This window comes from Nomascus leucogenys, unplaced genomic scaffold (genome assembly GCF_006542625.1).
Source record: "Nomascus leucogenys isolate Asia unplaced genomic scaffold, Asia_NLE_v1 Super-Scaffold_3068, whole genome shotgun sequence".
In the NCBI taxonomy this organism is placed as follows: domain Eukaryota; kingdom Metazoa; phylum Chordata; class Mammalia; order Primates; family Hylobatidae; genus Nomascus; species Nomascus leucogenys.
The window spans coordinates 186,561-330,739 of NW_022095790.1; the positions used below are offsets into that span (position 1 = coordinate 186,561).

A 144,179-nucleotide genomic window follows, 5' to 3' on the forward strand; every position below is an offset into this window, starting at 1 on the left:
CTCAGCCTCTCCGAGCAGCTGGGACTACAGGCCCCCGCCACCACACCCGGCTAATTTTTCTGTATTTTTAATAGAGACGGGGTTTCACTGTGGTCTCGATCTCCTGACCTTGTGATCCGCCCGCCTCGGCCTCCCAAAGTGCTGGGATTACAAGCGTGAGCCACCGCGCCCGGCCTTGGTTATGGTTTGTTTGTGTTGAAATTTGATTCCCCACTGGGCCCAGTGGCTCGCGCCTGTAATCCCAGCACTTTGGGAGGCCAAGGCAGGCGGATCACCTGAGGTCAGGAGTTCGAGACCAGCCTCAACATGGAGAAACCCCGTCTCTACTAAAAATACAAAATTAGCCGGGCAAGCATGCCTGTAATCCCAGCTACTCGGGAGGCTGAGGCAGGAGAATTGCTTGAAACTGGGAGGCGGAGGTTGCAGTGAGCCAAGATAGCGTCATTGCACTCCAGTTGGGGCAACAAGAGCGAAACTCTGTCTCAAAAAAAAAAAAAAGAAAAAAAAAGAAAAAGAAATTTGATTCTCAATGTTGGAAGTGGGGCCTTGTGGGAGGTGTTTAGGTCATAGGGGCAGGTCCTTCATGAATGGCTTGGTGCCATTCTCGTGGCAGTTAGTGATTCTCACTCTTTTTTCTTTTCTTTTCTTTTCTTTTTTTTAAATTTTTTGAGACAGAGTCTTGCTGTGTTCCCCCAGGCTGGAGTGCAGTGGTGTGATCTTGGCTTACTGTGACCTCCACCTCCCAGGTTCAAGTGATTCTCCTGCCTCAGCTTCTCTAGTAGCTGGGATTAGAGGCACCGGCCACAATGCCTGGCTAATTTTTGTATTTTTAGTAGAGATGGTGTTTTACCTCGTTGGCCCAACTGGTCTTGAACTCCTGACCTCAGGTGATCTGCCCGCCTCAGCCTCCCAAAGTGCTGGGATTATAGGCGTGAGCCACTGCCCTTGGCCTGAATTACTGATTTTTACATACTGTATAAACGTCTGCATCCTACTTTTTCTTACTTTTGTTAAATTTGGCCTAAAGCTGCCTCATAAACAGTGAACTGTATTCTAATTTAAGCATGTCAACATTTCACTAATGAAATATAAAAGTCAAATTTAAAAAAAGAAAATATGAAAAAAAACCATGTAGACATTTGGGTAAAAGACTTTAGGCCTTGTCAGTTCCCATAATGTATTTATTTTCACTACGCTGGGGACTCCATTTCCAGTATTGAGGTCCATTTTCAGAAGGTGGACTTAGCATGAAAAAAGTGGGTGGGGGAGTAATCATACAAACAATTGTGTCCAGGCCAGGTTCCTAGGACATGAGGGCTCCCTTTGTATGGCAGAGGCACCTGACATCCGTAGCTGTTGTGCACCCTGTGAATGACTTTATGGTCTAAGAAGAATGTATGTTCAGAGCCCCAGCTAAGGAATCAGGAGTGGCAAGATCCTGGAAGGATGCCAATCTATGCAACCCTGAGTCAAGAGGTCAAGCTGGGCACTTGTTTTCTTTTTTCTTTTTTCTTCTTTTTTATTTTTTGAGTAGGAGTTTCACTCTTGTTGCCCAGGCTGGAGTACGATGGCGCGATCTCGGCTCACTGCAATCTCCGCCTCCCAGGTTCAGGCGATTCTCCCGCCTCAGCCTTCCCGAGTAGCTGGGATTACAGACATGTGCCACCATGCCCAGCTAATTTTGTATTTTTAGTAGAGATGGGGTTTCTCCATATTGGTCAGGCTGGTCTCGAACTCCCAACCTCAGGTGATCTGCCCGCTTTGGCCTCCCAAAGTGCTGGGATGACAGGCGTGAGCCACCGCGCCCGGCCAAGGCACTTGGTTTCTTAGATCACCCACTTGGCCCTCTTCCAAGTTGTACTTTCCTTCTTTCCTTCCTGTTCTAAAGTTTTTTAATAAATTTTTTTTTTCCTGAAATGGCATCTCACTCTGTAGCCCAGGCTGGAGTGCAGTGGCGTGATCGCAGCTCACTGCAACCTCTGCCTCCTGGGTTCAAGTATTTCTCCTGCCTCAGCCTCCCGAATAGTTGGGATTACAGGTGCCTGCCACCACACCTGGCTAATTTTTGTATTTTTAGTAGAGATGGGGTTTCTCCATGTTGGCCAGGTTGGTCTCAAACTCCTGACATCAAGTGATCCTCCTGCCTTGGCCTCCCAAACTGCTGGAGTTTGGAGTTATAGGCCTGAGCCTCTGCGCCTGGCCTACTTTTTTTTTTTTTTTTTTTTTTAGACTGAGTCTTGCTCTGTCGCCAGGCTGTAGCACAGTGGTACAATCTCGGCTGACTGCAACCTCTGCCTCCTGGGTTCAATTGATTCTCCTGCCTCAGCCTCCCGAGTAGCTGGGACTACAGGCGCAAGCCACCATGCCCAGCTAATTTTTTAGTAGAGACGGGGTTTCATCATATTGGCCAGGCTGGTCTCAAACCCCTGACCTTGTGATCCGACCACCTCTGTCTCCCAAAGTGCCGGGATTACAGGCGTGAGCCATTACGCCCGGCACTGGCTTGCTTTTAAATAAACTTTTACTACTGCTCTGCAACTTGCCTCCTTCTGGCTTTCTGCCTCATGCCCCTCAGTGCAATTCTTTCTTCTGAGGAGGCAAGAATTGAGATTGTTGCTGATGTGTGGGGATTCACCACCCAGAACTCAACCAGTAACAGGTCTAGGATGCTAGTTGAAAATGTTATGTAAGCTGCATGCTTTTTACAAATGGTAGTGGTTCTCATGTCCAGCAATGGCCACTGCACCGTCCCTGTATGAAAGTCTCCTCCATAAATCTATGTCTCCTTTGCTGTCTCCAGATCTCCTCCTCTACCTCTCCCATACGGTGCCTTCCCTACTGGAGTAAAGGGTGCCTGCAGGCACCCTTTCCCTGCAATTTTTTTTTTTTTTTGAGACAGAGTCTCGCTCTGTGGCCCAGGCTGGAGTGCAGTGGTGTGATCTCGGCTCACTGCAGCCTTTGCCTCCCAGGTTCAAGCGATTCTCCTACCTCAGCTTCCTGAGTAGCCGGGATTATAGGCACGCACCATCACACCCCGCTAATTCTTTTTCTTTTTTTTTTGTATTTTTACAAAATAGGGACGGGGTTTCACTATCTGTTGGCCAGGCTGGTCTCGAACTCCTGGCCTCAAGTGATCTGCCCCCCTCGGGTTCCCAAAGTGCACCTGGCCTCTCTCCCTGCATCTTTATGTGCCTGCAAACCAAGAGGGAGCTCTTGGCCCCTGGGTTAAGGTCAGGGCTCCAGAAGCCCAGGGTCAAGGCTATGGCCGCATCCCAAGGACGTGCATCCCTGCAAGAGGCTGCATCAGACAGGCATGGAAGAGGCTCCCCTGGGGCCTCCTGGAATTCCTGCTGGGAAAAGCAAGTGGAGGTGCTCCTTGAAGAAACCGGGGGATCCCACCGATCTCAGGGGTTCTGTTCTGGTCTGCGGCCCTGGATCGTCCAGCCTGGGTCGGGGTGGGGAGCAGACCTCGCCCTTATTGGCTGGGGCTGAGGGTGAGGGTCCCGTTTCCCCAAAGGCCTAGCCTGGGGTTCCGGCCGCAAGCCCCACTGGGCAGCGCCCGGCCCCGCCCCTCCACGCCTGGCACTCGTCCTGAACCAAGATGGCGCGGATGGCTTCAGGCGCATCACGACACCGGCGCGTCACGCGACCAGCCCTACGGGCACCTCCCGCGCTTTTCATAGCGCCGCAGACGGTGGCCGAGCTGGGGAGCGCGGGAGCGCGGGAGCCGGGGATTGGGGGAGCGGGGGAGCGGGGGACCGGGAAGCATGGCCCGGGGGTCGGCGGTTGCCTGGGCGGCGCTTGGGCCGCTGTTGTGGGGCTGCGCGCTGGGGCTGCAGGGCGGGATGCTGTACCCCCAGGAGAGCCCGTCGCGGGAGCGCAAGGAGCTGGACGGCCTCTGGAGCTTCCGCGCCGACTTCTCCGACAACCGACGCCGGGGTTTCGAGGAGCAGTGGTACCGGCGGCCGCTGCGGGAGGTGCGATCTCGGGGCAGGGCCGGGAGGCGACTGAAAGCCCGGCGGTGGGAGTGGGGGATCCCGGGCCCCCTGCAGGCTCCTTCCTCTGGCGTCTCCGAGCTGGGGGCCCGCAGGAGGTTAAAGGTCAGCGGGCTTCGGGGCGCCGGGTTGGGGGACGTGGGAACGGGAGCACCCTAGAGGGCCGGGGCGGATTAGGCAGGAGGAGAAAAGGCTTCTGCCGAGCCTCTTCCCGAGGTGAAGGCTGAGTCTGTGCAGTGTCCTTCCTTTCAATATTTATTTTTAATTTTAAAAAATTTTTTTGAGACTGGGTTTGCACCTGTCTCCCAGGCTGGAGCGGAGTGGCGCCATCCTAACTTCTGAGCTCAAGCAATTCTCCTGCCCCAGCCTTGCAATTTAGCTGGTGCCACCACGCCTGGCTAATTAAAAAAAAAAAAAAATTATCTGGGCTCGGTGGCTCACACCTGTAATCCCAGCACTTTGGGAGGCGGAGGCAGGCGAATCACCTGAGGCCAGGAGTTTGAGACCAGGCTGGCCAACATAACAGGGTGAAACTTCATCCCTACTAAAAATATAAAAATTAGCCAAGTGTGATGGTTCATGCCTGTAATCCCAGCTACTTGGGAGGCTGAGTCAGGACAATTGCTTGAACCCGGGAGTAGAGGTTGCAGTGAGCTGAGATCAGGATGCCACTGCATTCCAACCTGGGCGACATAGTGAGACTACGTCTCAAAAAAAAAAAAAAAGAAAAGAAAAAAAAACTTTTTTTTTTTTTTTTTTTAAGACATAGGGTCTCACTATTTACCCAGGCTGGTCTTGAACTCCTGGCCTCAATCCATCCTCCCACGTTGACCTCCTAAAGCACTGATTACTGGCATGAGCCACCCACACACTCCTCTGGCCACAGTGGCATGCACTGCACAGAGCTGGGCCCCGGGATTGGGAGGAGGTGACAGTTTAGATGTCCTGAGGTCAGCTCTCCTGAGGCAGGAAGTCCCTTGGTTTTCAAGGTTCGTGTAGAGGACAGGACGTGACATCAGGCCGAGGACGCCACCCCTGTTCCCCTCCTGACTTGGATGTGGTCAGCAGAGAAGTGGAGCTGGGTGAGGTCTGGGCCGCTTTTGCCTGGTCTACGTCCTCTTTTTCTGACTTTGCGGCATTAAGTACAGGAGGGAGAGAGGAGGGGGCTGGGTGCCAGTGTGCACCCCACTCACAGTGTCATAAGCAAAGCTCTCCCCATCCCCCCAACCAGAGTTTCTCCCTGTGACAGGCAGTGGGCCATCTGCCTCTTAGTCACGGGTCTGAACCTTCTTGCCTCTGGCTGGGATGTGGCCCTGGGCTCGCTCCTGTCTCGGGAGATACTGTGCCCCATCCACTCTGAGGAGGAACTTCTGCCCCACTGGCCCAGGTGCACAAACCGCCCTGGCAGTTGACCTGTCATCAGCAAGTGTTCTGTCTGTTCTGCCAAGAGTCCCCGCTATGTGTCAGGGCTTGCGCTAGGCCTGGGGTCACAGCTGTGCAGCACACTGGTCCTGGACCCCTTTGGGGGCCTAGGAGCTGAACCTGGCCCTTCTCTCCACAGTCAGGCCCCACCCTGGACATGCCAGTTCCGTCCAGCTTCAACGACATCAGCCAGGACTGGCGTCTGCGGCATTTTGTCGGTTGGGTGTGGTACGAACGGGAGGTGACCCTGCCGGAGCGATGGACCCAGGACCTGCGCACAAGAGTGGTGCTGAGGATTGGCAGTGCCCACTCCTATGCCATCGTGGTCAGTGCGGCCAGGAGCAGGCAGGGCGGATGGGTGGGCACGGCTGCTGAACAGCATGGGACCCCCAGCTGCCACCCACAGCACGTCTGCTGGGGTGGGATGGTGGGGGGTCCTGCCCTGCCCTGGGGGCTGTGCCCTGTATAGGGGGATAGGTGGCCTGATCTACCCCATTGGGATGTTATTCTTCCCGTCTGGCTGGCAGGCCCCAGAGCCCCATGCTGCAGGTTATGTGAGGCAGTGCCTGATAGCAGGGCCTCTTCTCATGCCCTGACCTGCCAACCCCTCGTATCTTCTGTGTCTGCAGTGGGTGAATGGGGTCAACATGCTAGAGCATGAGGGGGGCTACCTCCCCTTCGAGGCCGACATCAGCAACCTGGTCCAGGTGGGGGCCCTGCCCTCCCGGCTCCGCATCACTATCGCCATCAACAACACACTCACCCCCTCCACCCTGCCACCAGGGACCATCCAATACCTGACTGACACCTCCAAGTGGGTACCATCCTGCCTCCATTGCACGCACCCACCTTCCCGCCCCACCCCGTGGTCTTCCTGCTAGGGACAGGGTGGCCTTTGCAGAGTGGAGGTCCTGGATCTGGGGAGGCCGGGGAGGCCTGTGAGCTGAGGTCGGGGATCCAGGGCAAGGGCCCAGCGAACCACAGTCCTCCCACCCTAGGTATCCCAAGGGTTATTTTGTCCAGAACACATATTTTGACTTTTTCAACTACGCGGGACTGCAGCGGTCTGTGCTTCTGTACACAACACCCACCACCTACATCGATGACATCACCGTCACCACCGACGTGGAGCATGAGAGTGGTGAGGGCTTCTGGTAGGATCCTCCCTCAGTGGGGCCCAGGGTGGCTCTGTTTGTTCCCTATTTGGAAAACTCTCCCAGGAAAAAGGTGCTCCCAGCATCTCTAAACCCTCACAGGTTCCCATCCACCTACGAAGCTAAAATCCAGCCTGTCTGAGCGGACACAGGCTCCCAAAATCACCCGTGTGGTTGACCTGGCTTGGAGAAGAGGGCTCTGGCCTAAGGTCACACAGCTCAGGGTGGCCATCCTGTCCCTTCCCCACGGTGCTGCTCTCACTCCAGCTTCCCTTGCTACCATCATGCTCAAGGAACAGGCAGCTTCTGGGGAGCCGGGCATGGTGGCTTACGCCTGTCATCCAGCACTTTGCAAGGAGGCCCTGGTAGAAGGATCATTTGAGGCCAGTAGTTCAAGAGCAGCCTGGGCAACATAGCAAGGCCATCACCACAAAAAATTAAAAAATTAGCTGGGCATGGTGATGCGTGCCGGTAGTCCCAGCTGCTGAGGCAGGAGAATCACTTGAGCCTGGGAGGTCAAGGGTGCAGTGAGCTATGACTGCGCCACTGCACTCTGGTCTGGGCAACAGACAGAGACCCTGTCTTTTTTTTTTTTCCTTTTTTTTTTTGAGATGGAGTCTCGCTTTGTCACCAGGCTGGAGGGCAGTGGTGTGATCTCGGCTCACTGCAACCTCTGCCTCCTGGGTTCAAGTGATTCTCCTGCCTCGGCCTCCCGAGTAGCCGGGATTACAGGCACCTGCCACCATGCCCGGCTAATTTTTGTATTTTTTTTTTTTAGTAGAGACGGGTTTTCACTATGTTTGCCTGACTGGTCTTGAACTCCTAGCCACAGGTAATCCACCCTCCTCCGCCTGCCAAAATGCAAGGGTTACAGGCGTGAGCCACTGTGCCCACCTGGGGGATACCCTGTTTTGATTTTTTTTTTTTGAGATGGAGTCTCGCTCTGTTGTCCAGGCTGGAGTGCGATGGCGTGATCTTCGCTCACTGCAACCTCCGCCTCCCGGGTTCAAGTGATTCTCCTGCCTCAGCCTCCTGAGCAACTGGGATTACAGGTGTGTGCTACCACGCCCATCTAATTTTTATATTTTTAGTAGAGATGGGGTTTCACCATGCTGGCCAGGCTGCTTCAACTCCTGACTTCGGGATTCACCCGCCTCAGTCTCCCAAAATGCTGGGATTACAGGAATGAGCCACGGTGCCCAGCCTGTATTTAAGAAAAATTTTTGTTTTAAGTTTTTTTCTTTTTTAAAATACATCTTTTTCAGGGCAGGCGCGGTGGCTCATGCCTGTAATCCCAGCACTTTGGGAGGCCAAGACGGGGGGATCATGAAATCAGGAGATCGAGACCATCCTGACTAACACGGTGAAACTCCATCTCTACTAAAAATACAAAAAATTAGCCAGCGTGGTGGCAGGGGCCTGTAGTCCCAGCCACTTGGGAGGCTGAGGCAGGAGAATGGCGTGAACCCGGGAGGCAGAGCTTGCAGTGAGCCGAGATTGTATCACTGCACTCCAGCCTGGGGGACAGAGCGAGACTCCATGTCAAAAATAAAAATAAAAATAAAAAAATAGATATATCGTTTTCTCTTTCTGAGATGAGGCCTTGCACTGTGGCCCAGGCTGGAGTGCAGTGGTGAGATTATTGACAGCTGTCGTGGGGCCGCGGTTCTAAGTTTAAAAGAATTTAGGCTGGGTGTGATGGCTAATGCCTGTCATCCCAGCACTTTGGGAGTCCAAGGTGGGTGGATCGCTTTAGCTGCAAAGTTCGATACCAGCCTGGGCAAAATAGTGAGACCCTGTCTGAGAAAAAATAAATAAAATAAATGAATAAAAAAGAATTTAAAAAAGAATCACACGGCAAAGGCAGTGCACCATAGAGCAATTTATTGCCAAGGAAAAGTATTTTGGAAGTTAAGTTTTGAACAGCCCGGGTGCAGTGGCTCATGCCTGTAATCCCAGCACTTTTGGAGGCCGAGGTGGGTGGATCACTTGAGCTCAGAAGTTCAAACCAGCTTTGCCAACATTAGCTGGGCATTGTGGTGTGAGCCTGCAATCCCAGCTACTCAGGAGGTTGAGATGGGAGAATTGCTTGAACCCGGGAGGTGGAGGTTGCAGTCAGCTGAGATTGCAACACTGCACTCCAGCCTAGGCGACCGAGCGACACCCCATCTCAAAAAAAATGAAGTGCAGAATGCACAGTTTACCCTGAGACAGAGAATTCAGGACAGGCTGCTCGTAAGGATGAGACAGCGCCGATTATTACTGGGGAAACTCCTTTTCTGGGAGTCTTCCATGATGAATTCCTAAGGAGCTGGGAAGAGGTGTTACTGTAAGCATGTTCTGGGCGGTCCTCTGGTTGCACATGCATAGTAGCTGTACATGCTTGTTCACACGTCACGTGTCTCGGCGCCGTGGTTGGCATGTCCGAAGGACACGGTCACTTTCTTGACTACCTACCCTGCCTCAAGATCATAGGTCACTGCAGCCCTGAACTCCTGGCTCAAGCAATCCTCCCACTTCAGCCTCCCGAGTAGCTGGGGCTGCAGGGGCTGCTGGGGCTGCAGGCACGCACCACCACGCCCGGCTGATTGTTTGTATTTTTAGGGAAGACGTGGTTTCCCTATGTTACCCAGGCTGGTCTTGAACTCCTGGTCTCAAGCGATCCTCCCACCTCAGCCTCCCTGTGTTGGGATTACAGGTGTGACCACTGCGCCTGGCCAAAAAAATCTTTTTTTAAATTAAAGCAACAGGTGTGGTGGCTCACACCTGTAATCCCAGCACTTTGGGAGGCCAAGGCAGGTGGATCACCTGAGGTCAGGGGTTCGAGACCAGCCTGGCCAATATGGCAAAACCCCATCTCTACTAAAAATATAAAAATTCGCCGGGCATGGTGGTGCACATCTATAATCCCAGGTACTTGGGAGGCTGAGGCAGGAGAATCACCTGAACCCCGGAGGTGGAGGTTGCAATGAGCCAAGATCATGCCACTGCACTCCAGCCTGGGGGACAGAGTGAGACTCCGTCTCAAAAAAAAAATTAAAAAATTAAATAAAAACAAAAAGCAACAGAAACAAATGGCTGCCTGGCAGTGGTGGCTGCAGGGCACTCCTGTTTGTGTGACTCAGGTCGTGTCCCTCCCTCAGCCCTGGTCTCTCTTGTTTCTTGCAGGGCTGGTGAATTACCAGATCTCTGTCAAGGGCAATAACCTGTTCGAGTTGGAAGTGCGTCTTTTGGATGCAGAAAACAAAGTCGTGGCAAACGGGTCTGTGACCCAGGGCCAACTGAAGGTGCCGGGTGCCAGCCTCTGGTGGCCGTATCTGATGCACGAACGCCCCGCCTATCTGTACTCGTTGGAGGTAATGGTGGTTTGGGACATGCCTAAGGGAGGTCTTTTGCCCCCATCTGGTGACCCCGGCTTCAGCAGGAGCCCAAGGCAGGTGGACGGGCAGGCATGGTCCTCTGAGCTTTCTGATGTTTCTCACCCTTGGTGGGAGGCCCAGTGTTTTTTTTTCTTTTTTTTTTTTGAGATGGTCTTACGCTGTCACCCAGGCTGGAGTGCAATGGCCTGATCACAGCTCACTGCAGCCTGGAACTCTCAGCCTGCAGCAATCCTCCTACCTTGGCCTCCTGAGTAGCTGGGACTACAGGCACATGCCACCATGCCTGTCTAATTAAAGAAAACATTTTGTAGGCTGGGCAGAGTGGCTCATGCCTGTAATCTCAGCATTTTGGGAGGCTGAGGTCAGTGGATCACTTGAGGCCAGGAGTTCGAGACCAGCCTGGCCAACATGGTGAAACCCCATCTCTACTAAAAATATGAAAATTTTCTGGGCACGGTGGTGAACACCTGTAATTCCAGCCACTCGGGAGGCTGAGGCAGGAGAATAGCTTGAACTCAGGAGGCAGAGGCTGTAGTGAGCTGAGATCACAGCACTGCACTCCAGCCTGGGGGACAGAGTGAGACTGTCTCAAAAGAAAGAAATTTTTTTTTTTTTATAGAGATGGGGTCTCAGTCTGTCGCCAGGTTGGTCTTCAACTCCTGGACTCAAGTGATCCTCCTGCCTTAGCCTCCCAAAGTGTGGGAACTCCAGGCATGAGCCACCTTGTCTGGTCAAGGGGAAGGCCCTGTTTTGAAGGGCAGGTCCCCAGGGTCAGCCAGGGAAGGGCAGAGCCTCTGATTGCTGTATCTCTGCTTACAGGCCCAGAGGCGGCTGCTGGGGTGCACGAGGGGCCTTCCTGCCAGAGGGCAGGCCGGATGGGGCTCAGGCTGTCGGGGTGCTCACACCTGGCACTTTGGCTGTCGTAGGTGCGGCTGACTGCACAGACGTCACTGGGGCCTGTGTCTGACTTCTACACGCTCCCTGTGGGGATCCGCACTGTGGCTGTCACCGAGAGCCAGTTCCTCATCAATGGGAAACCTTTCTATTTCCACGGTGTCAACAAGCACGAGGATGCGGACGTGCGTCGGGGCTCCTGGGTCCTTGTGGGGGCTGCTTCTGGTCACCCTCCACTTTCACCTTCCCTGCGTCCTGCAGTTGAGGGCAGCTCAAGGCAATGAGGCAAATGGCTCCAAATGGAGAGGGGGCTCCTGGGGTGGCTCTCCAGGGTCCTGGCTCTCGGAGGAAGTGCAGCTTTAACAGGGACAGGGGTCACTCGGCTCTGCTGTCTCCTAGATCCGAGGGAAGGGCTTTGACTGGCCGCTGCTGGTGAAGGACTTCAACCTGCTTCGCTGGCTTGGTGCCAACGCCTTCCGCACCAGCCACTACCCCTATGCGGAGGAAGTGCTGCAGATGTGTGACCGCCATGGGATTGTGGTCATCGATGAGTGTCCCGGCGTGGGCCTGGCGCTGCCGTGAGTCCCCGCTGTGCACCTGCTCTGCCTGCCCAGCCTGGGGGCCTCACCATGACCCTCTGTCCCTTCCCTCCTGGCCCGCAGGCAGTTCTTCAACAACGTGTCTCTGCATCACCACGTGCAGGTGATGGAGGAAGTGGTGCGTAGGGACAAGAACCACCCCGCCGTCGTGATGTGGTCTGTGGCCAATGAGCCTGCGTCCCACCTAGAATCCGCTGGCTACTACTTGAAGTGAGTTCCCCCTGCCTGCCCTCGGCTAGATTGGGAAGGAGATCCTGGCAGGTGGCTGGCTGGGGTGGGCGTGTGCTGTTCAAGATCAGCCTCATGTTCAGCCCAATGGGAAGGCCGTCCACACCGGGACATTCAGGAGACCAAATATCTACCCACAGAAATTGTGGTGTTCTTTTTTGTTCTTTTTATTATTTTTTATTTTTGAGATAGCGTCTCACTGTGTCGCCCAGGCTGGAGTGCAGTGGCGTGATCTCCCCTCACTACAACCTCTGCCTCCCGGGTTCAAGTGATTCTGCTGCCTCATTCTCCTGAGTAACTAGGATTACAGGCACCCATGAACCACTGTGCTGGGCCTGTTTTTGTTTTTCGAAATGGGATCTCACTCTGGTTGCCCAGGTTGGAGTGCAGCGGTGCAGTTTTGGCTCACTGCAGCCTCGACTTCCCAGGCTCAGGTGATCCTCCTGTCTCAGCCTTCCAAGTAGCTGGGATTCTAGATGTGTGTCATCACGCCCAGCTAATTTTCGCTTTATTTTTTATTTTTTGGGTACGGAGTCTCCCTCTGTTGCCCAGGCTGGAGTGCAGGGGCATGATCTCAGCTCACTGAAACCTCTGCCTCCCAGGTTCAAGTGATTCTCCAGTCTCAGCCTCCCGAGTAGCTGGGATTACAGGCACCCGCCACCATGCCCAGCTAAGTTTTCCTTTTTTTCTTTTTTTGAGATGGAGTCTCACTCTGCGGCCAGGCTGGAGAGTGGCACAATCTCGGCTCACTGCAACCTTCACCTCCCAGGTTCAAGTGATTCTGCTGCCTCAGCCTCCAGAGTAGATGGGATTACAGGCACGCGCCAACATACCCTGCTAATTTTTGTATTTTTAGCAGAGACGGGGTTTCACCATTTTGGCCTGGATGGTCTCGATCTCTTGAACTCGTGATCTGCCTGCCTTGGCCTCCTGAAGTGCTCGGGTTACAGGCGTGAGCTACCACACCTGGCCAACTTTTGCGTTTTTCAGTAGAGATGGGGTTTCACTATCTTGGGCCAGGCTGGTCTTGGACTACTGACCTCAGGAGATCCACTTACCTCGGCCTCCCAGAGTGCTGGGATTACAGGTGTGAGCCACCGTGCCCGGCTAATTAGAGACTGGGTTTCACCATGTGTGCCAGGCTGGCATGGAACTCCTGGCCTCTAGTGATCCTCCTGCCTCACCTTCCCAAAGTGCTGGGATTACAAGTGTGAACTACCACACCTGGCACCCTTTTCTTCCTTACAATCGTGCAGTTGTAACTCAGCGTTCAAAGTTGGATTTTTCACTTTGAGTAGAGGCAGGAGAGGTGGTAGAAATGCTTCTTGACTCATACAGCACACCCCAATTTCATGCAGTGCTTTGGGCTGAGCCAAGTCTGCAGCAGGCAGAAGGCTCTGAGAAGTTGTTGCAGCCTGGGCCAAGGACAATTCAGAGCTGGGGGGCACAGGGGTGTGCTCAGCAGGACTGGGTGGACAGGCCCATTGTTGCAAAGGGGAAAAGTACAGGCTTCCAGGAGCAGGTTCCTGACAGAAAGCCTTCTTTGGGAGGTGGACAGAGGAGATGCCTGTTTTCTCAGGCAGCATTTGGAGGGAGCCACCCAGGCTGGAGAGGTTCAGCCAGGCTGTCACAAGGCTTTGAAGTTTCCCATCTGAGAGCCTGGCTGTGGGAGAGTGTGGGTTTGGAACTTGAGGCCAGGGGGTTCTGTTCCCACCTATGCCAGCCACAGCCTTCGGATGGGCAGAGCAATGATGGGGGAGGGCGTAAAAGAAGAAATGAACTGAGGAAAGAGAAGAGGAAAACAGGCTTCAACAACAGTCTAGGCCGGGTGCAGTGGCTCATGCCTGTAATCCCAGCACTTTGGGAGGCCAAGGTGGGTGGATCACCTGAGGTCAGGAGTTGGAGACCAGCCTGGCCAACAGATATTGAAACCCTGTCTCTACCAAAAATAAAAAAATTAGTGGAACACAGGTGGGCGTCTGTAATCCCAGCTGCTTGGGAGGCTGAGGCAGGAGAATCACTTGAACCCAGGAGGTGGAGGTTGCAGTGAGCCGAGATCGTGTCATTGCACTCCAGCCTGTGCTACAGAGTGAGATTTTGTCTCTCAAAAACAAAAACAAAAACAAACAGTCTGTACTGTGGAGGCCTCAGGCAGGTGCCGGGAGCTCTGAGCACAGACGGGTCCCTCTGTTGGATTTTTCTTCCCTTCTAAGGGCCATTTCTTCTCATTTATTTATTTATTTATTTTTTGAGATGGAGTTTTGCTCTTGTTGCCCAGGCTGGAGTGCAATGGTGCAATCTCGGCTCACCGCAACCTCTGCCTCCCAGGTTCAAGTGATTCTCCCGCCTCAGCCTCCCGAGTAGCTGGGATTACAGGCATCCGCCACCACGCCCAGCTAATTTGTATTTTTAGTAGAGATGGGGTTTCTTCGTGTTGGTCAGGCTGGTCTCGAACTCCCAACCTCAGGTTATCTGCCTGCCTCAGCCTCCCAAATAGCTGGGATCACAGGTGTGTGCGGCCATGTCAGGCTAAGTTTAAATTTTTTTTTTTTTTGGTTCCCCAAGATGGAGTCTTGCTCTGTTGCCCAGGCTGGAGAGCATTGGTGCAATTTTGGCTCACTACAACCTCTACCTCCTGGCTTCAAGCAATTCTTCTGCCTCTGCCTCATGAGTAGCTGGGATTACAGGTGCGTGCCACCATGCCCAGCTAGGTTTTTTTTGTATTTTTTTTGTAGAGAGAGACTTTTACCATGTTGACCAGGCTGGTCTCAAACTCCTGACCACATGATCCACCCGCCTCGGCTTCCCAAAGTGTTGAGATTACAGGCGTGAGCCACCATGCCTGCCCCTAATTTTTAAATTTGTTGTAGAAACAAGGTCTTGCTATGTTGCCCAGGCTGGTCTTGAACTCCTGGTCTCTAGTAAAACTCCCAAAGTGCTGGGATTCTAGGCATGAGCCACCTTGCCCGGCACTTGCACCATTTCTCTGTGCATGCGTCTCCACTCCCACTGCCCAGGACCTGTGGACTTAGATTTGAGTCACTGCTGAGCACCTTGCACCTAGCCCCATGCCTACCTCCCAGCCCGCACTCCCTGTTTGCTTGATGCATTAATAAATATCCCTCCTGAGTCTGCATCCATCCACCTCCTGTGTTCAAGAGCTGTTTCAGGGAGTCAACCTCATTTTTGCCAGTATTCAGCCCAGTGGCCTCATCTCTGTGTACCTGGAAGAGTGGCTGCTCCTCTTGGGGGATAGGATTCGGAGATGGGGGGAGAAAGAGTGATGTTAGAGAGCTCGGTCTAGGACTAGAGGATCATATGCCCTTACGTAAAATACATCTCAAGTTAGGGAAGAAAGCAGCGGCTCTATGCTTTGTTTTTTTTTGTTTTTTTTCCCTTTGTTTTTGTTTGTTTGTTTTGAGACAGGGTCTTGCTCTGTGGGCCAGGCTGGAGTGCAGTGGCACGATCTTGGCTCACTGCAACCTCCCCCTCCCGGGTTCAAGTGATTCTTGTGCCTCAGCCTCCCTGAGTAGCTGGGGTTACAGACGTGCACCACCATGCGTGGCTAATTTTTTTTCTTTTTTTTTTTTTTTTCTGAGACAGTCTTGCTCTGTCACCCAGGCTGGAGTGCAGTGGCGCGATCTTGGCTCACTGCAGGCTCCGCCTTTTGGGTTCACGCCATTCTCCTGCCTCAGCCTCCTGAGTAGCTCAGACTATAGGCGCCGGCCACCACACCCGGCTAATTTTTTGTATTTTTAGTAGAGATGGGGTTTCACCGTGTTAGCCAGGGTGGTATCGATCTCCTGACCTTGTGATCTGCCCGCCTCAGCCTCCCAAAGCACTGGGATTACAGGCGTGAGCCACTGCACCTGGCCGCTAATTTTTGTATTTGTAGTAGAGATGGGGTTTCACCATGTTGGCCAGGCTGATCTTGAACTCCTGACCTCAAGTGATCCACCCTCCTCGGCCTCCCAAAGTGCTGGGATTACAGGTGTGAACCATCATGCCTGGCCCCGTGTCGTGTTCTGGTGGTGGAAGATGGGACAGAGAGGATGGGAGGGTGTCTGAGCCATTCCTGGACTGATGGAACCTGTGTCTTCTGCCTTTTGTGGACAGGACAGTGATCGCTCACACCAAAGCCTTGGACCCCTCCCGGCCTGTGACCTTTGTGAGCAACTCTAACTATGCAGCAGACAAGGGGGTGAGCCTGGGGGTCCCCACCCCACTTCTCCCTGCCTTTGCCTGGGTTTGTCCTGAAGCCTGCTCATGGGGACAGCTGGAAAGAACCATGCGCTGCCAGTCTGGGTTTTATTTCATTTTCTTTTTTACTTAAAAAGATAGAGACAGGGTCTTGCCATGTTGCCCAGGATGGTCTCCAACTCCTGGGCTCAAGCGATCCTCCTGCCTTGGCCTCCCAAAGGGCTGGGGTTACAGGTGTGGGCCACCACACCCCGGCTGCAGCCAGTCTGTTTTCACAGATGGTTTTTGGGTTAATGAGAATTCTCCCCCTGCTTACTCGCCAGGCAGTGTGGCTTTCTCAATCCAAGGAGGCTGGGCATAGGGAGATGGGATTTGTTTGCTCAGTTTGGACTCGGCATTTTTTGCACTTTGATTTAATAGACTTATAAAACATCAAAGGTTTTAGGGAGCTTAGAGTTCATCTGGCCCACACCTGGCTGATGAGAATCTCTAGAGGAAGTTTTTATGAAATGCCAGATCTCTGCATTCTGAGATCTTGATTTAGTAAGTCCAGGGTTGGAACTTGAGTTTTTCTTTTTCTTTTGTAGAGGAAAGGTCTTACTCTATTGACCTGGTTGGAGTGCAGTGGTGCGATCACAGCTCACTGCAGCCTTGAATTCCTGACCCCAAGGCTTCTCCTGCCTCAGCCTCCCAAGTAGCTGGGACTCCAGATTTTCACCACTGTGCCTGGCTAATTTTATATCTTTTAGTAGAGGTGGGATCTCTCTATGTTGCCCAGGCTGGTCTCAAACTCTTCAGCTCAAGGGATCTCCTCCTGCCTTGGCCTCCCAAAGTGCTACAATTACAGGCATGAGCCACAGTGCCTGGCTGACATTAGCATTATTTATTTATTTATTTATTTATTTATTTATTTATTTATATTTATTTATTTAGAGATGGAGTCTTGCTCTGTTGCCCAGGCTTCAGTGAAATGGTGCAATCTCAGCTCACTGCAACCTCCTCCTCCCAGGTTCAAGCAATTCTGCCTCAGCCTCCTGAGTAGCTGGGATTACAGGTGCACGCCACCACACTCAGCTAATTTTTGTATTTTTTAGTAGAGATGGGGTTTTGCCATGTTAGCCAGGCTGGTCTCAAACTGCTGATCTCAGGTGATCTGCCCACTTTGGCCTCCCAACGTGCTGGGATTACAGGCGTCAGCCACCGCACCCGGCCAGCATTTTTACTAGAAAGAAGTGTGTTCAGGACGCATTAGAAACTAGCCAGTTGGACACAGAAGCCCGTGCTGCTCAGCCGTGAGCACCGCTGTGCTGAAGCTTGGGGTGGTCCCACTCGGTCTTCTCTGCCCTGCTCCTAGGACGGACTCTTCCAGGCCCTCTGCAGCCCACAGTGCTGCCTCGTGAAAGCTGCCTCAAGATTCTCTGTGACAGCCGGGCATGGTGGCTTACGCCTATCATCCCAGCACTTTGGGAGGCCGAGGCAGGCAGATTTCTCGAGGTCAGGAGTTCAAGAGCAGCCCAGCCAACTGGTGAAACTTCGTTTCTACCAAAAATACAAAAAATTAGCTGGGCGTGGTGGCGCACGCCTGTAATCCTAGCTACTCGGGAGACTGAGGCATGAGAAGCACCTGATGGTGGGAGGCAGAGGTCGCAGTGAGCTGAGATGGCACCACTAACATTCTAGTCTGGGCGACAGAGCGTGAGATTCTGTCTCCAAAACGAAACAAAAAAAGATTCTCTGTGAGAATGACTGCATCAGCCCTTCGGGTGGGAGCGCTTCTCCAGGGCAAGGTGAGGGGAAGCCCAGTGATGGGAGTGCTGCCTGGAGAGGAGTCATTTCCAGTGGTGGGGGCCCTGGGCTTTGGCTGAAGACTGCACATTGGCAGCTGCTCTGCCTCTCACAGCCCTTCCCAGCTGCGCACGTTGTGAGCATCAGCACGGAGTCACAGGCCTGCCTCCTTTGGGCCACTCTGTGACCATGTTTCCTGCCTATGGAGCAGGGTAATTTCAGGATCTAAATTGGTGCACTTGGATGTTCTCAGCCCCAGGAGGCAGCTGTTCCCGTTCTAGGGTTTTTTTTTTTTTCGGTAGAAATGAGGTCTTGTGATGTTGCCCAGGCTGGTCTCAAACTCCTGGGATCAAGCGATCCTCCCATCTTGGCCTCCCAATGTGCTGGGATTACAGGCATGAGCCACCGTGCCCTGCTAATTTTTTTACTACTATTTTTTGTAGAGCTAGGGTCTTGCTGTGTTGCCCAGGCTGGTCTTGAACCCCTGGCCTTAAGCCATCCTCCTGCCTCAGCCTCCCAGAGTGCTGGGATTACATCCCCTTATTACCTTCTCTGCCAGAAGAGCCTCTGCATTGTGTGAGTGCTGAGTCATGCTGTCTACTGGGTGCTGAACGGGCTCTGCCGCTCTGGTCCTAGGCTTCGTATGTGGATGTGATCTGTTTGAACAGCTACTACTCTTGGTATCATGACTATGGGCACCTGGAGTTGATTCAGCGGCAGCTGGCCACCCAGTTTGAGAACTGGTATAAGAAGTATCAGAAGCCCATTATTCAGAGCGAGTATGGAGCAGAAACGATTGCAGGGTTTCACCAGGTAAGCAGTGTTGAGCTTTCTGCTTGTGTGTTCTCTCAGGGCAGAGATGTCACTCGCCTCCTCCAGCCTGCCCTGCGCCCACTGCACTGCTCCCCTCGCTTTAGCTTTGGGCTCATCTCCCACTGCCCCATCCACGTTTCCTCCCCGCCAGCAGCCAGGCCTCTGCCCCACTCGCCTGGCCCTCAGAGGTGGCCTCCTTACTGGCTTTGTTACCAGACAGCCTCCTATCACGCTTGCCCAAGTAGTCTTTCTAACAAATCCAAATTTGTATTTGTTTTTGGGACTGGATCTCTCTGTCACCCAGGCTGTACGATCACACCTGGCCAACTTTTGCGTTTTTCAGTAGAGGTTTTCAGCCTTAACCTCCTGGGCTCAAGTGATCCTCCCACCTGGGCCTCCTGAGTAGCTGGGACCATAGGCACATGCCAACAGGCCTGGCTAATTTTTTTACTTTTGTAGAGATGGGGTCTTGCCATGCTGCCCAGTCTGGTCTTGACCTCCTGGCCTCAAGTGATCTCCTGCCTCAGCCTCCCAAAGTGCTGGGATTACAGGTGTGAGCCTCTGTGCCAGCCACAGATGAAAATTTCGGGAGTCCTGTCATTGGCTCCCCCAGGCCCACAGGACAAAGCCCTAACCCCTGGTCAGGACACTCAGTGTCCTCTTCTCTGTCCTGGGTTGTCATCCCCTTCTCCCCTTACTCCCGGCCACTGATCTGTTTCCACTGCCCTCGTTTGCTCTCCTGCTCTTGCTTGAGCTGTTTCTTCTGCCTGGAATGCCCATGTTGGCACCATAATCACCAACTAAAAGATCCTTTTTCTTAATTTTTATTTTTTAGAGATAGGGTCTTGCTATGTTGTCCAGGCTGGTCTCGAACTCAATTGATCTTCCTGCCTTGGCCTCCAAAAGTGCTGGAATTACAGGCGTGATCCACTGTGCTAGCCTTTTTTTCTTTTTCTTTTTTTCAGGGTCTTGTTCTGTTGCCCAGGCTGAAGTGCAGTGGTGTCATCATAGCTCACTGCAGACTTGAACTCCTGGGCTGAAATGATTCCCCTGCATCAGCCTCCTGAGTAGCTGGGACGACAGGCATGCACCACCATGTGCAGACTATTTTTAAATTTTTTTGTAAAGATGGAGTCTCACTATCAGGCTGGTCTAGAACTCCTGGCCTTAATGTGATTCTCCTGCCTCGGACTCCCACAGTACTGGGAATCCCGGCATGAGACACCATGCCCAGCCTGTCCTCATTTTTTTAATCCATCTCATTTTTTTGTCCTCCTCACCAAAGATATGTTGGTTTGTCTTGTGAGGTTTTTTTTTCATGTGGATTCCTGAACCCCATCCAGCCCCTCATTCCCACCCCAGCCAGCTGACACTTGTTTGTCACAGCTCCTGGTTGACACAGAGGGAACAGCCACCCACAGTGGACTGCGCTGTTCTGTTTGCACCCTTAAATTTATCGTGCTTACAGAATGCCACTTCTGCAAACTAGTCAAGTCGGGGAAGTGGCTCTTGGTTATGTTCGCTTGTTCATCCTCTTTGAAAAGGTAACCAGCTCTGAATTCTTTTTTTTTTTTTTTTTTTGACACAGTTTCGCTCTTGTCGCCTAGGTTGGAGTGCAGTGGCGTGATCTCGGCTCACTGCAACGTCCACCTCCTTGGTTCAAGCAATTCTCCTGCCTCAGCCTCCCGAGTAGCTGGGATTACAGGCATGCGCCACCATGCCTACCTCATTTTGTATTTTTAGTAGAGATGAGGTTTCACCATGTTGGTCAGGCTGGTCTTGAACTCCTGACCTCAAGTGATCCGCCTGCCTTGGCCTCCCAAAGTGCTGAGATTACAGGCATGAGCCACCGTGCCAAGCCCCAGCTCTGAATTCTTAAGAAACTCTTGAGAGGGTCTAGGTCAGTGCTGATAGAACCTCTGCAGTGCTGGGCATGGTGGCTCACACCTGGAATGCTAGCACTTTGGGAGGCCAAGGTCAGAGGATCTCTTGAGCCCAGGAGTCTGAGACCAGTCTGCACAACATAGACCCCATCTCTACAAAAAATTTAAAATTAGCTGGGCATGGTTATGAGTGCTTGTAGTCCAAGCTACTTGGGAGGCTGAGGTGGGAGGATTGTTTGAGCCCAGTAGGTCGAGGCTGCATTCAGCTATGATTGCACCACTGTACTCCCACCTGGGTGACAGAGTGAGACCTTGTTTCAAAAAATAAAAAAAACCAAACTCTTGCAATGATGGAAATGTTCTATATTTGCACTGTCTGAAATGGTACACACTAGCTACACATGGCTACTGAGGTCTTGATATATGACTAGGATAACTGAATTGATTTAGTTTAATTAAAGAAAATTTTTTTGAGACAGCCTCACTCTGTTGCCCAGGCTGGAGTGCAGTGGCATAATCATAGCTCACTGCTCAACCTCGGGCTCAAGCAATCCTCCCTGCTCAGCCCCCAAGTAGCTTGAACTGCAGGCGTGCGCCACCACGCCTGGCTAATATTTTGACTTTTTGTAGAGACTGGGTCTCACTGTGTTGCCTAGACTAGTCTTGAAATCCTGGGCTTAAGTGATCCTCTTGCCTCGACCTCCAAAAGTGCTGGGATTACAGACCTGAGGTACCATGCCCAGCCTGGTTTGGTTGAGTTTAATTTAATTTATATATATATATTTATATTTATTAGAGAGAGGGTCTCACTGTGTCACCCAAGCTGGAGTGCAGTGGTGTGAACACAGCTCACTGTCGCTTTGATCTCTGGGGCTCAAGCAGTCCTCCAACCTCAGCCTCCCAAGTAACTGGGACCACAGATGTGTGCCACTAGGCTTGGCTAATTTTTGTACTTTTTGTAGAGATGGGGTCTTGCTATGTTGCCCAGGCTGGTCTTGAACACCTGGGCTCAAGCAGTCCTCCCACCTCAGCCTCCCAAATTGCTAGGATGACAGACATGAGCCACTGCACCTGACCGAAAGACATATTTTTAACTGTAGTATAGTTTAGCCTTAAGACTGTACCAGCAGGTAGAGGTGGAAAAGTAATGTGAAACGAATATCAAATTACGTTTATAAATAAAGCAGTTGCTCATTAAGGTTGTTTTTTTTTTAACCTCCTTTTTTATTCTGGATTATATCATTTCCTGGCTGTCTTTACCCCAGCATTAGTGAGTCCTGCAGTCACTATAGCCCCTTGCGAAGACAGATATTTTAGTCACCATCAAGTGGATCTTTATTTTTATCTAACATTTACAATTCTGCCAGTTCTGACTCTTACATTCTCTTTGCCTTGAATCCCAGGATCCACCTCTGATGTTCACTGAAGAGTACCAGAAAAGTCTGCTAGAGCAGTACCATGTGGTTCTGGATCAAAAACGCAGAAAATACGTGGTTGGAGAGCTCATCTGGAATTTTGCTGACTTCATGACTGAACAGTGTAAGTGGCAGTTTGGCTCATGGGATAATGCACCCGTCCTTATTTTTTCAGGTTGCCTTTCCAATTCTGGCCATTTCGATTGTAAGAATATTGGAAACAAAGTGGGGAAGCTGGTTTAATCCATGTAGGTTGCGTTGAGAATTTTCTAGGAAAAGTTAAGTTGTGCTTAGGAAGTAGGAAAGCAGTCAGGTCCCCGCCTCCCAAATATGGACAAAAAGCAAATAGGAGGGTCAGCTATAGTGAATCGGAAAGGGCTGGCTTGCCTTTTCCTTGTCTATTTTATAGCAGAGGAGGAAGGAAAAGCGGGACCTCATCATGGATTTACTTTTGGGATACACTCATTATTCCATAGAAGGGTACAAAGCCTGAGAAGCTTAAGGTGTTTCAGTCTGTTGTATATTACTTGTGAAAAGCCGGCTCATCAAATACAGGTGAGTTTCAACGCGTCTTGAATTTGGCAGCATTTAAAAGTCTTCAGGCCAGGCGTGGTGGCTCATGCCTGTAATCCCAGCACTTTGGGAGGCCAGGGTGGGAGGATCGCTTGAGGCCAGGAGTTCAAGACCAGCCTGTTCAGGATAGCAAGACCCCATCTCTACAAAATATGAACAGATTAGCTAGGTGTGGTGGTGTGTGCCTGTAGTCCTAGCAGCTTGGGAGGCTGAGGCAGGCGGATAACTTGAGCACAGGAGTTGGAGGCTGCAGTGAACTATGATTGCACCACTGCATGAGAGCCTGGACAACAGAGTGAGACTTGTCTTTAAAAAACAAAATTGGTCTTCAAAGAGAATAACATCTGCACTCTCATGTGAGGATGGATGAGGGGCTGCCAAGTTCGCAATGAATATGTCCCATTTCTTCTTAGTTTATGGACTTACCATAAACTGAAGATAGCAGTTTGGTGGGTTGGAGAAGCATATGGTAATGGTGGGAATTATAATACATTACTTATAGGGGAAGACAGGCCTTTGAAAGGTGAAGCTTAAAAGTGAGAATGGAATACAGATGAATGAATGAACGAGGTGAGAAGGAAGAGGTAAAGGGAAAAGGAGAACAGGAAGCTCTCCTCTGCGTGGCACCTGTGATAAATGGTTTCTGGGGACATCCCTGATGGCAGTTTTCTGGAGAGGCGTGAGGCTTTATGTGATAAGAAATGAGCTGCAGGCTGGGCATGGTGGCTCATGCCTGTGATCCCAGCACTTTGGGAGGCCAAGGCAGACAGATCACCTGAGGTCAGGAGTTTGAGACCAGCGTGGCCAACATGGAGAAACCCCATCTCTACTAAAAATACAAAATTAGCCGGGCGTGGTAGCGCATGCCTGTAATGCCAGCCACTTGGGAGACTGAGGCATGAGAATCGGTCGAACCTGGGAGATGGAGGTTGCAATGAGCTAAGATCACACCACTGTACTCCAGCTTGGATGATAGAGTGAGACTTTTTTTTTTTTAGTTTGAGATGGAGTTTTGCTCGTTTCCCAGTCTGGAGTGCAGTGGCGCTATCTCAGCCTACTGCAACCTCTACCTCCCAGGTTCAAGCAATTCTCCTGCCTCAGCCTCCCGATTAACTGGGATTACAGGCATGCGCCACCACACCTGGCTAATTTTGTATTTTTAGTTAAGACAGGGTTTCTTCATGTTGGTCAGGCTGGGCTTGAACTACTGACCTCAGGTGATCCGTGCATCTGGGCCTCCCAAACTGCTGGGATTACAGGCGTGAGCCACCATGGCCAGCTGAGACTCGGTCTTAAAAAGAAAAAAGAAATGAGCTGCATCACGCTGGGCAAGTCACCTAAGCTTTTCATAAGCCTGTCCAGTGGGGATAATGCCACCTCCTTGTGGGTTGTTGTAAGGGCTGCATTTGATGAAGTACTTGGCGGTCCCTGTGTTCACTTGTGGAAGAAACAGTCTTGAACCTTTTGGTGGGAAGGCCTCCTTTCCATTTAACATTTCCATTTAGTGGTGGTCTCACCAGGGACAGAGAATGTCCTGAGAGCCCAGCCCTGACAGGTCGTTGTCAGCTGTGCTCCCCACCAGCCTCAGCTTGGGGCGAATGACCACCGGTGGTGGGTGCTGCCAAACTGGACATCAGCCCCGGAGGACTTTGAACTCCATGAGTAGGTCCCACGCAGGGACCTGAGGCTGGTCAGGACCCTGGCTCCCACTAGGCGCTATCTCTTCAGAAAGGCCCAAGCCTTTTCAAGGGTAACTGTCCCAGATACCCCCAGCCCTCTGCCTACCCAGTTACCAGACAGCTGGGTGCCCAGCATGTAAACCTTAGTTTGCAAGAAATAGATAAACTTTTAGTGCTTTTTTTTTTTTGGAGATGGAGTCTCACTCAGTCGCCCAGGCTGGAGTGCAGTGGCACGATCTCAGCTCGCTGCAACCTCTGCCTCCTGGGTTCAATCGATTCTCCTGCCCCAGCCCTGCCTGTAGCTGGGACCACAGGCACCCACCACCATGCCTGGATAATTTTTGTATTTTTAGTAAAGATGAAGTTTCACCATATTGTCCAAGCAGGTCTTGAACTCCTGACCTTTTGATCCGCCTGCTTTGGCCTCCCAAAGTGCTGGGATTACAGGCATGAGCCAATGCGCCCGGCCAGTTTTTGTATTTTTAAGAGATGGGGTTTCCTCATGTTGGCCAGGCTGATCTTGAACTCCTGACCTCAGGTGATCCACCTGCCTCAGCCTCCCAAAGCACTGGGATTACAGGCATCAGCCACCACACCTGGCCACTGTTTTGGGTTTTTCTCCTAACAGACTAGAAAACTAGAAATTAACACACCAGGGAACCTGGGTGTTTGGGCAGAGCAGTGGTATTTAAATATTTCAACCCATAAATTGTCACTTCAGAGCAAGCATTCGGAGACTATAAGAGGACGTTTGGCTGAGCATGGTGGCTTGTGCTTATAATCCCAGCACTTTAGGGAGGCCGAAGAGGACAGATTGCTTGAGCCCAGTAGTTTGAGACCAGCCTGGACAACATAATGAGACCTTGTCTTTACTAAAAAATTACCAGGCATGGTGGTGCTGGAGAGGCTGAGGCAGGATCGCCTGAGCCCAGGAGGTTGAGGCTGCATTGAGCTATGATTGTTTCTCTGCATTCCAGCCTGAGCATCAGGGAGAAAAAAGAAAAAACAGACATTTGTATTTAGTGCCTACCTTGGATCCAGACTGGTTCTAACTTGACCCATCAGAAGTCATCTGAATCGCTTTGTGTCTTCTTTTTTTTTTTTTTTTTTTTTTTTAGCACCGACAGAGTACTGGGGAATAAAAAGGGGATCTTCACTCGGCAGAGACAACCAAAAAGTGCAGCGTTCCTTTTGCGAGAGAGATACTGGAAGATTGCCAATGAAACCAGGTATCCCCACTCAGTAGCCAAGTCACAATGTTTGGAAAACAGCCCGTTTACTTGAGCAAGACTGACACCACCTGCGTGTCCCTTCCTCCCCGCGTCAGGGCAACTTCCACAGCAGCAGAACAAGTGCCTCCTGGACTGTTCACGACAGACCAGAACGTTTCTGGTCTGGGTTCTGTGGTCATCTGTGCTAGCGGGGAACACTAAAGGTGGAAATAAAAGATTTTCTAGTATGGAAATAAAGAGTTGGCATGAAAGTGGCTACTGAAAAGCATCTGAAATCATTTCTGTGCGTCGCGCTGTTTTCAGAGCCTTAACTATGTGTGGACTTTTGAGAAACTGCTGCTCCAACACCCCCACCACGTTCAGAGCAGCTGGTTCCAGAGGGTGTCTGCAGGAATGGCCCCATGGTCCTAGGGCCACCGTGTTTGTGTAGCAAACCGGGCCAGCCTCGACAGGGAGTGAGTAGAAGACTCTCACAGCTGCTGTTCGACTCCTCAGATGAGCTAAAGTCCCACATGTACCAACAAATTCATAGAAACGCTGTCATTGCTGCAGCACTTAACAACAGGGTCTGTGTGCCAGTTTCCACATAGTTAAGCTGGCAGTGTCTGAATTGGAAGGTTAGAGGTAACTGGTTCTCCCAGAACATTGTTCTGACCTCAGCCATAGGGTCTTGACAGAAATGGACAGATGATGAGTATAAAAGCCCATTGGCTTTATCATAGCGGATGCCGCTGAATGTGACAAGACCTCCTTAAACAACTCTGCCTACGAATCAGCATTCCATGTCTTTACACCCCAAAATGACGCCACCTGCCCCCTCCCAGAGCACAGTCTTTCCTTAAGGAATCTGTCCTCCCTCTCTTCCTAGGTAAGGCAAGGCTGGTGCTTCAATTCTGATTTGAAGTATGTGCTTTGGAAAAATATTCCTTTTGGTGTCCAGGCTGTTGAAAGACAATGAACCAATACAGTTTTGTTTTGTTTTGTTTTGAGACAGTCTTGCTCCGTCACCCAGGCTGGAGTGCAGTGGCACAATCTTGGCTCACTGCAACCTCCACCTCGGGTTCAGGCAATTCTCCTGCCTCATCCTCCCAAGTAGCTGGAACTACAGGCACCTGCCACCATTCCCAGCTAAATTTTTAAAAATAATTTTAGTGGAGATGGGGTTTCACCATGTTGGCCAGGCTGGTTTTGAACTCTTGACCTCAGGTGATCCGCTCGCCTCAGCCTCCCCAAGTGCTGGGATTATAGGCGTGAGCCACCATGCCCGGCCTCCAATATGGTTCTTGCTATAGAACTTGATTTTCCCCTCTCTTGTGGTTGAGCCTCATGTCTCCACACAGACCCTCCTTTTTAGCTTTCCTGTGCAAGCTCCATGAAAGAAAGAATAAAGTTAATTTCACCTGGTTTTATTAGGCATCGTCAGTCCATTTTTTAAAAATGAGAGTGTAGTCAGTTCCAATTAGGAATCTAGGGCTTCTATATTTTTTTTGTTATCAACTTCTCTTTAGTTTTTCAAAGGAATCAAGTTTTGTGTTCCAGTATGTCAAAGTATAATGAATAAAACTTAGTTGACAAACATTAAGAAAAATTAAATTTAATAGACACATTTAAATGGTTTACAAATTAGCGGCAGTCCATTTTTTTTTTTTTTCTTGAGATGGAGTCTTCCTCTGTCACCTAGGCTGCAGTGCAGTGGCGTGATCTCGTCTGACTGACTGCAACCTCCACCTCCCTGGTTCAAGCAATTCTCCTGCCTCAGCTTCCTGAATAGCTGGGATTACAGGCACAAACCACAATCCTGGCTAATTTTTCTGTATTTTTTAGTAGAGGCAGGTTTCACCATGTTGGCAAGGCTGGTCTGGAACTCCTGACCTCAAGTGATCCGCCCGCCTCCACCTCCCAAAGTGCTGGGATTACAGGCGTGAACCATTGCACCCAGTGGGGCAGTCCCTTTCCACAGGTCTTAGGCTCCAGCACAGAACACACTTGTTCTATTCCGTGAAGTATGGCTCAGCTGTATTTCCAACGGATTCATCTTTCTTGCCGATGCTACCTTTTTAGAGAATTATACATGGAGTACTCACGGTAAGCAAAAGTAAAACTATGGAAAAACAGCTCATTAATACATTCTGAGTGTTCACAGAACTGTGGGCAGTGACATTATTTTGTCATTAATTCTTGACAATCACATACACCGTAAACCCACAGGAATTCCAAGAACTAGAGGTCTGAGGACTCTGAATCTTCTGCAAGTTACATATGATTTAAGGGAAAAAGAATCAACCCTGCATACCTTAGAAATGAGGTTACAGTATTGACTTCAAGAATATAAGGCTCCTACTGAGTCTAAAAAGACTTCGTTTCAGCTCTTTTGGAATGCAACCCTGCAGTTTAAGAATAATGGGAGGACAACTTCCACAGGTAACTTCTACATTTATTTTATACCAAAAAAGTTATGTGCAACAAATAAACATTCTTACATATTTACATTTGGTTTTATTTACCGGTTAGCAAAACGGTGCCTTAAATCTCTGATAAAGAGTATTTCTATCTAAATTAAAGGGGAAACCTGCACAGTGAACTCCATTTTAAATGAATGTTTACTCTGAAGCTTAAAGCACTAGTAAGAAATATTTCTGATGGAACATACTACACAGATCATACACCTAATACTTAGGCCATGCCTAATACAGTTTTATAACAAAACATTTCACCTTTTCTAGGCAAATTTGTAGTAAAAAATATTTAACCAAGTAGCTGGGGATCCCACCCTTGCCCCTTTTGTTTGATGGAAGGGTAGTTCTCACAATTAGAAACCATAAGTGCTGCCCGAGGGGTCTGAAATGTTTCACCAATGCTTGTGTGTTGGAGGAAAAGACCTGAGGACAGAGATTGCATAATAGGTCATTAGGTCTTTCTCCCCAAATAGGTTACCAGAAATCACAGTGGGTCTCCTTGTTGGCATCTAATAATGATTTTCTTTTTTTTTTTTTTTTTTTTTTTTGAGACGGAGTCTCGCTCTCTCACCCAGGCTGGAGTGCAGTGGCGCGATCTCGGCTCACTGCAAGCTCCGCCTCCCGGGTTCACGCCATTCTCCTGCCTCAGCCTCTCCGAGTAGCTGGGACTACAGGCGCCCGCCACCACGCCCGGCTAATTTTTTGTATTTTTAGTAGAGACGGGGTTTCACCGTGGTCTCGATCTCCTGACCTCGTGATCCACCCGCCTCGGCCTCCCAAAGTGCTGGGATTACAAGCGTGAGCCACCGCGCCCGGCCTAATAATGATTTTCAAGACAAGATCTCCTGTCACTCTTGGTACCAATCTGTTACGAAGTAATTGCTGAAGATAACTCTCTACTTTTGCAGACAGTCTTTTCAAAAACGAAATGAAAAACAAAAGTCAACAAATGATTTTTATTTTTATTTTTTATTTGAGACAGAGTTTCACTCATTGCCCAGGCTGGAGTGCAATGGCGCAATTGCAGCTCACTGCAACCTCCACCTACTGGGTTCAAGCAATTCTCTTGCCTCAGCCTCTGGAGTAGCTCACATTACAGGTGCCTGCCACCATGCCCAGCTAATTTTTGTATTTTTAGTAAAGACAGGGTTCCACTATGTCAGTCAGGCTGATCTCGAACTTCTGACCTCAGGTGATCCAACCACCTCAGCCTCCCAAAGTGCTGGGATTACAGGTGTGAGCTACCATGCCCAGCCAGCAAACAGTTTTAATTTCACTGTAGTCTTGGTCCTCTTTGAATGTAGTCTCTTTTTTTTTTTTTTTTTTGAGACAGTCTCCCTCTGTCGGCCAGGCTGGAGTGCAGTGGCACGATCTCGGCTCACTGCAACCTCCGTCTCCCGGGCTCAAGCAATTCTTCTGCCTCAGCCTCCCGAGTAGCGGGGATCACAGGGGTGTGCCACCACGCCTGGCTAATTTTTGTATTTTTAGTAGAGATGGGGTTTCACTATGTTGGCCAGGCTGGTCTTGAACTCCTGACCTTAGGTAATCCACCCACCTCGGCCTCCCAAAGTGCTGGGATTATAGGCGTGAGCCACCATGCCCAGCCGAATGTAGTCTTTTTGAATGAAAACAGTCAATGCTTTGAACATCATTTGAAAGTAATGAATTTAAGGAGAGGACACATGTATGAAGGAACCGTGATTCTCGGCACACAGCTAGTTAAACCTGAGTTATTTCACCGGAAATTTACCTTTACTGAGAGCAACTAGCTGTAATGCAAAACCAAATGAAATCCTCCAAATCACCTAGATTCCCTAGAATTTATCATCTAACCCCAATTCCTCTTATTTCTTCAAATGATATTTGTGAACATCAAGTCAATAAATGGCTTCATTTGGAACAAGTTACTTAAAAAAGATGAAGCATGGAATTACTGCTAAAAACAAATGTTTCTTCTCATCTGTCCTTTAACACTGGTGGCTAGTAATGCTGCAGTGTTCAAATATTCAGTCTAAAACAGGCAAAACAATCTTCTAATTTTATAACACTGGTGATTCCCCCCTCTTCTGGGCAGAATAGAAGGTATAGAAGGGAATCTGAATTCTCCAGGGCAAAAAACACCCAATTAACAACCGCCAGGGTTCTGTTACTTACTGAGATACTGGCATTACAATGCTGTTATGACAGACTGTATGTGTTCCTCTCAGTGAGAAAAAGGGTATTAATTCGACTGGGCCATAGGAATGTGGCAAAAATTTTTATACAACTGAAACAGTGGTTTCCCCGAGGCTTAGAAAAGCAAAGGAAAAACTGGAAGGGTCTGGCTGACCATTTTCCCATGTTTTCTCAGGTAAAAGTTGAAGACATTTATTTGCAAGAATGCAACATCAAGACAAGCTTTAACTATACTCTGTTGATTGGTACAAAATAGGATGAAAAACCATTGGATATTGGGACACGAGGAACTTGTTTAGCACAACCGATGTTATGTATACCACAGTTTTAACCATTAGGCCATTTCCACTGGAGCTTAGAAAAAAGAACCAGAGGACTGCCTTGGTAGAGCTGGATGCGCTGCTACAAGATGGCCTCACTGTACAGCGTTCAAACTTGAGGACTTCTTTCTCCATAGACACCAGATGGCCAATCAGTGCTTTCTAGAGTTCTTTAACTACTTCAGAATACAAGAACAGTACATACATACTCCAACAGCCATTGAAAGATTCACATTCATGGGAAAACACAAGTCTTGATGAAATCTTGAGTTAAGCTTTCTTTTAAGAAACTGGTTGAAACTGGTGAAAAGTTCATTACAATTTGGACTTGATACGTGCCTCGGGCCAGAAGACCTACATTGTGTCAATTCTGAGTCAGTTGGAAGCTACGGAATTGTTGCTGACTCTACACATTTGAGTTTACAGAGCAGAGCCTGTCCCCTCCCTTCAAAGAGAAGGCAAATAAAGTACTCAAGAGATACTGGTCTCATTGACTATTTTTAACATCAAATGATTAATCTGGTTGGAAGCAAAAACATTACTGCTGCTTCTCAACCAGAAGATTAAATGATCACACAGGACCCTTCTGCAGGTGCAGGTTTTCTACCTGATGGTGAAGAAAGGAGGGAAGGACACTTCTTCTGCCCAAGGTCAACACACAAAATATTTGGTTTGAGATTTAAGACAGAAGGCACTTTTAACATTCTGATATCAGATGTTAACCATACAAACGTCCTGTCACCATTTCATTTGGGTGTACTCAAATCCCCTTCCAAAATTCTTCTTACTGCATGTGTGTCATTATGAGAGCAGTGGCGACATGAGCAGATTTAGCCTTGAGATGTGTCTACCAGTTCCTAATCTCCTGATGAAGCAAACTGCGCAGCATGTCAGCCCTGAAGGTTACAAATCCAGTATCTGACTGCAAAACAACTAAATTAGACATCCGAGTGGTTAGTGCAGGAAGAAACAATTAGCAAGAACACTGGCTCCCACTCTGGAGCGATGGGGCTTGGACTGGTCTTTTCCATCATAATACTGTTTGCTTGACTGGCACCAACGTTAAGGAAAAATATCTGCATGAAAATTCAACTGGTGGAAGAAACTTTACCTAAAAATGCCATGTTTATATTTCCAGCTTTTCTCCAAAGAAAAATACCCATTTTCCCATCCTTAGTGTCCTGAAAGCCTTGGACTTGAAGGTCTGGCCACATGACTCATTCTGTAAGGTTAACAATTGGCCCAGTTTTATGACTGAACACAAACCGGACTTGAACGTTCCAATTCAATTTTTTCCTTTCAGAAGAGTGAGATGAAAGGGAACCGACCACCCTATTATTATTTTTTTCACCCTATTATTTGCTGCACCCACGGTTGCCAGTACTTTTCACAAGATGCTGTGTATAGGCTATTTTCACTATCTCCTCAGTCAATGCTGAGCTGACAGTTCTTCAGTGCTACACTCCAACTACACTGTACAGTAAGTTCTGCAGAAATGGATCTAATATTTCTACCTTTATTTACAAATATCACATGAATGGATTCTAGTTGAATCTACATGTTTAAATCCATCGGCTAAAAACATTACATATTGTAAACATGGCAATATTTAATACAGTATCTATTCTAGAATATTTTCATGTTATGATCACATTTGTTATACCTGAAATTGAATTTATACACATTAAAGAATTACTAGCAATGGTTGCTCACGTTACAATTGAGGGCAGGGGGCTAGGGCTACATTTTATCATTTCAGAAACATCTTCAAAGTAAAGTTAAAGCTTGTCTTTGATTGGCTCGGCGTGTCCTTTTTGTATCGATATTTAAAACGAAGACTGACACAGAAAATAGCGAGGGCCCCTTCTAATTTACAGGATTTTTAAAAATCAGTTTGAGATTCTTAGGGAAAGTGTCTGTTGTGAATAATAATAATAATAATAATAATAAAAACCTGCGGCAAAATAAACTGAATGGAAAGACTCTGTCAGGGCAGAGTCTGTCGGGCGTCAGTCCTGCTTGGGCTGCAGCTGCCGCTTCCAGGCCTCGTTCAAGTAAACTAGTCGTTTGTAGTTGATAATGAGAAGAAGGAAGTTCAGCACGTACGTGACGATGCAGATGATGCAGAACTCCTTCAGCACAAAGTACAGAATGTAGGCCAGGTACAGGGACCCCACGACCGACATGATGGAGGACGTCATGAGGATCAAAGCCGCCACAGCGCTTGCTGTCATGCCTGTAAGAGAAGAGATGCGGGCTCAGTCAGGCCTTGGTGCTGGAGAGAGGCTTTCTGAGTGACAAGGACTAACACTGTGTGACTTGCTGCAGTGTTTGAATATTGGTCTTCCTGCCAAACTCTGAAAATTGAGAACAGAAATACTGGTCTGTTTTGTTAAAATTACACAGGTTGACTCTGCAGATCAAATGCCAGGTTTTGGGGTTTTTGAGATGGAGTCTCATTCTATTGCCCAGGCTGGAGTGCAGTGGCACAATCTTGACTCATGCAACCTCCACCTCCTGAGTTTAAGCAATTCTCCTGCCTCAGCCTCCCAGGTAGCCAGGATTACAGGCACGTGCCACCACGCCTGGCTGATTTTTTGTTGGCCAGGCTGGTCTCCAACTCCTAACCTCAGGTGATCCTCCTGCCTCAGCCTCCCAAAGCGCTGAGATTACAGGCATGGGCCACCATGCCCGGCCAAATGCCAGTTTTATAGCTGCAATGTTTTTGATTTCTCAATGTTTCAGGTGAAATATTACTAATTTCACAAACTAGCCTAGTTGAAAATATGCACACAAAGAAAACATGCAATCTCACAATCACATTAAGCAATGAAGCTGACTTGTAACATCAACAGCCCCAAGACACCAAATGAATAAAGGGACATGAGGAGTCTTTTTCTTCTGAGCTGCACACATTTGGTGAGAACCTTCTCTGGACTTTCACTACAGCCTCCCCATCTGCAGAAAGTAAAATTTTCTTTTCCATGTTTAGATCAAATTGATTCAAAATCCACAATAAGAGGTGACTACACCAACAAGCTGCTGAAGAGAGAAAAAGAAACTCTTGATAAACATTTCAGGAAGGGCTCACCCTGGTGGATAAGGGAAACCACATTTTGCCCGTTGGCTGCATGTGGGTCAAACCTGATCAAGAAAAATGGTGGACATGTGTGCTAAATCCAGGCTCTCAATACAAAAAGGCATCTGAAGCCAGGTGCGGTGGCTCATGCCTGTAATGCTAGCACTTTGGGAGGCTGAGGCAGGCAGATCATTTGAGGTCAGGAGTTTGAGACCAGCCTGGCCAACATGGTAAACCCCCTCTCTACTAAAAAGTACAATAAAAAAAAAAATTAGCTAGGCATGGTATTGCACGCTTGCAATCCCAGCTACAAGGGAGGCTGAGGCACGAGAATTACTTGAACCCAGGAGGCAGAGATTGCAGTGAGATGAGATTGCACCAGTGGACTCCAGCCTGGGCGACAGAGTCTTACTCTGTCTCAAAAAAAAAAAAAAAAAAAAAAAGGAAAAATAAAAGGCACCTGAATTCTGGACTCTATCCTCACATGTATTGTTTTTAATTTCTTACAGGCAACAGTATAGAGAATATGTGCATTTATTTTCAAGGACAGAGAAGGCAGAGCATGTTAAACTACCCTCCTACCCAGTGACTCATGGATAAGGATAACAGAAACAGGAACAAAATAACAGGTGGGAGCAGGTTTAAAGAAGTCAATTAAAGAGCTGAAATCCTGGGCCCTGTTGGCAAAAAGAAAATCAACAAGAAGACGCCTGTGGGCCGGCTGCAGCACAGCCACGGGACTAGATGCTTTCATAGGGCACTTCAAGACTAAGGTGCTGCTGAATTACTTATTGCAGGGACTAGCAAATCTGGCCAGCTACCTGCTTTTGTAAATAAAGTTTTATTGGCACCCAGCCATGCTCATTCATTTATGTAATTTCATTATGTAATGTCTGTCACTGCTTTCATACTAGAAGGTTGAGTGGCTGCGGCAACTGGCAAAGCCTATTTTCTGCCAGGCCTTTTACTGAAAAAGTTTGCTGATTTCATGTATGTTAAACAACTAACATTTCAAAATTAGTGTGGTCACAATTTTATCTAAGAAAGTTAATTTCAAAATGATACGGGCAAGTTATTTCTTCCTCCACGCCACTCTTTTCTCAACTGTAAAATTGGGATAACAATCATGCCTACTTCTTAAGACTGCTGGACAATTAAATGAGCTGAGATAATGCAGGGTAAAGCACTTAGAATAGTGTATAAATACCAGATATCCGTTAAATGCTACTGTAATGCAGCTAGGTACGTGTGGCTCAGGGTCAAATTCCCAATGGAATTTAAAATGTGCTGTAACTCTAAATAAATGATAGTACACTTATGCAGTGGATTATTCTGCAGCTGTAGAAAAGAATGAAGACATTTAATACACTGATATGGAAAAATTACCACGATATATTCATCAGGCAAAAAAAGAAAATGCAAGCTGTAGAATAGTGGGTATAGCATCTGCCTTTTATATTTTAAAAAGGAGGAAAATTAAGATTGTGTATTTGTACTTTCTCGTATATGCATAAAGAGACAATAAATAACAAGCTACCAGTCGGGGCTGAGAAGCAGTGGAAACCAGGCAAAAAGGGAAGGGGTGGGATAGATTTTTCTTTGTGTAACATTTTATATATATATATATATTTTTTTTTTTTTTTCCTGAAGGAGTCTCACTCTGTCACCCAGGCTGGAGTGCAATGGCGCGACATCAGCTCACTGCAAGCTCTGCCTCCCAGGTTCAAGCAATTCTCCTGCCCCAGCCTCCCAAGTAGCTGGGATTACAGGTGTGCAGCACCACACCTGGCTAATTTTTGTATTTTTAGTAGAGACAGGGTTTCACCATATTGGCCAGGCTGGTCTTGAACTCCTGACCTCGTGATCCACCCGTCTTGGCCTACCAAAATGCTGGAATTATTGGCATGAGCCACTGTGCCCGGTCCTTTTTAAAAACTTTTGAACCATGTGAATGGATTACCTATGAAAAAATTAAATTAAAAATGCTGTATCTCAAACAGCTTAGAAGGGAGTACAGATGCTGTGCTCTGGAAACTGTTAGTTCAAATGTGCCTCCCATGAAGACACCAACATTAAAAGGCACGTGAAGCATCTAAATGCGAGTCAAAAAATGCGAATGAAAAAACACATATGATGAATATGATTTAAAATATGCATACACCATGGCAGTAAATTAATGGTATAAACAGAAATTTGGCTGTTGCACCTCTATCTTCAAAAGTTTAATCTAGTCAAAGGCTGTTCTTAGGTTCTTTGCCTTTAAGGGAAAATGTCTTGGGTTTGGGTTTATACTTCATATTCTTCTCTAGAAATCCAGCAAAATGGAAATATGCAGAATACAAAGTGAAATTTCTCCCTCCTCCCCCACCACCAGACCCTTTTCTATGCATTTACATGCATGTATACAAACACATTTATCCTATACCTATTATACCAAAATTTGCTTTTTTCACTAAATAGTGTCTTTATCTTTCTAGGATATAAATATAGATCTCCTTTTTCCTTTAATGGCTACGTAGTATTTCATAGTATTTTCTAATTTATTCAACCAGTACCTATTTCTAACCTACCTCCTTTTTTTTTTTTTTTTTTTTGCTATTTTACACTGTACTGCTATGAATATCCTTGTGCACACATCTTTGTACTTCCGCAAGATAAATACATAGATATGGAACTGGGCAAACTCGACAGAACTACTGAGAATGATTTAGATTTATAATTTGCCTCATAACAAATCAATTTCAGATAGAAGAGTTACATGTATTTTTAATGAACCAAATCAAAAGAGCTGACAGGTAATGGAATATTAACAATTAAAATACAAAAGCATTGGTATGCAACAAGATCTACAAAAAAGAAGAAAAATAAAATGCAAAGGCAACAATGGATGGATTTAACTCTAAAAGTGTAAAAACTTAATACGATACAAAGTCATAACACTAACAAAAAAGGATAAAGAATGCATAAAATGTTTGTAACACATATAAAAATGTCCTATTATCAGGATCCAATAACTAAGTGAGCAATAAAAGGAAATTAAAAAGAGTAAAATTTAAAGTAATAGGTACTAATGTGTAACTATTAGCAATTTTTCCAGGTGAAGATTATCATTACAATTAAAAAAAAAAGAAATTTTACAAAGCACGTCTTAAAAATAAAGACTGCTGCAGCTTCAGGGAAACCAAAGAACTGAGGGAAAAGCAAATTGGTAACACCGATTGAAATTGAAAATATCTGTGTTTTTTGATCCTATTCTTGGAAATTTATTTTGTGGCGATAATTCAAAGAAGGAAGGAGCAGGAGGTCTTTAAACAAAGTTGATCACTGCAGCATTATTTGGAAGTAAAAGGTGTGAAACCTAGATGTTAACAATAACAGGATAAACGACACTATGTTAAAACAAAGTTCACATTAAATTATTACTAGTTTTTGAGACAGGGTCTTGCTCTGTCCCCCAGGCTGGAGTGCAGTGGTGTGATCTTGGCTCCCTGCAACCTCCATCTCTTGGACTCAAGCGATTCTCTCACCTCAGCCTTTCAAGTAGCTGGGACTACAGGTGTGTGCCACCACACCTGGCTAATTTTTGTATTTTCTGTGGAGACAGAGTCTCGCCATGTTGCTCTTGGGCTCAAGTGATCTGCCCTTCTTGTCCTCCCAAAGTCCTAGGATTACAGGCGTGAGCCACCACACCTGGCCCAGAATTATTATTATTATTATTTATTTCTTTTTTGTGAGATGGAGTTTCGCTCTTGTTGCCCAGGCTGGAGTGCAATGGCGCGATCTCAGCTCACTACAACCTCCATCTCCCGGGTTCAAGTGACTCTCCAGCCTCAGCCTCATGAGTAGCTGGGATTACAGGCATGCACCACCTCGCCCAGCTAATTTTGTATTTTTAGTAGAGACAGAGTTTCTTTATGTTGGCCAGGTTGGTCTCGAACTCCCAACCTCAGGTGATCTGCCTATCTTGGCCTCCCAAAGCGCTGGGATTACAGGCGTGCACCACCGCGCCCGGCCCCAGAATTATTTTTAAAAGCAGAAGACTGTAGAAATAGTGGATATGTAAAGGTGATGGGATTATGAATATGGTTTCTTGTTAATGTCACCTTCATATATGATATTTTTCAAGGCTACAGAGTCTATAAAATAAGGAAAAACGTTAACAGGGAAGATGGGAGTGATAATTTCCTGGAATGGGACTGGTTTTTCTGGACATCATGAGATACTGCTCTCCATGATTAAACAGCAACTGACATAAATTCAACATTAATAAAAATCTTAGTGAATCAAGTTTTCACAACACAAAAATGTTGTACACGCTAGTGGTTCTATAAATAACACATACTTTTATTTAACATCAAGACTTCAGGGCAAAGACACAAAGTACTAAACGGAATATAACAAACTTATTTTTGTATTGATAAATACTTACCAAGTAATAACTGTAGTATATAAAATATAAGTCCAAAGACACTGTTTGGCTGGTTTAATACACCATCCTTTCCAAAAATGGAACCCAAAAGACCAAATCCTCGACCCCATCTGTAAAATAAGGAAAACCAGTAACCCTATATTTGAATTTCCCTATTTTAAAAAATGTATAATTATTTGAGAACGTTATCCAATTCTAAAATCAACTAAGTTGTCAAATGTCTTAAATGTCCTGTGTTGAGAGAGTGATTTGCCCCAAAGAGAGGGAGGTCAGTCACTAGATTTCTGATTAGAAATAATCATCTAAAATGAACATATCTAAAAGTGCCAGTATACCCATCTGAATCTCTCAGTTGCCAATTTCTATATATTCTCTTCTCCAGAAGGTAGGGCAAAGTATTCGTTTTCCAATGGCATTAGTATTTGCAGAAGGAGACTTCTCTATGCTTAAGCCAGGGTCTCTTAACAGTGGACCACTGACATTTTGGGCTAGATAATTCTTTGTGCTGTGGGGTGTTCTGTGCATTACATAACTAGCAGTACCTCGGGGCTCCACCTACTAGATGCTGCCAGTACTCCTCCACCCCAGGTGTGATTACTAAAAACACAGTCACAGCCATTACCAAACGTCCGCTGGGACACAACTGCCCCCAGTTGAAAGCCATAGATGTAAAGGGTGCTATTTATTCACTCAAAGAATATAGATTGAAAAGTTGTTTCTTCACAAATTTCACCAGGATATGCATTAAGAAATATACTAGGAATATATTTTTTAAATGTAGGGCCGGGCCCGTGGCTCACCCCTGTAATCCCAGCACCTTGGGAGGCCGAGGCGAGCAGATCACAAGGTCAAGAGTTCGAGACCAGGCTGGCCAGCATGGTGAAACCCGTCTCTACTCAAAATACAAAAAATTAGCCGGACATGGTGGTGTGCCCCTGTAATCCCAGCTACTTGGGAGACTGAGGCAGGATAATCACTTGAAACCTGGAAGCAGAGGTTGCAGTGGGCCGAGACGGCACCACTGCATTCCAGCCTGGGCAACAAGAGCAAAACTCCATTTCAAAAAAAAAAAAAAAAAAAAAAATGCAGGATAATATCAGAAACTGTAGGTCTTTCCTGGAATCCTATCTCAGATGTAAAACACCGGATACATTATATGCCCTATCAGTTTTTATTTGCAATTTAACTTTAAATCTTGCATTTGACTTAACATTTTTAAAACCTGATTTTCTTTTCTAAATTGTTAACTTATTTGATAAAACTTGATACAAATATCAAACTAACATTCATTTTGAATAAAAAACCTTTAAAGATAATGTTAACTCTGGATTGAATGAGAATGCTTCTTAAATATTAAAAAAAAATAACCATTTATGGTGTTCAGTCAGTAGAGAAGCACTCTAAACAAAATCCAAACTTTGGTTCTCAAGACAAACTGCCCCAAATCAAGCATAAATAAGTGATTCTTCACGGGCCACAATAGTTTAATGGCACTCGATGCCCAAGATATACAATGAAACCCCTGCATAATGATGATGTTGGGAGAGAAAAATCACCCCGATTTTACAAACAAGTGAAAGTCATGAAGATTTTTATTGTACAATTATACAATCCTTTTTTTTTTTTTTTTTTTTTTGAGACAAGATGTTCCTCTGTTGCCCAGGCTACACTGCAGTTGCAACCATGACTCACTGCAGCCTTGACCTCCCAGGTTCAAGTGATCCTCCTGCCTCAGCCTCTCGAAGTAGCTGAGACTACTATACCCAGCTATTTTTTTGTAGAGTTGCAGCTTTGCCATGTGCCAAGACTGGTCTCGAAGTACTGGACTCAAGCAATCCTCCCACCTTGGCCTCCCAGAGTGCTGGGATTACAGGCTGAGCTACCACACCTAGCCTTCACTTATACATTTCAAAGAACATAAAATAATTTCCATTATATTCATTTATTCTTTCACTCATCTAAATACTTATTGAGCATGTACTGTGTGCACTGGTGCTACGTGCCAGGGATCCAGAAGTGAATGAGCCAGACAAGGTGCTGCCCTTGTGGACCTTAAATTCTTTTAGGGATGAGAAATAATAAACAGGTAAACAAATGCCAGATTACCTGCAGCAATGGACACACCTTGTAACAGATACACAGGAAAATTAGAAGGGGAAACTCTAGATCGGTGCTTCTGAAATTTTTAAAGCGCAATCACTTTGGGGTCTGGTTAAAATGTAGCTTTTCCTTCAGTGAGTCTGTGGTGGGGCCTAAGGCTCTGCATTTCCAGAGAAAACACAACACAAAATGAAATGCTTGCAGGCGACACTGACGCTTCTGGTCTGAAGACCACACTTGGAGATCCACAGCTGTGGGCAGAGAAGGGGTGCAGCAAGCTCCTCTAGCTCGATGGTCAGGAATGACCTATTCCAGGAATTAAGTTTTGAATGAGATCCTGAGTGATGGTAAGCAATCGGTCTCATGAGCAATGGCAAGGCAAAGGCCTTGAGGTAGGAATGAGCTGTGGGTGTGCCAAGGAAGGCCACTGAGGCTGGGGCATGCTGATTGAGGAGAGTGACAGGAGAACTGGGCGCGAGTCAATCATTTACATTATTTAGGGCCTTGTGTGTAGGCCATGCCGAAGAGTTTGAATTTTATTCTAATTGCAATGAAAGATGTTTAGTAGCTTTCAAACCGGAGAGTGAGATAAGCTTATTTATGATCACTCTTCGCTGTTGCGTAAAGAACAAACTGCTGGGGGCCAGAGTAGAGACAGGGGGAAACGATATGCAATCAAACCTCTTAGCCCTACTCATCCCAGGCAGGAATTCCAATTTAAATCACTGCCTTTGTCAACAGAAATAAGTGGCATACTGCCAAAATTATCATGGCTAAACAGAATTTTTATATATTCAAAGCATTGGTCTATGCCTGATTATTCATGTAAGACCACATGGGTATTTTCCTCGAAAACAATGTGGCAATCCACAAATGAATATATTATCAAAGTTATACATGCATAAGGTTTCAAAATAACATCAAAGCCTTCTAATACAGAGATGTTCCCTCCTCCAGCCCTCTGCAAGTCAGTTCTCATCCCCAGAGGCATCCACTTTGATGTCTGTTAACTGTTTCCACCTTTTTTTGTTTTTGAGATGGAGTCTCGCTCGTGTCGCCCAGGCTGGAGTGCAGTGGCGCGATCTCGGCTCACTGCAAGTTCCGCCTCCCAGGTTCAGGCCATTCTCCTGCCTCAGCCTCCCAAGTGGCTGGGACTACAGGCGCCCACCACCATGCCCAGCTAATTTTTTTGTTTTTTTAGTAGAGATGGGGTTTCACCTTGTTAGCCAAGATAGTCTTGATCTCCTGACCTCGTGATCTGCCCGCCTCGGCCTCCCAAAGTGCTGGGATTACAGGCGTGAGCCACCGTGCCCGGCCCTGTTTTCACTCTTATTTACTTCCACATTTCTAAATAATGTTTACACTGCTATTTTTTTTTCTTTTTGAGACAGTCTCGCTCTGTCACCCAGGCTGGAGTGTAGCGGCGCAATCTCAGCTCAATGCAACCTTCGCCACCTGGGTTCAAGTGATTCTCCTGCCTTAGCCTTTTGAGTAGCTGGGATTACTAGCGCCCGCCACCATGCCCAGCTAATTTTTGTATTTTCAGTAGAGATGGGGTTTCACCATGTTGGCCAGACTGGTCTTGAACTCCTGACCTCAGGTCATCTGTACACCTTGGCCTCCCAAAGTGCTAGGATTACAGGCGTGAGCCACCACACCCAGCCCTAAATATTATCTTTTGACTCTCTAATATGGTAAGCCAGAATGCTGCTTGTTTTTATTTATTTATTTATTTTTGAGATGGGGTCTCACTCTGTCAATAATGTTGGAGTGCAGTGGTGCGATCTGCGCTCATTGCAACCTCCACCTCCCAGTCTCAAGCAATTTTCCCTCCTCAGCCTCTCAAATAGCTGGGACCACAGGCATCCACCACCATGCCTGGCTCATTTTTGTATTTTTGGTAGAGATGAGGTTTCATCACGTTGCCCAGGCTGGTCTCAAACTCCTGAGCTCAGGAGTTCCACCTATTTTGGCCTCCGCAAATGCTGGGATTACAGGTGTGAGTTACTGTGGCCAGCCAAATATTGCTTTAAAAAAAAAAATTATATAATAGAAAACTTCAAATGCATATACACAAAGTGAGCACAAGAGGGTCATAAACACCCATGTATCATTTTGCTATGGTAAAGAGAAAAGGTATCATAAAAACAAAACGCACACAAAAAAACAAAAAACCCCAGGTACCCATCACCCAGCTTCAATAATTATGCCTTTCTTGTTTCATCTCCACCTCTACATACTCATCACTTGAGAATTACTTTTAGTTCTTTTATTTATTTTTATTTTTTTGAGACAGAGTCTCGTTCTGTCACCCAGGCCAGAGTGTAGTGGTGCTATCTCGGCTCACTGCAACCTCTGCCTCCCGGGTTCAAGTGAGACTCCTGTCTCAGTCTCCTGAGTAGCTGGGATTACCGTCTCCCACCACCACTCTGGGCTAATTTTTTTTATTTTTGGTAGAGCCGGGGTTTCATCATGTTGCCTAGGCTGGTCTCACCTCCTAGATTCAAGTGATTCTCCTGCCTCAGCCTCCCAAGTAGCTGGACCACAGGCATGTTCCACCACACCTGGCTAATTTTTTGTATTTTTTAGACCTAAAGTGATCCGCCCACTCCAGCCTCCCAAAGTGCTGGGATTACAGGCACAAGCCACTGTGTCCAGCCACAAGGAAGTTAAACTTCTGATTACCTTTATTTACTGATTCGTTATTGATATTTTGGAAATCATTTGCTTTTTTCTTTGTTGTTTAAATTTTTGTTACTAATAAATATGACATTATCTTGCTTTTACCACTTTAAGAATATCAACATTTATTCTTTAAAACAATCATCTTAAAATTCTCTTTATCTTTATTTATTTTTCAGACAGAGTTTCACTATTGTTGCCCAGGCTGGAGTGCAATGGCACAATCTCGACTCACTGCAACCTCCACCTCCCAGGTTCAAGTGGTTCTCCTGCCTCAGCCTCCCGAGTAGCTGGGATTACAGGTGCGTGCCACTACCCCCAGCTAATTTTTTTGCATTTTTAGTAGAGTTGGGGTTTCATCACGTTGGCCAGGCTGGTCTCGAACTCCTGACCATTAAAAAGGATTGGACTTTGGAAAGTCTAAAAAGGTGGGAGAAACATTTACGAGGCTTAGAAGGGTACATGTAAGATGTTCTGAGGAACTTAGTGGAAGATTTGTAAACTTATTTGGTAAGTTGCTGTTTTGTTTTCATTATTTTTAATGTTATTACAGTTATATATAGTTTTAAAAAATCAGATAGTGCTACAAGACTTGGAACAAAAAGCAGCATTCCTCTGACCCCTGAGGTATCCTCCTTAGAAGCAACTCATTTTAGTGGTTTCTCTCATATTTACCCACAAATTTCTTTTTACAAAAATGCGTTATTATTTTTGTTTTTAAATTTAAAACTTTTTTTTTGGTAGAGATGGGGTTTCACCATGTTGGCCAGGCTGGTCTTGAACTCCTGGGCTCAAGTGATCCTCCCACCTCAGCCTCCCAAAGTGCTGGGATTACAGGCATGAGCCACCAGGCCTGGCCACTTATTATTTTTGGATCATCTATCACTGTATGCTAAACTAGACTATGATTTGGTAGACTTTCACTTCCCTGTCCCCCTCCCAATTATACCATAATTTGTACTTATGTCAAAATTTTTGGTTCTATCAGTATATATTGTTTACATGGTTATCACTATATTGTCTGACACAGAGCCCAGAATGATCTGTTCTAACAAGATTCTGTAGAGTCAATCAAGTCATAGGCGATCAGTAAATAGAAGAATGACAGTAACACAACACCAAGTTGCACGGTCCAGACATCATCTTCCCCAGCATGTTAAAAGTGCTCATGCCTGGAATCACAGCACTTTGGGAGGCAGAGGTAGGCAGATCACTTAAGGTCAGGAGTTCGAGACCAGCCTGGCCAACATGGTGAAACCCTGTCTCTACTAAAAATACAAAAATTATGCGGGTGTAGTGGCAGACGCCTGTAATCCCAGCTACTTGGGAGACTGAGGCAGAAGAATCACTTGAACCCAGGACGCAAGCCGAGATTGCGCCACTGCACTCCAGCCTGGGTGAAAGAGCACGACATCATCTCAATTAAAAAAAAAAAAAAAGAAGAAAGAAAGAAAGAAAAAAGAAAAGAAAAAGAAAAATTCAACAATTTTTTTTTTTTTTTTGAGACAGAGTCTCGCTCTGTCACCCAGGCTGGCATGCAGTGGCGTGGTCTTGGCTCACTGGAAGCTCCGCTTCCTGGGTTCATGCCATTTTCCTGCCTCACAGCCTCCCAAGTAGCTGGGACTACAGGTGCCCACCACCACGTCAGGCTAGTTTTTTTTTTTTTTTTTTTTTTGGCATTTTTAGTAGAGACGGGGTTTCACCGTGTTAGCCAGGATGGTCTTGATCTCCTGACTTCACGATCCGCTCGTCTCGGCCTCCCAAAGTGCTGGGATTACAGGCGTGAGCGACTGTGTCCGGCCAACAAGTCTTTAAACTCCGCCAGTAGTTTCACTAGAAATATCATTGTTTTAATCCTCTGGTCACAAGGTTACATTGGTTTTGAGTGGTCTGCCCCATTCCTGTCTCATAACCTCTGGTACTTTTCAAAAATACTTTTTATTGGAGCATCATTACACATCATAAAGTACAGGTGTATAAAGTTCAGTTAATTTCTATGAGCTGAACACATGCGTGCATCAGTAGCCGGATGAAGAAACAGCAATACAGCTGGGCGCAGTGGCTCATGCCTGTAATTCCAGCACTTTGGGAGGCCAAAGCAGGTGGAGCAATTGAGGCCAAGATTTCAAGACTAGCCTGGCCAGCATGGTGAAACCTCATCTCTACTCAAATATGTGGTAGCACTCGCCTTATAGTCTCAGCTACTTGGGATGCTGAAGCAGAGAATCGCTTGAACCTGAGAGGGAGAGGTTATAGTGAGCCGAGATCACACCACTGCACCTCAGCCTGGGTGACAGAGCAAAACTCTCAAAAAAAAAAAAAAAAAAAAAAACCGTAAGAAAAAGAAACACAATAATACCAGCAGCACCTTAGAGGCACCCAACCCCATTCCCTTCTTCCAGTTACCCCTCCTCCCCCAGAATAACCACTCTCCTGGGGTCTTCCTAAAAAATATTATATTAACATCATAATATACCAAACAATATAGTAAATATAAAATGAAATAAGAATACAAAAATAAAATACGTTGAATAATGTATTTTTAAAAATTATTTTTTACAAGGCACATATCCTTGTAGCCACACCCACATCTAGAAACAGAACTTTGGCAGGGCATGGTGGCTCATGCCTGTAATCCAGCACTTTGGGAGGCCAAGGTGGGAGAACTGCTTAAGCCTAGGAGTTCAAGATCAGCCTGGGCAACATTATGAGACTCTGTCCCTACCTAAAAAAAGAAGAAAGAAAAAAAAATTGCTGGGCATGATGGCACATTCCTGTAGTCCCAGCTACCCGGAAGGCTGATCACTTGAGCCCAGGAGTTTGAGGCTGCAAGCAGTGAGCTATGATTGTGCCACTGTACTGCAGCCTGGGTGACAGAGTGAGAGCCTGTCTTATAAGAAAAAAAAAAAAAGAAAAGAAAAAAAAGAAATAGAACTTTGCTAGCCCCTGTCTGTGCCCCAATGCAATTAAACACCTCTTCTTTCCTCTAAAAGCACTATCCCAACTTTTATCCTTAGTTTCTCTAAGGATTTACAAGTGAGCATTCCTAGACACTATATAGTTTAATCTCCACTCTCATTCTCTTTTACTTGATATGTTGTTTAGGACTCTCTTAAGCTATAGGCTCCTTGCTCTGGTATTTTTAGGGCTCAATTCTGTAGAAAATAAATTTTTCCAGGGACATGTTATACTGTCCATCACAAAAATATCTATAATTAACTGTCATCATATTTCCTTTTGAGCACAAATTGCTTTTCATGGAGTTACGAATTTATATTTTGTTTGCTTAGTTTCCTATGTCACTATTATTGGTTTTCTGAACCCCTTCTGAGCAATACTTTAAACAAGATCAACCATGTGAAGAAATCTATGATTTGCATCTTTCTCTGAAGACATCTCTCTTGGAGCCCTTGCCTTCCTGGTGCACTCTGGATGACATGGTTCAGGCTGGCTACTCTCTGGGCCTGCTGCAGCTGTCGTCCTAAGACTTCCAATCTCTTCCCCACACTGAATCTTCCATTTCTTATATTTGGTGTCTTCCATTTCTCCTGGTTTACTTTACTTGGTGGCACAATCCTCTAATACTTTCCTTGAGAAAATACACACTGGAGGTCAAATTTCTGAGATGCTGGACATCTAAAAATATCTTTCTTCTGCTATCATAATTGATTGATTTGGTATGTAATTATACATTAAAAATAAGTTTCTGGCTAGGTGTGATGGCTTATGCCTGTTACTGCAGAACTTTGGGAGGCTCAGGATTGCTTGAGGACAGGAGTTCAAGACCAGCCTGGGCAACATGGTGAGACCCCATCTCTAGAAAACATAAAAAAATTAGCTAGGTGTGGTGACACACACCTGTAGCCCCAGCTACTTGGGCAGCTGGGGTAGGCGGACAGCTTGAGTCCAGCAGTTCGAGGCCACAGTGAACAAGGATCACATCGCTCCATTCCGGCCTGGGTGACAGAGTGAGACCCTGTCACAAAAACATAAAAACTAAAAAAAGTAATGACAATTTTCCCTCAGAATGTTTTAAAGACACATTTCTTTAGCATCATGATCAGACTATTACATTTGGCAATCAACAGCATGGGTGCAAAAACAGTCTACATTAAAATTATTTGTTGGATTGTTTTCAGTTTCCAGAGAACAGAAACTAAAATGCCTTGTTATACAATTACAGCCCAAATACGGCCCTCGAGTCTTTTGCCCATACACGAGTATTGTCTGAAGTATATCCCTGAAGCAGCTAGGCCCTGCCACCACTGTGCCTGGTTAAGTTCGCAAATCTGTTGTAACCTGCGGCTTCCCTGTCGCTGCTCTGGCGCTAAGCCTTGTTTCTCCTGCTAAGCCTTGTTTCCTGCAGTAATTAATGCCCTCTGCCTCTGCCACACCTACTGCTGCTACTGCAACCACCACAGCCACCTTTGTTTCAGGGTTTGGCAAAATATTGGCTTCCACCACCATAGGGGCCAGAGCTTCTGCCTCCAAAGTTTTTTCTCTTTATGGGTCCAAGATTTGAAGACTGACTGTTGTAACTGCCAAAATCACTGTCACTTCCACCACATCCAAAATTGCTTCTATTATTACCAAATCCATGATAGCCATCCCCACTGCCACCATATCCACCACCATCATGGCTGGCATGAAAGCCACCATGACCAAACTTGTCACTCCCACCAAATCACCTCCACGACCACCACCAGTTTCCAGGACCCCTTTCACTTCTTTGGCTTGATGAGCCACCAGCCATGTCTTGCTGCAACCCAGACTTTCCTTACTTCACAACCGTGGCCATTTACAGGATAGTATTTCTGAATGACAATCTTACCCACAGAGTCGTGGTCATAAAAGCAAAGACCCTTTTCTTGCCACTGCCTCAGTCATTTGTGATTTCAATCACTTCAATTTTCCTATCCTGTTCAAAATAATCTCCTAGGTGATGTTCTTCGGTGTCCTGTTTAATGCTACCAACAAGTATCTTTTCCACAGTCACATGGGCACCCAGTCTTTGAGAATCTTCTCTTCAGACAGCTCTCTGAGGTTCCACAGCTCTTCCAACCACCTGGTATGGCCTTGATTCATGGCTGCATCCATCTCCTCCACAGTGGCAGATGACCAACCCAAAGCCCCCGGAGTGCTTGCAGTCTGGGTCTAGGACCACACAGTCACGAGCATTCCCCATGGTTCAGAAGGGCTCCCCAGACTCGGCTGTTTCAAGGCTTCCGCAGCTGTTCAGGGTCTTTAGGAGACTCTGGATTAGACATGCCCGCAGTGGGAAGAGAGGCTTGAATGATGCTTCCTCGGCAGCACTGAAGGCCACAAATCCCTCAACATTTTTAAAGATACTCTTCCACCAACCTGCTTTCAGAGTTGGTTCTTGAAAATTCTGATGCTATTCTGAGCTTCGAATGTGACCTGTTTCTGCTCTAAGAATCTTCTTTTTAATCTGGGCATTCTCGAATTTCACAAAGGATGTGCCTTGTTGTGGGAGTTGAGTCATTCACTGTGAAGGGCTCTTTCAATGCAGAAATTCACATTCTTCAATATTAGGAAATTTTCATACATTTCTTAGCTAAATGTTGGCCCTCTAATTTTCTTTGATCTTTTCTTCTATTTTCCCTCTTTTTCCTTTTACTCCATTTCTAGGAGATTACCAGGATATACTCTCCCAAACCTGTTAAATTCATTTATTAAACTTATTGCTAACATATGTTTAATTTTATGTATTCTCTCTTAGTCTCTGATTATTCCTTTTACATAAATAGCATCTTGCTTTAAGGATATCACTTTTTTTTTTTTTTTTTTTGAGATGGAGTCTCACTCGGTTGCACAGCGGTGCGATCTCTGCTCACTGTAACCTCCGCCTCCTGGGTTCAAGCAATTCTCCTGCCTCAGCCTCCCAAGTAGCTGGGATTACCAGCACCCACCACCACGCCTGGCTGATTTTTATATTTTCGGTAGAGACGGGGTTTCACCATGTTGGCAAGGATGGTCTCGAACTCCTGACCTCAAATGGTCCACTCACCTCAGCCTCCCAATGTGCTGGGATTACAGACACGAACCACTGCACCCAGCCAAGGGTATCACTTTTTCTTAGATCTAAGGAGATCAAATAATTTATGTTTATTTTATTTCTGGCTACTTCAATTGTTGGTTGCTGTGAGTTCCTTGGACATACGTCCATATGTGTCTGTCTCTCATACTAGAGACTCTTCTCAAATGTTTGAGGACCATTAACTGTCTATTCATTTGTAAGACCAAGGCATTAAAAATCTGAGTGTCAGCCAGGCACACTGCCTCACGCCTGTAATGCCAGCACTTTGGGAGGCTGAGGTTGGAGGGATTGCTTTAACCCAGGAGTCTGAGACCAGCCTGGGCAACATGGCAAAACCCTGCCTCTACCGAAACAAACAAACAAACAAAACCACCAAAAAAAATTAGCTGGATGTGGTGGCACACACCTGTAGTCCTAGCTACTAGGGAGGCTGAGGTGGGAAGATCACTTGAGCCCAGAGGTCAAGGCTGCAGTGAGCTGTGTTTGTGCTACTGCACTCCAGCCTAAAAGAATGAGATACTATCTCAAAAAAAAAAAAAAAAACAAAATAAAACAAAAAAAATCTGAATGCCAATTCCAGTGCTGGATAAAATGGAATATGCCCACTACAAGCTGCTCTTCCTGACAGGTTACAATTAAAAACTGGACAACACAAAAAGCAACTGAGGATTCTGAAAAGGAAAAATAGCTAGTTGATAGAGGAGAGGAGTAAAAACTAGAAGATCAACTAGTACATTGGAGTTTCTTGGGTTCTTTTCCCCTCTTCATTGCAGAATTGCCCAAGGGGTAAGGTGTGTGAGGGGTCAGACAGCAAAAAAACAAACAAACAAACAAACAACAACAGCAAAAACAAAAAACAAAACAAAACCCATAAAACTTCTTTCTGGCCAGAGGATGAGGACAAGAGATCCATGTGGGCTGGAGAGCATGATGACAGCGTACTTTCACATTCATTATTTTTTCCCTCTTGGCCTTGCCTAAAGGTTGGCCAGCAGTCCAGGCATCTCAAAGCCTGTCTCCTTTCCTGGAAGAAATAAGAGAAGGGGTCTCTGTGGCCGTAAGCATGTAAAAGGAATCCTGTTGTTTCTTCTCTTTTCTTTCACTGCCTCACTCTTCGGGTGAAGCCAGTCACATGGAACTGTGTGACAGAGAAGGAGGTTAAAACTGTCTGAAAGAAAGCTATCTTTCTAGCAAGAGAAACAGCGAAAGGGGTGCCTGGAAGCCAGAAACGGGGAAGAAAATCCCAGCAAGGAAGGGACCAGAGAAGGGAATCCCTTAATTCTGTGTAGGAACTAACACAAGCCCCAGACTCACCCAAGTGGCACATGCATGGAATAGACCCCAAAGGCACAGCACAGTCTCTCAGAAATAAACTATGATATAAACCATCACTCAAATTGCAGACAAATCACTGAGAGGCGCACATGAGGGCAAACTCAAACAGGATAGCAAACGCTTTTAAAATAAAACTGGCATTGAACCCATCACCCACAGAAGGAGAGGCAGAGCTTGTGAAACTGGATTGCCTGTTAAAACAAAGCAAAATCATCATTCTCCAGATGTTAACAGGACCCAGACTCTTAAACATAATCTTCAAAATACACTGACGATGCACGCCAAGATTATATGACGTACAAAGAACTAGAAGAATGTTACCAATTCTCAAGAGAAACAAATGATGATGAACAGATGTCAACCCTGAGATGACACAGATGCTGGAATTATCAGAATAAGATTTAAAACAGTTATTACATCTATGTTCCACAAGTGAAAGTAAAGAGAAATGACTGGGAAGATGGAAGTTCTCAGCAGAGAAAAAGTAACCATTTGAAAAAAAAATGGAAACTATAGAACTAAATAATATAAGATCTGAAATTAAAAATCCACTAGATGAGGTCAATAGCAGAATGCAGATACCAAAGGGAAGATTCAGTGAGCTGAAAGATTAACAGAAATTACCCAATTTGAAGGACAGAGAGGAAAAACATGTTAAAAAAAAAAAAAAGAATAGAGACTTAAAGAACAATCTTACATACCAATCTGAAATATAGGACAATATTTTGGTAGTGTCCTATATTTAACAATCTTAAATATAGGACAGTATCAAAAGGTCTAACATTTATTTCACTGGACTTCTGGAAGGAGAAAGAAAGAGATTGGTGCACAAAAAAGTATGAAAAAATAGTGGCTAATAACTTCCCAAATTTAGCCAAATATAAAAATTTATAGATTCAAAAACTCAGTTAACATGAGAGTTGATTAAACTCAAAGAATGCCACACCCAGACACATCATAACCAAACTACTAAAAACCAAAGACAGAAAAGCTCTTGAAAGCATCCAGAGAAAAATGACACATTATATAAGCAGACAAGAATTCAAATGCCTACCAATTTTGCATCAGAAACCATGGAGGGGGCCAGGTGCAGTGGCTCATGCCTGTAATCCCAGCACTTTGGGAGGCCAAGGCAGGTGGATCACGAGGTCAGGAGATTGAAGACCATCCTGGCCAACATGGTGAAAACCCATCTCTACTAAAAATACAAAAATTAGATGAGTGTGGTGGCGCGTGCCTGTAATTCCAGCTACTCGGGAGGCTGAGGCAGGAGAATCGCTTGAACTTGGGAGGCGGAGGTTGCAGTGAGCCATGATCATGCCACTGCACTCCAGCCTGGTGACAGCCCAAGCCTCCGTCTCAAAAAAAAAAAAAAAAAAGAGAGAGAGAAACAATGGAGGCCAAAATCTTTAAAGTACTGAACAGAACTGTCAACTGAGAATTCTACATCCCTCAAGATCTCTTTGAGGGATCAAGAACAATCAGACACTTCCAGAAGCAAGAAAATAAGAGAACTTACTACCAGCAGACTGGCACTATGAGAAATGCTGAAGGAGTTCTTCACATTGAAAGAGAATGACACCAGAGGGAAATTTGAAATTTCAGAAATGAAGAAAAACAGAAATGGTAAATATCTGGGTAAATACAATAGACATTTTTTTTTTTTTTTTTGAGATGGAATCTCACACTGTCACCCAGGCTGGAGTGCAGTGGCGCGATCTCCACTCACTGCAACATCCACCTCCTGGGTTCAAGTGATTCTCCTGCCTCAGCCTCCTGAGTGGCTGGGATTACAGGCACCCGCCACCACGCCCAGCTAATTTTTTGTATTTTTAGTAGAGACGGGGTTTCACTATGTTGGCAAGGCTGGTCTTGAACTCCTGACCTCGTGATCTGCCCGCGTTGGCCTCCTAAAATGCTGGGACCACAGGCGTGAGCCACTGAGCCCGGCTTAGACTTTTTTTTAATATCTAAAGTGCTTTAACATTTGTAAGATTCTTCAGCCTTTAAAACGAGGGAAATTTTGTCATTGGTGACGTGGATGGAATTGGAGAACATTATGCTGAGTGAAATAAGCCTGGCACGGAGAGCAAATACTGCATGTTTTCACTTACATGTGGAAACTAAGACAATTGAACTCATAGAAGCAGAGAGTAGAATGGTGGTTATAGAGGCTGGGGGAGTGGGAGGAATGAAGAGATGGTGGTCAAAGGATACAAAAATCTCAGACAGGAGGAATAAGTTTTATTTTGAGATCTATTGCACAGCATAGTGAACATAGTAAATAATAGTGTGTTCTGCATTTCAAAACTGCCAAGAGAATAAATTTCGAATGTTCTCAACCACAAAAAATAAGTATTTGAGATGATGGATATGTTAAGTAGCTTGATTTAATTATTCCATATTATACTGGTAAATTATAACATCATGTTGTACTCCATCAATATATACAATTATTGATTGTCATTTTACAATAAAATAATTTTTTTTAAAGAGATGGGGGGGGGTCTCACTATGTTGCCCAGGCTGGTCTTGAACTTCTGGCCTCAAGTGATCCTCTCACCTCAGCCTCCCAAAGTGCTGGGATTACAGGCATGAGCCACCACATGCAGCTAATTTACATTAAAATTTTTAGAAAACTGACTAAAGATGTATCAAAAGGGTTTTTTTCAATTTAAAAACTTAAGATTGTTGGAAGCAAATGTAACATTGTGGAGTGGGTTTTTCAATATATGTAGATATAACACAAACGACAATTATAACATAAGGCGGGGGAGGATTAAGGAATCTTTATATTAATAGTTGTAAGATTTCTATATTCTCCTTAAAGTTGTTAAATATAAAATCTAACTAGAATATGAAAGGCTATGTGTTCATACCGTAATTTCTAGAGCTACCACATAAGAATTCACAGAGATAAAAATAAAAAGTCAATAGATAAAATACCAAAAAATACCAATATCTAAAAGGCATGAAATGGGGGAAAGGACAAACCAAAACAGAGAGGTTGACCTAAATCTAAACATACTAACAATTATATTAAAAGTAAATGGTCTGAATATACCAATAAAAGACACACATTGTCAAACTGAACTGAAAAGCAAAAAAGACTCAAGTATACGCTATTTACAAAAAAACTCACTTTAAATATAATAACATAGGTTAAGAGTAAAAAGACGAAACAAGTTACATCATACAAACACTCATCAAAAGAAATCCAGAAAATAGTTAAAATGTAAACTTTATGTTGTATAAACTTTGCACAAGGAAAAAAAAAAAAAAGGTACCGTGCTTGTATTAATACCAGAAAATGTAGTCTCCAGGACAAGGGAACTTACCAGGGAAGAAAGAGACATATAACGGTAAAAGGATCAATTAACCAAAAGGACTAAACAATCCTAAATATACAGGCATCTAATAAGAGAACTCCCAAATAAATGAAACAAAAACTAACAAAACTGAAAGAAAGAATAAATCCACAATTATACTTAAAGACTTCAATCTCTCAGTAATGGACAGAACAGGTGGGCAGAAGATCAGAAAGGATACAGAAGGTCTGAAGAGAACCATCAAGCAACCTGACCTGACATTTACAAAATATTCTGCCAACAACAGCAGACACACTTTTTTTTTTTTTTTTGAGACAGAGTCTCATTCTGTTGCCCAGGCTGGAGTGCAGTGGCGTGATCTCCGCTCACTGCAACCTCCAGCCCCTGGGTTCAAGCGATTCTCCTGCCTCAGCCTCCCGAGTAGCTGGGATCGCAGGCACCTGCCACTGTGCCTGGCTAATTTTTGTACTTTTAGTAGACAGGGGGTTTCATCATCTTGGCCAGGCTGGTCTCGAACTCCTGACCTCATGATCCACCCGCCTTAGCCTCCCAAAGTGCTGGGATTACAGGCATGAGCCACTGCGCCCGGCTGCACACACATTCTTTACAAATACACATGGAAGTTTCATCAAGATAGACCACATCGTAAACAAAACATAAACATATCATAAACAAACTTCAAGTTTAAAATAACTGAAATCGTACAAAGTGTGTCCTCTGACCATAATGGAATTAAACTAGAACTCATACAGAAAGATATCTGCAAAATGTTCAATTCTTTGAAAATTGAACAATAGATTTCTAAAAAAAAATCATGGATCAAAGAGGAAGTCTCAAGGAAATAACAAATTTTGAACTGAATAAAAATATAACAAATTAAAATTGGTGTTATGCAGCTAAAGTAGTGCTGAGAGAGAAATTTATAGCATTAAAATGCTTATATTAGAAAGGAAGGTCTAAAATTATTACTCCAAGCTACCACCTTAAAAAATGACAAAAAGAACAGGCCAGGTGTAGTGGCTCACCCTGTAATCTCAGCACTCTGGGAGGCCAAGGTGGATGGATCACTTGAGCTCAGACGTTCGAGACCAGCCTGGCCAACATGGTGAAACCCTGTCTCTACCAAAAATACAAAAATTAGCTGGAGGTGGTGGCGAGTGCCTGTAATGTCAGCTGGTTGGGAGGCTGAGGCAGAGAATTGCTGGAACCCGGGAGGCAGAGGTTGCCATGAGCTGAGTTTGTGCCACTGCACTCCAGCCTGGGCAACAGCATGATACCCTGCCTCAAAATGACAACAACAAACCCAAAGAACAATTTAGATCTAAAGCAAGCAGAACGAAGGAAAGCAAAACAAAACTTAGAGCAGAAATGAATGAAATTTAAAACAGAAAAACAATAGAGAAAATAAATGAAACCAAAGGCTGGTTCTTTGAAATGATCAAGAAAATCAATAAATGGGCTGGGCATGGTGGCTCATGCCTGCGATTCCAGCTCTTTAGGAGGCTGAGGCCAGGGGATCACCTGAGGTCAGGAGTTCGAGACCAGCCTGGCCAACATGGTGAAACCCTGCCTCTACTAAAAATATAAAAATTAGCCGGGCATGGTGGTGGATGTCTGTAATCCCAGCTACTCTGCAGGCCAAGGCATGAGAATTGCTTGAACCCACAAGGCAGAGGTTGCAGTGAGCCGAGATCACCCCACTGCACTCCAGCTCGGGACACAGAGCAAGACCGCATCTCAAAAAAAGAAAAAGAAAATAAATAAACCTCTAGCTAACCTTTACTGATAAACCTCTGACAAAAGAATAAAAAAACAAGATAAAGTATTAATATCAGAAATGAAAGAAGGGATATCACTAGAGACAGTTATATACATTAAGAGGATAATAAAGGAACTCTATGCCCATAAATTTGACAACTTAGATGAAAAGGACCAATACTTTGAAATTCACAAATACCAAAACTCACTCAAGAAATACAGAATCTGAATATTCCTATTATTAGTTAAAAATCTTATAAGAAAATAAAAACTCCAGGTCCAGATGGTTTCGTTGGCAAATTCTACCAAATATATACGAAATAATACCAATTGTACACAATCTCTTCCAGAAAACAGAAGAGGAGGGAACACTTCTCAACTCATTTTGTAAGGCTAGCTTTACCCTGACATCAAAACCATACAAAAGCATTAAAAGAAAAAAAGAAAAAAAAAACCACCATAGACCAGTATCATTCATGAAAACAGACTCTTAAAACCCCTCAACAAAATATGGTAAATCAAATCCAGCAATATACAAAAAGGATAACATATCATGATGAAGTGGGATTAATTTTGGAAATGCGAGTCAGGTCTGACATTCAAAAACCAATCAGTGTATTTAATCATGTTAACAGACTGAAGAAAAACCACATGATCATCTCAATAGACGCAGATAATATATTTGACAAAATACAACATCTATTCATGATTAAAGCTCTCTGCAAGCTAGGAAGAGAGGTGATTTTCCTTGATTTGATAAAGGTCATCTAAAATACTCCTATAGTTAACATCACATTCAATGGGGAAAGATGAAATTCTTTCTCCCTAAGATAGGAAGAAAGCAAGGATGTCTGCTCTCACCACTCCTACTCAACATTGTACTGAAAGCCCTTAGCCAGTAAAATAAAGGAAGAAAAAAAAATCAAAGGCATACAGATCAGAAAAGAATAAAACTCAATTTTTAGATGGCACGATTGTCTATATAGAAAATCCCAAGTGAGACTGAATACAAAAATGGACGATGCCTAAACCATATATATATATATAGAACTCTGACCCACAACCTCTGCAGCCACCAACCAAGGAAGCCAAACTACAACCGCTGTAGCAATCAGTCCCAAACAGCCAATGCTTGATCAATAACTGCCTGCTTCCCTAATTTTTGCTGTTTCCAATTTAGGACCAAGCACGGCAAGCCAAATACGCTCCCCTAACCAATCACACAGGAGGACTCACTTCTAGTGAGCCTTGCTTCCAGCTCCTCCACGCCAACAACTTCCAGTCAGGGCACACCTGAAGTCCTTTCTTTCTTCCACTCTAAAGCTTTTACACTCCTCTTTAAGAATCCCATTTGAGTCTATGCCAAATGCAAATAGTAGTGGCTGATGACCTTCCTACAGCAAGCTCTGAATAATAGCTTTACTCGTCCTCACTTGAGTTGTCTTCATTTATTTCCACACAAGGAAAATAGAAAAGAGCTTCTAGAATTAAGAAGTTTATAAGGTTGCCCAGCACAAGACCAATATACAAAAATCAAAATTATGTTTCTTTATTCTAGTAATGAACTATTAGAAATAAAAATATTTGTAATATCATTTATAATAGCACACATAGACAAATACATAGGCACACATCTAACAAAATACGTGTATTATTTATAAGCTGAAAATTATAAAACATTGATAAAAATAAAGACAACTTATATACATAAAGATATTGTGTTCATGGATTGGAAGACTCAATATTTTTAGGATATTAATTATCCTCAGATTGATCTACGCACTCAATGCAAGCTAACCAAAATATCAGTAGGGGTCAGGCATGGTGGCTCACAACTGCAATCCCAGCACTTTGGGAGGCCGAGGCAGGAGGATCACTTGAGCCCAGGAGAATCTGTCTCTACAAAAAAAGTTTTTAAAAAGTAAAGTTAAAAAAAGCCATATATATATATATACACACACACACACACACATATATATCAGTAGCATTTTTTTGTAGATAGTGACAAATGTTACACAGAAAAGTGAAGAAACTAGAAAAGCCAAAACAGTTTTGAAAAAGAATAAAGTTGGTGAACACATACTAACTTCAAGATGTTGTAAAGCTACTGTAATCAAGACAGTGTGGTAGTGGTGAAAGGACAGACACAATGATCAGCAGAGAAGAATACAGAGCTCAGAAACAGACACAACTGATTTTTATTTTATTTTATTTATATTTATTTATTTATTTATTTATTTATTTATTTATTTATTTATTTATTTTTGAGATGGAGTCTCCCTGTTGCCCAGGCTACAGTGCAGTGGCGCGATCTCGGCTCACTGCAACCTCTGCCTCCAGGGTTCAAGCTATTCGCCCACCTCACCCTCCTGAATAGGTGGATTACAGGCGCCTGCCACCACACCCAGCTAATTTTTTTTGGTATTTTTAGTAGAGATGAGGTTTCACCATGTTGGCCAGGCTGGTCTCGAACTCCTGACCTAAGGTGATGCATCTGCCTCAGCCTTCCAAAGTCCTGGGATTACACGCGTGAGCTACCACGCCCAGCCCTCTTTTTTCAAAAACTCTTAAAAACTGAACCATAAGGAAACAAACAATCTAATTTGTTTAAAGGCAAAAGATTTAAACAAACAAGTCACCAAATATATACAGATGGCATATAAGCACATGGAAAGATGCCCATTATCTTTAGTTATTAGAGAAATGCAAATGAAAATCCCAGTGATACACCACTACACGCCCACCAGAAGAGCAAATAAACATAACAAAATAAACATCCAAGTGCTGGTGAGGATGTGGAGCAACTGAAACTCTCACACATTGCTAGTGGTCACACAAAATAGTATGGAAATCAAATTGGCAGTTTCCTATGAAGTTAAACATATACTTATCATATGACCCAGCAATCCTCACCCTCTCCACCCCATTTACTCAAGAGAAGCAAAAATTTATGCTCACCCAAAAAACTGTTTGGAAACGTTTACAGTAGCTTTATTTATAATTGTCCCACACGGAAGCAACACAATTGTCCTTCAATGGGTGAATGGATGAATACACTGGTACATACCATGGACTATCACTCAGCAATAAAAAGGAATTGTTTCATGTACTGATACATGAAACAACATGGATAAATCTCAAATACATAAGTGAACAAAGCTAGACTCAAAGATTAGATACTATAAAATTCCATTTAAGTGATATTCTGGAAAAGGTAAAACGATGAGGGTAGAGAATAAATGCATGCCAGGAGTTAGGGATGGGGAAAGGTTGACTACAAAAGGGAATTGTTCTATGCCAGGAGCACATGCCTGTAATCCCAGCTATCAGGGAAGCTGAGGTGAGAGGATCTCTTGATCCCAGGAGTTCAAGACCAGCCTGGGTATCACAGTGAGACCCCATCTGAAAAAAAAAAAAAAGGAAGAAAGAAAAAAGATAGGGGGAGGGATTGTTCTGATGTTGATGCTAATAGTGGCTACATGACTATACACGTTTCTCTAAACTCAACAAACTATAAACCAAATAGTGAATATCATTGTATAGAAGCTTAAAATTTTCTTCCCATTAAAAAAAATTCAATAGTTCTTGGGGCATGTAGAAAATAACCTATGTGTGGCAGTCCACTTTCAATTCTAAGTGCCTTAGTATAGGTTTAAACAGGCTTCACGGAAATAAAGAGATAAAGAAGCAGAGTGTACTGAGCCGACACCGCTCCCTCCTCCTTCCTGCCTTCCCTTTCACCCAGCAGCCAGGAGCCTATCAGTTGGAGCCCCCTTAACTACCCCCTCCCCACCCCACCAAAGAATTTAGTTTAGGCTATCTTGCAACATAAATAATTGTACCTTTTCTTATCAGCTAAGTGCAGTCACTAGGGCTAAAAGACAAATGTTTGGAGAGTGCTGAGACGTTTGGAGAGTGTTGAGACAGTTGCAATGCATGGTGGGCTACAATAAAATGCAGCAGAAAGATCCTAAAGAACATACTTGAAATCTTAATCCAACTACCAATAGGCGACGTCTGGGAAGATTGTAACCCTGTAGTACTCAGCCAATGAGCAACTGGGGGAGGGACCTGCACACAAGGGGATAAATGGCTTGTTATGACTGTGCTGGGTGTGCCTGTCCACCAGACACCTTAAGTTGCAAGGCTGCCATTCAAAGCCTCACTTTTCGCTGTTCTCCTGGTCTCTGAGTCCATTCTTTGGGTTTCGACAGGTGAGTTTGTTTCTCACAGGTACAAGAGGTTATTGGTTGACATGGATGAATTATACAATATATAAAATCCCAGAATCCACTATATATAGTGAATCCATATCCTTCCTACTTACAGTGAATTCTGGGATTTTAGTACACTTGTCACCCAATTAGTGTACATTGTACCCATTATGATTTTTTTTTCCCCTTTTTTTGACACACCGTCTCACTCTTGTTGCCCAGGCTGGAGTGCAGTGGCATGATCTTGGCTCACTGCAACCTTTGTCTTCCAGGTTCAAATGGTTCTCCTGCCTCAGACTCCCAAGTAGCTGGGACTATAGGCACCCACTACCATGCCCAGCGATTTTTTGTATTTTTAGTAGAGATGGGGTTTCACCGTGTTGGCCAGGCTGGTCTTGAACTCCTGGCCTCAAGTGATCTGCCCTTCTCAGCCTCCCAAGGTGCAAGGATTACAGGTGTGAGCCACCGTGCCTGGCCACACAATATGTGTAATATCCTTCACCTTTCTTCCAACCTCCCACTTCTGAATCTCCACAGTCTAGTATATCTAGTACATACACTGTTTGTCTTTGAGTACTCATAGCTTAGCTCCCACTTATAAGTGAGAACATACTGTTTTTGGTTTTCCCTTCCTGAGTTACTTCACTGAGGATAATTGCCTCCAGCTCCATCCAAGTTGCTGAAAAGACATTACTTTGTTCCTTTTTATGGCTGAGTAGTATTCCCTGATGTATATATACCACATTTTCTTTATTCACTCATTGGTCCAGTGGGCACTTAGGCTGGTGCCATGTCTTTGCAATTGTGAACTGTGCTGCTATAAACATGCGTGTGCAGGTGTCTTTTTCATAGAATGACTTCTTTTCCTCTGGGTAGATACCCAGGAGTGGGACTGCTGGATCAAATGGTAGTTAGTTCTACTTTTAGTTCTTTAAGAAATCTCCATACTGTTTTCCAAAGAGGTTGTATTAATTTACATTCTCACCAGCAGTGTGTAAGTGTTCCCTTGAAACTTAAAAATTAATTTTAAAAATTAATTAGGCTAAGCGTGGTGGCTCACGCATATAATCCCAGCACTTTGGGAGGCTGAGGCGGGCAGATCACAAGGTCAGGAGTTCAAGACCAGCCTGACCAATATGGTGAAACCCCATCTCTATTAAAACTACAAAAATTAGCTGGGCATGGTGGCAGGTGCCTGTAGTCCCAGTTACCCTGGAGACAGAGGCAGGAGAATAGCTTGAACCCAGGAGGCGGAGGTTGCAGTGAGCCAAGATTGTGCCACTTCACTCCAGCCTAGGCGACAGAGTGAGACTCTGTCTCAAAATAATAATAATAATAATTAATTAAAATTTAGAGGCAGAATAGAATTCTTGTTGAGTGTGGCTTTGTCAACACCCAACATATGTTATCATAGGTGAATAATTACAGATGTTACCATAGATGAATAATTAAGCAGAGAGTTAATTATATCATTAGTGGTCCCCACAGGTCAATATCTGTACATATTTTTTTCTAGAAAAAAAATATTTCTCTCAGAAAAATCATTTCCACCAGCCTCCTACTTCTAGGGTACAGATTGGAATGAAGACGCTTGGCTGCCAGTGTTCTTGGACACTGCCTATTTTCTCATTCTTTTTGTCCTGTGGTTTTATACAATTTCTTGTATTCCTTTACTCTCATTTCTTTGGGGTTTCCTAAGGGTATAGAAATAAGCACGTGCATTAAATCCATTATGTTTATCTTGGAATCTAAAATGCACTTACTCAAATTTTATCAAATCCTATATAATAAGCAATAGGCATTACAGGCAGTAAAGGCTTTGGAGTTTTGCACCAACCTAACATATAGAGAACCTCAAAGCCCTTACTGCTTCCAACATCTATTTCTTGTGACTGAATGACAGCCCCTACCCTCAAGAAGCTTAAAGAATAGGGAGAAACATCATACTCTGAAACATAATATAATGTACTAAATACTGCAAAGTACCTATGGACTCAAACGAAGAGGCTGAATTCTGCCTGAGGGGGTTAACAGTCACTGTGGCATTGGCATACAGCACAGATTGAAGGGGTCAGAACTGGAAAGAGTGAGACCAATTCGGAGACTGTAACAGTTTAGAGCACTGAAGATGGATCCGAAGATTGAAAAAGTAAGACTGACAGGATCTGACAACTGGCTGAATTGAGGAAGAATGACTGACTCCCGGGTTTCTAGGATGACTGAATAGATAGTGAGGCCATTCATGGGACAAAGAACACAGGAGGAAGAACAGATGACTGAGTTGAGTTTTGACATGTTGAGTTTTCACATACCTCCAAGTCACACAGATAACTCCATCCAATAAGCAGCCCAAAATAAAAACCTGAAGGTTTCTAGATGGGTCTGAAATGCAGATTTAGAAGTATGGTTCTAAACACAATAGCCATGAAGAAGAATGTTCAGGGAGAATATGAGGGAAAGGGAAGATTACAGATGGAGTAATAGGGAACACCACAAGTTAAGCGAAGGACCAATCAGGAAGGAAAGCACCCGTGAAGGTGATGGAAAACAGCTGGAGTCTGGGGAGAACCAGGAGAGAGAACGGTAACAGGAAGGTACAGGAGAATCTAAGGAAGAACATAATATTCTATATCAAATGCTGAGAAAAAGATTCATAGAATACAGAGTAACAAATATTTATAATCTATATAAATAAAAACTAAGCACTGCATCATTTGTTACCACATCTGCAAAAATTACTAGATAGATTTTCACCCAATCTGAAGACCACGTGTCACATAAAAAGTTTACCATGAAGTGTACTGTCAAAGTCTAACAGTGGTTCCAGTGAGGAATACCCTGGAGGTTTTACTTGACTAGAGGCTGGCAAACTACAACTCATGGCCAAATCTAGCCCACTGCTTGTTTTTGTAAATAAAGTTTAATCAGAAAACAGCCACTTACATTTGTATTACTCTGGCTGCTTTCAAACTATAATATTACAGAATAGTCACGTAGTTAGTTTGGCAACAATCCTATGGCCCGTGAAGCCTAAAATATTTGCTTTCTGGCTCTTAACAGAAAAAGCTGGCCAACTGCAGTATAACGTCACTATCGATAGAGTGTGCCATTCTAGGATGAAAAGGCAGCCTCCAGATTAACAGAAGACAAAGACGAGTTTGCTGCTAAGTGGCTGATTGGCCACTAAAGGCCTCACAATGGGTGTTTAACTTGGTGCATTCAACCTGGTCCAGGGTCTAGCTTTGGGTTTTACAATCTCAAAACCTTGAAAAACCTTGGGAAGCTGTTATGCCCAGCCTCAGTAGGCCATGTATGAAGACATTAGAACATACTGATCTCACAGTCGTTACTGGGAAGCCTACCCCGGCTAGGTCACCCTCTGCTACAGGCTTTAAGTCTCAACACATTAAAACCTTAGAGTGGTACCACCTCATGCACTGCTATAATGGAAGGGGAAGACTTTGTAATCAGAGTAGAAATCCAACTACCTATCCATATCTCAGAAACTAGCAAGACCGATCCTGTTAGCTTCAAAGCATCCCTTCTACCTGTCACTGCCAGAAGGTGAGGCTTCCTAAGTCACCTATCATCACGTGAACCCACACTGCTCTGTACTTTCCATTAAAATCTAATTTCTCATTCCTCTCCTGTCCCAAACCTCTCAGTTCTGTCCTCTGAAATCCCTGCTCATTGATCAATAAGCTATTAACTTTAGAAAAATATTTCTGCCTTCTTTCGCTCTTCCCTGACAATATGAATTCAGCTGGAAACACTTTTTGGTCTCACACTCCTAATTTGTCAAGGCCAGGAAGGAAAATACCCTCCTTCCTTTTCATTTTTGCTGTCAGGAGTTTGCTCCTCTTTCCCTCTTGCAAATCTTCCTGCTTCTTGGAGGTGTGTTTCCATATAACTACATATGCTCCAGCCACCGCTCTCTGTTGCCACCTGCCAACCTCATAATCACACTTAGAGTCACTCCCTCACACACTCTCATTCAAGGAAGCTGTTTCACTCCTTGCTTATCAGTCTTTCTCTCCTCCCCAATTACTATCATCTTTTTTTTTTTCTTTATGAGACAGGGTCTCTATCGCCTAGGCTGGAGTGCAGTGGTGCAATCACAACTCATTGCAGCCTCGACCTCCCCAGGCTCAAGTGATCCTCCTGCCTCAGCCTCCCAAGTAGCTGGAATTACAGGCATGCACCACAACACCCGGCTAATTTTTGTGATTTGTTGAGAGACAGGGTCTTGCTATGTTGCCCAGGCTGGTCTTGAACATCAGGGCTCAAGCAATCCACCTGCCTTGGCCTCCCAAAGTGCCACTGCACCCTGCTCCTATCATCTTTTTAAGAGATGTCAGCCTCACACAGATGAACAAGCACATCAATTATGTCCTTAACAACTCCAACTCAGTTACCTTTCCTATGATCAAATGCTCTACTTTATCATCAGCAAAAACAGAGGGAAGAATATGACAAAAGCAAAATTTGGAGAGGGAGAGAGATAACGGTTAAAACTTTTCCAAAATTGAAGAAAGACACACTAAGCCATAGATTCAAGAAGAGTTGAACCCCAAGCAGGACACATAAATGCTTTTGCAAGCACATCACAGTAAACTTTCTGAAAAGAAAAGAAAATTAGCCATCTTTAAAAGCCGCCAGAGAAGGCAGGGAAGAACACAGCACTCTTAAAGCAGCAAAACTAAGACTGACAGCTAACAAAAACAGAAAGAAAGCCAAAAGACAATGAACTGCCAATCCACAATTCCAGATGCAAGTCTACATTTTGGCTGAAAATGAAGGTTAAAAACAATTTCTTCTACAGATGAATAAACACTGAATTTGTTCACACCAAAGGAAGTTCTTCAGGCAAAAGAAACATGATCTGGCTGGGCGCAGTGGCTCACGCCTGTAATCCCAGCACTTTGGGAGGCTGAGGCGGGCAGATCACCTGAGGCCAGGAGTTAGAGTCCAGCCTTGGCCAATGTGGCAAAGCCCCGTCTCTAGTAAAAATACAAAAATTAGCCAGGAGTGGTGGTAAAGAACATCTGTAATCCCAGCTACTCGGGAGGCTGAGGCAGGAGAATCACTTGAACCCAGGAGGCAGAGGTTGCAGTCAGCCAAGATTGCACGACTGCACTGCACTCTAGCCGGGGTGACAGAGCAAGACTCTGTCTCAAAAAAAAAAAAAAAAAAAAAAAGAGGAACATGATCCTAGACAGAAGCACTGCAAAATTAGAGGGGGAATAATGATTGAAAGGAGAAATACGAGGGAGACTAAATGAATACTGATTATGTCAAACAAAATGTCTTGTGGAGTCAAAAATATGCAGAATTAAAATAAATGACAATAATGACACAAAAGGCATGTGAGTAGTAAATGAAGCCTAAATATCCAAAGATCCACGCACTGATAGAAACGTGATACAACTATTAATTTATATTAGACTTCAATAAACCAATGATGCATGGTATAACCTGCAGGGTAATGACTTAAAAGAAATGAGGTGGCTCATGCCTGTAATCACAGCACGTTGGGAGGCCAAGGTTGGAGAATCCCTGAGGCCAGGAATTTGAAACCAGCCTGGGTAACACAGTGAGACCTGTCTCTAAAAAAAATTTTTTTTTTTTTTTTTTTGAGATGGAGTCTCACTCTGTTGCCCAGGCTGGAATGTAGTGGCATGATCTCTGCTCACTGCAAGCTCCGCCTCCCAGGTTCACGCCATTCTCCTGCCTCAGCCGCCCGAGTAGCTGGGACTACAGGCGCCCCCCCACCACGCCCGACTAATTTTTTGTATTTTTAGTAGAGACGGGGTTTCACCATTTTAGCCAGGATGGTCTTGAGTTCCTGACCTTGTGATCCACTTATCTCAGCCTCCCAAAGTGTTGGGATTACAGGCATGAGCCATCATGCCCGGCCAAAAATTTTTTTAATTAGTTGAGCATGGTGGCATGCACCTGTAATCTCAACTACTTGAGAAGGTGAAGTGGGAAGATTGCTTGAGGCCAGGAGTTCAAGGCTGCAGTGAGCTATGATCTCGCCACTGCACTCCAACCTGGGTGACACGGCAAGACCTTGTCTCTAAAAGGTAAATTAATGTATATGAATAAGATAATACAGTGGGAGGAAATGGAATAAGATGTTTGATTAATCCAAAAGAAGGCAAGGAAAGAGAAAAATGAACATGGCACTGGTAGGAGAAATAGGAATCCTAAGTTGTTAGCTTTAAATCCAAATATATTCATAATTAAATTGAACATATAAAAGGTCTATAAAATGCCTACTAAAAATACTACTATCAACACTTGTAGGATGTAGCTAACACTGTGTTTAGAGAAAAATTATAACCAAACTTCATGCTTTAGTGCTCTGAGTATCAATCTCAAAAAGTTACAAAAATAACAGCCAGTTAAAACCCCCCAAAGTAGCCGGGCACGGTGGCTCACGCCTGTAATCCCAGCACTTTGGGAGGCCAAGGCGGGCGGATCACGAGGTCAGGAGATCGAAACCATCCTGGCTAACATGGTGAAACCCCGTCTCTATTAAAAATACAAAAAATTAGCCGGGCGCGGTAGCGGGCGCCTGTAGTTCCAGCTACTCCGGAGGTTGAGGCAGGAGAATGGCACAAACCCGGGAGGCGGAGCTTGCATTGAGCCGAGACTGCGCCACTGCACTCCAGCCTGGGCGACAGAGCCAGACTCTGTCTCAAAAAAAAAAACAAAAAAACCCCAAAGTAAAAGATACTAATAAATGTAAGAGAAGCAGTCTATGAAAAAGGAAACAAAAATAGTACAAATCAAAGATTAATAAAAGTGGTCAATGTGTAGAAAGACCCATATTTAACTTTCTTTCTTCTTTCTTTCCTTCTCCTTTTTCTCTTTCTCTTTCCTTTCTCCTTTCTTCCTTCTCTCCCTTCTCTCCTCCCTCCCTCTCTTCCTCCTTTCTCTCTTTTTTTTCTAAAAAACAGGGACTATGTTGCCCAGGCTGGACTTGAAACCCGGGGCTCAAGCAATCCTCTCACCTCAGCCTCCCAAGAAGCTGGGACTACAGGCGCATACCACCGTGCCTGGCCCATCTTTAATTTTTAAAAGAGAGAAAAACAGTGTAGTAAAGAGAAAGGACACGACACCACAGAAGCTACTTAATTCTTATCTTTCAGATCCCAGCTTTTGACACCTGGCCAAGAAGGAGCCTCCCCACTCCTCCTGTTAGCTTTCTATTTTATTCTCTCCTACAACCAAAGCTCCTTTCTCAAGAGCTTCTATCTCCAGTGATGTACATGAATCTATGTGTTAATCAATTACGGTGTCTCCTGTACCAGTCTATGCTCCAGGAGGAGAAGGATCATTCAGCAGTGAGTCCCCAGTGTCTAGCAGGGTCCAGCAGGTGGGAGAGACCCAATCATTTATTTAAAAAATACTTACTGAGTGCCCACCATTTGCCGGGCATGGTATCAGGTGCTGGGAACACAATAAACAAAATAGACAACATTGTATGTCCTCATGGTGTTTACCCTCTCTTGGAGAGAGAGACGAGCAGACAAGCAAACAGAAACAAAGCAGGGAAAGATGAGTACAGGGTTGAAGGAACTGCAATCTAAACTTACATTCAAAATTTAAAGTCAGGTAGTGAGGCAAAGAGGCCTCACTGAGGTGAGAAAGCAAGTCATGCATGCCCAGCGGGTGTGAGGTACAGCCAGGCAGCCAGGATGCATGGAACAGAACAAGCAAATGTTAAGAAGGGAAGAGTAACAGGAGATACAAGAAAAAAAACACCGGGGCAAGGGTAGCAGTAGATCATGGGGTCTTTAGGCCATGATGATGACTTTGACTCTGAACGAAATGGGCATCCAAGGGGTGGTTTTGGCCACTTGGCTAATTTTTTTGTAGTTTTAGTAGAGACAGGGTTTCACTGTGTCAGTCAGGATGGTCTCGATCTCCTGACCTTGTGATCCACCCGCCTCTACCTCCCAAAGTGCTGGGATTAAAGGCATGAGCCACCGCGCGTGGCCTGGCCACTGTTTATATTTTTAAAAGGTCACTCTGGCTGTAGTATTGAAAATAGACTATGAGGAAGAAGGATGGAAATAAACTCAGTCCGCTACTGCAATAATCCCAGCAGAGAGCATGGTAGCTTAGAACAAGATGACCGTAGTGGAGGTGGTGAAAACTGGTTAGGCCCAGGATATATTTTGAAGGTAGAGCCACCAAGACTTGCTCACAGATTGTATGTGCTGTGTGAGGCAAGAAAATGGTCTAAGATGACACAGAGGTTTCTGACTTTACTAGCTGGGAAGAAAAGTTGCTATTTTCTGAGTTAGGAAAGAAAAGGCTTCAGAGACCAGGAATTCAGGATCAGGAATTCAGTTTTGGACACAAGTTGAACTACCTTTTAAGTAGAAATGTCAGAGAGGCAAATGGATATATGAATTTGCAAGTTAAGTTAGAAATAAAAATTTTGGAGTGGTCAGCATATAGCTTGGTATTTAAAGTCAAGAGACTGAATGACATCAACAAGTAACCTTTGATAAATGCATCAATCCATTAATCAATGACTAATAAACATATGACTATTAGCCATCAGAGCTGTCAAGGATGAACAGGTAGTATAGGACTATGGGGACCTGAGCTTCTCTTGGAGTGGAACCACAGCTATGCTGTTGTTTTAGTTTATTACTATTATTTATTTTTACTTGTTTATTTTTTGAGAAAGGGTCTCGCTCTGTCACCCAAGCTGGAGTGCAGTGGCGCGATCACTGCAACCTTCATCTCCTGGATTCAAGCAATTCTCGTGCCTCAGCCTCTGGAGTAGCTGGGATTACAATCACGTACCATCACACCTGGATTATTTTTGTATTTTTAGTAGAGACGGGGTTTCACCATGTTGGCCAGGCTGGTCTTGAACTCTTGGCCTCAAGTGATCTGCTTGCCTCAGCCTCCCAAAGTGCTGGGATTACAGATAGGAGCCACCGCACCCGGCCTGTTGTGTTGGTTTTTAAAGAATCTTCCTTTGCCTTCGGATATTCTCATATACCACCTTTGAGAAAAAATTGCATAGCTAACATTAACGCAACATATATTTTCTCAGTTACCTCTTATTTGATCTCCAAATTTGGTGGCTTTCCCCTTAACTGATACCATAGATTACCTGCACTGAAGCAAGAAAGCACCTTGAAATGGATGCTGTGCATGTGTTACCGACACCTGGCTGAGAAAAGTGCCCTTTGTGGAAAGTGAAGATCATCCCAACCATTCATTTCTCTAGATTTGACCCTTAAAGCAACCCAGACCACCAGAAAGCTATGTCTTTGGACAGTATGTCTCTCCTATGTAAAAGCGCTTGCAGTAAGTTTCATGTCAGCATTATGTCTTAGTAATTTCAAAAGGAAATGGTCATACGAATGCCTTTGCTTAATTTGCTCTGGCAATGTTGCTGAAAATATTATCTACATATCTCTGTGTCCTTTATGTGAAACCCTCCAAGGGATTTCTTTTATAATCCATGGAAAAACTTTGCATTCCCTGAAGAGTTACAGGCAATGTTTCCCTTTTTAGGCAATACTGCCATGAAGTATACAATGTTTGATTCCATTTATATGATCTTCTAGAACAAGGAAAACTGTAGTAGAACAAAAGAATCACAATGGTTATCTCTAGGAGGTTGCGGGGTAGGGAACTGATTGGCAAGAGGCATGATGAAACCTTTAGGGTTTGTAGTAATGTAGTAGCAAAGTATCAAAGCTCATCAACAGTGGCACTATTGAGAAAGAGCTGTCACTGTAGCTGCCCCTGGACTCTATCTGCTAGATGTCAGTACTAACCCATCCCTACCCTGCCCAGTTACGACACCAAGAATATTTCCAGACCATTGTCAAATGTTCCCTGGTAGGCAAAGCCACCACCCTATATAACTTGACAGAGTTTTGGCTTACTTAGGGGTACATGTTCATTAAAATTCAGGGAATATACATTTCAAATCTGTGTATTTCATTGTATGTGTATTTTGGCTCAAAAGAAAATGTAAGCAAATAATGAACTAACAATATGCATGTTAAAGTACTTAGGAGAAAGTTTTTAGTGATGGATACAGGGGTAGATATTTGTATAGCAAATAAAAATGCAAGTACGAGTGAAAGGTTAATGGTAGAATCTGAGTGGTGGATATACAGGCATTCTCTAGAAAATTCTTTAAAGTTTTCTGTATGTTTCAAATTTTTCATAATAAAATGCTGGGAAAAATTTATCATGGGAGAGGAAAGGGCATATGAGACCCAATGAGTAAGTAGCTGAGCAAAGGTAGAGGAACATGAAAAGTCTGGCAAATTGCAGGTTACTTCCAATGCCTGAAGTGTAGTGTATCAAGGAGGGAGAGGTAAAGAGAAGACAGATCATGGAGAGAATTACAGGAATTCTGACTGTCCTATGCAGGCAAAAAGCACTTTACACTACACCCTCACAGCCACATGCACAGCAGAACGGAAGGATAGGAAACCTAGAAGAATGATGAAGGCCGAAATCAACGCACAGAGAAAAGGTGGAGGGAAGGGGTTAAAATCAATAGGACTTAATCACCAATTGGATTAGGAATGTGAAGATAAAGAAAAAAGAGGTGAGAAAGTAATCAGGACACTTTTTTGTCTCGTTGGGGCTCTTGGTGCACGAGAGAAAGTCTCACTTTGTAAAATGAGGAATTAAGTAAATGACTAATCACGTGATATGCTAATACTATCATCTAACATCCTTGAGACCTGAAACTCCTGGTGTAGAAGAAAAGGGATAAGATATAGGAGATAAAATAAACACTCTGAAGTCCTGAATTTGAATTGAGAGTGTTTTAAAGATAACCATGTACTGTTATCCCAAAAAAAGATATTTCAGGCCAGGCTTGGTAGCTCATGCCTATAATCCCAGCACTTTGGGAGGCCAAGGTGGGCAGACCACCTGAGGTCAGGAGTTCGAGACCAGACTGACCAACACGGAGAGACCCCGTCTCTACTAAAAATACAAAATTAGCCAGGCATGGTGGAGCATGCCTGTAATCCCAGCTACTCAGGAGGCTGAGGCAGGAGAATCACTTGAACCCAGGAGGTGGAGGTTGTGGTGGGCTGAGATTGCACCATTGCACTCCAGCCTGGGCAACAAGAGCAAAACTCCATCTCAAAAAAAAAAAAAAAAAAAAAAAAAAGATATTTCCTATATCTCAAACAATGACCAATCTATAGCAATAAGATCTAGGTTATGATCTTCTAATTCCATTTCCCTCTAAAAGAATCTAGGACTCCTCAGAGAAATGGCTAGTTTCAGGTAGGGGGCAGGAAATGCACAAGATGAACCAAGAACATCTGGTCATACCAGACAAGGAAGCTATCAAAGGCGATGGAAGTCAGGTGAAAAGGACTTAGAAGAAGGCAGAGAAGTCTGGGTGTCAATAAGAATAATAATCACGATGGACTGAAGCACATCAAACACGTTTAAATTCTATGACTTTCTAATAATACAAACTAATTGGTCAACATGGGAAATGCTAGGGAACCAACTCATTATTTTCAAAACTGGCAAATAAAGAGAAAAAAACCAGGCACATAACCTGCCTTTTCTATACAAACTGTATCACTGGGTAATCAAGCAGTAGACAAAAAGGATGTTTCCTCTTTTTTTTTTTTTTTTTAATTTTAGACGGAGTCACAGTCTGTTGCCCAGGCTGGAGTAGAGTAGTGTGATCTTGGCTCACTGCAACCTCCGCCTCCTGGGTTCAAGCAATTCTCCTGCCTCAGCCTCCTGAGTAGCTGGGATTACAGACATACACCACCATGCCCAGCTCATTTTTGTATTTTTAGTAGAGGTGAGGTTTCACCATTTTGTCCAGGCTGGTCTTGAACTCCTGACCTCAAGTGGTCTGCCCGCCTCAGCAAGTGCTGGGATTACAGGTGTGAGCCACTGTGCCCAGCCAGGAGGTTTCTTCTTATACAAGTATTGCAGCTAATACATGAAGAATGAATGATGGACTAGCACCATTTTGCAACACCTAATAAATTAGTGGATTTAGGCATTGAATATAAATAGCCTCACCTCCCATCATGCCTCTACTATCAAACCTCTAGATCTAACTCCCAATTTCCCAGATGGTGGGAAACTCTACTAAACCAAAAAAAAACTGGTTTCTTTAATAAACTGCAAGGGATGGAGAGATGAAGGGAGAATTACAGATTAAAGGTACCATCAGGCTGGTCACGCCTGTAAGTCCCAGCTACTTGGGAGACTGTGGCAGGAGAATCGCTTGAACCCAGGAGGCGGAGGTTGCAGTGAGGTGAGATCGCAGCACTGCACTCCAGCCTGGGTGGCAGAGCAAGACTCCATCTCAAAAAAAAAAAAAAAAAAGAGTTCAGAAAATAAGCTCACACAGGCCGGGCGCGGTGGCTCATGCCTGTAATCCCAGCACCTTGGGAGGCCGAGGTGGGTGGATCACGAGGTCAGGAGATTCAGACTATCCTGGCTAACACGGTGAAACCCCGTCTCTACTAAAACTACAAAAAATTAGCCAGGCATGGCAGCAGGGGCCTGTAGTCCCAGCTACTCAGGAGGCTGAGGCAGGAGAATGGCGTGAATCCAGGAGGCGGAGCTTGCAGTGAGCCAAGATCGAGCCACTGCACACCAGCCTGGGCAACAGAGTGAGACTCTTGTCTCAAAAAAAAAAAAAGAAAGAAAGAAAATAAGCTCACAATCACAAATTACAAACCGAAGAGGGACAGTAAGTATTTGTGGGGTTTTTTGTTTTTTTTGAGACACGGTCTTGCTCTGTTACCCAGGCTGGAGTGCAGTAGCACAATCATGGCTCACTGCAGCCTCGAACTCCCAGACTCAAGTGAGTTTCCCACCTCAGCTTCCCATGTACCTGGGACCACAAGGCATGTGCCACCACATCCAGCTAATTTTTGTTATTTTTTGTAGAGACAGAGTCTTGCCATGTTACCCAGGCTGGTCTCAATCTCCTGGTCTCAAGCTATCCTCCCGCTTCACTCTCTCAAAGTCCTGGACTTACAGGCTTGAGCCACAACACCCAGCCAGAGGGAGAGTAAGTAGATGCAAACAAGAGAATTCTAAGAATGAAAATAATAAAACAATATAAGGGCGGAAAAGAATTAGCTTGAAAACAGCAAGGGGAAGCAGAAAGAATGCTGTTACCACTCTCTTTGACTCCATGGTATATTGGCTGTGAGAGAATAAGTAATTGCCATTAAAAAGCAGTGCTGGAAGAGGTGAGTTTCACTGAGGTAAGATTGCAAAGGGAAAGATGGGGAGGTTAAAGATGCAGGACAATTTATTTACAGAGGATATAGAGGGAAGGGATAGGAGAGACAGTGGCAAAAAAGAAGTGCCTGGGTTGGGCGCGGTGACTCACGCCTGTAATCCCAGCACTTCGGGAGGCCAAGGCGGGAGGACCACTTGAGTCCAGGAGTTGGAGACCAGCCTGGGCAACAAAGTGAGACCTCACCTCTACAAAAATTTTTAAAATTAGCTGGGCATGGTGGTATGATGGTGCACACCTGTAGTTTTGGCTACTCAGGAGGCTGAGGTGGGAGGATCACTTGAGCCCAGGATCGCACCACTGCACTCCAGCCTGGGTGACAGAGTGAGACCTTGTCTCAAAAAATTAAATTAAAAATAAAGGCACCGAAGATTTAGCATCTCTATATTAATACACTGTACCAAATTCAAGACACATTTTTATTTTTTTATAATGCCTCTAAACTCAAGAAATAAGGGTTGGAGTCTAAGGTGGGGCAAGAGGCCATTCCAATTACCACTTGTAGTCATTCCAGCTCTGTGTTTTGGCAGCTTTGGAAACTCTCCCATATACCTAGTACTGGAGGGAGGCCCTAAACGTTTATTTTGGCACAAAAAGCCACATGAAAAGAACTACTCAGAAATTTTCTTTAGTGATTTCATCCATATAATTTCAATCAGACCTCTGAATGTTCATCCTGGTAATTGAATATTCTCATTCCACCCCACCTCACCCCCACCCCCCCCTTTTTTTTTTGAGACAGAGTCCCACTCTGTCGCTCAGGCTGGAGTGCAGTGGCCCGATCTCGGCTCACCACAACCTCCAACCTCCCAGGTTTAAGTGATTCTCCTGCCTCAGCCTCCCGAGTAGCTGGGATTACAGGCACCCACCACCACATCCGGCTAATTTTTGTATTTTTAGTAGAGACGGGGTTTCGCCACATTGGCCAGGCTGGTCTCAAACTCCTGACCTCAAGTGATCCACGTGTGTCGACCCCCCAAAGTATGGGGATTACAGGTGTGAGTCACTGTGCCTGCCTCTTTTTTCCCTTCTAATGGCACAGAATGTTATATGTGTGTGAAGATCTGGGTGGAGAACATCCCAGCTCCTATTTGACTGCTGTAGTACAATGAATAGCAGGCCCAGATCTCCTTCCATAAGGACATGTTGCATGAAAAAAACAAAGGGTCTGTGCAACAGTGCTAAAGAAGGGAACCAGGAACGTTCCCAGGACTCAGAGAAGCAATCTTCCTCTACAGAAAATTCACTATCAGAATAAAGAATATGATACATATTTCATCAAAATTTAACTTTTCATAGTTATAGCAGCCAAGATGGGCTCTGACATGTACATTCCTGTGGAGGGAGCAGCCCCACAGGATGCTCTTTCGTTTGCAGTTTTGCTGCTGGCAGTATTACCAGCTCTCTGAGATACCCACACCTCCCTACCCAGTCTTGCCAGTAACACAGACAGATTGGCATGCCAGGCTCAGTAACTACCACAGTGCTACTCAGAGTGGGTTCCACGGACTGGTGCTGCTCCTGGAACTGTTTACTAGTCCATGATGAAATACATACAGAAATGGAAAAGAAAAACTTTCCTATGTTGTAACATTTACTAAAATGTAATTTTATGTATTGCATCTATTAATAAAAATGTGGCATATATTTTTTATATTTTATATTTTTATCTTTTAAAATGAATTTTTCTAGTACTTTGTTTCAATTGTATTTTACAAAGTATAGATCCCCATCTGATGGGTGGTGGGAGTATTTCCTCATCACAATGTGAGAAGCACTGATGTACTAGATTCTTATACACTAGGCCTTAAGTGCCCAGTTTCAAAGGGTACAAGCAACGACAAACCTAGTCATGGTGTCAGTAAAGCTTTCTTGGAGCCCTCAGTCAGCTGTTGAGGAACATACTGCCTGCTACATGGGCCTTCGTGCATTAAGATTCAACATGCAGATGCTTCATGAGGTTATTCTCACTAATCCATTACACAAATCAGAAGAAACTGACATACGATGGAGCCAGCTGAGAAACACGGGATGTTACATGCACTGAAATGCATCAGCTGTCAACACTGTGAGCTCGGAAAGAGCCACAAGCTCCAGCACACAATATATGGTTCCTGGTGGCTTCCTGGAGAAGAAACAATATTCTACAGCTCCACTAATATAAGCTACTTTTGTAAATTCACACCTCAGAAACATTTACGCACAGCTCATGCCTACTTTAAATGTTCTGAAATTCTATTTAAAATAGTAGATGCCTATAAACGAATGCATTGTCAAGCTTTTGAAAATTATAGTGCAATACGATGAAATATAAAGTTACAGAATTTCTTTTTTTTTTTTTTTTTTCCCTGAGATGAGGTCTCGCTCTGTCACTCAGGTTGGAGTACAATGGTGTGACAGCGGCTCACAGGAACCTCTGTTTCCCAGGCTCAATCAGTCCTCTCCCTTTTACCTTGATATTATATTATGGGATTATATGTCAATAGTGGGTAATGTGCCCTGTTCTGTGATATAATAGGTATCAAATAAATCCTTTAAAAAGATGCAGTGAAACTAGCTATTTTCTATGGACTTAATGCATGTAAAACCTATAACTTTCTAAGAATGATATAATCATCCAGTCAGAGCAAAATGCCTATCAGAGCAAAACCACAAACCAGTGCTGGTCTATGAATTATTTGTTATGAATCCACGATGAGGTCAGTTCAGAAATTGAGAATAAGCGTTTAGAAAGTTGTGTTGGCCAGGCACGGTGGCTCATGCCTGTGATCCCAACACTTTGGGACACTGAGGTGGGAAGACTGCTTGAGCCCAGGAGTTCAAGACTAACCTGGGCAAAATAGCAAGATGCTGTCTCTGTTTAAAAACAAACAAACAGAACTTTTATACACATTCAACAATGCCATGACATGCAAGTGCACAACCAGTGATTTGTCTTGCTGAACAGAGAGTAATAACCTATCTAGGTGCTGTCAAGCTCACATGGGGAGGTGTATATGACATGTCACGTACTAGGCAGGTATGGCAGAATCAAGTTACATGGGAAATGCCATGCCTATTTTACCAACTACCTAAATGTATACAAAAATCTGAGAAAATGCATGGGTTTATTCATTTTTATAACTACTTAATTTTGCAAACATTTTCATTTTAAGCCTGTATTTAAATTTGTAATTTAACTTGAGTTATACTACAGAAATGAAGTTTACATTCTTTTTAACCAAATTTACATACGGATAAACAAGCTTCAGTTGATTTTGCAGCATCTTTTCAGTGGAAAAAGACATGCCTCTGAATATAGTAAACCATAGGACGGTGAAGGAAGTGAATCCAAAGAGATGAAGACCAAAAGATGCCACACCACTTTCACTTAGGAGTGGGACTGAGCTCTCATATACTGAGTTCAGGGTTGTAGCCATAATTAATGGTGAAGTGTAACGTCACAAGTGTGTTAACTGCAGAGATATACTGGTTAATGGAGCAACAAAATCATCAAAATTTAAGGGGCATTTATAAATCAAATGTACAGACATAAGCTCAAAACAGAGAGAATTCTTTGAAAGAGTACTACATTTTAAAGGCTAACAGAAGCAGATGATCAGTATTTTATCCACAAATGTTTTAGATGCTTCCTGTCCCAGCACTTTGGATTGCTAAAATGAAAATGCTGTTGTCAAGAACAAGTGAGTATTACTTACATCAAAGGGTAAATCTGCACTTTCCAATGAAAGCACAGCTTGCTACGTTTGGAAACTAATGATACAGAAGACCAATTTACAAAAAAAAGCTTGCAAAGTGCTTTTCATTGTACCTTGACAAGCGCACAGATATTGCTAATGTGCTATCCAAAGATGATGGTGATGTGAAGGAAGAATTCTTTTCCTCAGTTTTACATCCAACAAACACAACTAGTTCTGAACTGGGTAAAACGATGAGAATTATGTTGGCAACAAAACTGGTCTGGAATTTTGTATACAAGAATGTTCTGATAGCACAGCTGCAATGGCAAGAAAACATTCTGGGGTAGTTCCCCAGATTAAGCAGCTTGCACCAGAAAGAAAATCACACACTGCTTGGTGTGTGATCTTGGTACAAAAAATGTCAGTTGAACTAAACAGTATGTGTGTAGTGTCATAATAAAAATCATGAGAATGCAAATACACATTATTCTCTTTATTATGTGCTAACAGAAAAGGATACTGTTAGTGAATTAATGTTAAAATAATGTTCATGTTAAAACAATGGTACTGAGGAGAAATTTGAATTACAGAACAGACTCAGTGCTTCTGCAAGGTAAGAAACAAGTTTGTTTCCAACTTTTAAAAGATGTGAACTGGTTAGCCAACTTGTTACTTTTAATTATCTTAATACTTCCTTTAATACTTCCTTACCAGGAAGGAAAGCAACAGGGTTTTTAACAACAGGTAAGATTAAAAGGCAAAAACAAGGCCGGGCACGGTGGTTCACGCCTGTAATCCCAGCACTTTGGGAGGCCGAGGTGGGTGGATCATGAGGTCAGGAGTTCAAGACCAGCCTGGCCAAGATCCTGAAACCCCGTCTCTACTAAAAATACAAAAATTAGCCGGATTGGTGGCATATGCCTGTAATCCCAGCTACTCAGGAGGTTGAGGCAAGAGAATCACTTGAACCTGGGTGGCAGAGGTTGCAGTGAGCCGAGATTGCACCACTGCACTCCAGTCTGGGTGACAGAGCAAGGCTCCGTCTCACAAAAAAAAAAAAAAAAAAGGCTAAAACAAAAGTTAGAAGCTTCAAAGAACAGTTTTGACAGATTATCACCAAATACCTTATAAATGAAACAGAACATTCTGAAATTTAATTTTCCAACCAATGAGATCCACACACAGGAAATGTAATAGAACCAAATCTATTTCCTTCACCTAAAGATAACTTAACTCTTCATGGCATAAACTGTTACAATTGGCTAATCTGAAAGATAAAGGATTAAGGAGACTTGCTTTATTTTGGATACAACTGGAAGTCCATATCCTGAACTTGGTGAAATTGTTTTTAAGATCTCTTCTTCCATTCCCATCACGACATCTCGGTAACAATGGTTTCTCTACTTAAGAGTATTATTAAATCAAAACATAGCAAAGCTTAGCTTTATATTGTCACTTAAAAGTGATGCTGTGCCCGGGCACGGTGGCTCGCCTGCAATCCCAGCAATTTGGGAGGCCGAGGTGGGTGGATCACTTGAGGCGAGGAGTTTGAGACCAGCCTAGCTAACATGGCAAAACCCTGTCTCTACTAAAAAAAAAAAAAAAAAAATTAGGCTGGGCACGGTGGCTCATGCCTGTAATCCCAGTATTTTGGGAGGCCAAGGCTATGTTGGCCAGGCTGGTCTTGAACTCCCAACCTCAGATGATCCAACAGCCTCGGCCTCCCAAAGTGCTGGGATTACAGGCATGAGCCACCATGCCCAGCCTGTATTGTATTGATATTACTAAAACGTAATTCAGCTGAATAAATTACATGAGCTTGTATTTTACATGTCAGATGTTTTTATTTATTTTTTAATACTTCATCTTGCAAACATATCAGTCTACAATGCTTTGGATTTTTTCTTTTTTTTTTTTTTTTGAGATGGAGTCTTGCTTTGTCGCCCAGGCTGGAGTGCACTGGCGCAATCTTGGCTCGCTGCAACCTCTGCTTCCTAGGTTCAAGCAATTCTCCTGCCTCAGCCTCCTGAGTAGCTGGGAAGACAGGTGCATGCCACCACACCCAGCTAATTTTTTGTATTTTTAGTAGAGATGGGGTTTCACCGTGTTAGCCAGGATGGTCTCCATCTCCTGACCTCGTGATCCGCCTGCCTCGACCTCCCAAAGCGCTGGGATTACAGGCATGAGCCACCATGGCTGGCCTGGATTGGAAATTTTAAAAACTCTGCCTTCAGTGGTTTGAGAAATACCAGGCTAGCCTTAAGTAGCTACTTGCATTTTGAGTTTGTGTCAACAGATTAAATCCAGATAAATAATCTTGAATAAATCTCTGTTCTTTTTCTTTTGAGATGGAGTCTCGCTCTGTCGCCCAAGCTGGAGTGCAATGGCAAGATCACTGCAACCTCTGCCTCCCGGGTTCAAGCGATTCTCCTGCCTCAGCTCCCAAGTAGCTGGGATTACAGGCGTATGCTACCATGCTCGGCTAATTTTTCTATTTTTAGTAGGGACGGTGGTTTCACCTTATTGGCTAGGCTGGTCTCGAACTTCTGACCTCAGGTGATCTGCTCGCCTCGGCCTTCCAAAGTGCTGGGATTACAGGCATGAGCCACCACACCCAGCCAAATAAATTTCTATTAACTGAGATTCTACTAATACAGATTTGAAGGGTATACGAAAATGTCTTAACTGTCAATATTCATGAGCAGAGCAGTTGTGGCCTCTGTGTATCAAAGGAGTTAACAGATCTGACACACTGCTTGCTTGTTTTCCCAGTAAATAATCAAAGCTGGGACCAGAGCACATTTTCATACTTAATCCAGTGTTCGCTCCATTGAAACTGTTGTCTTTGATACGGGAAAAAAAAAACTGATGAAGGAAGATATTGAAAACAAAACGTATCTTGCTTAGGTTAACCAGCTGAGTAAAACTGCCATTGGAAATAACCAAATGTTCTGATTGTAATCTCAGACTCCCTGAAGTTCAAGTGAACTTGAACTTGAAAAATAAACACCTGCTCAAAGATCTATAGATCATTAGCCTACCTAGTCGCAGAGAAAGTATTAAAAACTTTTCTCTCCGAGCGGTGGCTCACGCTTGTAATCCCAGCACTTTGGGAGGCCGAGGCGGGCAGATCACGAGGTCAGGAGATCGAGACCACGGTGAAACCCCGTCTCTACTAAAAATACAAAAAAATTAGCCGGGCGTGGTGGCGGGCGCCTGTAGTCCCAGCTACTCGGAGAGGCTGAGGCAGGAGATTGGCGTGAACCCGGGAGGCGGAGCTTGCAGTGAGCCGAGATTGCGCCAGTGCACTCCAGCCTGGGTGACAGAGCGAGACTCCGTCTCAAAAAAAATAAATAAATAAAACCTTTTCTCTCTGATTAAAACAAAATGAAACAAAACAGTAGTATTCACAGTGGTGTTTATTGACAGTAATCACAACTGAACAGCGGGAGGCCTAGGGAGGGTCATTCTGGACTGTGAAAACCATCTATATTTCTCTTCCTAGCTAGTAACAAAAGGATGCCAGGGGCCGTCAGAAATATTGCTACCATGAATAGTTTTTGGTATGAGGAAAGATATTTAAATCCTCCATTTATGTATTTTATTTATTTATTTATTGAGACAGAGTCTCAACCCTGGCTGGAGTGCAATGGCATGATCTCGGCTCACTGCAACCTCCGCCTCCCAGGTTCTAAGCGATTCTCATGCCTCAGCCTCTGTTGTAGCTGGGATTATAGGCACACGCCACCACGCCTAATTTTTGTATTTTTAGTAGAGACAGGGTTTCACCATGTTGGCCAGGCTGGTCTCGAACTCCTGACCTCAGATGGTGTGCCTGCCTCGGCCTCCCAAAGTGCTTGGGATTACAGGCATGAGCCACTGAGCCTGGCCAAAAACCTCCATTTTTACTTAAGGTTTTAATGATTAATTTCACATCATAATGTGAAAAGTAATGAGTCTTTAGCAGTCTTATCCTGAAAACTGGGGCTGATTATAAAGCACTACTTTGCTCCATCCCATTTTCCTTCAAGTCACCTATTTTGAGTAAATACACTAGTTTCATTTTCCACCCCTGTATAGGGGCTGTAAATACTACTAGGAAAAAACCCATAATTAGCACCAGTACAAGTTCAAGGTCCCCAACCTGAGCGTAAGCACTGCTTTATAATTTTTTTACCCATCCCAGGTTATAGCCTCCTATGGCCCCAAAATGAAATCTCCAATGTCCTTCATTCTGCATAAAACCCATGCTGGCCCCTCAGTGGAAAACGTCAAGTCAACCATGAATTATGGATCTCTTCCCCTTTACTTTCACGCCACTGATTTCTGTTGCACGGACTCTGCTTATTACCATGTATGTCTAGCATTAAACTGGACTCGTAGAGAAGAGGAACTCACATTCATTTCTGGGTCCCTGGGGCCAAACTCCAAAGTGTAATTAAGGAAAGGAATAACTCCAATTCTTTCAAATTCTGAATTTGTGGTCCTCTCAAAAATAGGCACTGTGTATTCAAGCTCTGCTTGTTTCCCTGATCCAGTTCTCCACCTTTGGGGGTCTTACAAAATAGGCCAGGAAGTCAAAGATGTCTAGAGATTACTCCCACATGGTAATCTTTGCAAATAAAACTCTTAGACCTAACTTTATACTACTAAAAATTTCACCATACTCCTTTTTTTATTTTTCTTTTTGAGACAATGTCTTGCTCTGTCACCCAGGCTGGAGTGCAGTGGTACTACAGCTCACTGCAGCCTCATCTTCCTGAGCTGAAGCAATCCTCCCACCTCAGCCTCCCGAGTAGTTGAGACCACCGGCACCAGGCTGGTCTCGAACTCCTGACCTCAGGTGATCCACCCACCTTGGCCTCCCAAAGTGCTGGGATTACAGGCATGAGCCACCGTGCCCAGCCTTTTTGACAAATTTATTGAGCATCTAGTATACTATGGCTATGATACAACAGAGAATATGGGAGACATGGAATATGTCTTCAAAACGTTCACATTCTAGAACCAATGAAGCTGAAGTAGGAACCAAAGAAGTGAATGAAAATTAGGCTGATGAAGAAAAGGGGTAGGAAGAGAAGGAAAGGAAAAAATAAATGCATACATTTTATGTTTTAGCCAAATTTAAGGCAAAGAGATTTTGATAGAATTTCAAAGATTTCAGAGATAAAGTAAGTATCCTACAAGCACGGTGAGGATTGGGTGTCTGCGGTAATCAAGTTTTTGAAAAATCTGGGTGGCCATGTTTTTACACTAATACCACACGTGGACCAAGCATAAGGTTAAATTGGCACTTCCATACATTTGTAGTGGAAACATAAATTGTTTAAATTTTCTAGATGTAAATTTGACAATTCCACTTGTAGGAATACAGCCAAAAAATCAATGATGTAAAGATTTACATGAAGTATACAAGAATACTCTTATTATTTAAAATGGCAAATTTGGCCAGACACGGTGGTTCACGCCTGTAATCCCAGCACTTTGGGAGGCCGAGGAGGGCGGATCATGAGGTCAGGAGATTGAGACCATCCTGGCTAACATGGTGAAACGCTGTCTCTACTAAAAATACAAAAAATTAGCCGAGTGCGGTGGCGGGCACCTGTAGTCCCAGCTATGTGGGAGGCTGAGGCAGGAGAATGGCACGAACCCAGAAGGCGGAGGTTGTAGTGAGCTGAGATTGTGCCACTGCACTCCAGCCTGGACGACAGAGCGAGACTCCGTCTCAAAAAAAAAACAAAAAACGCCAATTTAAAACAACTTATATGACAAATTATCTAGAATGAAACAAGTTATAATGTGGCACTCAGTGGAATACTATACAGACATTAAAAGCTGTTTTCAAATATTTTATTACAGGTCCAAATGTTCGCGATTAAAAGTTAAAGGAAACAAAAAGCATGATTCCAATTTTGTTTCTAAAAGACTGCACATTATTTATGTGTATACACCTGCATTTGTATGCATATGTGTATGTATGTGTATATATACATACCTATATGTATACATATACACAGGCATGTGTGTGTATGTATATACACATAATATGTATACAATGTGTATAACATACATATATACATACATACACAGGAACAAATGTATATACACAGACAAAAATCAACTAGAAAGAAGTATACTCGATGATGGTGAAAATGGAGATTTTTGTCTTCTCCCGTATTTTTAACCTGAATGAATTTTTCAAGACCATTTACATTTAATGTAATAACTCATCCATGACTCTGTTTAAATCTACCATTTTACTGTCTTTTTCTATTTATCACATCTGTGCTTTGTTTCTTTCTTTCCCCATATGTCTTTTTTTTTTTTTTTTGAGACGGAGTCTCGCTCTGTCGCCCAGGCTGGAGTGCACTGGCACAGTCTCGGCTCACTGCAAGCTCCGCCTCCGGGGTTCACGCCATTCTCCTACCTCAGCCTCTCCGAGTAGCTGGGACTACAGGCACCCCGCCACCACGCCCGGCTAATTTTTTTTGTATTTTTAGTAGAGACGGGGTTTCACTGTGGTCTTGATCTCCTGACCTCGTGATCCGCCCGCCTCGGCCTCCCAAAGTGCTGGGATTACAAGCATGAGCCACCGCACCCGGCCATGTCTTGCATTCTTTTAGATTAATTACTTTTTAGAATTCTATTTATTTCCACTATCAGTTTATTAGCTATACCTCTTTAATTTTTCTGGTAGTTGTTCTAGGTTTTAAATTATACATTGTTAACTATCAGTCTGCCTTCCAGGTGAAGTATACCACTCCATGTACAGCTTAAGAACCTTAGTAAGGTTTCTGCCAGGCACGGTAGCTCACGCCTGTAATCCCAGCACTTTGGGAGGCTGAGGCAGGCAGATGACTTGAGGTCAGGAGTTTGAGACCAGCCTGGCCAACATGGTGAAACCCCATCTCTACTAAAAATACAAAAACTAGCTGGGTGTGGAGGCACACACCTGAAATCCCACCTACTCGGGAGGCTTGTTGAACCTTGTTGAACCCAGGAGGCAGGCACTGCAGTGAGCCGGGATTGTGCTACTGTACTCCACCCTGGGCAACAAAGTGTTACTCTGTCTCAAATAAATAAATAAATAAATAACCTGACTAAGGTTTCTTATACCCTTCCCATCCCCTTCCATTCTTTGGGCTATTGTCATAACTTTTACTCCCACGTTTTATAAAACCTATAATGCATTATTATTTTTGCTTTAAGCAACTATCTTTTTAAAGCTACTATTTCTTTAATTCACAATGTTGTGCAACCATCACCACTATTGCAGAACATTTCCATTGTGCAAAAAGGGAAATCCTGTACCTGTTAGCAATCACCTTCAATGCAGCCATCTTTTAAAGAGAATAAAAAGGAAAAAAAAATTCTTACGCTTACTCCCACAGTTACCATTTCTAGCACTTTTCAATCCTTTGTGAAGATCTAAATTTCCATTTTAAACCATTTGCCTTCTGCCTGAGCAACTTCAACACTTCTTGTGCAGGTCTGCTGGCAACAAGTTCCAGTAGGCCTTTTTTTTTGAGACAGGGTCTCGCTCTGTCACCCAGGCTAAAGTGCAGTGTAGCTCAATTACAGCTCACTGCAGCCTCTGCCTCCCGGACTCAAGCGATCCTCTAATCTCAGTCTCCCAAGGAGCTGGAACCACAGACACGTGCCACCATGCCTGTCTGATTTTTGCATTCTTTGTAGAGATGGGCTTTTGCCATGTCACCCAGGCTGGTCTCAAAATCCTCCTGCCTTGCCTCCCCAAGTGCTGGGATCACAGGTGTTGGCCACTGCACCCAGCCCCAGTAGTCTTTTTAAAAAAGCACTTTAAAGATGTCTCTCCAGGCTGGGCATGGTGGTTCACACCTGTAATCCCAGCACTTTGGGAGGCTGAGGCAGGCAGATCACAAGGTCAGGAGTTTGAGACCAGTCTGGCCAACATGGTGAAACCTTGTCTCTACTAAAGATAAAAAAAATTAGCCAGGCGTGGTGGCATGCACCTGTAATCACAGCTACTTGGGAGGCTGAGGCAGGAGAATCACTTGATCCTAGGAGGCAGAGGTTGCAGTGAGCTGAGTTCATGCCACTGCACTCCAGCCTGGGCAAGAGTGAGACTCTGTCTTGAAAAAAAAAAAAAAAAAATGAAGGCCGAGCGTGGTGGCTCACACCTGTAATCCCAGCACTTTGGGAGGCCGAGGTGGGCGGATCATCTGAGTTCAGGAGTTCGAGATCAGCCTGCCCAACATGGAGAAACCCCGTCTCTACTGAAAATACAAAATTAGCCAGTCATGGTGGTACATGCCTGTAATCCCAGCTACTCAGTAGGCTGAGGCAGGAGAATCACTTGAACCCGGGAGGCAGAGGTTGCAGTGAGCCAAGATCGCGCCATCGCACTCTAGCCTGAGCAGTAAGAGCAAAACTCCATCTCAAAATAAATAAATAAATAAATAAAATTAAAGCTGTCTCTCAATTGTATTTTTATTTGCTAAATTTCTGATGAGAAGTCTGCTATCATCCTTATCTCTGTTACTCTGTACATGATGTGTATTTTTTCTCTGCCTGCTTTCAAGATTTTCTCTTTATAATGGGTTGCCAACAGTTTGATGATGATGTGCCTTGGTGTGGTTTCCTTTATAGTTATCCTCCTTGGGATTCTTAAATATGTGGGCTTATAGTTTTCATCAAATTTGAGAATTTTCTTGTCATTATTTTTTACAGTCTTTTTTTTCTGTTCTCCCCTTTCCCTCTTTTCTGGGGCTCCAATTACATATATGTTAGACTATTTCTATCTCCAACAATTGTCCTTGTTACAGTCATTGATGCTCTATCAATTTTTCCATTTTCCTTTCTGCTCTCATTTTGGACAGTTTCTATTGCTGTCTTCAAGTCCACTGATCTGCAGTGCCTCAACTTCTGTTAATGCCATCACTGTATTTTAAATTTTATTTCCAACTCTAGATGTTCTGTTTGGGTCTTTTTAAAATACACCTTCCACTTCTCTTTCCATTACGTTAACCATTTCCTCTACTTTTTTGAACTGACAGCATATTTGTAATTGCTGTTTTCATGTCTTCGTCTGTTAATTCCATCATCTCTGTCATTTCTGGATCTAGTTCTGTTGATTGTTCTCCTGATTATGTCACATTTTCCTGGTTCTTTGCATGCCTGGTCATTTTACAGAATGCCAAACATTATGAGTTTTGTGTTTTGGGTGTTGGATTTTGTGTTTTTCTTTAAATAGGGCTGGACTTTGTTCTCACACACAGGTAAGATTCTTTAAATCAGCTGTATCTTCCAAGACTTGCTTTTTCATTGTTAGAATAGGTCCAGAGTAGCCTTTAACTTAGGGCAAATTTAGCCTCATTACAAAGGTTATGCCCTTTTGATGCCCTTGCATTTACTCTGGCTAATGGGAACACAGACTATTCCCAGCTCTGTGTGAGTCCCAGGAATTGTTTGGCCTGCTGCTTTCCAGTGGGGTTCTTTCTCTGGCCTCAGGTGCTCTCCTCTCATGCACCTGTAGATCAGGACTCAACCAGACTTCAGGAGACTCCTCCACCTATCTCTGGAGTTCTGTGTACAACTCCCACCTCTCTGGTACTCTGCCCCACGAACGATGACAACCTTCCCTCCCCGCCAACCCCCATCTTGTCCGCCCAATTCTAAGATACCATGCTGTATTTGGCTTCCCCATCCCTGCTCTGCAGCCTGAAAACTACCTCCAGATAATAAATTGGGGCAACCACAGAGCTCAGTAGGTTTGTTTCCCACCTTTCAGTGACCACAGTCTTGCTCTGCCTGTTACCCAATGCCTACAAATTGCTATTTCATATATTGTTGCTTAAAATAGCAAGGTAAATCCAGTCCTTGTTATTCTATCACTGCTGGACAGAATATATATCGCAAATCAAGTAAGTTTCTCAATTTGTATCTTGTTGTTGTTGCTGTTTTGAGACAGGGTCTCACTTTCACCCAGGCTGGAGTGCATTGGGTCATAACTCACTGCAGCTTCAATCTCCTGGTCTCAAGGCATCCTCCCGCCTAGGCCTCCCAAAGCACTGGGATTATAGGCACGTGCCAGCCACTATGCCCTCAACTTAATATTTAAATGCTTAGTCTTCATCCAGCTCTACCTCTTTGTAACACCAAACAAAATTTTTCCTCCTTTTTTTCTTGGAATTTGCTCTTCTTAGTTTGACACTAAACTCTTAATTCTCCTACCTCTTTGATTATCATTTCTGATTCTTCAATCTTGAAAGTTCTAGGCAAGTTTCCAAAATCCTATTCTTGCCACATTTTCTTCTCCATCTGTGTAGGATCTCACCTGTGAAATTTCAACAAGTCCCACAAATTCATTCATAACCTCTTTTGCAGAAGTACTACGTGACTGGCCTTGGACTTCTTCATTCACAGAGGGGAAAAGAGTGAATACAAAATACAATTTCTACTACATTTTAAAGTTTATGTATGTACTTCTATTATTATTATTTTTATTATTATTTTTAGCAGAGTCTTGCTCTGTCACCCAGGCAGGAATTCAATGGAGCAATCTTGGCTCATGGCAACCTCTGCCTCTGGGGTTCAAGCGATTCTCATGCCTTAGCCTCCTGAGTAGCTGGGACTACAGGCACGTGCCACCACACTCAGTTCTAATATTTGTATTTTTAGTAGAGATGGGGTTTCACCTTGTTGGCCAGGCTGGTCTCGAACTCCTGGCCTTAAGTGATCCACCAGCCTCAGCCTCCCAAAGTGCTAGGATTACAGGCGTAAGCCACCACGCCCAGCTATATGTGTAGTTTTATACACATACAACCAGAGGAAAAAACAGCAGTTAATTCACTTAAGGTATTAAGAATGATGATCTGTTTTGTGGGTAACATTTTCTTTATTTTTCTATATTTTCGTTTTTTTTTTTCTGAGATAGAGCCTTGCTCTGTCACCCAGGCTGGAGTGCAGTGGCGCGATCTCAGCTCACTGCAAGCTCCGCCTCCCCTCCCAGGTTCATGCCATTCTCCTGCCTCAGCCTCCCGAGCAGCTGGGACTACAGGTGCCCGCCACCACGCCTGGCTAATTTTTTTGTATTTTTAGTAGAGACAGGGTTTCACCGTGTTAGCCAGGATTATCTCGATCTCCTGACCTTGTGATCTGCCCACCTCAGCCTCCCAAAGTGCTGGGATTACAGGCATGAGCCACCACACCTGGCTATTTTTCTGTATTTTCGATACACACACACATACACATACACGCGCACACACACACACACACACACGAAGCTATTTTTTTGTGTATGTGACAGTTTCACTCTTGTTGCCCAGGCTGGAGTGCAATGGCATGATCTTGGCTCACTGCAACCTCTGCCTCCCCAGTTCAAGTGATTCTCCTGCCTCAGCCTCCCGAGTAGCTGGGATTACAGGCATGTGCCACCACGCTCAGCTAAGTTTTGTATTTTTAGTAGAGACGGGGTTTCTCCATGTTGGTCAGGCTGGTCTCAAACTCCTGACCTAAGATGATCCGCCTGTCTCAGCCTCCCAAAGTGCTGGGATTACAGGCGTGAGCCACCACATCTGGCACGAAGCTATTTTTAAAGTCCCCATTTCTCGCTTATAACTCCAGCTGTTTTCGCAGGCCAGAATCTCACACCACTGTTTTCATAAGCGAGTCACATATCTTCCACCTAGAGCCTGCCTTTCTCCCTCTGTGCCAGTTAATGATACTCAGTCCTCCCATAAGCTTCAGAGTCATTTCAATTTGTCCTTCTGTTTCCACATCTTGTCAAAAATCCTACTGGAAACAATGAATTTCAATCCATGAGAAACAATATTACTGCAGAGGGCTCTAGAATAATGATCTCAAAGCAGCACTAAAAAGCTAGCAGAATGAAAAACCCCCTTTTTTCCAGGTCAGAGATATGAGACAATCTGCAAAGAGGAAGCCATGCCCTTGGCATAGAAGCAGCTTGTTCCTAGGATAAAGAGGTGGATTTGGAAGAGTAGGCCAAAGTTGGACAATAAGCCAAGGGGGGAAACTGTTGAACAGAGTCAAGAGGCTGGGGCCTTGAGCCTGCACTTTGGGTGGCACCCAAAGATGACAAAAGGAGAAACATGTCATAAACCAGGCTTCAAATGGCGCTTTGGCAGAAAGTTGTTTTGCTGCCCAAACTGGCATTTAATATTGGTTGAAATGAATAAGACATGCCAGCCATCAACTTTTTACCATGTAATTAACCAGCTCTGAATAAGGTCGTGTCTTTCTACTTTAATGCTCTTTTGAAAATGGGTAATAAAGTAAAGTATTCAAAAGTCACAAAATAGTATGGACCTTGAGAACACTGTGCTAAGTGAAACAAACCAGTTACAAAAGGACAAACACTATATGATTCCACTTGCATGAGCTATCTAGAGTAGTCAAATTCATAGAAACAGAAAGTAGAATGGTGACTGCTAAGGGTAGGGGAAGTATTAAGTACTTGTTTAATGACTATGAAAAAGTTTTGGAGACTGGTTGTACAATATGAACATACTTTACACTACTGAGCTGTACCCTTAAAAATGTTTAAGATAGTAAGTTTTGCTATATGTATTTTATCACAATTAAAAATTAAAAAAAATTTTAAGTCACAAATTAGTATAGAAAGTGTCACCCAATTCTGCCTTCTGGCCACTCGGTTCCACTCCTCAGAGACAGCCAGTGTTAGTATATCTTCCCATCTTTCCAAATATATTCTAATTATATATGCTTGCAAATATATGCCTATTGAGATAAAACACACCCATACACAGTAGCATACTACACATACTGTTCATGCACTTTGGTCTTTTCATTTAATGTATCTTGGAGACTTTTCTAAATTACTTCATATACAACTGCCTTACTCTTTTTAGGAGCTGCTACCTGGCCGGGCGCAGTGGCTCATGCCTGTAATCCCAACACTTTGGGAGGCTGAGGCGGGTGGATCACGAGGTCAGGAGTTCAAGACCAGCCTGGCCAAGATGGTGAAACCCAGTCTCTACTAAAAATACAAAAATTAGCCGGGCGTGATGGCAGGCGCCTGTAACCCATATACTCGGGAGGCTGAGGCAGAGAATTGCTTGAACCCAGGAGGCAGAGGTTGCAGTGAGCCGAGATCGTGCCACTACACTCCAGCCTGGGCGACAAAGCAAGACTATGTCTCCAAAAAAAAAAAAAAAAAAAAAAAAAAAACAAACCTGCTACAAATTTACTGTATGACTATATCAATTATTTATTTTACGAGTTCCCTACTTACGGGTAATTAGGTTTTGTACGAGTTTTTGTGCTTATAAACACAGCAATGAATACCTTCATGCTATTTTTAAGCCCCACATATATAAGAATGTGTGTAAATACATGTTATATGTCTAGGATGAAACTGCTAAAACAAAAGTTATGTGCATTCTTTATGTGTGATTGTGTGATGTGTGACTTGATGTATGCACACTATTTTTATTTACATTAAAATGTGTATTGAAGTATAGCATACATTCAGAACAGTACATAATTCTTAAGTTCACAGCTTGATGAATTTTCTCAATATAATTCCACCTAACACAGAGATAAAAAAAAAAAAAAAAAAGATTACAAGCCTCCAAAAGCCCCTCATGTCTCCATCCAGTGAGCTCCCCAAGAGTAATACTACCCTGACTTCTAACACCAGAATTTTGTCTTTTTTTGAATTTATATTTGTGTTTGGCTCTTTCACCCAACATTATGATTGTGAGTCATTCATGTTAGGTGAACTATAATTCATTCATTCTTATTGCTCTATAATATCCCATTGTGTAAATGCATCACAACTGATCTAAACTATACTATACTACAAAAGGTATGTGCATTCTTAAATTTTAATGGATATTATTCAACTGCTCTCCATAGAGTTTAGAATCTTACCATTAATATACGGAAGTAGCTATTTTCCTACACCTTAGTCAATAGCTAATCAAATTTCTTAATCATGTTAATCGGGTATTTTTAAAATGCTTTCAGTATAGTTTCAATCTGCTTAACTCTTACACTGACTGCAACTGAGGATCATTTCATACATTTAAGAGCCACTTGTCTTTCCTTTGAACTGTCTCTGAATGTGCCCACTTGTCTACTGAGTTGTTGGTCTTTTCTATCAGCAAGCGATCCGGCTTTTTAAAGGAAATTAGCCCTTTGAACATGCTGCATGGCAACTATTTCTTCCCAGCTTATCACTGGAGTCCCAATTTTGTTTATACTAGTTTTTGCCATGTCTAGGTTGTCTGTCTGTTTGTTTATTTATTTATTTATTTATTTATGAGATGAGGAGTCTTGCTCTGTCGCGCCAGCTGGAGTGCAGTGCAATGGTGCGATCTCGGCTCACAGCAACCTCCGCCTTCTGGGTTCAAGCGATCCTCTTGCCTCAGCATCCCAAGTAGCTGGGATTACAGACATGTGCCACTACACCTGGCTAATTTTTGTATTTTTAGTAGAGACGGAGCTTCACCTTGTTGGCCAGGCTGGTCTCGAACTCTTGGCTTCAAGTGATCGGCCTGCCTCAGCCTCTCAAAGCTCTGGGATTATAGGTGTGAACCACCAGGCCCAGCAGCTTGTCTGTTTTTATGCAAATTCATCAACTTTTTTTCTGTATGCAAGGGCTCAAGTTGAATGATGAAGAATCATAACAGAGGCAGGAAGAGAAAGAGGAAGAAGAAAAGGAAGAGGAAAAGGGAGAGAGGGAGGGAGGGAGGGAGGGAAGGAGGGAAGGAAGGAAGGAAGGAAGGAAGGAAGGAAGGAAGGAAGGAAAGGGAAGGAGGGAGGGAGGGAGGGAGGGAGGGAGGGGAAGATAGGAGTGGAACCTATTACATTGCTGGTAAGAGTGTAAGCTGTTGCAATTATTCTGGAAAACTGGCAATATATACTAAAACTAAACAAACATACATCCTATGACCCAGCAGTCCCACTCAATTCCAACAGAAAATGAGTATTTATGTCCACCAAACATGTACAAAATGTTCTTAGCAGTTTTATTCACTTTAGCCAAAATATAGAAACAACCAAAATTTTCATCAATAGTAAAACAGATAAAATGTGATATATTAACACAATATAATCCTAAAGAAGAACTGCAATATACAACATAAATAAATCTCATAGACATGTTAAAAGAAGTGAGATAGTGGCTGGGCGTGGTGGCTCACACCTATAATCCTAGCACTTTGAGAGGCTGAGGCAAGTGAATCACTTGAGGTCAGGAGTTCAAAACAAGCCTGGCCAACACGGTGAAACCCCCGTCTCTACTGCAAAAAAAAAAAAGAGAAAAAAAAAAAAAAGTCGGCCGAGTGTGGTAGAGAGCACCTGTAATCCCAGCTACTCGGGAAGCTGAGGCAGGAGAATCGCTTGAACCTGGGAGGCGGAGGTTGCAGTGAGCCGAGATCATGCCACTGCACTCCAGCCTGGACAGAGGGAGACTCCGTCTCAAAAAAAAAAAAAAAGAAGTGAGATAGGAGGATAGTTCTCTTTTTTTCCCAATGGCTACTCAGTTCATCCAATACTATTTACTAAGGAATTCACTATTTTCATCACATATACCACTGTTTACCACATAAAACATTTCTATAAATGAGGCTACTTCAGTGCTGTCAACTCTGTGTCAGTGATCTGATGCTCAAATTGGTTTGGCTTCAACAAACACTTTAATATTTCACAGCACTAATGCCTCCTTCATGAACAGATTTTCATAATTTTTGTGAAAAGTTTGCTTTTCGTTCTTTCACATAAACTTTAGAATCAAGTTTTGAAAAGCCTATTGAGATATTAATTGGGATTACTTTAAATTCACAAATTATATATGTGTGTGTATATGTGTGTGTGTGTGTGTGTGTATATATATATATATATATTTTTTTTTTTTTTCACAGATGGCATTTCACTATATGGCCCAGGCTGGTCTCCAACTCCTGGCCTCAAGTGATACTCCCACCTCAGCCTCCCAAAGTACTGGATTATAGGCATGAGCCACTGTGCCTGGCCTATTTCACTAAATTTAATACATTTTTAATGTAAGATGCACAGTTATTTTATGCCAATTGAAATAGCTTCTTTAGACTTAAATGTTTCTGTTTTCATATCCCATCTAACTTGTGCTTATAATGAAAGTAAAGTTATGTAAAGTAAGTTGGTTAAGATGCTCCTAACCTAACTTCACAATTACCACATGGCCAGAAGTACCTGGAAGATGTCATCAGCTTTAAGGCGTATCTTAACTTTAGAAATCATAAAAGGTAAAAAAAAAAAAAAAAAAGTATCTTTCTAACAATATAAAATACAGCAACTTAGAGCAGACACTGACATCTTACAAATGTGAGAGCTATCCTATTCAAGAATAAAATATGTTTTAGCATTTATTCAATTCTTTTATGAGCTTCAGTGAAGTTTTGCAATATTTTTCAGAAATATCTTTCATTTTCTTGTTAATTCTTAAGTTTCTCTTATTTTTTCTTTGCAAAGATAGGGTCTCACTGTGTTGCCCAAGCTGGTCTCAAACTCCTGGGCTCAAGTGATCCTCCTGCCTTGCCCTCCCAAAGTGCTGGGATTACAGGCATGAGGCACTATGCTTGGCCAATTTATTTTTCTTTTCTTTTTTTTTTTTTTCTTTTTTGAGACAAGAGTCTCGCTCTGTCTCCCAAGCTGGAGTGCAGTGGTGCGATCTCAGCTCACTGCAACCTCTGCCTCCCGGGTTCACACCATTCTCCTGCCTCAGTCTCCCGAGTAGCTGGGACTACAGGTGCCCGACACCATGCCCAGGTAATTTTTTGTATTTTTAGTAGAGACGGGGTTTCACTGCGTTAGCCAGGACGGTCTCGATCTCCTGACCTCGTGATCTGCCTGCCTTGGCCTCCCAAAGTGCTGCGGCCCCATTTATTTCTAAGTAGAATTTTTTCCTTCAAAAATTCTGTTTGGAAAATGTGCAAACCTTTATACAGAAAATTGTATATAACAATATTGAGAAAAAATTAAAGTTCAAAACACATGGAGAAATAATGTTTATGAATCAGAGGATTCAATAGTATAAAGATTTCAAATTCCCATTACAGCAGGTGTAGATTAAAAAAAAAAAAATTTTTTTTGGCCAGGCGCAGTGTCTCATGCCTGTAATCCCAACATTTTGGGAGGTTGAGGCAGGTGGATCGCCTGAGGTCAGGAGTTCAAGACCAGCCTGGCCAACATAGTGAAACCCCATCTCTACTAAAAATACAAAAATTAGCGGGGTGTGCTGGTAGGTGCCTGTAATCCCAGCTACTCGGGAAGCTGAGGCAGGAGAATTGCTTGAACCTGGGAGGTGGAGGTTGCAGTGAGCCGAGTTCGCACCATTGCACTCCAGCCTGGGCAACAAGAGTGAAACTCTGTCTCAAAAAAAAAAAAAAAAATCAATTATTCCCAAACTGATTCAACACAATTCCAATCAAAATCCTAACAGGTATTCTTGTGGAACATCACAGCTGATTCTAAAATGTATGTGGAAATGCACAGGGCCCAGGGCCACACATAACCAAGATTTATTATCCACCAGATATCAAGACATAAAACTAGACGAGAGATTCTCAAACTTTTTGGTTTGACATTCCTGCAAACTATTGAGACTCTAAAATGTTTTAGTTAACATGCATTATACCTATTATATTTATCACATTAGAAATTAAAACAGGAAATTTATTTATTTATTTTTACTTTTTTTGAGATGGAGTCTCCCTCTGTCATCCAGGCTGGAGTGCGCGGCACATACCTATTATATTTATCATATTAGAAATTAAAACAGGAAATTTATTTGTTTTTACTTTTTTGAGATGGAGTCTCCCTCTGTCACCCAGGTTGGAGTGCAGTGGCACGATCTCGGCTCACTGTAACCTCCACTTCTCAGGTTTAAGTGATTCTCCTGCCTCAGCCTCCCAAGTAGCTGGGATTAAATGCATGTGCCACCACATCCAGCTAATTTTGTATTTTTAGTAGAAACAGGGTTTCACCATGTTGCTCAGGCTAGTCTCGAACTCCTAACCTCAGGTGATCTGCCTGCCTCAGCCTCCCACACTGTTGGATTACAGGTATGAGCCACCGCACCAGGTCCAAACATGAAAGTTTTAAATACCAATTCATTCATTTAAAAATAACGAATGAATTGATCCATCTCAAAGAAATCTATTATATGCTAACATAAATAACACTTTAATGAAAAACAACTGTTTTCCAAAACAAATTAAAAAAAATGAGTGAGAAGAGTGGCACTGTTTGATATTTTTTGGAAATCTCCGTAATGTTTGGCTTGATGGGAGACAGCTGGATTCTCTTATCTGCTTCTGCATTCAATCTGTTGCAACACTGCATTTCATGCGGCCTCTGGAAAAACCTATTGTACACTTGTGGGAGAATGAGTGTGAGGCAAAAAACAACCAAGTGTTACTATCAAAATAGTTTTGACCTGGCCTCTGAAAGGGTCTCAGGAAACCTGCATAGTCCTGGGACCACACTTTAAGAATTGCTGAAATACAGTACTTAAGACAATGGGTCACTGGGAGAGGACAAACAGGAATAGAAGAGGCAGGCAAATCCTGGTTTACACAACTACCTGATTTATGACCAAGGTAGCTCTACAAAGCAGGAGGACATGGCCTTTTCAATAAATGGAACTAAACATCATCATCATCATCATCTTTATGTCATCTAGGATAACAAACTGACCCCATCTCACACCACACACACAAAAATTCCAGAGATTGTTGATCTAAATGAGAAAGGCCAAACAGTAACAGAAAATAATGTAGATTATCTTCACACCAGGATACAAAAACCCCCAATTACAAAGGAAAAGGCAGAAACATTCAACTACATTAAAATTAAGAATTTCCGTTAATCAGAGAAATGCAAATCAAAACTACAGTGAGATATCGTCTCACTCCAGTTTAAATGGATGAGATGATGGTGAGGATGTAGAAAAAGGGGAACCCTTGTACACTGTTGTTGGTAATGTAAATTAGTACAATCGCTATGTGGAGGTTCCTCAAAAAAACTAGAAATAGAACTACCGTGTGATCCAGCAATCCCGCTACTGGGTATACACCCAAAAGAAAGGAAATTGGTGCATCAAAGAGATTTCTGCACTCCCATGTTTATTGCAGCACTATTCACAATAGCCAAAATATGGAATTAACCTAAGTGTCCATCAACAGGTGAATGGATAAAGAAAATGTGGCACTTATACACAATGCAGTACTGTTCAGCCATCAGAATGAATGCAATCTTGTCATTTTCAACAACATGGATAAAACTGGAGGACATTATGTTAAGAGAAATAAGCCAGGCACAGAAAGACGAACATTGCATGTTCTCACCCATATGCGGGAATTAAAGAAAAAAAAATTGAACCCATGTAGATAGAGTAGACGACAGGAAGGGAAGAGGGAAATAAAGAGGGATTGGTGACTGGGCACAAAAATACAGTTAAAAAGAATGAGTAAGTCTAGTGTTCAGTACCACAATAGGGCAACTACAGTTAACAATAATTTATTTTATATTTCAAAATGACTAAAAGACTAGAATTGGAATATTCCTAACATGAAGAAATGATAAATGCTTCAGGTGATGGGGTACTCTACCCTAATTTGATAACCATGCATTCTATGCTTGCATCAAAATACCACATCTACCCCATAAATATGTATGGCTGTTATGTATCCATAATAATTAAAAACAAAAATAAAAAAAATTCTGTTAGTGAAGAGACACCTTTAAGAGAATAAAAAGGAAAGGCTAGCCACCAGCTAGTAATAGATATATGCAACACAGGTACGGGGCAGGGAGGGAAGGGGATCAATATATTTATCCCTTATACAAACCAATAAAACAAAGAACACCTACCAGAATATTAGCCAAAAGACTTCAATGAGCTCTTCACAGAGAAGATATCCAAATGGCCGAAAAACATATAAAAGGCTGCTCAACTTCATTAGTAATCAGGGAAATGCAAATTAAAACCAAAGTGGAGTGTTAATTAGTACAACCACTTTGGGAAACTGTTCTGTCGTTTCTAATAAAGTTAAACACTCACCTATCCCATGACCCAGAAATCTACTCCTAGATATATACACAAGAGAAATGAGTATATATGAGAATATTCATAGCAACTTAATTCACAACAGCCAAAACCTAGAAACAATCAATAAGAAAATGAATAAACAAAGGGTAATATAATCATATAACAGAACTCAGCAAGAAAAAAAGAGTAACTGATACCACCACCAAGTTGGATAAATTGCAAAAAAAAAAAAAACAATTATGCTGGGCAAAAGAAGCCAGACACAGCAGAGTCCATACTGTCTGAGCCCATTTATATGAAGCTCAAAAACAGGCCAAACGCATGCATAGTGGCCAAAGTCAAAACAGTGTGGTTAGAATAGCACCTTCTTTCTGGAAATTACCATGAAAGAACTTTCCGGGGTGATGGAAATATTCTATATCTTCATCTGGGTAGTGGTTATAGATAGATTTATAGGTAAAATACTCTTCAGGCTGTACATTTTTGTTTTTATTGTGTATGACATATACCTCAGTTACACACAAAAAAACCCATTATGTACCTACCAGAACGGTTAATAAAATTTAGCAGACTGACAATTCTAAGCCTTGGCAAAGAGGTGGATAAACAGGAATTCTCACACATTGTTGGTAGGAATCTAAACTAGTGCAGCCACTTTGGAAAACAGTCTGGCATTACCAAGTAAAACTGAAGATATACAAAAACGTTTATAGCTGCCGGGTGCGGTGGCTCACGCTTGTAATCGCAGCACTTTGGGAGGCCGAGGTGGGCGGATCACGAGGTCAGGAGATGGAGACCACGGTGAAACCCCGTCTCTACTAAAAAAAAATACAAAAAATTAGCCGGGCGTGGTGGCGGGCGCCTGTAGTCCCAGCTACTCGGAGAGGATGATGCAGGAGAATGGCGTGAACCCGGGAGGCGGAGCTTGCAGTGAGCCGAGATTGCGCCACTGCACTCCAGCCTGGGCAACAGAGTGAGACTCCGTCTCAAAAAAAAAAAAAAATGTTTATAGCTGCAGTATTCATAATTGCTGCAAACTGGAGACAAATATCAATCAAAAAGAGTGAAGGCTGGGTGTGGTGGCTCACGTCTGTAATCCCAGCACTTTGGGAGGCCAAGGCAGGTGGATCACCTGAGGTGAGGAGTTCGAGACCAGCCTGGCCAACACGGTGAAATGCCGTCTCTACTAAAAAGACAATAATTAGGGGCCGGGTGCAGTGGCTCACGCCTGTAATCTCAGCACTTTGGGAGGCCGAGGCGGGTGGATCACGAGCTCAGGAGATAGAGACCATCCTGGCTAACAAGGTGAAACCCCGTCTTTACTAAAAATACAAAAAAATTAGCTGGATGTGGTGGCGGGAGCCTGTCATCCTAGTTACTCAGGAGGCTGAGGCAGGAGAATGGCGTGAACCCGGGAGGTGGGGCTTGCAGTAAGCCGAGATCGCACCACTGCACTCCAGCCTGGGCAACAGAGCAAGACTCTGTCCCACAAAAAAAAAAAAAATATTAGCTGGGTGTGGTGGTCTGCACCTATAGTCCCAGCTACTTGGGAGGCTGAGGCAGGAGAATGGCTTGAACCCAGGAAGCAGAGGCTGCAGTGAACTGAGATCATGCCATTGCACTCCAGCCTGGGTGACAAGAGTGAAACTCAGTCTCCAAAAACAAAAACAAAAACAAAAAGAGAGAGAGAATGAATATATCAATTGTGTTATATTCATAATAGAGTATTATTCAGCAATGACTAATGCACATACAGCTCCATAAAACACAGGTGAATCTCACAAAATGACACTGAGTGAAAGCAGCCAAGTAAAGAAAACAAACTAAATGGTTCCATTTATATAAAGTTCAAATAGCAAAACCAAACTACCAAGTTTAGGTGAGATCTTAGAAAAGTAAGAAAATGATTCTCATAAAAGTCAGGACAGAGGTAACTTTTGAGAAGGGGGACGCATATAGTTGATTAGGGGAAAGTTAAGGGAGGGCTTTCTGGAGTGCTGGCATTGGTCTATTTAATGACCAGAATGTTGGTTACAGGGTTATACTTTGGTTATTACAACAACAAAAAGATGCACCACTCAATGATTTTTCTGTATGTTATAGTTCACAATAAAAGAAGGTGAAAAACAATCAATGGGGCCTGGTGATTGATTGAATTTGGTGGGGGAGGGGAGGAAGAGAAAGAATCATGGACAAGTCCCAGGTTTCTGACTTGCATAATTGCTTAGGTGGTGATGGCTTTCACTGAGATAGCCAACAGCATTTTTGGAGGAAGAGTATGAAATAAATCTTGGACATACTGAATTTATTAGTTTTGGGACATCCAAGTAGAGATGTCTAGTAGGCAATTAGATACTAGCAAATGGAGTACTCAACAGCAGAGGTTGGGGTAGAGATAAAAATGTTGGATTCGCCCATGAGTAAAACCATGGACATGGCTGTGACTGTTAAGGGAAAGAAGAATGACAGAAGGGCCTAAGGCTGCTTGGTGGGACATCAACATTTAATGGCCAGATACAGGAGAATAAGCCAGCAAAAAAAAAAAAAAAAAATTGAGAGTGGTAGGAGGAAAATGAAGAACTGTCACGAACCATTAAGCAAGACGAAAGAGCGTCTCAAGAGTAAGAAGTAACTCCCTGCAGGTTGATGTGTAGTTGGAGGGTTGGGGGGGCCATGGATTATGTTTACTACTCAGCAGGCCAGTTTTTACTCTACCTCTTTCTGGCTGACTTGACACAAGCAACAACCCAACAGAAAACCAATACTTCTGAGAATGGCTGCAAATTTTTATGTGCTGTCTTTTCAGGTAAGAAATCAAGGCTGAGCTCTTCTTTCTCCTAATTCTCAGGAAGGAGGAAGGCAGATGTGAGAACACTGATTGTGTCTGAGTGCTACTGGGAAGCATCACTGTTAAAAGGTCAGCACACAGACGCGACCTCACTTTTCTGCTTCTCTCACGTGACTGAAGTGGTTAAGAAGGTTGTCACTCCCCCTTGCACCCCCCACAACCCCGCAGTAAGGGAGAGCCAGGGCCAAACCTACAGCTTGGGTAGAAGAGGCCAGGGCAGGTGTCCAAGGCCAGATCAGCAGTCAGCCAGGGCAAATGGGCTCACTCTGGTTACATGACCTGGGGCAACTGACAGAAAGGAGTGAAATGTGGTGAAGATCTCAGTGTGTTTGAGAACTGGGAAGATGAAAAGGGTTCATCTCATGGCCTGCTTTAGTTTGAAACAATTTAAGCTTAACTAGATTCCAAAAAAACAGCATTTCCACCTGAACCAGCTGGGTTCATTCCAGTCTTCTAACCTGGAGTTTGGTGCCCAAGTCCTAGTTAAGAATAAAATGTAGAGTCCTTTTGTTGTCCATTTGTCAGTGCAAATATTTAATATAAATGTTTCTTCCAGGGACGCTATAGACTTGAAAACAGTGGCTATAGATTGCAGACAATTTTGATATTCCAGGGATCCCTGACCAGAATAACAAGAAATTACCCTAATTTCTCAATTTCTAGCACCACACAAATTGTATCTCACACACACAGACACATATACACACAGGGGCGGGTTTACCTACTTCTCAGAAAATTGCACAGATTCAACAAGAAAGAATAAATAGTAATTAATGTGCTCCTTAATGGCTGGTGAATAATAAAATGTTAACTAAAACAAAAACAACTTTTATTTTTAAACCCACTATCACCCCTCGCTATTATTTAAGTGATAAAGTGATAAAAAAAAACTGACAGAACAGCAAATCAGTACAGTCCTTTGGGAGGGAAATATGGTGATACATATTAGGAAGCAATCCTGTTATTTGTTGCTTTTTTTTTTTAAATGACAGAAAAAAAAACAAAATTAAAAAAGGCTGTTTCATAAATCACAATACATTCTTACAATGAATACTATGTAAACACTTTAAAAATGAGATGCTTGTGTGAGAACTAACTTTGAAGGAGGCGCGAGGTATTTACAAATTATTCTATTGAATGATAGCTAGTATTAGTGCAACACCTATGTACTAGGGCTGTGCTGACTGCTTGTACACTTGCTGTTTAATTTTACAATAACCTTACAAGGCAGGTGGCATACTAACCTCATTTAACAAATAAAATGGAAGTGGAGACTTAAGTTTATTATCTAGTATCACTGAGGGAGGACATAGCACAATTAGGATCTAAAACCACCAAACCTTGATTTCAGAACCTACACTTCCACTCACTGTGCCAGTGTGTCATAAAGTATACATACTTTTGAAAAACTCATTTATTTAATATGCATCAATGTTATATTTATTTAATATACAGCAATGTACATAATATCAATATCATGTATTTATCTAATATACATCAATGTATTAGTTCACAGCTCTTATCACTAAGGATTTTTGGGTTTCTTTAGTAAATTTTAAGAAAACTGTTACGAATTAATAGTACAGATGATACAAGCATATGGCAAAAGTAACAAGGAGGCACTCCAATAACTGAAAGTTTGGAGAAAAAAACTCTCACCTTCCCGGCTGGGCATGGTGGCTCATGCCTGTAATCCCAGCACTTTGGGAGGCTGAGGCGGGTAGATCATGAAGTCAGGAGATCGAGACCATCCTGGCTAACATGGTGAAACCCAGTCTCTATTACAAATACATAAAATTAGCCAGAAGTGGTGGTGTGCACCTGTAATCCCAGCTACTTGAGAGGCTGAGGCAGGAGAATAGCTTGAACCCGGGATGCAGAGGTTTCAGTGAGCCAAGATCATGCCACTGCACTCTAGCTTGGGCGACAGAGTATAAGAGTCTGTCTCGGAAAAAAAAAAAAAAAAAAAAAAAAAACTTGGCCGGGCGCGGTGGCTCATACCTGTAATCCCAGCACTCTGGGAGGCCAAGGTGGGTGGATCACACGGTCAGGAGATTGAGACCATCCTGGCTAACACGGTGAAACCCCGTCTCTACTAAAAATACAAAAAATTAGCCGGGCGTGGTGGCGGGCGCCTGTAGTCCCAGCTACTCGGGATGCTGAGGCAGGAGAACGGCGTGAACCCGGGAGGCGGAGGTTGCAGTGAGCCGAGATCGCACCACTGCACTCCAGCCTGGGCGACAGAGCGAGACTCCATCTCAAAAAAAACAAACAACAAAAAAACAAAACTCTCACCTTCTCAAAAGGCACTTTCTTCTTTACATGCTGCAATATTGTATGAAATTTTCACAACAATTACGTATTACCTCAAAGACGTTTTTCGAAAAAATAAAACAACCCCTCCTGAAACATTTTTCAAATAAAACAAAAGTAAAGGCACTATCTTAATGTGTACCCTCAGAAACTGGAAACATCCTTCATATCTAACAATAAGAGTTAATTAAGTACAGTTATCAACTTGATTAAATGGTCCTTAATCATTAAATTAATGACTACAAGAAAAAGAGATCATAATATACTGCCGATTATTACAAGAACCTGAGTATACATACACCATATATCATGATAGTCTCTTTAGACCAAAAGTAAAGGTGAAAAGAGAAATGAAAACAGGGATAGATGATATAAGGCTTTTCCCTCAACTAATTTACTCTAATACTATCTTTGTAATACATGTGTTTAGAACAAAACAATGCCATAATGAGCATCTAGGTTAAAACCATTATCAGAGAGGCAACTCCAGAATAAACAGATACAATATGCTCCTTGATGGAAAGACCTGCTAGTGAGAACTGACTCCTTCCCATATTCATCTATAAATTTAGCACAATTCTAATCAAAATCTCAGTGGGATTTGTCTTAGAACTCATCAAAATTATTCTAAAATTCACCGGAAACAGTAAATTCATGAGAATAGCAAAGAAAAATTTGAAAATGAGCATATTTGCCCTATCAGATATCAAACTTCTATAAAAAGCCATGGGGGAGGGGTGGTAATGGAATAAACACAGACAGACCTGTCACTGGAAGAGAACTGAGAATCCAGAAAGAGGCCTTATGTATGCAGGAAAGCCTTGTGGCATTTGAAATATGAACAAGTCAATGAACCGAGACAGGCAAAAGCCTATCCATTTAAGAAAAATTTAGATCCCTACCCTTACACTAGACACAAAAGGAAATTCCATACAAACTAAAAGAGCTCAGTGTGAAAAAAATTTTTTCACATAAAATATATGAAAATTTTTTAAAGACAATCTTGGGATGGTAGAGATTTTGCTAAACCAGAAAAAAAAAAAAACTATAAATATGTGAAAGATTTTCCAGTTGAATAATGAAGAATTTTTTTAAGTGAAAGATCTGACCACCTAAGTTAAAACTTCTATATAAAGACACCATAAACAAAATTAAAAGACAAATAACAAATGAAGAGAAAATGTGTAACACATGTAACAAAAGATTAACCATTGTGATATCTAAAGAACTCCTACAAAGCAATAAGAAGAAAAGATAAACAACCCAGAAAGGGAAAAAATGGGCAAAGGTATGAACAGGCAATATCCAGAAGAAATGCAAAATTTTTGTCTGTACAAAAATTATGTTGTAGACTCATGTAACACCCAGTAAACTACATTTTAGGAGATTAAAGAAGTCATGTTTTTCAGAACTAACAAATTACATATATTTACACGATATCAGAATGGGAAATGCCTGTCTGAACTTGAATCTACAGACAAAAATTACCAAGAAAAATCATTAAAATTATCATAGACTTGAAAAAACCTTTGCACTAGCATTCGTCTAAATCAATGTGAAAAATTTATCCAGGCAGGAGAAGAAACACAGTTAATAAAAACATGAAAACCTCATTATCAAACAAGGTGATTCTAAATTAAAAAATAAATTTTTTAAATGTGAAACCATTAAATCTTGCTGATGCTTAGGGAAAATGCAAATCAAAACAATAACATGACAATTTTCACATATCATATTGGCAAATATCTAAAAAATGAGAATGCCCAATTTGGCAAGGGCACAGGGCACCTAATATTCTCTTCCATTACTGGTGGAATTTTTAACAACATGGGAAAATGGTGGTAATATTTTCTTGTTTTTGAGACAGTCTCACTCTGTCGCCCAGGCTGAAGTACAATGGCATGATCTCAGCTCACTGCAACCTCTGCCTCCCCAGTTCAAGCAATTCTCCTGCCTCAGCCTCCCAAGTAGCTGGGACCATCAGTGTGCATTACCACGCCTAGCTAATTTTTGTAGTTTTAGTAGAGACGGGGTTTCACCACGTTGGCCAGGCTAGTCTCAAACTCCTGACCTCAGATGATCCACCTGCCTCAGCCTCCCAAAGTGCTGGGATTATGGCCACCGTGCTCAGCTGTGATATGTTAAGTGAGGAAAAGACAAATTAAACATACAGTAAGATCTAAACCATGTTCTAAAATAATAGTAACTATGTTTTATGAGTACCTTTATGCCAGACACCAGGACTATTTACATGTACTGGTACACTTCATATTCACAATAATCCTATGAGTTAACACTATTACTACCCTCATTTTATGGAGGAAGAAACTGAGACAAGAGATCAAGTGACAGAGCCAAGATTTCAACTCAGGTTGACTCTAGAGTCCCAGATCTTAACCACTGGCACAATGCATAGAAATTAATCAAACTCTTTAAACACAGTGGAGTTGAGTATACTGTCTACTTTAATTCCCGATTTTGTCATAGATTTTATACTACTTTACTTCTCAAATACAATGAGTTTTTAAAAGGATCGATAATCACAAGACAGCCAACAGTGTCCCTGAAATTCCCCTGGTTAGAGATGCTAACTACAAAATAAAACTTATGAATCATAATTCAATAGCTTTAAATATTGTAGTACAAGAACATTTTTCTAAATGAAATTTTATGTGCATCTATAACATAAGAAACAGACTAGGCTGGGTGTGGTGGCTCGCACCTGTAATCCCAGCACTTTGGGAGGCCGAGGCGGGCAGATCACGAGGTCAGGAGGTCGAGACCAGCCTGGCCAACATGGTGAAACCCCATCTCTACTAACAACACAAAAATTAGCCGGGTTTGGTGGCGGGTGCCTGTAATCTCAGCTACTCCGGAGCCTGAGGCAGGAGAATCACTTGAAACTGGAAGGCAGAGGTTGCAGTGAGCCAAGATCCCGCCACTGCACTCCAGCCTGGGTGAAAGAGTGAAACTCCATCTCAAAAAAAAAAAAAAAAAAAAAAAAGATTAAAGCAGTATTTTATTCTATCAATGTATTTTAAAGCTCAAATGTGGCTGGGTGTGGTGGCTCATGCCTGTAATTCCAGCGCTTTGGGAGGCCAAGGGGGGGGATGGATCATTTGAGGTCAGGAGTTCGAGACGAGCCTGACCAACATGGTGAAACCCCATCTCTACTAAAAATATACACACACAAAAAATTAGCCAGGCCTGGTGGCACATGCCTGTAGTTCCAGCTACTTAGGAGGCTGAGGCAGGAAAATCGCTTGAAGCTGGGAGGTGGAGGTTGCAGTGAGCCGAGATGGCACCACTGCATTCCAGCCTGGGTGACAGAGTGAGACTCCATCTCCAAAAAAAAAACAAAACAAAGCTCAAATGTATAACATGTATAATGAGAACAATAAAATTCTTCTGATGAACACCAACTTTAAATTATGGATGATTGGGCAGTCTTATGTCAAATTTGTTTTGTTTTAATGGCATGGTATCAAGAAAAACCTGTTTCACAAAGATGAATAGATGATAAAGCATGTTTTGCAAATGATAATGTTTTGTGTGTGTGTTTTTAAATAGTACATTAACGCTATCTAAGGATTTAATTACATTGGTCCAGAAGTTTTAAAAGTAAAACATTTCTAAATTAATTCTGTAATAGTGTTAAGGAATGAATACTTGGTAGTCGTAAACATTTTGGTAAAAAATAAAAACTTTACAATATGTACTAATCCTGATATATGCATCAGGCAGTCACGTCATTGCATAATGCAACAGTTCTAATAGTACTGAATGTGCTTATATAATGTTACATGAACAAACAAGCACTAGCCTAAAATTTTAAAATATCAACATAAAGCTACAGTCTTACTAATCAACAACATTTTTATCCTTTCTAACTCTGAGGAGGAAAAAAAAGGAAAGAAAAAATTTTAATTAAAAAATAAAATGGCATTTTAAAAGTTTCAATTCTATACACAAAGTGAGACACTCTATTCCAAGGATTGTTGTCCTGAGTGTAAGCATTATAGATAATTTACATTTTCTTCTTTTTGCTTATTTTCTCTCAAATATTCTAAATGCACTGGGGTTTTTTTTTTTTTTTTTGCTTTTCTACTTTTTATTTTATTATTATTATTTTTTGAGATGGAGTTTCACTCTTGTTGCCCAGGCTGGAGTGCAATGGCATGACCTTGGCTCACTGCAACCTCCACCTCCTGGGTTCAAGCAACTCTCCTGCCTCAGCCTCCCGAGTAGCTAAGATTACAGGCATGCACCACCATGCCTGGCTAATTTTGTATTTTTAGTAGAGACGGGGTTTCACCATGTTGGTCAGGCTGGTCTCAAACTCCTGACCTCAGGTGATCCACCCGCCTCGGCCTCCCAAAGTGCTGGGGTTACAGGCGTGAGCCACTGCACCCAGTCTATTTTATTTTCTTGAGACAAGAGTTTGCTCTGTCGCTCAGGCTGGAGTGCAGTGACGTGATCTCAGCTCACTGCAACCTCCGCCTCCCAAGTTCAAGTGATTCTCCTGCCTCAGCCTCCCAGGTAGCTCAGACTACAGGCACCCACTACCATGCCCAGCTAATTTTTGTATTTTTAGTAGAGATGGGGTTTCACCATGTTGGCCAGGCTGGTCTTGAACTCCTAACCTCAGGTGACACATCCGCCTCAGCCTCTCAAAGTGCTCGGATTACAGGCGTGAGCCACCGTGCCTGGCCAACTTTTTATTTTAAAATTACTATAATTATAAATCACAGGAATTTACAAAAAAGTACACAGGGAGGTTCCAAGTACCCTCGCCCAAATTCCTCCAATGTTGTAACTTATGTAACTCAACTGTCACCATCAGGAAATTAACCTTGGTATAATCCCGAGTTTATTCAGGTTTCACCAGTTTTGTATGCAGAATGGGACTTAAGTATGCTAGGATTTATATGCAGTATGTGTGTGTGTGGTTGTATGAAATTTTTATCACATTTGCAGCTTTGTATAATCACACCTGAGACACAGAACTGTTCCATCCCTACATAGCTCCCTCATGCTACCACTTTATAACCACACCACCCCTCACCTCCCATTCCTAACACCTAGCAACCACTAAATCTGTTCTCCATCTCTGCAGGTTTGTTATTTCAATAATGTTACATAAATGCAATCATACAGTATGTAACCTTTTAGGGTTCTCACTTGTTTTCACTCAGTATAACTCTCTTGAGATAACCTGGCAGTACAAATCAGTTGTCTCTAATATATTAAAATTTAGCATGAGATGCATTTGAGTGTGTATAAACATTTATAGTATTTTAAAGTTTAAAACATTAAAATGTGAATCAAAGGTGTATGAAATCCCTGTTTCACTGACAAAGAACAGGGATTCTGAGATACAAATTTTGAAAACTGGGAATCTAATACAAGCCTAGTAAAAGTTGAGTATTCCTTATCTGAAACACTTTGGAGCTGAAATACTTTGGATTTGGGATTTTTTCAGATTTGGGAATATGTGCATTATATACCAGTTGAGCATCCCAAGTCTGAAAGTACAAAATCTGAAATGGTCCAAAATCCAAAACTTTGACTGCCAATATGACACTCAACGGAAATGCTCACAGGGGCATTTCAGGTTTTGGATTTTCGGATTAGGGATCCTCAGTCTGTACAATAACTTTATAGAAGAAAAGCCCAGGACTCAGTGCTATGTCTTACCAGTGTTTACAAGAGTACATGGTTTACAAGAACACCTGGTTTTGCACTTGTTATGGGCAAGATCTAGATTCTGGTTCTTTCCCAACCCAGTTGAGTATGTTACATTCAAATATGACCACTTGCTATTCTTCTCAAATGACCACAGTCTGCTACCCTTTCAAGTTCTTCCTAATGATTGAGGAAATGAACTCCTCTTAAATTCCCAGATCTGTGTGGCGCTTTAACTAGCACCACACCTCAGGTCCAATTCTGCTGTCTTTATATGCAGCAGGTCCACATGACAAAGCCTCCCTCAGAAAAAGCTACCCCAACCTAGGACAGATTCAAACTCTTTTCCCTCCCTTTCCCTCCAAGTGCCCAGAACCCCTTTCTCCTTCCTCCCTAGGCTAACCTGCTAAGTCTTCCGGACAGCTCACTACACTATCTGTTAGCTAACTGGGTGTGACAAACCAAGTCCTCACACCTTAGAAGGCAAACACTCCAGGAACTTACTTCTGGAATACCAATACCTTCACGGTAATTTCCCTGCCTTTCCAAAGAGTGCTCTAAACAGGTAAAAGCTATAACACAAACTATATATTTTTGTCACACAGATACAAAAACTGGCACCACTGTTTGCATATTTTAAAAATCTGGGTGATAATGGTTATCACTCTATCAATATTAGATCTAAATGGAATTTAAAGTAGTGGTAAAAGCCTGGGCGTGGTGGCTCACACCTGTAATCTCAGCACTTTGGAAGGCCAAGTGGGAAGACTGCTTGAGGCCAGGAGTTTGAGACCAACTCAGGCAACAAAGTGAGACCTCGTCACTATGAAAAATAGAAAAAATTAGCTAGGCGTGGTGGGGTGTGCACCTGTAGACCCAGCTACTCAGGAAGCTGAGTTGGGAAGATCACTTGACCCAGGGAGGTTGAGGCTGCAGTGAGCCATGATTGCACCACTGCACTCAGCCTGGGGACAGACAGTGAGACAATGTCTCAAAAAATGAAAGAAGAAAGAAAAGAAAGAAAAAAAAAGGAAAGGAAAGGAAAAAAAAGGAAAGAAAAAGAAAAGGAAGGAAAGAAGGAAGCAAGGAAGGAAGGAGGAAGGAAGGAAAAATAAAGAAAAGAAGGAAGGAAGGAAAAATAAAGAAAAGAAGGAAGGAAAAAGAAAGAAAAGGAAGGAAAAGAGAGAGAGAAAAGAAAGGAAAGGAAAGGAAGAAGGAGGGAGGGAGGGAAAGGAAGAAAAAAAGAAGGGAAGAAAGGAAGACAGAAAGAGCTTGGACTCTTGAGCCAGACTGCCTGGGTTAGAATAAGTGTTAGTCTGCGTGGCTCAGTTTTCTCATTTGTAAAATGGTGATAAAAGCTACCTGCCTCATAGGACTGTTGAGAGACTTCAATAATATATGCAAAACATTTAGAACACTGCCTAGCACATAGTAAGCATTATCTGTAAGTATTAACATTTATCTCTACTACAGTCCACATTCACTTCCTTGTGATATTTCTCTATTCCTCTTGGACTCTTTTCAGTTCAACCTGCTTCTGAAATTTGCATACCAAGAAACAATGATAATGTTAAGAATTTTATTTCTGAAATTTATCTTGGTTAGTCAAAACTACTAGAACAAATTCTCTTTTACGTACTAGCAGTTATTAACATTTCACTAAATATGAATATAAGCATTTAAAGTATGGGAGCAATGGAACAAATGCCAAGCAAAAAGCAGGCTATCAATCAGGACGCATACATGACACTCCCATGTTAAAAAAAGGGAGGAATCACATGGTCACATGGATGTTTGTCTATGTGTCAGATGACTCCGAAATGTTTCACAGTGGTCTACTGAGAGGGAGAACTGTCTGTTTGGTGGAAGGGATATGAAGGAGACTTTTCACTGCACATGCTTTGTTATCTTTCAAATCCGAAGCAGTGAATGCATTACCTAGACAAGAATTTAATTTTTTTTTTTTTTTGAGACAGAGTCTCACTCTGTCACCCAGGCTGGAGTGCAGTGGCACAATCTCGGCTCACTGCAACCTCCACCTCCCAGGTTCAAGTGATTCTCCTGCCTCAGCCTCTCAAGTAGCTGGGACTACAGGCATGTGCCACCATGTCCAGCTAATTTTTTTTTTTTTTTTTTTTTTTTTTTGAGAAGGAGTCTCGCTCTTTCACCCAGGCTTGAGTGCAGTGGCGCGATCTCGGCTCACTGCAGGCTCCGCCCCCCGGGGTTCACGCCATTCTCCTGCCTCAGCCTCCCGCGTAGCTGGGACTACAGGCGCCCGCTACTTCACCCGGCTAATTTTTTGTATTTTTAGTAGAGATGGGGTTTCACCGTGTTAGCCAGGATGGTCTCGATCTCCTGACCTCGTGATTCGCCCGCCTCGGCCTCCCAAAGTGCTGGGATTACAGGCGTGAGCCGCCGCGCCCGGCCTAATTTTTTTTTGTATTTTTAGTAGAGACGGGGTTTCACCATGTTAGCCAGGACGGTCTTGATCTCCCAACCTCGTGATCCGGCCACCTCGGCCTCCCAAAATGCTGAGATTACAGGCGTGAGCCACTGCGTCCAGCCAAGAATTTAATTTTTAAAATGGGGGTGCAAAGGGGACTTTAAATAAGTACTCTGGAAGCCAGGTGTCAAGTCTCAATTTGCTACTACCTGTGCTATCTTGGGCAAGTCACTTAACCTCTGAGTCTCAGACAAAGCAAGGAGCAGTAAATACTTCTAGGTTCTTTTTTTTTTTTTTTTCTTAAGACAGAGTTTCCCTCTTGTTGCCCAGGCAGGAGTGCAGTGGCACGATCTCAGTTACTGCTACCTCCACCTCCCGGGTTCAAGCGATCCTCCTGCCTCAGCCTGCCGAGTAGCTGGAATCACAGGTGCCCACCACCATGCCCAGCTAATTTTTTGTATTTTTAGTAGACAGGGGTTTCACCATGTGGTCAGGCTGGTCTCGAACTCCAGAACTCAGTGATCCACCCACCTCAGCCTCCCAAAGTGCTGGATTACAGGCGTGAACCACTATGCCAGCCTACCATGTAGCCAGGACGGTCTTGATCTCCCAACCTCGTGATCCGGCCACCTCGCCTCCAAAATGCTGAGATTACAGGCGTGAGCCACTGCGTCCAGCCAAGAATTTAATTTTTAAAATGGGGGTGCAAAGGGGACTTTAAATAAGTACTCTGGAAGCCAGGTGTCAAGTCTCAATTTGCTACTACCTGTGCTATCTTGGGCAAGTCACTTAACCTCCGAGTCTCAGACAAAGCAAGGAGCAGTAAATACTTCTAGGTTCTTTTTTTTTTTTTTCTTAAGACAGAGTTTCCCTCTTGTTGCCCAGGCAGGAGTGCAGTGGCACGATCTCAGTTACTGCTACCTCCACCTCCCGGGTTCAAGCGATCCTCCTGCCTCAGCCTGCCGAGTAGCTGGAATCACAGGTGCCCACCACCATGCCCAGCTAATTTTTTGTATTTTTAGTAGACAGGGGGTTTCACCATGTTGGTCAGGCTGGTCTCGAACTCCAGAACTCAGGTGATCCACCCACCTCAGCCTCCCAAAGTGCTGGGATTACAGGCGTGAACCACTATGCCCAGCCCTAGGTTCTGTTCTAATTCTAAAAGTTTTATTATCTCAATGGGGTAGTAAATAGATGGTACTTTTTTTTTTAAGATATGGGAGAGGTAGTAATCCAACATTTTGTAAAAATAAGGCAACTTTTTTATGGACTTGATTTTCAAATGCAGTGGACCCTTGAACAACACGGGTTTAAGCTGCATGGGCTCGCTTTTATGTGGATCTTTTTCAACCAAATGCAGACCGAAACCTGCATATTTGGAGGCCCAAATTTTCACATTCAGGTTCTGCAGGGCCCACAGTGGGGACTTGAGTATGCCAGGATTTCAGTAAAAACAGGGGTCCTGGAACCAATCCCCTATGGTATATGTTCTATACATATACCATAGGACAACCGGACTATTTTTACAGTTTTAAGAAACATAGATTTGTCAAGCCTGTTAACCTTTCCAGATCATTTGTACTATTCTTACATAGAAACCCTTCTTAGAGTGGGTCTAATATATAGAAAATACCTACATATAATATTCTGCATATTATGGCTGGACATGGTGGCTGATGCCTATAATCTCAGCACTTTGGGAGGCTGAGGCAGGCAGATCCCCTGAGGTCAGGAGTTCAAGACCAGCCTGGCCAACATGGCAAGACCCTCTCTCTACTAAAAATATAAAAATTAGCCGGGCATGGTGGTGGGCGTCTGTAATCCCAGCTACTTGGGAGGCTGAGGTAGGAGAATCGCTTGAACCCAGGAGGTGGAGGTTACAGTGAGCTGAGATCATGCCACTGCACTCCAGTCCGGGTGACAGAGCAGACTCCATCTCAAAAAAAAAAAAAAAAGAATATTCTGCATATTAGTTTCTCTTGCACAACTTCAAAATTGTTTTAAATGAACACGTCTTTATACTATGCCATGAAGTCAGCAATAAACTACTTTAAAATAATTAATGTTTAAACGTAAAAACAAGTATGTACAAGAAACTTATACTTAAAGGCATTTATTATCAAACACTGAAAAAAAAAGAACATCTCCAATCAATGGTAACAGCTATAACTGAGGACAGGCTTTATTTCAGGAACATACATGTATCACTTTTCATCATAACACTAATCTGGCAAAGTAGGTTTTTTTGTTTTTCTTTTTTTGAGACAGGGTCTCTCTCTACCACCCAGGCTGGAGTGCAGTGGCACCAACATGGCTCACTGCAGACCTCAGCCTCTCAGGCTCAAGTGATCCTCACATCTCAGCCTCCCAAGAAGCTGGAAATACAGGCATGTGCCACCATGCCCGGTTAACGTTTGTATTTTTTGTAAAGACACGGTTTTGCCCTATTACCCAGGCTGGTCTGAAACTCCTGAGTTCAAGAGGTCTGCCAGGTATCAGCGTCCCAAAGTGTTGGGATTACAGGTGTGAGCCACTGCACCAGGCCCTAAGTAGGTGTTAAAATCCCTATTTAACATAAGAAACTGAGGCACCATGAAGATAAGGCCACAGGTCTAAGAACTGGGAGAGGTGGAAGCCCACCCAGATCCCTTAGATTTGAGCTCAGTGTACCAAACCAAGGCGGTAGGGACTGCTAACTTAATGTTAGCTGGCAGGCTGGTGCAGGTTTGCAGCAGAGTTTTCACCGATTTATGGGAAAATGGGAAAAAGTAAGGACACGAAAGTAAACTTTTTTTTTTTTTTTTTTTTGAGACAGAGTCTTGCTCTGTCACACAAGCTGGAGTGCAATGGTGCGATCTTGGCTTACTGCAACCTCCACATCCCAGGTTCTAGTGATTCTCCTGCCTCAGCCTCCCAAGTAGCTGGGATTACAGGTGCATGCTACCACGCCCAGCTAGTTTTGTATTTTTAGTAGAGACGGGGTTTCAGCATGTTGGCCAGGCTGGTCTGAAAGTAAACTTTTCCATATAGCTAAATGATTCCATTTAAAAATCTTTTATTCTGAGAGATTCTGTTCTTTCAAATTGTTTGAATGGAAATATCCTTTTGTTAAATGAAATGATGGTGACAGGAGACAGTGGTGTGTTATTGTTTTTATTGGCTGTACCTGGTAGAATTGAAAAATCAGCATTTCTATTGTAGCCTACTAATTTCGGTGAAATATTTCTTTAGAAATATAAAATCTGGAATTTTCCATCATTATGCCACCCCAAAATAATAGAGAACTTTACACACAGATAACACCTGCCTCTCAAGATTCTCTCATTAATCTCTACTATTGTGTTTGGATTAAGACATTTAGGGATTGTGAAATGAGAATAAAGTGAGTTTGAGCAATCCAAAACCACGTGCTGACTCTGGATCCTGGAAGATGCCTTTCTTCAGAATCTTTTATATCTGTTAACTTTCCTCTGGGCTCAAACTTTCTTTTCCTAAAAGAGTCACATCTTTGAGTACTACTGCTACAAAGCAATCACTACTCAAAAGAAACTAACTTGAGGTGTCCAATAATCAGCTTTCATTTAAAGTCTCTTTCAGGCTAGGCGAGGTGGCTCACGTCTGTAATCCCAGCACTTTGGGAGGCCGAGGAGGGCGGATCACGAGGTCAGGAGATCAAGACCATCCTGGCTAACATGGTGAAACCCCGTCTCTACCAAAAATACTAAAAAATTAGCCGGGCGTTGTGGCGGGCGCCTGTAGTCCCAGCTACTCGGGAGGGTGAGGCAGGAGAATGGAGTGAACCTGGGAGGTGGAGGTTGCAGTGAGTCGAGATCGCGCCACTGCACTCCAGCCTAGGCGACAGAGCAAGACTCCATCTCAAAATAAAAAAAAAGAAAAGTCTCTTTCAGCTTGACAAAATAAAAACTTTCAATGTTTTGTCTACCCACTTCCAAAAGAAAATGAGTCTATATATGTACATACATGTGATTATATATGTATATATACATATGTGATTTTGATCAGCCTGCTTATAAACTGCCTGCAAAACAAGTTGATTTGTAAATTCATTTATTAAATGAGTAGTTTATAAGCTACTTGATTTTTGCAAGTAGTTTATAAACAGGCTGATCAAATTAAACAAATTTCTTAATTTCACTGTATACATGGCAAATAAGTTATTTACTCTTCTTATTAGCAAATCTTATTTTTTACCTACCCTCCTCTGGCAAGCATCTAAGTTAAACTATTTTATGTCCACAGCTACACAATGAAACATCACTTTCAGTCACAACATATTAAATTCACATTTAAAACTATAAAGAGATCCAGTTACCTTTAGTCTTACATGTATTTATACATACTTTTAATATGCTACTTGATGTTTTATGCACAAACACACAGCTCTTGCAGGATATAACTGTGAATATTTAGAATGTATGCTAAATACACTTTTTTAAAGAAAAGTAAATTTTTTAAAATTATTTATTTATATTTTATTTATTTATTTGAGATGGAGTCTCAGTCTGTTGCCCAGGCTGGGGTGCAATGGTGTGGTCTTGGCTCACTGCAACCTCTGCCTCCCAGGTTCAAGCAATTCTCCTGCCTCAGCCTCTCGAGTAGCTGGGACTATAGGCACATGCCACTACACCCAGCTAATTTTTGGTAGAGACAGGGTTTCACCATGTTGGCCAGGCTGGTCTTGAACTCCTGACCTCATGATCCACCCGCCCCGGCCTCCCAAAGTGCTGGGATTACAGGCGTGAGCCACTGCGCCCGGCCAAGAAAAGACAATTTTAAGCACTTAAGCAGGCCAGGCGCGGTGGCTCACGCTTGATTCCCAGCATTTTGGGAGGCAGAGGTAGGTGGATTACCTGAGGTCTCAGGAGTTCGACACCAGCCTGACCAATATGGCGAAACCCCATCTCTACTAAAAATACAAAAATTAGCCGAGCATGATGGTGGATGTCTGCAATCCCAGCTACTCAGGAGGCTGAGACAGGAGAATCACTTGAACCTGGGAGGCGGGGGTTGCAGTGAGCCGAGATCATGCCATTGCACTCCAGCCTGGGTGACAAGAACAAGACTCTGTCTCAAAAAAAAAAAAAAAAAAAAAGAAAGAACTTAAGCATACAGTAAGTACTCTTTCTATGCCCCAATAAAAGGTCCATTTATTATAGACTACTTGTTTCCAAAAAAAAAAAAATCTAAAATTGGTAATAATTCTGCTTAAATTCCATATTAAACTAGGATCAAAAGTCATTTTTAGTTCTTGTTTCTTAAAATACTTGAAATGTGCTGCTGCACAATGTTTTCCTTAAATATTTATTCATTCAACTAACTTTGGGTGGAAGGTACTTGTAAGTTTAAAAGTCCTTTCTGAAAGTGGAAATAACATAACAATGTTTGCATAAAAGACACTCAATGGTTCTCAAAGTGTATCTGGGTCTAATCAGCCTATTAACTTTGTTCTGAATAACCAACAACAATTGTGAGCTTTTTGTCACATCTATGTATTTTCCCCTGTAAACCGATACCTACATTTTAAACGCATTTTTTAAATGTTTCATTTGGCCCTATAATTATTTCCCCTCTAAAAAGCGACAGGATTTTGGTTTAAGAGCAAATGAGACAGAGTATCTGGTCCATGAAAAAGGCTAAGTGGAAAGATCAGCTCCCTGAAGTTTGTAACCAGTAACAAGAGAAACTCCAATGCTACCTTGTTCATGTAACCAACAATATATGAGTTGAAATAAACTAGTGAGCTATACATTTCTGATACATACCAATTTACCAATCAACAGGAGGGGAAGAAATCGCTCAAATGTGAGTGCTGTTAACAAACATCTAAATATCAGACATAGTCTCTATTAAAATCGTAACTTATCCATTTTGAAATCATTCCTTCGACTTTTGTTATGTTTTCAATCTCCCCATTTAAAAAAAAGCAGCCACTTTTAAAATGTAAATTCCCCCCTTTTTCAAAGTAACTTGCCTAGGAAAATGTAATGCCTTAAAATAAAACAGACAAACCAATTACATTAAAAAAAAAAAACTAAAATGATCAGTAACACAAACCAATCGCTCCAGTTTAGCAAAGCGTGTGTTTTTAATCTGTTGTGGGTATCCTATTATACTAATAGGCAACAACGTTTAAAAGTCATCCCAATGCCTAAAACACCACCATACACATAACATTCTTGTCCTTTACTCCAATGAAGCTTAAACTAGACCCAAACTCAGACCATCTCCTTCTCCTGGCACACTGAAATATACGAGAGGGAATCCAAGAAATCAGATACGTTAAGTGCTGGTATCTTCTTCCAGAGTAGGGTCAAATTCGTGTTTGCCAGCAAATGTCACTGTCCCAGTAAGTCTGCAAATTCTCACTAGCGCTGGAGTACAAAGAGGCCTGACCACGGAAACACCTGTCCTAGCACCAGGAAGACAGTGGGAAACGCAACCCCCCTGTCTCCGCGCCGGCCCCAAAGCCTCGGCTGCAGCGATCGGGGGGACAAGAGGTTGCCGCTGGTCTCACGGGTGCGGCGGACAAGGTTCCACACCCCTAGCCCGCCTCCCGAGAACCAGGAAAACTGTCAAGCCAGCCTGGACCAACCCTCCGCAGCCCCCTCACGCTCCTGCCCAGCCCGGCCCCAGCCCGCCCGACCGCTCCGCGTCCGTCCCGGCCACCCGGCTGCACTCTGCCACCTCATCCCTCCCCGGGTGCCTCGCGGCCCCGCCACCTCCGCCCCGCGGCCTGGGCTCAGGCCGCCCCCCGGGCAGGAGCGCCCCGCCGCCGCCCCCAGCCCGGCCCCGACCCGACCCCGTCAGTCCCCCTGCGGCCCGGTCCCTGCCGCCCCCAGGCCTGAGCTCCTGCCGCGCGCTCCCCACCCCCAGACTCCGCCCTCGCCCCGCTCGGCCGCTCCCGGCCCACTCCCCCAAGCCGGCTACCTGGAGGCAAGGGCGGCGGAGCACTTCACCCAGGGCCCCAGGTCGCAGAGGGCCCGATGCTCGGGGTCCCGCTCCTTCTCCCGCTCCACGTGGTAGGCGTAGATGGAGAGCAAGATTCCGGCAGCGCACACTGCATACCGGGCCACTCGCTCCCACCGCGGCACCGACACTCTCAGCAGGACGGGCGCCGCCATCTTCCCGCCGCCGCCGCCACCGCCACCGCCGCCTCCCTCCGCCTCCACTTCAGCCGCCGCCGCCCGTCGGGGCCCGACCCAGCCGCCGCCGCTGCCACCACCGCCTCCGCCGCCGCCGCCACCACCGCCGCCGCCGCCACGCCCCATTGGCTCGGTCGCCTGCTCCGGGCCCCGCCCCCACAGGCGCGCGGCCCAACCGCCCCGAAAGGAGTGAGGCGGACGGGGCGGGGAAGGCGCGCGCGGGCGCGGAGGGAGGGGGTGGAGTGCGCAACCGCCGGGGAGGCCGGATCGGCGGGCGGAGACTGAGGCGGCGCGACGCGGCGCGGCGCGGCGCGGACCGACGAGCGCGAGGGGTGGAGCCCGGAAGAAAGAGGGGCGGGGCACGGGTGGGGAAGGGAGGGGCCAGGGAGGGGCGGGGCCGAGCGGGCCAGTGCGGGAGGGACTTAGAGGAGCGGTGTAACTAGCACATTGCAAGGATGCCACTGTGGGTGACTGGGCGAACCCTCGGCCCCTCCCTCTGGGGATGGCAATCAATTGCCATCCTTTTTCCCTTTTTCGTAGTATATTTCTGACCTAATCCAAATCAACTCTGGCTAATGCTTGGAGCTCCAGAGCCACACTCCTATGACCTGATCTTCTCACCACCACCTCTGGGGACTCTCTGTTCGACCTGTGCAAAACTTTTTTTTTTTAATGTGCAGAACTATGTTTTAAATTTAAAAACTATTTTTAAAAAATGATTTATGGACCGGGTACGGTGGCTCACGCCCGTAATCCCAGCACTTTGGGAGGCCAAGACAGGTGGATCACTTGAGGTCAGGAGTTCGAGACCAGCCTGGCCTACATGGTGAAACCCCGTCTCTACTAAAAATACAAAAAACAAACAAAAAAAATTAGCCCGGTGTCGTGGTGGGCGCCTGTAATCCCAGCTATCTGGGAGACTGAGGCATGAGAATTGCTGGAACCCGGGAGGCGGAGGTTGCAGTGAGCCAAGATCGTGCCACTGCACTCCAGCCTGGGCGATAGAGTAAGAGTCTCAAAAAAAAAAAAAAAAAAATTTACGAATGCCTTGCTTCTCTGTAAGCTGAATTTGAAGTGGCTTGCCATAAGTCATATAATATAGAAAAATAAAGATGAGCTAATACAATCAGGACAAAGAAAAAGAAAAGTCAGAATAAAATGAAAGGCCAGGAATAAGAACACAGATAAGCAGGCCATAGGGGCTTACATAGTTATTAAAATTGCATCATAAATTTGGCTCTGAGCTTCCTGGTGGCCAAAACTAAAAGGAAAACAGATGTATGTGCTTTTCTCACTGTCTTTAAGAAGAAACACAGTGTTCTTGGAGATTTTCAGTGTTTCCCTGGTTGCAGCTTTCAATTTTTCAGGGGCTTTATACAGTGATTTTGAGTAATAAGCAATATCCTTGTATTCGCTATCTATTGTTGGGTAAAAATCACCCCAAATTCAGCAGCTTAATAAACTTTTTTTTCCCTCACATTTTCCATGGGCTAGGAATCTGGGTGAGGTAGTGTCCTCTGGCTCAGGCTCTCACGAGGATACAATCAAGCTGTCAGCCAGGGCTGCAGCTCTCTCAAGGCTTCAGAATCCTCTTTCAAACTCACTTCCACGGCTGCTGGCAGGCCTCAGGTCCTCTCTGGCTGTTGGCTGGAGACATCATTTCCTGTCCACTTGGCACCTCTTGGTAAGAAGCGGCAGGCTTACCCCAGGGAGAGGGAGGAGAAAGAGGAAGAGACAGAAGAAGAAAATGAGAGTGAGATCAAAGTCCTTTTTTGAAACCTAATCCCAGAAGTGACATCCCATCACTTTTACATAGTCTGTTGCTACTTAGAAAATAGTCCCTAGGTCCAGCCAGTCACGGTGGCTAACACCTGTAATCCCAGAATTTTGGGAGGCCGAGGTGAGTAGAGCACCTGAGGTCAGGAGTTCGAAACCAGCTCACCAACATGGTGAAACCCCATCTCTACTAAAAATACAAAAATTAGCCGGATGTGGTGGCACATGCCTGTAAACCCAGCTACTTGGGAAGCTGAGATATGAGAATCACTTGAACCTGGGAGGTGGAGGTTGCAGTGAGCCGAGCTCACACCATTGCACTCCAGCCTGGCTTACAAGGAGAAACTCCATCTCAAAAAAAGAAGAAAAAAAAGAAAGAAAGAAAAAGAAAATAGTCCCTAGGTCCAGCCCATGCTCAAAGGGAGAGGATTACACAGGACATGAATATGAGGAAGCTATCTACCACAGTCCTCAAAAACATCCTCACTCTGCCCGGGTGGGGTGGCTCACAACACTTTGAGAGGCTGAGGCAGGAGGATTGCTTGAGGCCAGCAGTTCAAGACCAGCCTGAGCAACATAGGGAGCCCTGGTCTCTGCAAAAATATATACAAAATTAGCAAGGTGTGGTGCATGCCTGTTGTTCCAGCTACTTGGGAGGCCGAAGGGGGAGGACTGATTGAGCCCAGAGGGCTTGAGGCAGGGGTGTGGATTGAGGCTGCAATGAGCCAACATTGCCCCACTGCACTCCAGCCTGGATGACAGAGTGACACACTGATTAAGAAACAGAAACAAAACAAAAACCTCACTCTACATCCCTAATGATTTTAATAAATCTAAGTGGACTCCTGCAACTTCCCTTCTTATAGATTCCTTTACTCAGTTGATGAGATTTCTTGATCATCTGGCTTCTTTCATCAACAGGTCTGGGAGGTGTACCCATGCTATTGCAAGTAGTGATTGTTATTTTTCATTACTGTATAATAGTCCATTATATTAGATATCCACAATTTTACTTGTCCATTCTACTACAGATGGACATCTGGCCCATTTTTAGCTATCATGAATTAAATTGCTAAGAACATTCTATAAATGACCTTTGATGCCTCATAAGCCCTCATTTATTTTTATTTTTTAATTTGAGACAGAGTTTTGCTCTTGTTGCCCAGGCTGGAGGGCAATGATGCAATCTTGACTCACTGCAACCTCCACCTCCCATGTTCAAGTGATTCTCCTGCCTCAGCCTCCAAAGTAGCTGGGATTACAAGCATGCGCCACCACGCCTGGCTATTTTTTTTTTTTCTGTATTTAGTAGAGATGGGGTTTCACCATATTGGTCAGGCTGGTCTCGAACTCCTGACCTCAGGTGATCCACCTGCCTTGGCCTTGGGATTATAGGTGTCAGCCACCACGTCTGGCCCCCCTATATGTATTTTGAATGAATGAATGAAAGAATGGACACTCAAAAAATGTTAGCTACTAGTATTTTTGCAGAAACAATAGGCCCACAGCAAATATCTTTTCCCAAATAAAAAGGAAGTCCTCACCACAGAGATTAATTATTTCACCACTCCAGAAAAAAAACAAAAGCTTTTAAAAGAGTGTTTTGAGGCAGAGCACAGTGGCTCACGCTTGTAATCCCAATGCTTTGGGAGGCCAGTGTGGGAGAATCACTTGAGGCCAGGAGTTATCAACAAGCCTGGGCAACATAGCAAGACCCCATCACTAAAAAAAAAAAAAAATACAACATTAGCCAAGCGTGGTGGCACACACTGTAGCCCTAGCTATTCAGGAGGCCGAGGCAGAAGGATTGCTTGAGCCCAGGAGTTCAAGGCTACAGTGAGCTATGATCACGCCACTGCACTCCAGCCTGGGTGACGGAGAAAGACCCTGTCTCTAAAAAAAAAAAAAAAAAAAAAAAAAAAAAAAAAAAAAAAAAAAAAAAAAGAATGAAATCGTGTTTTCCCCTCTGTTATCTGAAGTCCTTCTGCTTTCCTGAGGATGTCAGCGTCCACGTGGATGAGCATGCAATTCGCCTGACTCATCATCCCACGTCTTTCTCAGCTCTGGTGACCTTTGCTTCCACTCCCCAAAGCCAGGAATGGCTGTTGTGATCCTTTGGGATGGCTAGATTTCTGAAATCTTAAACTCTGACATACTTTCTACTTGCCCTCTGTGGCAGATTCTATATTCCAAGGTGGCTGCAACAAGTTCTGCCATCCCGTGTGCTCTTCTTTTTTTAAAATTTTTATTTATTTATTTTTATTTTTATAAAAATTTTTTTTAGCTCTGTCACGCAGGCTGGAGTGCAGTGGTGTGATCTCAACTCACTGCAACCTCCATCGGCCAGGTTCAAGAGATTCTCCTGCCTCAGCCTTTGAGTAGCTGAGATCACAGGTGACTGCCACCATGCCTGGCTAATTTTTGTATTTTTAGTAGAGACAGGTTTTCATCATGTTGGCCAGGCTGGTCTTGATCTCCTGATCTCAAGTGATCTGCCCACCTCGGCCTCCCAAAGTGCTGGGATTACAGGTGTGAGCCACCACGCCTGACAACTTACTCTTGAAGTAAAAGAAATACATTCAAAATCAAGGGAGAACATTGACTGATACTCTGTATGAGACTTCACAACTGGACCAGGGGCAAATACTGTGGAGTGCTATATGCATATATTGTGGAATGTTGAGGTCTGGGCTTTGTGTGTACCCATGATTCAAATAGTGAACATTGTACTCAATAGGAAATTTTCACCCCTCACCCTCCTCCCATCCTCCCATCTTTTGGAGTCTCCAATATCTATTGCTCCCCATGTATACCTATTGTTTAACTCCCATGCGTGAGAACATTCAGTATTTGACTTTGTTTCTGAATTATTTCACTGAGGTGGATGGCCTCCAGTTCTATCCACAGTGCTGCAAAAGACATGATTTCATTCTCTATGTGGCTATGTCATGTTCTGTGGTGTACATGTACCATATTTTCTTTATCCAATCATCCGTTGATGGACACTTAGGTTGATTCCATCTTTGCTACTATGAATAGTGCTGTGATAAACATATGAGTACAGGTACTTTTTGATACATTGATTTCTTTCCCTTTGGGTAGATACCTAGTAGTGAGATTGCTGATTGGATTGCAGTTCTATTTTTAGTTTTTTGAGAAATCTCCCTACTGTTTTCTGTAATGGTTGTACTAATTTACATTCCCACCAATGGTGTATAAGCGTTCATTTTTCTCTGAATCCTTGCCAACATCTTTTGTTTTCTGACTTTCAATTTTTTATTTTTACAGAGATGGGGGTCTCATTATGTTGCCTAGGCTGGCCTTGAACTCCTGACCTCAAGTGATCTGCCCACCTCAGCCTCCCAAAGTGCGAGGTTACAGGTGCGAACCATCTCACCTGTTTTCTGACTTTTTACTAATAGCATGTGCTAGGTGTGGTGGCTTACACCTGTAATCCCAGCACTTTGGGAGGCCTAGGTGGGTGAATCACCTGAGGTCAGGAGTTTGAGACCAGCCTGGCCAACATGGTGAAACCCCATCTCTACTAAAAGTACAAAAATTAGCTAGGCGTGGTGGCATGTGCCTGTAATACCAGCTACGCGGGAGGCTGAGGCAGGAGAATCACTTGAATCTGGGAGGTGGAAGTTGCAGTGAGTCGAGATTGCACAACTGGACTCCAGCCTGGGTGACAGAGCAAGACATAATAATAATAATAATAATAATAATAGCATGTGCTATTCTTCAACATAACTTTAACATTGCTCCCATGGTGAGGTCAGGTCTGTCCTCCTCCCCCTTGAATTCAAGAAAGTCTGTGATTGGCAGAAGTGATTCAAGGTAGGTCATAAAAGGAGACACCTTTTCTCCATGGTCTTCTTGGGATGCTTGCTCTTTGAACCCAGCCACTATGCTGTGAGGAAGCCCAGATCACAGGGAGAGGCCACATTTTGATGTTCCAATCAACAGTCCCAGCACAGGTTTCAGGTGACAGCCAACATCAGTTGCCAGACATGGGACTGAAGAAGGCTTTGTGAAGACTCCAGCCCCAGCCACTGCAACAGCATGAGACACCGCGAGTGAAAATCACCTACCTGAACCCAGTCAACTCCCAGAACCATGAAAAAAAAAAGATTTTAAGCATCTAAAGTTTTGGGGTTATATATTATGCAATAAGAGTAACTTAAATATCCTCATTCCCTTCTAGTTTTCGAATCTCTTACTCACCAAACCTAGTCTCTCTCTGAAGACCTGCCCTGCCTTAATCAATATTTTCCCCATAGACCCAGCGAGAGGTAGGTTGGGTTATCTTCCTACTCTTCATGGCTGCTCAGAGACCATTTCTTCTTCTTCTCCTACTCCTTCTCCTTCTCCTTCTTCTTTCTTTTTTTAGTGATGGAGTCTCCCTCTGTCACCAGGCTGGAGCGCAGTGGCATGATCTCCGCTCACTGCAACCTTTGCTTCCTGGGTTCAAGTGATTCTCCTGCCTCAACCTCCCGAGTAGCTGGGACTACAGGCACATGCCAGCACGCCCAGCTAATTTTTGTATTTTTAGTAGAGATGGGGTTTCATTATGTTGGCCAGGATGGTCTAGATCTCTTGACTTCATGATCCGCCTGCCTCAGCCTCCGAAAGTGCTGGGATTACAGGCATGAGCCACCGCACCCAGCTCTTCTTCTTCTTCTTCTATTTCTTCTTCCTCCTCCTCCTTCTTCCTCTTCATCCTCCTCTTCCTCCTGGACAGGGTCTCACCTCCCCAGGCTCAAGCGATTCTCCCACCTCAGCGTCCTGAGTAGCTGTGACCACATGTGCATGCCACCGTACCCAATTAATTTCTTTTTATTTTTTGTAGAGATGGGGCTCTCACTATGTCACTCAAGCCAGCCTCAACCTTTTGGGCTCAAGTGATACTCCTGCCTCAGCCTCCCACAGTGTTGGGATTACAGGTATGAAGCATTGTGCCCAGCCTAATTTTTCATCTTCTTTAGTTAACCTAACTGTCTCTGTGTTCTCCAGCATTCTATTCCCTTGAATACTCAATCTCCTGTGTGGCTGCTGCAAGTCCTGGAATCTTTTTAGAATTTCCTCTCTAAAGGCCATTCAAAAAGTGGTGAGTTAATTTGCCCACTGTCCACAGTCCACATTGTAGCCATCAGCAAAGCCAAACGCCAGCCATGCCTGGATCTCCCTGCATACCACATTCATCCTTATCTTGCACACATTTGCTTCACTATGTGAGGACAAGAACACTTTTGAGATAATGAATGTGCATGTTCTCTGTTCAAAGTAAAACACATAATAAATAACCCCCACCAAGATGCTCACGTCCTGGTGGGTCTGTGTGTTAAAAGCCGTTGTCTTCAAATCTAACTCCTATGAATGTTTATACTTCTGTTTATTCTAAAACTCCCTAATTAGAGACTTCCCAGTATCTTGCAATTCCTCAACAAGTCATAGGGAGCCCAGGAATAATTTTTATTTTTTGAGATGGAGTCTCACTCTATTGCCAGGCTAGAGTGCAGTGGCACCATCTCAGCTCACTGCAACCTCTACCTCCCAGGTTCAAGTGATTCTCCCTTCTTAGCCCCCCGAGTAGCTGGGATTACAGGCATGTGCCACCACACCCAGCTAATTTTTGTACTTTTAGTAGAGACAGGATTTCACCATGTTGGCCAGGATGGTCTCGATCTCTTGACCTCGTGATCCTCCCACCTCAGCCTCCCAAAGTGCTGGGATTACAGGCGTGAGCCACCGTGCCCGGCCAGGAATAAATTATTTAAAAATAATCAGCAAAAGGCTTTACCTTGTTTCATCATTTAGTTGGTGATCTTTTCTAGTTTAATTAGTCTCACCAATATAGAAAACATTTTTAGAAGAGGCCTCTTTGGGTTAAGAACAAGTGTCTTTCTTTCTAGCTGCTCTAGAGAAGAAGAAGAAGAAGAAGAAGAAGAGAAAAGAACAAGGCCCATTTTAGGAACCTTTTAACCATGAGTAGAACACAGCACAAGGAAAACTTTCTCTTTTATATAAGAAATATATTTTGGCCAGGCATGGTGGCTCACGCAGGTAATCCCAGCGCTTTGGGAGGCCAAAGCAGGCAGATCGCCTGAGGTCATGAGTTTGAGACCAGCTTGGCCAACATGATGAAACCCTGTCTCTACTAAAAATACAAAAATTAGCCGGGTGTAGTGGTGGGCACCCATAATTGCAGCTACTCGGGACGCTGAGGCAGGAGAATCGCTTGAACCAGGAGATGGAGGTTACAGTAAGTGGAGTTTGTGCCATTGCGCTCCAGCCTGGGTGCCTGGGTGACAGAGAGACTCCATCTCAAAAAAAAAAAGGAAGGAAGGAAGGAAGGAAGGAAGGAATTTCACAAAAGCGCATTTAATGCAGGCAACTTTTGAGCATCAGAGAAATTGGTCTGGATTAAGTCCAGAGACGCAGTGTTGCATTGCTTACAAGAATGGTTTGGAATCCCAGTTCTACCGTGTTAATAACTGCCTGTGCCTAGCAAAGTACTTAACTCCCCTTTGCCTCAGTATCTTCTTTGTAAAATGGGGATGGCAGTAGTACAGTGGTCCATGCCTCAGACGGTTTGAGGAGAATCAGTTACATGGTGACTGGCACATAGTTAATGTTCAAGAAGCTATTATCTTCATTCTTGTCTCTATGGGTGAAAGTAAAATGCAACATTGGATCAGATTAAATTCTTCTGGAAGCAATGGCTTAAAATAAACTGTATTCAAAACTAAAATTATCATATTGGGCTAAAGCTATCCAAAAATTAACTGATCTATATTCCAGTAATTCCACAAAATAGATAAATGTGTACACAGTTACTTAGAAGAACATTTAACAACTGCATTTAAATGTAGATTATTGGCTGGGCATGGTGGCTCACACCTCGAATCCCAGAAATTTGGGAGGCCAAGGCGGGTGGATCACCTGAGGTTAGGAGTTTGAGACCAGCCTGGTCAACATTGTGAAACCCTGTCTCTACTAAAAATACAAAAATTAGCTGGACATGTTGGCGGGCATCTGTAATCCCAGCTACTCAGGAGGCTAAGGCCAGAGAATCACTTGAACCCAGGAGGTGGAGGTTGCAGTGAGCCGAGATCGCACCACTGCACCCTAGCCTGGGTGACAGAGACTCCATTTCAAAAAGAGCAAATAAATAAATAAATGTAAATTCTTGGGCTTTGTTTCATTCATGATTGCCACCAGCAGAGTGACCTAAGAATATACATATATATATATATATTTATTTATTTTGAAATTATTATGTTGCTTTATTTGATATTTTCCATTTCTTCTCTTATTAAATACATTTACTTTCACAGTATATTATACTATGTAACTTCTTAGTTCTATTTTTTTATTATGTTTTAAGTTCTAGGGTGCATGTGCACAATGTGCAGGTTTGTTACATATGTATACATGTGCCATGTTGGTGTGCTGCACCCATTAACTTGTCAATTAACATTAGGTATATCTCCTAATGCTATCCCTCCCCGCTCCCCTGACCCCACAACAGGCCCCGGTGTGTGATGTTCCCCTTCCTGTGTCCATGTGTTCTCATTGTTCAATGCCCACCTATGAGTGAGAACATTTGGTGTTTGGTTTTTTATCAAGCCCTCTAGTGACCTTTATGATCAGGCAAACTCAGGTAATAACATTGAACAGTTGGTGAGTGCATATTTTCCAGGTTAAAATGATATTGGGCATAGAGCAGCAGTTCTCAAATTTGAATGTGCTTAAGAATCACCAGGAAAATTGTTAAAAATTACATATCCAGAGGTTTAGCTATCCAGAGATTTAGATTCAGAGCTCTGGGAGACACTAAAAAATCTGCATTTTTTAAACCAGTTTCTTCTCTCCAGGGTGAATAATTCAGAGGCACTTGTCTTCATTCTGTGCTGCTATAACAGGTAATTTATAATGAACAGAAATTTATTTGACTCAGGGTTCTGGAGGTTGGGAAGTCCGAGTAGAGGGGCTACATCTGGTGAGGGCCTTCTTGCTATATCAGACAATGGCAGAAAGTATCACATGGTGAGAGAGAGCAGGAAGGGGGCGGAACTCATCCTTCATAAGGAACTCGCTCGCATCATAATGAACCCCACTCCCACAATAACAACATTAATCCATTCCTGAAGGCAAAGTCTTCGTGACCTAATTACCTCTTAAAGGTTGCACCGCTCAACATTGTTGCATTGGGGATTAAGTTTCCAACACATGAACTTTGGAGGACACATTCAAACCATAGCATTCTGCCCCGACCACCCAAATTCATGTCCTTCTCACTTGCAAAATACATTCATTCCATCCCAATAGCTCTAAAAGTCTTAATTTGTTTCGGAACCAACTCAAAAGTTTAAAGTTCAGAGTCTCATCTAAATCAGATATGGGTGAGACCCAGGGCACAATTCATTCTGAGGCGACAGCTGTGAACAGATATAAGGCAGACATTTTCTTTCTTTTTCTTTCCTTTTTTTGTTTTTGTTTTTGTTTTTGAGATGGAGTCTCACTCTGTTGCTCAGGCTGGAGTGCAGTGGCACGATCTCGGCTCACTGCAAGCTCTGCCTCCCGGGTTCATGCCATTCTCTTGCCACAGCCTGCCGAGTAGCTGGGACCACAGGCTCCCTCCACCACACCCAGCTAATTTTTTGTATTTTTAGTAGAGACGGGGTTTCACCATGTTAGCCAGGATGGTTTCAATCTCCTGACCTCGTGATCCACCCGCCTCGGCCTTCCAAAGTGCTGGGATTACAGGCATGAGCCACCATGCCCGGCCACTTTTTTTTTTTTTTTTTTTTTTTTGAGACGGAGTTTTGCTCATTGCCCAGGCTGGAGTGCAATGGCGCAATTTCGGCTCACTGCAATCTCCACCTCCTGATTTCAAGTGATTCTCCTGCCTTGGCCTTCTGAGTAGCTGGGATTACAGGTGCCCGCCATCACACCCAGCTAAGTTTTTTTTTTTTTTTTTTGAGATGGAGTCTCGCTCTGTTGCCCAGGCTTGAGTGCAGTGGCCATATCTCGGCTCACTGCAAGCTCCGCCTCCTGGGTTCACGCCATTCTCCTGCCTCAGCCTCCCAAGTAGCTGGGACTACAGGTGCCTGCCACCATGCCTGGCTAATTTTTTGTATTTTTTTTAGTAGAGATGGGGTTTCACCATGTTAGCCAGGATGGTCTCAATCTCCTGACCTTGTGATCCGCCCTCCTCAGCCTCCCAAAGTGCTGGGATTACACGCATGAGCTCCACCTCTGTGAAAAACTTCTGCCTGGGGCTCCCAGCTGTTCAATACATGTTTTGAAATCTAGGTGGAGGGCTGGGCGTGGTGGCTCATGCCTGTAATCCCAGCACTTTGGGAGGCTGAGGCGGGTGGATCACGAGGTCAGGAGATCAAGACCATCCTGGCTAACATGGTGAAACCCCGTCTCTACTAAAAATACAAAAAATTAGACTGGTGTGGTGGCGGGCACCTGTAGTCCCAGCTACTCGGGAGGCTAAGGCAGGAGAATGGCGTGGACCCGGGAGGTGGAGCTTGCAGTGTGAGCTGAGATCACACCACTGCACTCCAGCCTGGGCAACAGAGCAAGACTCTATCTCAAAAAAAAAAAAAAAAAAAGAAAGAAAGAAATCTAGGTGGAGCCCACCATAGCCCCACAGCTCATATACTCTGCACATATGCTGAGTTAGCACTGTGTGGATGCCACCATGGTTTATAATCCTGTATCTCTTCTGGAGTGGTGGCTAGACCCACTTAAGCTATTGAAGTTGATTGTATTCATCTATTCTCACGCTGCTAACAAAGACATACCTGAGACTGGGTAATTTATAAAGGAAACAGGTTTAATGGACTCTCTGTTCAGCATGGCTGGGGAGGCATCACAATTGTGACCAAAGACAAAGGAAGACCAAAGGCACATCTTCCATGGTGGCAGGCAAGAAAGCATGTGCAAGGGAAGTGCCCTTTTATAAAACTAACAGATCTCCTGAGACTTATTCACTATCAATGAGAACAGCATGGGAAAAACACACTCCCATGATTCAATTACCTCCTACTGGGTCCCTGCCACAACATGTGGGGATTATGGGAGCTAAAATTAAAGATGAGATTTGGGTGGGGACACAGCCAAACCATATCATTGGTTTTTCCCCAGGTTTCCCCATACAAGTCAGTGAATGTAGATGGATACTTGTGACAAAGGGCACCATTGTGGTCCAGACACTGAATACTCTGAAGTCCCAGCTGCTGCTCTGCCAGGATTCCCTGTCCCACCTGCCAGGACCTCCCCTCAACCACCTCCCTGTTCAGGAGATGCCCATATATTCAAGAGAGAGTATTCATAATTTTCTTTTCCTTTTCTTTTCTTTTTTTTTTTTTTTTTTTGAGACAGAGTCTTGCTCTGTCGTGCAGGCTGGAGTGCAGTGACATGATCTCAGCTCACTGCAACCTCCACCTCCCAGGCTCAAGCGATCTTCCTGCCTCAGCCTTCCAAGAGCTGGGACTACATGCATGCACCATCGTGCCCAGCTAATTTTTTAGTTCTTATAGAGACAGGGTCTCATTATGTTGCCCAGACTGGATTTGAACTCTTGGGCTTGAGAGATCCTCCCACCTTGGCTTCCTCAAATGCTGGGATTACAGGCCTGAGCCACCACACCTGGCCTCACATATTTTGATATATAAAACACCAAAGATCTTTTTAAGGAGCTAAAGAAACCAGTAATTTTTAAAGAAAAAAGTAGTGGGAGTGTCTAGTACAACCAAAACCAGGCATCAAAGTCAGCAGTTAAACATTCCAGGCTGGGCACAGTGGCTCACGCCTGTTATCTCAACACTTTGGGAGGCCCATGCAGGAGGATTGCTTGAGCCCTGGGGAGCGGTGGTTGCAGTGAGCCATGATGATACCACAGTATTCCAGCCTGGAAGACACAGTGAAACCCTGTCTCAAAAACAAATAAACAAACAAATCAATCAATCAATCAATCCAGAACCAGTGCTCACTTCGGCAGCACATATACTAAAATGGGCACGACATGGAGAAGATGAGCATGGTCCCTGTGAAAGGATAACAAACAAATTCATGAAGCATTCCATATTTAAAAAAATATTTCAGAACCAAGAAAATAAACGAATCAAAAGAAAGGGAAGACCCTGGTGATTCCTTTGATATCAGAAAAAATTGGCCAGGCACAGTGGCTCACGCCTGTAATCCCAGCACTTTGGGAGGCCAAGGCGGGCAGATCATTTGAGGTCAGGAGTTGGAGACCAGCCTGACCAACATGGTGAAACTCCACATCTACTAAAAGTCCAAAAATTAGGCCGGGTGCAGTGGCTCATGCCTGTAATCCTAGCACTTTGGGAGGCCAAGGCAGGTGGATCACTTGAGATCAGGAGTTCGAGACCAGCCTGGCCAACATGGTGAAACCTCGTCTTTACTAAAAATACAAAAATTAGCCGGGTGTGGTGGTGGGCACTTGTAATCACAGCTACTCCGGAGTCGGAGGCAGGGAGAATCGCTTGAACCCGGGAGGTGGAGGTTGCAGTGAGCTGAGATTGCACCACTGCACTCCAGCCGGGGTGACAGGGCAAGACTCCATCTCAAAAAATAAATAAAGTACAAAAATTAGCTGGGCATGGTGGCACATGCCTGTAATCCCAGCTACATGGGAGGCTGAGGCAGGAGAATCTCTTGAACCCGGGAGGTGGAGGTTGCAGTGAGCTGAGATCACACCACTGCACTCCAGCCTGTGTGACAGAGCGAGACTCTCTCTAAAAAAATTAAATAAATAAATAAAATAAAGTTTTCATTTGCAATTCTGAATTTGGCAAGAAGAGTGAACTGTGGCCCAGTGACTGGCACACAGCATTTTAGAGTTCATGGCGTGATCCTTGGGAAACTGTTTTCGCCAAAGTTGTGGCATCATCTCTGGCTACTCACTTTATTCAAAAGACCTGGCTCAAAATGACTATTTATGGAAATCAACTCTAGCCTCAAAAGACAAAACCACTGTAGTTCTAAAGATATTCAAAAGAATTAAGGTTATTAAAAAGCAATGAATGGCCAGGCACAATGTCTCATGCCTGTAATCCCAGCACTTTGGGAGGCTGCAGCAGAAGGATCACTTGAGGCCAGGAGTTTGAGACCAGCCTGGGCAACACAGTGAGACCCTGTCTCTACAAAATAATTTTAAAAATTAGCTGGGCATGGTGGTGTGAGCCTGTTGTCCCAGCTACTCCAGAGGCTGGGATGGGAGGATCACTTGAGGCCAAGAATTGGAGGTTGCAGTGAGACAGGATTGCACCACTGCTCTCCAGCCTGGGTGACAGAGAGATTTCGTCTCTAAAAATGAAATAAAGGAAGCAAGGAAGGTCTTCTCCTCCAAATACTCCCACTTCATTTGGGGCAATTACAAGATTCCAGGAAACATGGAAAACCTACCCTGATTACCTTTTTGGATGTATGCTAATGGGAAAACAAATCTCATTAATTAACTCATAGAACAGCTAAGAGAAAAGGATCTTAGGGGACGTGTGGTTTCACTCCTAAGTTTAAACATGAGGAAATGGGTACCAAAGAGATGAAATAACTCACCAGGTAGAGAGAGAAGAGCCTCTCTTAATACAAGGGGTCTCTCACTGAAAAACCAGCGAAACTCATTCCTTGCCTGCATCCTCCAAGATCATAGCCCAACATAGAATAGAAATGTCTTCACTTCAGAGGACAACTGGTTTGTCCTTTGCCTTTTACACCCCTTTCAGCAAGGAGTATTTCTCAACTTTGTGCAAACTCTCGAGCAGCACAAACTTCTGAGCTAAGAGACACTCCACTCTGTTTGCAATTGAGGGCAAAGGCTGGGATGCTTGGGCACAGCTCCAGGCTCCTTTCCCAGAAGTCTGGGGTGGCTGAAAAAAAAAAGCATTTATTTTTCACACACTGAAGAGACTTGACTCATCAAGTAGAGGTAAACTTTCTCTCTCTCACCATATATATATATATATATATATATATATATATATATGTGTATATATATATATATATATATATATATATATGTATATGTATATATATATTTTGAGCTGGAGTTTCACTCTTGTTGCCCAGGCTGGAGTGCAATGGAGCAATCCTGGCTCACTGCAACCTCCCATTTCCTGAGTTCAAGTGATTCTCCTGCCTCAGCTTTCCAAGTAGCTGGGATTACAGGCGCCCACCACCACGCCCAGCTAATTTTTGTATTTTTATTTATTTTACTGACTTATTTTTATTTTAATTTTTTTTTTGAGACAGAGTTTTACTCGTTGCCCAGGCTGAAGAGCAATGGCGCGTTCTCGACTCACTGCAACCTCCACCTCCTGGATTCAAGTGATTCTCCCTTCCTCAGCCTCCCAAGTAGCTGGGATTATAGGCACCCACTGCCATGCCCAACTAATTTTTGTATTTTTTGGTAGAGATGGGATTTCACCATGTTGGCCAGGCTGGTGTCAAACTCCTGACTTCAAATGATCTGCCTGCCTCAGCCTCCCCAGTGCTGGAGTTATAGGCATGAAACACTGCACCTGAGCTCAGAAAACTTTTTTTTTTTTTTTGAGACAGAGTCTTGCTGTGTCCCCCAGGCTGGAGTGCAATGGCATGATCTCAGCTCACTGCAACCTCCACTTCCTGTGTTCAAGCGATTCTCCTGCCTCAGCCTCCCGAGTAGCTAGGCTTGCAGGTGCCCGCCACCATGCCCTGCTAATTTTTGTATTTTTAGTATAGATGGGGTTTCGCCATGTTGGTCAGGCTGGTCTCGAACTCCTGACCTCAGGTGATCCACCCGTCTAGGCCTCCCAAAGTGCTGAAATTATAGGCATGAGCCACCGCGCCCAGCCCTTCTTCCATTCTTGCTCAAATTTTCCTTTTCTTCTTCTCTGTCTTTCTGCCTCCTTTTTTTTTCCTTGATACCCTGGAAACCACAGGGAATACATATTAATCTTAATTCCAAGGGCAATCTTTAAAATTTCCTTTAGAGCCAGGGCCTTGCTCTATCACCTAGGCTGGAGTGCAGTGGTGAGATCTTGGCTCACTGTAACCTCTGCCTCCTGGGCTCAAGTGATCCTCACACCTCAGCCTCCCAAGTAGTTGGGACTACAGGTGTGTGCCACTGCACTTGGCTAATCTGAAAAAAATCCTTTTTGGAGCAATGGAGTTTTGCTCTGTTGCCCAGGCTGGGTCTTGAACTCCTGGCCTCAAGCGTTTCTCCTGCCTTGGCTTCCCAAAGTGTTAGGATTACAGGAATGAGTCACTATACCTGGCCACTTTTGTAATGGAGAAGAGTCCAAGAAACACTATTTCTGATAAAAACACTAGCTAAACTCTTTAAATATTGTTTTTTTACACTCTCAATTTTCTCCCTTTATCTCTTAGCATCGAATTTCATTTAATTCCTCTAGATACAACTTCCCTCCTTTTTTTTTTTTCTGGAGACAGAGTGTCACTCTATCCCCCAGGCTGGAGCGCAGTGGCATGATCTCAGCTCACTGCAACTTCCGCCTCCTGGGTTCAAGTGATTCTCCTGTCTCAAACTCTCCTGAGTAGGTGGGATTACAGGCACCCACCACCATGCCTGGTTAATTTTTGTATTTTTAGTAGAGACAGGGTTTTACCACGTTGGCCAGGCTGGTCTCAAACTCCTGACCTCAAGTGATCCACCTGCCTCAGCCTCCCAAAATGCTGGGATTACAGGTGTGACCAACTGCGCCCACCAACTTACTCTTGAAGTAAAACAAATACATTCAAAACCAGGGAATAACATTGACTGATTAATACTCTGTATAAGACTTCACAACTGGACCAGGGCCGGTGGCTCACACCTGTAATCCCAGCACTTTGGGAGCCAGAGGCAGGCAGATCACCTGAGATCAGGAGCTCGAGACCAGCATGGCCAACACCGTGAAACCCTGTCTTTACTAAAAATACAAAAATTAGCTGGGCATGGTGGCAGGTGCCTGCAATCCCAGCTACTCGGGAGGCTGAGGAAGGGAGAATCACCTGAACCCGGGAGGTGGAGGTTGCACCACCACGCCCAGTGTGAGAAACAAACTCACCTGTCCAAACACAAAGAATGGATTCAGATACCCAGAGAACAGTGAAAGTAAGACTTTTAACAATGGTCTTGCAGGATCGGGTGTCTGATAGGCAGGCACACTCAGAACAGTTTCAACAAGCAATTTGTCCTCTTGTGTGCAGGTCCCTCCCGTTTCCTCATACATAGGCTGAGTATTATGGGGTCACAATCTTCCTGGATATCACCTATTGGTTGTTGGGTAGGGGCTTTAGGTGTTTTTTTGTTTGTTTGTTTTTTTAAGATGGAGTCTTGCTCTGTCGGCCAGGTGGGAGCACAGTGGCGCAATCTTGGCTCACTGCAACGTCCGCCTCCCGGGTTCAGGCCATTCTCCTGCCTCAGCCTCCTGAGTAGCTTGGACTACATGTGCCCGCCACCACGCCCAGCTATTTTTTTTTTTTTTTTTGTATTTTTAGTAGATATGGGGCTTCACCGTGTTAGCCACGATGGTCTCGATCTCCTGACCTCATGATCCACCCGCCTCGGCCTCCCAAAGTGCTGGGATTACAGGCGTGAGTCACTGCGCCGAGCCGTGTATACCCTGTTTCTTCTGTAGTTTGCTGACCTCATCTAAGGCACTTTGTCTTGGAAATGGACCACTGTATACATTATTTCCTTCACCCAGCTAATTTTAAATTTTTTTTGTAGAGATGGGGGTCTCACTCTGATGCCCAGGCTTGTCTTGAACTCTTGGCCTCAAGTGATCCTCCTGCCTCAGCTTCCCAAAGTGCTTGGATTATAGGCATGAGCCACCTGTTCAGCCATCTTTGTTTAAAAAAGAGAGTTTAAAGGACTCCAACTAGGAACTAATGCAATAATCTGGGCCAGATATGATTCTAGCTGGGTTGAAATAATGACCAAGATAAAAAGGAGGAAGACGGGAAAGGCTGGGAGGGGCACAACCAACAGGACTGTAAGTAAGCAGATCTGGTGACAAAAGTCAGGGAAAACTAAAGAAGACTCCCAAGTCTCCAGGTGACAAGGCCAGACGTGGTACATGGTAGTGCCGGCAGACGGAGGGGGGAGTGCACACCACCACACAGCGGGCCCACACACTCTGGCTACAAAAGGCCAGGAATTGCATGCTCTCCAGCTTGCAGTCGGAATTTGGACAACTCACTCACTCTCACTGCCTGAATTCACAATTTCAAAATGAAGCTAAAAAAAAAAAACCCTTCTCTAACTTGTTTTGCTTTTTTCTGAGACGGAGTCTTGCTCTATCACCTAGGCTGTAGTACAGTGGTGCGATCTCGGCTAACTGCAACCTCTGACCCCAGGGTTCCAGCGATTTTCCTGCCTCAGCCTCCAGAGTATCTGGGATTACAGGCCTGCCACCATGCCCGGCTAATTTTTTTGTATTTTTTTTAGTAAAGATGGGGTTTCACCATGTTGGCCAGGCTGGTCTCTGATTGCTGACCTCAGGTGATCCACCCTCAGCCGCCCAAAGTGTTAGGATTGCAGGTGTGAGCCACTGTGCCCGGCTGGCCTCCAGCTTGTTTTAAGAATCCAGTAACATCACTACGTTTAACAATTGGCTTAGATATTCAGAAGCTGCTGATGTGAATGTTTAATGAATTTTATGAGTAAAGAAATTAGATCAAAGTAAGTGGATTCCATGTAGCCGAGAATGATGTCTTCTGGATATGCCACCTGGTAACCCCTCCTTCAGCACACTGTGCCCCTTGACAAAAACCATTGGGGAGCAGGGACAGAGGAGGTGGGTGGGGAGCACAGGGACACAGGCACTGACATCCACCCCTGCCTTGCCCCCGTCCCATTCATCCCTTTCTATAATATAATCAATCATTTAACAATGGTTTCCCATGTGTAAAATATTTGCTTCATTCAATCAAAGAATAGATTATTAATGTTCAAATTTACTGAGGAAGAAACTGTTCACTTGCCAAATAGGAACTTAAAAAAGTCAACAACCTTTTATTAGCTGTATCATTGAAGTAAAACCAATGTAAGGGATTTAGTGTTTATCCAGGCAAGCCTGGTTGGCTTCTTGGCTTCCTGTCTTCCCCATTTGTTCCTCCTTCTTAAAGTGTGGATTTCATTTTCAAACTGGGGAAAAGAGGTGTTCAAGGTGGGAGGCAGAGGCAGGAGGATGGCTTTAGATCAGGAGTTCAAGACCAGCCTGGTCAATATAGTGAGACCTTGGCTCCAGATTTTTTTTTTTTTTACTTAGCTGGGTGTGGCTGTATGCCTGTGGTCCCAGCTTCTCAGGAGGCTGAGGCAGGAGGATCACTTGAGCCCAGGAATTTGAACCTGCAGTGAGCTGTAATCATGCCACTGCACTCCAGCCTGCATGACAGAGCAAGACCCTGTCTAAAAACAACAACAACAAAAAAGGGCCAGACTCAGTGGCTCACACCTGTAATCCCAGCACTTTGGGAGGCTGAGGCAGGAGGATCTCTTGAGGCCAGGAATTTGAGACCAGCCTGGGCAACATAGTGAGACCCTGTCTCTATATTTTTTTTTTAAAAAGAGGTGTTTGGGAACTTCCACTATGTAGATGTCCACTGCTGAAGGGCTGTTTTGGGTCATAACCAAGACACACGGCATGAGAGCCTGTGATGATTATTTGTATTTGTGCAAACTCCAGAGCAGCCCAAGCTCCTAGACTAAGAGACACTCCACCCTGTTTGTAACAGTCTTGAGCAGACATATGAGGAGACACAGGTCATTGTCTCCAGCATCAAAGGAATGAACCAAGATGTTGATTTTAGAGCCAACACTTTCCCGAGAAGCCTCCACAGTGTGACCTCACAGGGCCTCTACCGGCACTGAGTGTCAGAATTAAGGCATCTGAGGCTGGACCACATTCTAGCAGAGGCCCCACTCAAAACATGGCCTGGAGTGATCAAAAGATGTTGATGTGGCAGCTTCTCACCAGATGTCCTGCTCCAACTCTTGCCCCTCCATGTCCAGTCTCTTGACAAGCAGCTGAAATGTTCTTTTTAGTGTTTTTGTTTTGTTTTTTCTTTGAGATGGAGTCTTGCTCTGTCTCCCAGGCTGGAGTGCAGTGGCATGATCTCTGCTCACTGCAACCTCTGCCTCCCGGGTTCAAGCAATTCTTGTACCTCAGCCTCCTGCGTAGCTGGGATTACAGGTGTCTGCCACCACGCCCACCTAATTTTTGTATTTTTAGTACAGATGAGGTTTCACCATGCTGGCCAGGCTGGTCTCGAACTCCTGACCTCAGGTGATCCGCCCCCCTCAGCCTCCCAAAGTGCTGGGAATACAGACATGAGCCACTGCGCCTGGCACACCTGGTTTATTTTTTAAAAGTTATTTTTGGCCGGGCGAGGTGGCTCACGCCTGTAATCCCAGCACTTTGGGAGGCCGAGACAGGTGGATCACACGAGGTTGGGAGTTCCAGACCAGCCTGACCAACATGGAGAAACCCTATCTCTACTAAAAATACAAAATTAGCTAGGTGTGGTGGTGCATGCCTGTAGTCCCAGCTATTTGGGAGGCTGAGGCAGGAGAATTGCTTGAACCCGGGAGGCAGAGGTTGGTGAACCGAGATCATGCCACTGCACTCCAGCCTGGGCAACAAGAGCGAAATTCTGTCTCAAAAAAAAAAATTATTTTTACAGACACAGGGGTCTCTGTATGTTGCCCACGCTGGTCTGAAACTGCTACCCTCAAGTGATCCTCCCTCTTCAGCCTCCCAAAGTGCTGGAATTACAGGCATGAATCACCTTATTCTTTTTTAATTAGCCTTATTCTTTTTTAATTAGCTCAGTTTCAATTTCCTATTATAAAAATACCATCAAATAGAAAATGTCAATGTTAAGTAGGCTTTCTATGTAAAGGTGGCAGATCACAAAATCTCCCTTCCTTGATACTTATTCATTCTTTTTTTTTTTTTTTTTTGAGATGGAATCTTACTCTGTCACCCAGGCTGGAGTGTAGTGGCACAATCTTGGCTCACTGCAACCTCTGCCTCCCAAATTCAAGCGGTTCTCCTGCCTCAGCCTCCCAAGTAGCTGGGATTACAGGTGTGCACCACGATGCCCAGCTAACTTTTGTATTTTTAGCAGAGACAACGTTTCACCATGTTGGCCAGGCTGGTCTCGAACTTCTGACCTGAGGTGATTCACCTGCCTCGGCCTCCCAAAGTGCTGGAATTACAGGCATGAGTCACTGCGCCTGGCCCCTTGATACTTACTCATTTTAATGACATTTGTTGTGTGCCTACTATGTGCCAAGTACTATATTAGGTTCTGAGAATGAACAAGATGGGACTCCTGCCATAGGGAGCCTCTGTTCTGATTTGCCGTGAGTTTGGGAGGAGGACATACAGACAAGCAGTTCAATAAATAACAAGCTGATTATTGAGTGTGATATCTGCTTTGAGAGAACCAGGCAGGATGAGGCAATGAAAAGGAGGATGATTCCCCCTCCACAGGATGAGGGAGGATTTCTCTGCAGATGATGTGTGAGCTGAGGTCTGAAACATGAGAAAAATCCAGCTATGGCAGGAGGTATGGGAAGTCCATTTCAGGCAGGGGACAGCATGTGCAAAGGTCCTGAGGAGGGAAACCACTTGGCATTTACAGAAGCAGAAAAGAAGCCTAGATGCCTGATGCACAATCAGCAAGAGGAAAGGAATAGAGGGTGGCAGACAGGGTCTGATTATGCTAGGATTGGTTTGTTTTTTAAGAGACACGGTCTCACTCTGTCACCCAAGCTGGAGTGCAGTGAGGCAATCATAGCTTACTGCAGCCTCAACCTCCTGGGTTCAAGGGATCCTGTCATCTCAGCCTCCCAAGTAGCTGGGACTATAGGCATGAGCCCCACCATGCCTGGCTATGTTTTTTTATTGTTATTAGAGATGACAGTCTTGCTATGTTGCCTAGGTGGGTCTCAAACTCCTGGACTCAAGTGATCCTCCCATCCTGGCCTAAAAAAGCACTGGAATTACAGGTGTGGGACACCACATCTGGCCAAGATTGGGGGCTTAAAAAATGCTTTACTTTTAATTTTTGTGGATACACAGTAGGTGTATATATTTATGGGGTACATGAGATGTTTTGACACAGGCATGTAATGTGTAATAATCATATCAGGGTGAATGGGATGCCCATCACCTCAAGCATTTGTCCTTTCTTTGTTTTACAAACAATCTCCAATTATGCCTTTTTTTTTTTTTTTTTTTTGAGACAAAGTCCAGCTCTGTCACCAGGGCTGGAGTGCAGTAGCACAATCTTGGCTAACTGCAACCTCTGCCCCCTCGGTTCAAGCGATCCCCTGCCTCAGCCTCCCGAGTAGCTGGGACTACAGGCGTGCACCACCACACCCCGCTAATTTTTGTATTTTTAGTAGAGATGGGGTTTCTCCGTGTTGGTCAGGCTGGTCTTGAACTTCTGACCTCAGGTGATCAGCCCCCCCCCTTGGCCTCCCAAAGTGCTGGGATTACAGGCATAAGCCACCACACCTGGCCTCTTTTAGCTATTTTTAAATATACAATAAATTATTGTTTACTATAGTCATGCTGTTGTACTACCAAATACTACATCTTATTCATTCTAACTGTATTTTTGTACCCATTAATCATTCCTGTGCACTCCCTCCAGCCCACTACCCTTCCCAGCCTCTGGTAACCATCATTCTATTCTCTATTTTCATAAGTTCAATTATTTTATTTCTTAGCACCCACAAATGACTGAGAACATGCAAAATTTGTGTCTGGCTTGAGTTAACATAATGATCTCCAGTTCTACCCATGTTGTTGCAAATAACAGGATTATATTCTTTCTCATGGCTGAATAATATTCCATTGTGTATATATACCACATTTTTTCTATCCATTCACCTGTTGATGGACACTTAAATTGCTTCCAGATCTTGGCTATTGTGAATAGTGTTGCAATAAATACAGAAATGCAGATATTTCTTCAATATACTGATTTTCTTTCTTTTGGGTATATATCCAGCAGTAAGATTATTGGATCATAAAGTAACTCTATTTTTAGTTTTTTGAGGACCCTCTGAACCATTCTCCATAGTGGTTGTACTAATTTACGTTCCCATCAACAGTGTGCCAGGGTTCCCTTTTCTCTACATCCTCAATAGCATTTGGTATTGCCTGTCTTTTGGATATAAGCCATTTTAATTGGGGTAGGATGATAGCTCACTGCAGTTTTGATTTGCGTTTCTCTGATGATTGATGATGTCGAGCACCTTTTTATATACCTGTTTGCAATTTGTATGTCTTCTTTTGAGAAATACCTAGTCTGATCTTTTGCCCATTTAAAAATCAGATTATTATATTTTTTCCCATTTATTTTTTTTCCACCTGAGCTCCTTATGTACTCTAGTTATTAATCCCTTGTCAGATGGATTCAGGATTGGGTTTTGACTTTTGCACTCAATTCTAAATCATTAAATGCTGTCAAATGGAGAATTGACATAATATAATATTCGTATGGGAAGATCACTTTGTGTATCAGCTATCTATTGCTGTGTAACAAACCACTCCAAGCTTAATGGTATAAAGTTACAATGATGCTTATTAGTCTTCCCACAATACTGAAGGCTGACTAGACTCACCTAGGCAGTTCTGGCTTAGGATGTCTTACGTGGTTGCCTTCAAACAGTATGTAGTTAGAATAGTCTCAAAGGTTTCCTTGCTCAAATATCTCCTGGTTAATGTGGGCTGTTAGCTAGGGCCTCAGCTGGGGCTATCTGGTGGAACACCCACACATCACCTCCATACATGGCCTGAACTTTCTCACAAAATGGTGAATGGGTTCTAAGTGCAACCATCCCAGGAAGGAGAGCCAAGTGGAAACATCTTTTATGACCTAACTTTGGCAGACCATGAGCAACACTTCCATTGCATTCTACTTACAGAAGCAGGGGACTAAGTTCATATTCAAGGGAAGATAAACTAGATTTTTTTTTTTTTTTTTTTTGAGACGGAGTCCCGCTGCTGTCACCCAGGCTGGAGTGCAGTGGCGCAATCTCGGCTCACTGCAAGCTCCGCCTCCTGGGTTCACGCCATTCTCCTGCCTCAGCCTCCTGAGTAGCTGGCACTACTGGTGCCCATCACCGCGCCCAGCTAATTTTTTTTTGTATTTTTAGTAGAGACGGGGTTTCACCGTGGTCTCGATCTCCTGACCTCGTGATCCACCCACCTCGGCCTCACAGAGTGCTGGGATTACAGGCGTGAGCCACTGCGCCCGGCCTAGATTTTTTTTTTTTTTTTTTTTTGAGACAGAGTCTTGCTCTGTCACCCAGGCTGGAGTGCAGTGGCCCGATCTCAGCTCACTGCAACCTCCACCACTCGGGTTCAAGTGATTCTGCTGCCTCAGCCTTCTGAGTAGCTGGGACTACAGGCACAAGCCACCACGGCCAGCTAATTTTTATATGTTTAGTAGAGATGGGGTTTCACCATGTTGGCCAGGATGGTCTCAATCTCCTGACTTCATGATCCACCCATCTCGGCCTCTCAAAGTGCTGGGATTACAGGCGTAAGCCACTGCACCCGGCCTGAAACCAGATTCTATCTCTTGATGACAAGTGTAAAAAAATTTGTAGACAATTATTCTTAACAGTGAAGAGATGGAATCAACCTATGTTTCTTTCCATCAATGGAAAAAAGAATAAAGGAAATGTGGCGGCCGCGCGCAGTGGCTCATGCCTATAATCTGTAATCCCAGCACCTTGGTAGGCTGAGGCAGGCGAATCACCTGAAGTCAGGAGTTTGAGACCAGCCTGGCAAACATGGTGAAACCCTGTCTCTACTAAAAATACAAAAATTTGCCAGGCATGGTGGTATGCACCTGTAATCCCAGTTACTTCAGGAGGCTGAGGCAGGAGAATTGCTTGAACTTGGGAGGCAGAGGTTGCAGTGAGCTGAGATTACACCACTGCACTCCAGCCTGGGTGACAGAGTGAGACTCTGTCTCAAAAAAAAAAAAAGTTCAACACACAGAAATGCTTGATATAATCAAAGTGAATCAGAGGATAAAAGAACTACAATAAAACAACTGAAAAAAATAATTACAGAAATTAGAGACAGTAGTCTAACACTGGGTTGTCAATTAGTGACCCTGAGTTAGACAACCTAAAAAAATAAAACAGGGCTGGGCATGGTGGCTCATGCCTATAATCCCAGTGCTTTAGGAAGCTGAGGTGTGATGGTAGCTTGAGGCCAGGAGTTTGAGACAAGCCTGGGCAACACAGTAAGACCCGATCTCTACAAATGTAACAAAAATTAGCCAGGTGTGGCGGTGCATGCCTGTAATCCCAGCTATTCAGGAGGCTGAGGCAGGAAGATCCTTTGAATCCAGGAGTTTGAGGCTGCAGTGAGGTATGATGACACCACTGCATTCTAGAGTCTGGGTGATAGAGCAAGGCCCTGTCTTGAAAGAAAGAAGAAATGTAGGAATGGAGGAAGGAGGAAGGAAGGGTGGGGAGAGTGAGGGAGGAAAGGAAGGAAGGAAGGAAGGAGAGGGAGGGAGAGAAAGGAGAGAGAGAGAGAAAGAAAGAAAGGAAAGAAAGAGAGAGAGAGAGAGAAAGAAAGAAGGAAGGAAAGAAAGAAAGAAAGAAGAAAGAAAAGAAAGAAAAGAAAGAGAAAGAAAGATTGCATGCAGAGATACAGAAGTACATAGTCAGTAGTCAAAGGGCACACTGTATACCTGGAAAAACTAATACGGAATGACTGGCCTCGAGCCAACCCTGGCTAAGCTATCAAACTTCAATGATAAAGAAAGTACTCCACTGGCCTTTGGGCAGGAAAACATAAGTACATGTGAGAAAAACCTCCAGCCAGCCTCAGACCTTCCCTTAGCCCCAGCCAGAGTCAGACGAGAATAGAGTCAGAACTTACGGGAAGACCTGAAGAAAAGGAAAATGAATCAAGAATATTCTCCCAGGCCAGGTGCGGTGGCTCATGCCTGTAATCCCAGAACTTTGGGAGGCCGAGGTAGGAGGATCACCTGAGGTCAGGAGTTCGAGACCAGACTGGCTAAGATGGTGAAAGCCTATCTCTACTAAAAATACAAAAATTAGCCAGGCGTGATAGCGTGTGCCTGTAATCTTAGCTACTCAGGAGGCTGAGGCAACAGAATCACTTGAACCTGGGAGACGGAGGTTGCAGTGAGCTGAGATCACACCACTGCACTCCAGCCTGGGCAACAGGGCAAGACTCTGTCAAAAAAAAAAAAAAAGTCATCCAAGGATAAACACATTAAACAGAAACCCTCAAACATGCACCAATTCCAAAAATACAGCAGCTGTGGGTGAAAACAGAAACTGCAGATTAGAAAGAATCATAATACTTTTATTATTTTTAAAATAATTTTAATGAATGTTGAATAAAAAGATATCACTTTCACATAGGCATTTATCTGAAGTTCAGAAATTCTCCCACCTTACTTTAGTTTCTTCAGCTTCTATTGTAGCAAGCAAAATAAAAGTTATATATATATTTAAACTAAAACAATATAAAATACGTAAAGTTATTTTTTTTTTTTTTGAGAAGGAGTCTCACTCTGTCACCAGGCTGGAGTTTTTGTATTTTTGTATTTTTAGTAGAGACAGGGTTTCACCATGTTGGCCAAAATTGTCTCAATCTCTGGACCTTGTGATTCACCTGCCTCAGCCTCCCAAAGTGCTGAGGATTACAGGTGTGAGCCACCGCACTCGTCAAAGTTATTTTCAGTCCATTAATCTATCTACTTATCTAGCTACCTATTTGCACAAAAAGAGGTATGAATTAATATCTTTTTTTTTTTTTTGAGACAGAGTCTCTCTTTGTTGCCTAGGCTAGAGTGGAATGGTGTGATCTTGGGTAACTGCAACCTCTGCCTCCCAGGCTGAAGCGATTCTCTTGCCTCAGCCTCTCAAGTAGTTAAGATTACAGGCATCACCATGTTCAGCTAATTTTTGTATTTTTAGTAGAGATGAGGTTTCACCACGTTGGCCAGGCTGGTCTTGAACTCCTGAATTCAAGTGATCTGCCTGCCTCAGCCTCCCAAAGTGCTAGGATTATAGGCATGAGCTATCATGCCTGGCCATATCACCTAATGTTAAGAGTTATTTCTTGGTGGTTGAAAATTTCATGATTTGCTACTTGCTTCTTTGTACGTTTCTTTCCTCTCCTCTCCTCTCCTCTCCTCTCTCTCTCTCTCTCTCCCTCCCTCCCTCCCTCCTTCTGACAGGGTCTCACTCTGTTGCCCAGGCTGCAGTCTCAAACTCCTGGGTTCTAGTGATCCACCTATCTCAGCCTCCCGAGTCGCTGGGACTACAGGTGCAAATTACCGTAACTGGTTTTTAACTTTTTATAGAGATGGGATCTTGCTATGTTGTTCATGCTGGTCTCATACTCCTGGCCTTGAGCAATCCTTCTACCCTGCCTTCCCAAAGTGCTGGGATTACAGGTGTGAGCTATAGCACCCGACCTGCTTTGTACTTTTCTATAGGACTTAGATTTTATATAATAATTACAAATAATTTTTACAAAAGCAGTATTCATTCTAAACTTTTTAAAATTAAGCAGTGATTAAGAAAGAGCTATAGAAAGTAGTATTAATTCAGCACCTATTATATACTAGATATTTTGCAGATAGCAGATCACCTAATCCAGATATCAAGGC

At 43.9% G+C, this 144,179-nt stretch overlaps 2 protein-coding genes and 1 non-coding gene across 4 annotated transcripts; 2 read left to right on the top strand and 1 right to left on the bottom strand.

Annotated features, from left to right (window-relative positions):
- The first annotated feature begins 3,627 nt into the window (after positions 1-3,627).
- Positions 3,628-25,528, top strand: LOC100604207 (beta-glucuronidase). Of its 2 annotated transcripts, XM_030808551.1 has the most exons (13): positions 3,628-3,977; positions 5,557-5,742; positions 6,047-6,231; positions 6,416-6,558; positions 9,740-9,927; positions 10,878-11,030; positions 11,245-11,423; positions 11,508-11,654; positions 15,789-15,873; positions 18,294-18,470; positions 21,757-21,892; positions 23,621-23,630; positions 25,148-25,528. In XM_030808551.1, exons 1-13 carry the CDS (start codon positions 3,768-3,770, stop codon positions 25,302-25,304), a joined length of 1,956 nt encoding a protein of 651 aa, XP_030664411.1. In that variant the 5' UTR covers positions 3,628-3,767; the 3' UTR covers positions 25,305-25,528. The 2 variants fall into 2 exon arrangements, with proteins under 2 accessions (XP_030664411.1, XP_030664413.1); XM_030808553.1 differs by lacking the exons at positions 3,628-3,977; positions 6,047-6,231 and having other exon boundaries at positions 5,732-5,742.
- A 4,424-nt stretch (positions 25,529-29,952) lies between these two features.
- On the bottom strand, positions 29,953-116,931 carry VKORC1L1 (vitamin K epoxide reductase complex subunit 1 like 1). Its single transcript, XM_030808557.1, has 3 exons — positions 116,467-116,931; positions 37,712-37,821; positions 29,953-32,439 (listed from the first exon to the last, which is right to left on the bottom strand). The coding sequence occupies exons 1-3, from the start codon at positions 116,805-116,807 to the stop codon at positions 32,213-32,215; spliced, it is 678 nt and encodes a 225-aa protein (XP_030664417.1). The 5' UTR covers positions 116,808-116,931; the 3' UTR covers positions 29,953-32,212.
- Positions 116,932-129,458: 12,527 nt separating this feature from the next.
- On the top strand, positions 129,459-129,565 carry LOC115833711. The gene has a single exon (XR_004029051.1). It is a non-coding gene; the product is annotated as a U6 spliceosomal RNA (small nuclear RNA).
- The last annotated feature ends 14,614 nt before the right edge of the window (positions 129,566-144,179 follow it).

Coding starts and splice junctions, on each gene's coding strand:
- LOC100604207 (XM_030808551.1), top strand. CDS start 3,768: ATGGCCCGGGGGTCGGCGGTTGCCTGGGCGGCGCTTGGGCCGCTGTTG. Junction 3,978..5,556: donor ACCGGCGGCCGCTGCGGGAG/GTGCGATCTCGG, acceptor TTCTCTCCACAG/TCAGGCCCCACCCTGGACAT. Junction 15,874..18,293: donor ACTATGCAGCAGACAAGGGG/GTGAGCCTGGGG, acceptor CTCTGGTCCTAG/GCTTCGTATGTGGATGTGAT.
- VKORC1L1 (XM_030808557.1), bottom strand. CDS start 116,807: ATGGGGCGTGGCGGCGGCGGCGGTGGTGGCGGCGGCGGCGGAGGCGGT. Junction 37,822..116,466: donor TCCGCCGCCCTTGCCTCCAG/GTAGCCGGCTTG, acceptor CTTATTTTACAG/ATGGGGTCGAGGATTTGGTC. Junction 32,440..37,711: donor TATACTACAGTTATTACTTG/GTAAGTATTTAT, acceptor CTTCTCTTACAG/GCATGACAGCAAGCGCTGTG.